The sequence below is a fragment of the Bos mutus genome, chromosome 29, assembly GCF_027580195.1.
Source record: "Bos mutus isolate GX-2022 chromosome 29, NWIPB_WYAK_1.1, whole genome shotgun sequence".
Classification (NCBI taxonomy): Eukaryota; Metazoa; Chordata; class Mammalia; order Artiodactyla; family Bovidae; genus Bos; species Bos mutus.
The window spans coordinates 36475097-36594001 of record NC_091645.1 but is presented as its reverse complement, the minus strand read 5'-3'; the positions used below and the strand labels follow the sequence as shown (position 1 = coordinate 36594001).

At 49.6% G+C, this 118905-nt stretch overlaps 4 protein-coding genes, 1 long non-coding RNA gene and 1 other non-coding gene across 6 annotated transcripts; 2 read left to right on the top strand and 4 right to left on the bottom strand.

The window, feature by feature from the left end:
* Nucleotides 1-21684: 21684 nt before the first annotated feature.
* On the bottom strand, nucleotides 21685-21757 carry TRNAF-GAA (transfer RNA phenylalanine (anticodon GAA)). The gene has a single exon. It is a non-coding gene; the product is annotated as a tRNA-Phe (tRNA).
* Nucleotides 21758-39218: 17461 nt separating this feature from the next.
* PTGDR2 (prostaglandin D2 receptor 2) lies at nucleotides 39219-44160 on the top strand. Its single transcript, XM_005902956.2, has 2 exons — nucleotides 39219-39325; nucleotides 41650-44160. The coding sequence occupies exons 1-2, from the start codon at nucleotides 39319-39321 to the stop codon at nucleotides 42876-42878; spliced, it is 1236 nt and encodes a 411-aa protein (XP_005903018.2). The 5' UTR covers nucleotides 39219-39318; the 3' UTR covers nucleotides 42879-44160.
* A 134-nt stretch (nucleotides 44161-44294) lies between these two features.
* Nucleotides 44295-53070, bottom strand: CCDC86 (coiled-coil domain containing 86). Its single transcript, XM_005902957.3, has 4 exons — nucleotides 52217-53070; nucleotides 47176-47305; nucleotides 45355-45429; nucleotides 44295-45176 (listed from the first exon to the last, which is right to left on the bottom strand). The coding sequence occupies exons 1-4, from the start codon at nucleotides 52954-52956 to the stop codon at nucleotides 45057-45059; spliced, it is 1065 nt and encodes a 354-aa protein (XP_005903019.1). The 5' UTR covers nucleotides 52957-53070; the 3' UTR covers nucleotides 44295-45056.
* Nucleotides 53071-54206: 1136 nt separating this feature from the next.
* Nucleotides 54207-71076, top strand: LOC138986229 (uncharacterized). The gene is made up of 4 exons (XR_011463090.1): nucleotides 54207-54300; nucleotides 55563-55697; nucleotides 70629-70757; nucleotides 70867-71076. It is a non-coding gene; the product is annotated as an uncharacterized lncRNA (long non-coding RNA).
* Nucleotides 71077-78598: 7522 nt separating this feature from the next.
* On the bottom strand, nucleotides 78599-85678 carry MS4A10 (membrane spanning 4-domains A10). Its single transcript, XM_005902963.3, has 6 exons — nucleotides 85481-85678; nucleotides 84872-84991; nucleotides 83552-83608; nucleotides 81497-81625; nucleotides 80149-80259; nucleotides 78599-78982 (listed from the first exon to the last, which is right to left on the bottom strand). The coding sequence occupies exons 1-6, from the start codon at nucleotides 85676-85678 to the stop codon at nucleotides 78860-78862; spliced, it is 738 nt and encodes a 245-aa protein (XP_005903025.1). The 3' UTR covers nucleotides 78599-78859.
* A 14856-nt stretch (nucleotides 85679-100534) lies between these two features.
* Nucleotides 100535-108574, bottom strand: MS4A15 (membrane spanning 4-domains A15). Its single transcript, XM_005902958.2, has 6 exons — nucleotides 108350-108574; nucleotides 105177-105299; nucleotides 104417-104473; nucleotides 102104-102196; nucleotides 101603-101716; nucleotides 100535-100651 (listed from the first exon to the last, which is right to left on the bottom strand). Exons 1-6 carry the CDS (start codon nucleotides 108572-108574, stop codon nucleotides 100535-100537), a joined length of 729 nt encoding a protein of 242 aa, XP_005903020.2.
* Between the last annotated feature and the right edge of the window lie 10331 nt (nucleotides 108575-118905).

Below are 118905 nucleotides of genomic sequence, written 5' to 3'. Positions count from 1 at the left end.
TGTGAGATGACATTTTGTTAATTTTATGCCTGAAACAACTTTGCCTTTGGTTGTCCAGCAACTGGGCAGCTTCCTGCACCCCCGTGGGGCTTCAGGTACCTTGGCAGTCCAGCCTAGAAGGTGGGCTCTGCGAGCTTGAGGACAGACTCCGGGCTTTGGCACTTAGTAGAGTAAGGCCACAGACAGATTGATTAATTTATCTCTGTTTAGTGTCCATTAAGACAGGAATACTGTGCTTACTAGGGATGTAAGGCTGAAGTGGACTTCCCTGGTTGCTCTCTCAGTGGTAAAGAATCTGCCGGCCAATGCAGGAGACTCAGGTTCAATCCCTGGGTTTGGGGAGATCCCTTGGAGAAGGAAATGATGACCCTCTCCAGTATTCTTGCCTGGGAAACCCCCTGGACAGAGGAGCCTGCAGGCTAGAGATGGGGTCTCAAGGAGTCAGATACAACTTAGCGACTGAACAAGGCTTAAGTAGGTTAGTGTGTGAGCAGTGTTTGGACGGACGAACGCAGTGAGTGCTGTACATATTTTAACTGCTGCTGCCGCTTTTACTTCCTACTGCTCCACTGTTTTACTCTCCCTGGGGTCCCTGCCCTGCCAGGCGGGTGTCCTCACTCCGCCCAGGTTCATGGTGTTTGGCGTGTCTCTACCACGTTACCTTGGAGGTGTTTATTCATTTGTCTCTTAACTATTTAAACTTAGGTTTTAATCTCCTTGAAGGCAGCACCCTGTACCCTGCTGGCATTCAATTCATTGCTGCTAAGAGGCGGACAGTTTCAACTCTGGGGCTTCGAACAAAGCCCAGGTCTGTTCTTTTGTGTTCTGTCTCTACTCAGAACACAAAAGAAGATGTGGTAGTGGGGAGGGGGAGGGCGGGGATGGATGACAGACTTTGTTATTTCAGCCAAGATGGAATAGGGTCTGTTACTCCTGTCATGTCTCTAGATTTCAGCTCGTTGCCTTGAAGGTGAATCTTTTGGAATTGGGTCTCAATTGATAGATGGTAAGAGGCTCACCTTTTCTGGGCCCTTATCGTTAGGCTCATGAATTTTTGTAATTAATGCTTATTGCATTCTCTGTGAACTTCAGCCCTTTGACGATCCGTCTGTACCTTTCCATGCATGAGGACCCAGTTCCCACCCACCCCGCTGTGCCTCCGCTGTTGAAGGTTGCTCAGCCTTGGGGCACTGACCAAGGCAGCCACCTGGGGGCACTGTAGTTACACTAGTCTCCCCAGTAACAGTGGCACCAGGACCCAGCTCTCAGCACCAGTCAGGCGCTATCATCTGCATTCCACAGACAGAAAACTAAGCATTATAGTAGAGCTGGGATTTTAAACTGGCTTCAGAGACAGCTGGCTGCCCTAGCGTCAGCTGAGACAGGAGCAGGCAGCTCTGTGGTGTTCCAGGAGTGTAGGGCTGGTTAGGTGTGGGCTCTGGTGTCAGGGCTTCCCCTTGTGGCTCAGTTGGTAAAGAAAATCCCTGCGATGCAGGAGACCCTGGTTCGATCCCTGGGTTGGGAAGATCCCCTGGATAAAGGAAAGGCTACCTACTCCGATATTCTGGCCTGGAGAATTCCATGGACTGTAAAGTCCATGGGGTTGGAGACTCAGACACGACTGAGCGACTTTGACCTTTCTGGTGTCAGAAGCCAGGTTTGAATCTCAGCATTACAGCTTTCTACGACTTAGGTCTCCACTTCTGCAGGTGTGGGCTTCCCCAATGATTCAAGCAGCAAAGAATCTGCCTGCAACGTAGGAGACACAAGAGGTGCAGGTTCAATCTCTAGGTCGGGAATATCACCTGGAGGAGGGCATGGCAACCCACTCCAGTATTCTTGCCTGGAGAATCCCATTGACAGAGGAGCCTGGTGGGCTACAGTCCATGAAGTCCCAAAGAGTTGAACACGACAGAGCATGTGATGGATTATTAATATCATCTGTCTGTAAAACTCAGTTAGTGCCTCAAATCAAACAGGGCTGTTGAGCTGATACATGCCTCCTGGGAAGCCCTCCATAGCTGGCTGCTTCTCTTCCCTGCTGTTGTCTGCACTGGCGTGACACTGCTGGCCCTGGTGGCCTTGGGATCTACACCTGTGTTATAAAAGTGGGGCCCACAGGGCCTTCTTCATTTGCAAATCTTCCATTTATTAAGCTCTGGTGACACAAGGTGCAACGTGATGAGGCAGGGAGATGGGAGCACACAGGTGACACGACCCTGGGCTGTAGACTTTGGATAGAGGTGCCAATGCAGAAGATGGGGTGCGGCTTTTTTTGAAAGGCAGGTAAATCTGGGGAGAGGTTGACATAGGCACATTTTGGAGAAGTAAAAATTCCCTAGGTTGTCCCAGGGTAGGGGTGGCTGGTGTACGGAGAGGCTCTGGCAGCCCCACTGCCTTGACCAAGTTAGGAGGGAGGAGGGAGCGGGGATGGGGTGGGAGAGAGTGTGGAGGGCAGCGGGGGGCAGGATGTGGGAACATGACCCACAGATTGTGAAGGCAGGTTGGGAGACGGCCAGTCTCAATCAGCAGCTTGAAGTCTTAAGATTTCATCTGAAGAGTTTCAAAATTTGGAACAGGTCTTTAACCCACATTTTAAAAGTGGTTTTTTTTTTTTTTAATTTCAATTGTGAAACATTCATTCAAAAGGGTCTAAAACATATCTTCTGTTTAAACGATAATAAACACCCTTGTACCCATCACCCAGCTTAGGAAAGACAGCACTGGGGGCCCGCTGTGCACCCTTCTGCAAACACATCCCTCTTTCTACCCGGCAGAGGAAACTGATATCCTACCCTGATATGGGGTTTTATATTTATGCCACTATCTATATCTTTGCTTTTATAATTTTGCCATAATCTATTTTTCTTCCTTTTTTTTTTTTTGCTGACTTTTGTACTTTGTATAACTGCAATCATTCAGCTTGCAATCTTTGACTTTATCCACTCAACACTGTTCTTGAGACTTATCAGTACTGACCTCATAACTATTGTTGTTCAGTCACTAAGTCATGTCCAACTCTTTGCAACTCCATGGACTGCAACGCACCAGGCTTTCCTGTTCTTCACTATCTCCTGGAGTTTGCTCAAATTCATATCCATTGAGTCAGTGATCCCATCCAACCATCTCATCCTCTGTCACCCCCTTCTCCTCCTCCCCTCAATTTTTCCCAGCATCAGGGTCTTTTCCAATAAGTTAGCTCTTCACATCAGGTGGCCAAAGTATTGGAGCTTCAACTTCAGCATCAATCCTTCCAGTGAATATTCAGGGTTGATTTCCTTTAGAACTAACTTTTTTGCTCTCCTTGTTGTCCAAGGGACTCCCAAGAGACTTCTCATGTAGCTATAGTTCTTAACTATTTTGCCAACAAGTGCAAGTGGCCAAACAGAACTACCCCCTAGGTTGCTGGAACAGCATTCACTGAGGATGGGGATAGCCAGGTCCCCAGGGCACATTCATCCTGGGCAGGGTGCTCCAGGGGAGGGACTCCCATCATCAGGCTGAGGTGCTCTTCAGTCGGGTGATTGGGAAGCACAGCTTCTCCGTTGTTGTCCCCAGGGAAGGGGATACATAACACTATGATGTGGCAGAATCTTGCTTCTGGCCCTAATCTGCCAGCTCCTTGTTTGGGCTGGGTTCAGGCAGTGGTGGGGGTGGTTGTCCCAGCTCTTTCCCCTGAAATGACCATGAATCTAGGGTCAAAAGCATGGTGTTGCAGCTGTTTGATGTGGCTAGCAGGCAGCAGGATTCACTCATCGCATACATAGTTGGAGAAGCACCAGACACCGCCGACTCCCGACGTAATTAAGGGGCCGGGGTCCAAGCTTTGTAATGATCAGCACCTTAGGCTCTTGGCAGCGGCTGGACTTCACAGAGATAAGAGGCCATCTCCTTTCCTGGGAGGCCAGGCTGTAAGGGATAAACTTGGACAGGTTAATCCTTACATGTCATTCACTGTAGAGCCCCAATATAGGAATACCCTACACTGCCCTTATATGTCCTAATGTTGATAATGGACATGTGTATGCTTAGCCACTCAGTCGTGTCCAATTCTTTGTTATCCCTTGGACTGTAGCCCGCCAAGCTCCTCTGTCCATGGGGATTCTCCAGGCAAGAATACTGGAGTGGGTGGCCAGGCCCTCCTCCAGGGGATCTTCCTGACCCAGGGATCAAACCCAGGTCTCATGGATTACAGGCAGATTCTTTACAGTCTGTGCCACCAGGGAAGCCCAATAATGGACATAGAGGTTTCCAGTTATTTTGCGATTATAAATAGTGTTTCTGTGAGCATTCTGGTGCAAGGGTTTTCCCTAGGATATTAATCTAGGGGAGGATTTATTATATAGATCATATGTATCTATATCATATATATTATATAGATCATATGTATATCGTATTATATATGATACGTAATGACAATTTTTAAAATTTATTTTATTCAAGTGTAGTTCATTTACAATGTGTTGATTTCTGCTATACAGCAAAGTGATTCAGTTATATATTTATATATTCTTTTTTATACTTTTTTCCATTGTGGTTTATCATGGGCTTTCCTGGTGGCTCAGATGGATGTGAGGGATGTATATATAATAGCATCTCTTTTTTGATATGTATACACTGCTATATTTATATATTTTTGGCAGCGCTGGGTCTTCACTGCTGCACGTGGGCTTTCTCTAGTTGCAGAGAGTGGGGGCAAGTCTCTAGTTTCACTTCCAGGCTTCTCATTTGTGAGGCTTCTCTTGTTGGAGAACACAGGTTCTAGGTACATGGGCTTCAGTAGTCATGGCTCACAGGCTTAGTTGCTCTTCAGCACGTGGAATGTTCCTGGACCAGGATTGAACCTGTGTCCCCTGAATTGGCAGGCAGATTCTTATCCACTGTGGCACCAGGGAAGTCCTGTAACAGCATCTTGAAGTTTACTTTCACATCCATGATTGCTAATGAGGTTGAGCATCTTTTTATCCACTTGTAGGCCATTTGAGTTTATCTTTTGTGAAAGGCCTTTGCCTGTTTTCCTATTTGGATTATTTTTCCTGTTGATTTGTAGCATATTTAATATATTTTGGATAATAATCCCTTATCAATGTGTTGCAAATATATTCCCAGTTAGCCTTGATTTCTCACTCTTTTTTATGGTATCTTGTGATTTTTGGCTTGTGAAATTCTTGTTTCGTTTGTGACCCTGAGAATTCTTTCAGACTTTGGTTGAAATCTTTTTTTTTTTTCCAGTCAAACTTTCCATCTGCTTCTCCTTGAGCCCAGGGACTACTTTAATTATAACCCTGGGATCACTTTAAGTTAAATTCAGCCCTTGAATTTTCTCCAGATTGAATTTTTGAGAGCCTTCACCCCTGCCCTAGACTAAGAATTTGGACCAGAGAAAAGAGAATTGTACTCTTAATTCTCAGCGGAGATTTTTTTTTCTTATCCATCCATCCATTCATCACCATGATCAAGACATGCAAGATCCCATGTGGTCCTCTTCCATGCAGTGGGTTTGTTTCTCCTTCTCTCTGGCCTGAGAATGTGGCCCCCTGAGTCCCAGCTTGGATAGAGAGTCTGCCTGGAAGCTCCAGCCTCTGGCAGCCCCGGGGCTGATCTGTGTGGTCTGTGTGCTCATCAAAGCAGAACGCCAGGACCTCCAGGCTTCTGCAGAAATCCCCAGAATAGAAGCCGGTTTCACTTCCCAGAGGTTTTGCTTTTACTTTATTTTTGGCCTCTGTGCATAACCTTTAAAAAAAAATTAGTTCAGCAATGAACTCAACGTTTTTAAATACACATGTATAAATATAGTTGTTTACTTCGGAAGACTGATCTGGCTATCTGGTCTTCCTACTGCTACAACAGAGTAGCACTTTTAGGTAAAACGCTCTTACAGAAATGCCTGGGCATGGAGTCACACTTTACAAAACTGAATTTTACTTAAGTTGGAGAAACAGGCTGTGACATGTTCTCCTTTCTATTTAAGGCAAAGTGTGGGCTTCCAGGTACTCAGTGGTAAGAGAATCCATCTACCAATGCAGGAGATGCAGGGGACTTGGGTTTGATCCCTGGGTTGGGAAGATCCCCTGGAGAAGGGAATGGCTACCCACTGAGTATTCTTGCCTAGAGAATCCCATGGACAGAGGAGCCTCGTGGGCTCAGTCCATGGGGTCACACAGAGTCAGACGTGACTGAGTGACCAAGTACACATACACACCACAATCTCAGTGTCAGGATGAGGGATCCTGGTGTAGATGGAGAGATATAGGATCCTCTTTGGTCTCACCTAGCTGACACAGCCCCTGGCCCTCTCCCCAAGGGGCAGGAAGACAGAAAATCTGACAGGCTGCCAATCAGCTCTGCTTCCTGTCACAGGTCAGCAAAAATAGGTTGTTATCAACCCCATCAGGTCTGACTCAACTGTTCCTGAGGCTCAGGTGCTTTCTCATACCAGGAGGTGGTTTCAGGGAAGGAAGAAGTTTTAAACTGGGCAAATCTGAAAATCACATGGACAGAAGAGCCTGGTGGGCTACAGTCCATGGGGTCGCTAAAAGTCAGACACGACTGAGCAACTTCACTTTCACTTTTCATTTTCATGCATTGGAGAAGGAAATGGCAACCCACTCCAGTGTTCTTGCCTGGAGAATCCCAGGGACGGGGGAGCCTGGTGGACTGCTGTCTCTGGGGTCGCACAGAGTCGGACACGACTGAAGCGACTTAGCAGCAGCAGCAGCAGCAGCAGCAGAACTGGATTTAGACATTCAGGAAAGTCAAAGCTTAGACTGCTTCCTTCCAGAGAAAGCACAGGAAACTTAGCACTGCAGGGGTCGTCATTGTTCACATTCTTAGTACATTTGCTTCTTCAAACAGAACCCTTTGAAGTGGGAGTGTTGACAGAAGTCTGTATACCATGGAAATTGCACTTGCCAAAGCTACCTTCAAAATCCTGAGCCTGTATACATGCAACCGTGGGAGGAAAACTCCTGCATTTTGATCTAGGAGCATCACAAAACAGTAAATGGCTACTTTTCTGACTGTATAGGGTAGCAAAGGTCTTTTCCAAGTTCAAAGAGGAAAAATAAAAGGGAAATGATACCCATTGTTACATAATCCTTTCAAACAGCAAGATGGAAGGACCTTATGAAGAAAAATTCATGACCAACTCAGTGGGAAACTTAAAAGATGAGGATATCCACCCCTTGACTTGCAAAAGCTCTTAACAAACAAGGAAACAAACTTGGGAGAGTAGATAAGAGAGACGAAGAAGCAATTTATTGGATGTTAGAGACTATAAATGATTCTTGGCGTGGGACTTCCTTGGTGGTCCAGTGGTTTAAGGTTCTGCCTTGTGCCTATGGCTTATTTATGTTGATGTATGGCAGAAACCAACCCAATATTGTAAAGCCGTTATCCTCCAATTAAAAGTAGATCAATTAAAAGAATCCGTCTTGCAATGCAGGAGATGTGGGTTCGATCCCTGGCCTGGAAACTGAGATCCCATATGTATTGGAGCAACTAAAGCCCAAGTGGGGCAACTACTGAGACCGTGAACTCCAGAGGCTGCACACCACAACTAGAGAACTCACACACCAATGACAGATCTTGCATGAAACAACTGCAACTAAGACCCAACGCAGCCAGTTTAAAACAATAGCACATAGGAGGGGCGGCCCTAAGATGGTGGAGGAATAGGACGGGGAGACCACTTTCTCCCCTTCAAATTCATCAAAAGAACATTTAAACGCTGAGTAAATTCCACAAAACAACTTCTGAATGCCGGCAGAGGACATCAGGCACCCAGAAAAGCAGCCCACTGTCTTCAAAAGGAGGTAGGAAAAAATATAAAAGACAAAAAAAGAGACAAAAGAGGTAGGGACAGAGCTCCATCCTGGGAAGGGAGTCTTAAAAAGAGAGAAGTTTCCAAACACCAGGAAACACTCTCACTGCCAAGTCTGTGGTGAGCCTTGGGACCACAGAGGGTAAAATAACTGGGAGGAAAAATAAATAAATAATTAAAACCCACAGATTATGTGCCCAACGGTAACTCCCCAGCGGAGAAGCAGTGAAGACGCCTGCACCCGCCACTAGCAAGCAGGGGCTGGGCAGGGAAGCGCGGGCTGCATTGCTTGGAGTAAGGACCAGGCCTGAATGCCCTGAGGGCAATCTGAGGGAACTAACTTCGGCTAGCAAACCAGACTGTGGGATAGCTACCACGCGAAAAGCCCTAACCTAAGACAACGCCAGGCCCGCTCACAGAACAAAGGACTGTACAAAGCTAGTCGGCTGCTGACCATACCCCTCCGGTGACAGGCAGCCAGAGCCAGAAGGGGGCAATCGCAGCCCAGAGAGACATTATCTACCAAACTCCAAGCAGGCTTCTTTGCTAACTGAGACTTCTTGGGGTTCTGGACAGTCAACATCCGCCTGAGAAGGTGCGCTGGTTGTACACCCAGAAAACCGAGGGGCAGGGACAGGGGAGGCGATAAGTTGCAGCGACCACGCTCACAAAACACCTCATCACCTGAGCTGCTCAGAACTGGGAAGGGCACAAAACGCACACCCAACCGAGTCTGTGCCTCTGAGGACTACCGGAGTGCCTGAACCTGAGCGGCGTAGAACTGGGAGGTGCACGTAGCCCAGGGCCGGCCTCGGACAGTTCCCGGAGGAGCAACATAGAGCCTGAGCAGTGTGGGCAGGGAGGGCACACGCAGTGTGAGTGGGGGCAGGCCCAGTGTGGCTGAGGCACTGCGAGCACACGCCAGTGTTATTTGTTTGCAGCGTCCCTCCCTCTCCACAGCGCGACTGAACAAGTGAGCCTAAAAAAGTGTCCACCACCACCCCCTTGTGTCAGGGCAGAAATTAGACACTGAAGAGACCAGCAAACAGAAGAAGCTAAAACAGAGGGAACCGTCCTGGAAGTGACAGGTACAATAGATTAAAACCCTGTACTTAGTACTGACTACATAGGAAGGGGCCTATAGATCTTGAGAAACATAAGCCAGACCAAGGAACTATCTGAAAATGAACTGACCCCACACTGCCCACAACACCACCAGAGAAGGTCCTAGATATATTTTTACTATTTTTATGATCATTCTTTTTTTTTTTTTAATTTTAAGTCCTCTATTACTCCTTTAATTTTCATTTTTATAACCTACTATTACTTTGCAAAAAAAAGACCATATTTTTTAAAGCAAACTTCATATATATATTTTATGATTTTTGTGACTTTGTGTTTTGTTTTTTTTTTCTTTAATATTGTATTTTTGAAAATCCAACCTCTACTCTAGATTTTTAATCTTTGCTTTTTGGTATTTGTTATCAATTTTGTACCTTTAAGAATCCAATCTTCAGTACCCATTTTAATTTGGGAGCGAGATTACTGGCTTGACTGCGCTCTCCCGCTTTGGACTCTCCTTTTTCTCCACCAGGTCACCTCTATCACCTCTCTCCCCTTTCTCTTCTCTACCCAACTCTGTGAATCTCTTTGTTTGTTCCAGACGGTGGAGAACACTTAGGGAACTGATTATTGGCTGGATCTGTCTCGCTGCTTTTTATTCCCCCCTTTATCCTCCTGGCCACCTCTGTCTCCTTCCTCCCTCTTCTCTTCTCTGTATAACTCCATGAACATCTCTGAGCGGTCCAGACTGTGGAGTGCACATAAAGAAGTGATTACTGGCTAGCTTGCTCTCTCCTCTTTTGATTCCACCTCATCTCATTCAGGTCACCTCTAACTCCCTCCTCCCTCTTCTCTTCATGTCACTCTGTGAAGCTCTCTGGGTGTCCCTCACTGTGGAGAAACTTTTCATCTTTAACCTAGATGTTTTATCAATGGTGCTGTATAGATGGAGAAGCCTTGAGACTACTGTAAAAATAAGATTGAAAACCAGAAGCAGGAGGCTTAAATCCAAATCCTGAGAATACCAGAGAACTCCTGACTCCAGGGAACATTAATCGACAGGAGCTCATCAAATGCCTCCATACCTACACTGAAACCAAGCACCACCCAAGGGCCAACAAGTTCCAGAGCAAGACATACCACGCAAATTCTCCAGCAACCCAGGAACACAGCCCTGAGCTTCAATATATAGGCTGTCTAAAGTTACTCCAAACCCATTGACATCTCATAACTCATTACTGGACACTTCATTGCACTCCAGAGAGAAGAAATCCAGCTCCACCCACCAGAACACCGACACAAGCTTCCCTAACCAGGAAACCTTGACAAGCCACCTGTACAACCCCACCCACAGTGAGGAAACTCCACAATAAAGAGAACTCCACAAACTGCCAGGATACAGAAAGGCCACCCCAAACTCAGCAATATAAACAAGATGAAGAGACAGAGGAATACCCAGCAGGTAAAGGAAAAGGATAAATGCCCACCAAACCAAACAAAAGAGGAAGAGATAGGGAATCTACCTGATAAAGAATTCCAAATAATGATAGTGAAAATGATCCAAAACCTTGAAATCAAAATGGAATCACAGATAAATAGCCTGGAGACAAGGATTGAGAAGATGCAAGAAAGGTTTAACAAGGACCTAGAAGAAATAAAAAAGAGTCAATATATAATGAATAATGCAATAAATAAGATCAAAAACACTCTGGACGCACCAAATAGTAGAATAATGGAGGCAGAAGATAGGATTAGTGAAGTAGAAGATAGAATGGTAGAAATAAATGAATCAGAGAGGAAAAAAGAAAAACTAATTAAAAGAAATGAGGACAATCTCAGAGACGTACAGGACAATATTAAACGCCCCAATATTCGAATCATAGGAGTCCCAGAAGAAGAAGACAAAAAGAAAGACCATGAGAAAATACTTGAGGAGATAATAGTTGAAAACTTCCCTAAAATGGGGAAGGAAATAATCACCCAAGTCCAAGAAACCCAGAAAGTCCCAAACAGGATAAACCCAAGGCAAAACACCCCAAGACACATATTAATCAAATTAACAAAGATCAAACACAAAGAACAAATATTAAAAGCAGCAAGGGAAAAACAACAAATAACACACAAGGGGATTCCCATAAGGATAATAGCTGATCTTTCAATAGAAACTCTTGAATTCTTGCCAGGAGGGAATGGCAAGACATACTTAAAGTGATGAAAGAAAATAACCTACAGCCCAGATTACTGTACCCAGCAAAGATCTCATTCAAATATGAAGGAGAAATCAAAAGCTTTACAGATAAGCAAAAGCTGAGAGAATTCAGCACCACAAAACCAGCTCTCCAACAAATGCTAAAGGATATTCTCTAGACAGGAAACACAAAAAGGGTGTATAAACTTGAACCCAAAACAATAAAGTAAATGGCAATGGGATCATCCTTATCAATAATTACCTTAAATGTAAATGGGTTGAATGCCCCAACCAAAAGACAAAGACTGGCTGAATGGATACAAAAACAAAACCCCTATATATGTTGTGTACAAGAGACCCACCTCAAAACAGGGGACACATACAGATGAAAGTGAAGGGCTGGAAAAAGATATTCCACACAAATAGAGACCAAAAGAAAGCAGGAGTAACAATACTCATATCAGATAAAATAGACTTTAAAACAAAGTCTATGAAAAGAGACAAAGAAGGACACTAAATAATGATCAAAGGATCAATCCAAGAAGAAGATATAACAATTATAAATATATATGTACCCAACATAGGAGCACTGCAATATGTAAGACAAATGCTAACAAGTATGAAAGGGGAAACTAACAATAACACAATAATAGTGGGAGACTTTAATACCCCACTCACACCTATGGATAGATCAACTAAACAGAAAATTAACAAGGAAACACAAACTTTAAATGATACAATGGACCAGTTAGACCTAATTGATATCTATAGGACATTTCATCCCAAAACAAGGAATTTCACCTTTTTCTCAAGTGCATACGGAACCTTATCCAGGATAGATCACATCCTGGGCCATAAATCTAGCCTTGGTAAATTCAAAAAAATTGAAATCATTCCAAGCATCTTTTCTGACCACAATGCAGTAAGATTAGATCTCAATTATAGGAGAAAAACTATTAAAAATTCCAACATATGGAGGCTGAACATCACGCTGCTGAATAACCACCAAATCACAGAAGAAATCAAAAGGGAAATCAAAATATGCATAGAAACGAATGAAAATGAAAACACAACAACCCAAAACCTGTGGGACACTGTAAAAGCAGTGCTAAGGGGAAAGTTCATAGCAATACAGGCATGCCTCAAGAAACAAGAAAAAAGTCAATAAATGACCTAACTCTACACCTAAATCAACTAGAAAAGGAAGAAATGAAGAACCCCAGGGTTAGTAGAAGGAAAAAAATCTTAAAAATTAGGGCAGAAATAAATGCAGAAGAAACAAAAGAGACCATAGCAAAAATCAACAAAGCCAAAAGCTGGTTCTTTGAAAGGATAAATAAAATTAACAAACCATTAGCCAGACTCATCAAGAAACAAAGGGAGAAAAATCAAATCAATAAAATTAGAAATGAAAATGGAGAGATCACAACAGACAACACAGAAATACAAAGGATCATAAGAGACTACTATCAGCAATTATATGCCAATAAAATTGACAACTTGGAAGAAATGGACAATTTCTTAGAAAAGTACAACTTTCCAAAACTGAACCAGGAAGAAACAGAAAATCTTAACAGACCCATCACAAGCATGGAAATTGAAACTATAATCAGAAATCTTCCAGCAAACAAAAGCCCAGGTCCAGACAACTTCACAGCTGAATTCTACCAAAAATTTAGAGAAGAGCTAACACCTATCCTACTCAAACTCTTCCAGAAAATTGCAGAGGAAGGTAAACTTCCAAACTCATTCTATGAGGCCATCATCACCCTAATACCAAAACCTGACAAAGATACCACAAAAAAAGAAAACTACAGGCCAATATCACTGATGAACATAGATGCAAAAATCCTTAACAAAATTCTAGCAATCAGAATCCAACAACACATGAAAAAGATCATACACCATGACCAAGTGGGCTTTATTCCAGGGATGCAAGGATTCTTCAATATCTGCAAATCAATCAATGTAATACACCACATTAACAAATTGAAAAATAAAAGCCATATGATTATCTCAATAGATGCAGAGAAAGCCTTTGACAAAATTCAACATCCATTTATGATAAAAACTCTCCAGAAAGCAGGAATAGAAGGAACATACCTCAACATAATAAAAGCTATATATAACAAACCCACAGCAAACATTATCATCAATGGTGAAAAATTGAAAGCATTTCCCCTAAAGTCAGGAACAAGACTTTCACCACTACTATTCAACATAGTTTTGGAAGCTTTGGTCACAGCAATCAGAGCAGAAAAAGAAATAAAAGGAACCCACATTGGAAAAGAAGAAGTAAAACTCTCACTGTTTGCAGATGACATGATCCTCTACATAGAAAACCCTAAAGACTCCACCAGCAAATTACTAGAGCTAATCAATGAATATAGTAAAGTTGCAGGATATAAAATCAACACACAGAAATCCCTTGCATTTCCATACACTAATAATGAGAAAATAGAAAGAGAAATTAAGGAAACAATTCCATTCACCATTGCAACAAAAAGAATATAATACTTAGGAATATATCTACCTAAAGAAACTAAAGACCTATATATAGAAAACTATAAAACACTGGTGAAAGAAATCAAAGAGGACACTAATAGATGGAGAAATATACCATGTTCATGGATCAGAAGAATCAATATAGTGAAAATGAGTATACTACCCAAAGCAATCTATAGATTCAATGCAACCCCTATCAAGCTACCAACGGTATTTTTCACAGAACTAGAACAAATAATTTCACAATTTGTATGGAAATACAAAAAACCTCGAATAGCCAAAGCAATCTTGAGAAAGAAGAATGGAACTGGAGGAATCAACTTGCCTGACTTCAGGCTCTATTACAAAGCCACAGTCATCGAGACAGTATGGTACTGGCACACAGACAGACATATAGATCAATGGAACAAAAGAGAAAGCCCAGAGATAAATCCACACACCCATGGGCACCTAATCTTCGACAAAGGAGGCAAGAATATACAATGGAGAAAAGACAATCTCTTTAACAAGTGGTGCTGGGAAAACTGGTCAACCACTTGTAAAAGAATGAAACTAGAACACTTGCTAAAATAAACTCAAAATGGATTAAAGATCTAAACATAAGACCAGAAACTATAAAACTCCTAGAGGAGAACATAGGCAAAACACTCTCCGACATCAATCACGCAGGATCCTCTATGACCCACCCCCCAGAATATTGGAAATAAAAGCAAAAATAAACAAATGGGACCTAATTAAACTTAAAAGCTTCTGCACAACAAAGGAAACTATAAGCAAGGTGAAAAGACAGCCTTCAGAATGGGAGAAAATAATAGCAAATGAAGCAACTGACAAACAACTAATCTCAAAAATATACAAGCAACTCCTGCAGCTCAATTCCAGAAAAATAAACGACCCAATTAAAAAAATGGGCTGAAGAACTAGACATTTCTCCAAAGAAGACATCAGATCAGATCAGTTGCTCAGTCGTGTCCGACTCTTTGCGACCCCATGAATTGCAGCACACCAGGCCTCCCTGTCCATCACCAACTCCCGGAGTTCACTCAGACTCACGTCCATCAAGTCAGTGATGCCATCCAGCCATCTCATCCTCTGTCGTCCCCTTCTCCTCCCGCCCCCAATCCCTCCCAGCATCAGAGTCTTTTCCAATGAGTCAACTCTTCACATGAGGTGGCCAAAGTACTGGAGTTTCAGCTTTAGCATCATGCCTTCCAAAGAAATCCCAGGGCTGATCTCCTTCAGAATGGACTGGTTGGATCTCCTTGCAGTCCAAGGGACTCTCAAGAGTCTTCTCCAACACCACAGTTCAAAAGCATGAGTTCTGTGGTGCTCAGCTTTCTTCACAGTCCAACTCTCACATCCATACATGACCACAGGAAAAACCATAGCCTTGACTAGACGAACCTTTGTTGGCAAAGTAATGTCTCTGCTTTTGAACATGCTATCTAGGTTGGTCATAACTTTCCTTCCAAGGAGTAAGCGTCTAAAGAAGACATACAGATGGCTAACAAACACATGAAAAGATGCTCAACATCACTCATTATCAGAGAAATAATCACAAAATATCACAAAACCACAATGATGTACCATTTCACGCCAGTCAGAATGGCTGCGATCCAAAAGTCTACAAGCAATAAATGCTGGAGAGGGTGTGGAGAAAAGGGAACCCTCTTACACTGTTGGTGGGAATGCAAACTAGTACAGCCACTATGGATAACAGTGTGGAGACTCCTTAAAAAACTAGAAATAGAACTGCCTTATGACCCAGCAATCCCACTGCTGGGCATACACACTGAGGAAACCAGAATTGAAAGAGACACGTGTACCCCGATGTTCATCGCAGCACTGTTTATAATAGCCTGGACATGGAAGCAACCTAGATGTCCATCAGCAGATGAATGGATAAGAAAGCTGTGGTACATATACACAATGGAGTATTACTCAGCCATTAAAAAGAATACATTTGAATCAGTTCTAATGAGGTGGATGAAACTGGAACCTATTATACAGAGTGAAGTAAGCCAGAAAGAAAAACATCAATACAGTATACTAACGGATATATATGGAATTTAGAAAGATGGTAATGATAACCCTGTATGCGAGACAGCAAAAGAGACACAGATGTATAGAACAGTCTTTTGGACTCTGTGGGAGAGGGAGAGGGTGGGATGATTTGGAACAATGGCATTGAAACCTATATAATATCATATAAGAAATGAATCACCAGTCCAGGTTCGATGCAGTATACAGGATGCTTGGGGCTGGTGCACTGGGATGACCCAGAGGGATGGTATGGGGAGGGAGGTGGGAGGGGTTTCCAGATGGGGAACACGTGTACACCCATGGCGGATTCATGTCAATGTATGGCAAAACCAATACAATATTGTAAAGTAATTAGCCTCCAATTAAAATAAATAAATTTAAATTAAAAAAGTATATATGTATTAAGACATTATCGGATGAATAAGAAATTTGGAATACAAAAAAAAAAAAATTATCTGCCCTAAAGGGCTTTTAAAACTTTTACATATTTTTGTTTGGTTATAAAAATAATAAATGACAGCAAAATAGACACAGATGTATAGAACAGTCTTTTGGACTCTGTGGGAGAGGGCGAGGGTGGGATGATATGGGAGAATGGCATTGAAACATGTAAATTATCACATGTGAAACAAATTGCCAGTCCAGGTTTGATGCATGATACAGGATGCTCAGGGCTGGTGCACTGGGATGACCCAGAGGGGTGGGATGGGGAAGGAGGTGGGAGGAGGTTCAGAATGAGGAACACATGTACACCCATGGCAGATTCATGTCAATGTATGGCAAAACCAATACAATATTGTAAAGTAAATAAATAAATAAAACTGAAAAACAAACAAAAAACAATAGCAAATAAAATTTTAAAAAAAGAAAAAAAATGCTTAACCTCTAATCAGAGAAACCTATTTTAAATCAGTGATGCTATTTACCTAGTGATGCTCAGATAGGCAAAGTTTTAGAATGATATGATCTGTAGTGGCAAGGCTGTGAGGGAACAAGCACCCATACATCACCAGAACCCAACAGTCAGGAGGGGTGTAGCTTTCAACCCAGCAGTTCTAAGAATTTCTTCCAAGAAAATGGTGTACAAAAAATTACACACATTGGCAGTTATATTCAGGCTTCCCAGGTGGTGGTACAGAACCCGCCTGTCAATGCAGGAGACTTGACAAGAGACCCATGTTCACTCCCTGGGTCGGGAAGTTCCCCTGGAGAAGGAAATGGCAACCCACTCCAGTATTCTTACCTGGAGAATCCCATGGACAGAGGAGCCTGGCGGGCTATAGTCCATGGGGTTGACTGAAGCGACGTAGCATGCATGCATGCAATTGTATTCAACACCTGTTATCCTTAACAATAGACTTGATTTTCATCAAAAGGGGATCAGGGAGTTCCTCATGGGTCTAGTGCTTAGGATTTGGTGCTTTCACTGCCATGGCTCAAGTTCAATCCCTGGTCAGGGAACTAAGATCAAACAAGCTGCCTGGCCAGTACTTTTTTTTTTATTAAAAAGTTTTAAAGAATGAGATTAAATATAGAGTTCAACCATGATATGGAGGAGAATACAGCTGTTAAAAATGATAAACAATGACACAAGAGGTTTACCTTTGCATGAAAAAAGTTAAAAGAGAAAAGTCAGTTATACATTGTGATTCCAATTGGAATGTGTAAATTCATACTTGGTTTAAACACAGCATCGGTGCCATTCCCAGAACCACCCTCCCGGGCTGTTTAAATGCTCACGATGAGCTTGAGTGATGAGGGTGGTGGTAGGAAGAGTTGGCCCTGGATGGAACTTGAATCCCTGACCCCTCAGAGCACGTCAGCCTGGCTCCTCCAAGCAGCAACAAAACTGAGAAGTGTTACTTCACACTAACCCTGAAGAGCACAGCCCACAGGCCCTGTACAAGCCAGGAGGTTGGACAGGACAGGTCATTCCTAGTCACAGTGGGTAAACAGTCTAGCTAAGGGGAGCTCCTTAACCAACTTCTACAGCAAATGTCTGTGTCTTCCTGCCTGAGTGCTCTATTCTGCTGGAAAAGCCTGAGGCAGCCGCTTCTCTCAGCCCCTCCTTATCTTGAACTATCAGCTTGTCCTCATATAGGGGAGGAAAAAAATATTAGGTAAGCATTAGGTTTGGGGCAGCAGGAGGAGAAATTCTAGCAGTTAATGGCACTCAGTAAATGTTGCCATTTTGGCTTCCCAGGTGAGGGTAGTGGTTAAGAACCCACCTGCCAATGCGGCAGACCTAAAGAGACGCAGGTTCAGTCCCTGAGTTGGGAAGATCCCTTGGAAGATGGCATGACAACCCACTCCAGTATTTTTATCTGGAGAATTCCACGGACAGAAAAGCCTAGTAGGCTACAGTTCATAGGGGCACACAGAGTTGCGACCTAGCATACACACAATATTCTAAGGATTCTTATTTACTAATTCATTTTATCCAACACCCCCATGGGGATAGGTATTATTCCCATTTTACAGATAGGAAACTGAGGCCCTGAAGAGTTCAATAACTCAACATTACCCAGCTAATAAGAGGCAGAGTCACACAACTCAAACATCTTGGCTTGTATTTCTCCTCCCAGATTGTCCAGCTGCCAGAGACTGAACCCTACCCACTCTGCCTAGGTTGGGTTAGGTACCCAGCCTTCCTTTCCCATTTTAGAACCTCTACATGGCAGCAAAGGCCTTTCTACACTGACAAATTAGTGATGAAGGCCCGCATCATATATGAGCAGATGAAGGTCAGCACCACACCAGCACCTGTACTGACCTGTCCAATGGCCATGGCCACTGGGATACCAGGAAGCATCAGGGTCAATGGACTGCCATTTAGCCTGTGCCGACCATCCCCGTGTGGACCAGTCTTGGGGACCAAGGGAGAGGGGAGGGGAGCAGGCGATGGGAGAAGTAGCCAGCATCCTCCATGGGAGGCTGGAAGGCTCAGAGAGGGGCTGGGAGGAGCTTGTTTAAGTCTAGTTCTTTAGGCCCTGGAAATTCTGGGTTCCCTCATCAACAATGGCAGCCAAGCAGCACTTTGCAGACACCAGGTCAGAACTCCCGTATCTGCCGGAAGGTGACAAGCCTTCAAGGGGCCATTAGCCCTGCCATTCCCCATACCTAGCTAGGGCTGCTCTTTGACTCTGCAATGAATTGACTTCCCCCACCTTCTTTCATTCTGCTTGTTTTACCTGAGAATACTGCCTTTCCTTGCGGGGAGGCAGTCTCCTCAATTCAGTCCTGGGAGACAGTGGAGTCTACCGCATAACGTGTGTTAGTCACTTAGTCATGACCAACTCTTTGGGACCCCATGGACTGTAGCCCACCAGGATCCTCTGTCCATGAAATGTGTTGTAGTTGTTTAGTCACCTCAGTCATATCCAACTCTTTGAGATCCCATGTACTGTAGCCAGGCTCCTCTATCCATGGGATTTCCCAGGCAAGAATACTGGAGTGGGTTGCCATTTCCTCCTCCAGGGGATCTTCCCCACCCAAGGACTGAACTGGTCTCTTATGTCTCCTGCATTGGCAGGCGGGTTCTTAGACCACTGAGCCACCACCCCATAATAGAGGCCGCAATTCTGAGAAGACGGAGCTGACTCCAAGGAGCAAGTGTCTTAAGACAAGAAAGATTCTGTCAGTCATCACCAGTAGTTTTTCCATACCTGCCTTCACTAGGCTGAAACGAGGGTCTACTCAGCCTGTTCACTCTCCTTTGCCTTCTTGGAACTTCTGGACTTGGCCTGGCTCAGGCCCACGAAGACATCAACCCCTCAGACCAGGGCAACAGCAAGAGAACTATCCAGAGGAGACAGCTTGGGTTATAGTTCCAGGTGGAACCTGCCAGACAGAGGGTCTGAAGGATGGAGGGTTGGGGGAGGACCCCTCCCATCATCTCCCCTACCCCAGATCTTTGTAATCACAGTGGGCAGAGCTGAAACTGAGATGCAGATGAGGTGGACCATGACTACCTTTGTTTAGTTCCCCAGTGAATGCAGTTACACCATCTCCTGCCCTCACTACAGCCAGAACTTCTCCGTTTTATTGGCACACTCCGGGGGCCCGAGGCCTGAAGGGCTGACCCAAAGGCCTGGTACCCGAGGGCCCAAGCGTGGAGTCCTGCCCGGAGGAATCCTCAAAGCCCAGGGACCTGCAGAGCTCCCCATGCTCTGGGCTTGGCAGTGTCACTGGGGTGACCTGAGAATCACGGCCGTCCTGCTCACCATGTGACCCAGAAGCCAGGAACAGGCCTGCAGATGGGAAAACAAAGAACCCCCCATCCTGTCCCCAACCCCAGACTCACCCACAATCCCTGATCTACATGTACTTGAGGTCTCCAGGGGAGGCAGGCAGAGATGCTGCAGAGGAAGTAAACCTTGTGGGACGAGAATAAGGTCCAGGCACGGGGCTGGCTCAGAGTCATAGGCAGGAAGCAGTGAAATAGGAACATGGGATCTGGGACCCAGCCCAGGTCCACAGTGCTGCTGGCCAGGCAGACGGGGAAAGATCTGGGCACACTGACCAGCCCCAGTCCCACGAGGTACAGAGCCATGTGTGCTGCTTATGCATTTGGAGTCCAGGCCTTCCTCCTTCTGGATGGCTCACATCTACAGTAGAGGACTGGGCGGGCAGGAAACACTACACCTGGTAGCACCCTGGCTCAACCTGCAGGGTCCCCCTGGGAGGGTCGATTTTCTTTCTTTGCTTGGTGTTGACCAACAGCAGGAGAGCCGATAATTGGTGCCCTCTTTTTCTGGCTCTCGATGACCAATGACTGAAGGTAAGGTAAGAGGTTACCACTGCTTCCAGAAACACAAGGCCATGGGCAGCTTCCAAAAGGAGGAGAAGCAGGAGAAACTGACCTGAACCAACCTTCAGCTTCCTAGGCTTCCCTCATGGCTCAGGAGGTAAAGAATCTGCCTGCAATGAGGGATACCTGGCTTCCATCCTTGGGTCAGGAAGATCCCCTGGAGGAGGGCATGGCTATCCACTCCAGTATTCTTGCCTGGAGAATTCCACTGACAGAGGAGCCTGCAGGGCTACAGTCCATGGGGTCACAGAGTCAGAAGTAACTTAGCAATTAACAACACAGCCCTTAGCAGCCCATCCAACAGGTACCTCTTCATCCAACAGGTTAGGATTTCTTGGCTCAGGAAGAAGTACACAGCAGAGCTGATTATTAAGCCACCCTCCCAGGTGCTAACCAGTGATGAAATGGCTTCCCTGATGGAATGGGCTTCCCTGATGGTCCAGTGATTAAGAATCCATCTGCCTATGCAGAAGACACAAATTCGATGCCTGGTCCATGAAAATCCCAGCACACCAGTCATCCACCACAACCACTGAAGCCCACACGCCTAAAGCCCATGCTCCACAAGAGAAGTCATCGTGATGAGAAGCCTGCCCACCACAACTAGAGAGGAGCCCCAACTCGCGGCAACTAGAGAAAACCTACATGAAGCAATGAAGACCCATCATAGCCAAAAATAAATACATAAATCTTAACAAAATAAAATATACAGGAATCAGTCTTTATTAATGTGAAAGATGTATCTGGTTTGGTAGAACAAATGTTAAACAGTAGTATGTGTCCTATGGTGCCATTTGTAGATTATGTTGAAAAACCTAAACATACCCTTGTTCTTTTTGTTCAGTTGCTAAGTCATACCTGACTCTTTGCGACTCCATGGACTGCAGCATGCCAGGTTTCCCTGTTCTTCACTGTCTCCTGGAGTTTGCTCAAACTCATGTCCATTGAGTCAGTGATGCCATCCAACCATCTAATCCTCTGTCACCCCCTTCTCTTCTTGCCCTCAATCTTTCCCAGCATCAGGGTCTTTTCCAATGAGTTGGTTCTTCAAATCAGGTGGTCAAAATATTGGAGCTTCAGCTTTAGCAACAGTCCTTCCAATGAATATTCAGGGTTGATTTCCTTTAGAATTGACAGGTTTGATCTCCTTGCTATTCAAGGGACTCTCAGGTGTCTTCTCCAACACCACATTTCAAAAGCATCAATTCTTTGGCATGCAATAAAACTGCCATTGGTGGTGACACCTAAAACCATTGCCGAAACCCGGGATTGAACCAGGGACCTTTAGATCTTCAGTCTAACGCTCTCCCAACTGAGCTATTTCGGCTACTTCTAAATATACCCTTAATGTATCTATATTTACCTTCCAAAGAAGCTATGTGATAAAAATTCAAAGCAGAATTATGCTCGACTCATCATTTCTAGACTCAGAAATGAGGCCATTCTAGGGCACCATGCCCGGCTCAGATTAGGTTGATTTGGCATTTCCCTCCCTCCCTCTGGAGTGGTTTGCAGGTTGGGGCTCACTGCCCTCCACAGCACTCAGGAAGATCAAGCCCCATCTGGGGACCTCCAGTCCCTCTGTTGACTGGAGAGATTCGATGACAAGTTATCTCCACTTAGCAGATACGAGCAGACAAGAGGGAGACCTGCTTCTGACCAGTAGGTACCAGTGGGTACAGGAGGACTCTCTGGGACCCAGGGTCCAGGAGATCAAAGGTGGTAACAGTGAAGCGCTGGTAATGAGACAAAGGGCAGCACTGCCCTCCCATCACCACCATTTGAGTCCTGAGCTGTCACCGAAAGGACACTTGGGAAAGAGAAGTCAAGGAGGTGGAAGGGTGGGGAGGCAGCCTGAGGCTCTCCAGCATCACTACCACTCCCCTGCCAAAATGGCCACTGAGGCTGCTGGAATTGGTGCTGGGAATGGCCCAGCACTGGTGCCCAGGACTGCCCCATGGGAGGGTGTTGCCCAGCTGTCTCTTCCTACAGGTGGGTGGCACCCAGCTCATCCAGCAGAACCAGCTAGTGTCCCCACATCTGCCATGTGGGAGTCTGCAGTCCAGGTGTGATCAAGTTTGGGATGGATCAGAGTGACCATCAGGCAACACAGCTTCTAGGACTTCCCTGGTGGTCCAGAGGCTAAGACTCCATGTTCACAGCACAGGGGGCCTGGGTTCGATCCCTGGTCAGGGAACTAGATCCCATATGCCACAACCAAGAGTTAGCATGCTGTTTTACACATTGAATTATACCAACCATACACATTTTATTCACTTGTGGAAATGTCAGATTGCTTTCAGTTTCACACTGAAGTTCTGTCCTCCAATAAATGGGTTCATTTCCTTCCAAAAAAATAAAAGATTCAGAGTGTTGCAATGAAGATCGAAGATCCTGTGTACTGCAACTAAGACTTGGTGCAGCCAAATAAAAAGAAAAAACTCCACAGCTTCTATGAACACCCTCAGGTGGGGGCACCCATCTTGCAGGAGCCGGGGGACAGCAGGGGAGCAGCATCCAGGCAGAGGAGGAGTGGGTGCCCAGGAGTTAGTCCCCCTCACCCCCTAGCTCTCTGAGTGGTCTTGAGCTCCAATGTGTCCCTGGTCCCTGAGGGTCCTCTCCAACCTGACACTGGTTCCCAGCTGTGGGGTCTCCCCCAGCACATGGCAGCCTTTGTAATCAGTAGAGAAGACCGTGGGGCCCCTGGAGCTTGGCAGTCAGAGCAGACAGAGCAGAACAGACAGAGCAGTTGTTCACCTCAAATTGGTTCCCAACTTCATCTGGAATGGGGGGAGGGGAAAGAGGGATGGAGGGATGAGTCACAGATGAAGAGTGAAGCCAGAGGCCGCTGGGCTCTGCTAAGAAGACTCCACTCTTAGGAGAAGTACCTCATAGAGGTCTCCTGGGGATTAAGGTCATTAATACCACTGATGACAAACACAAACGGACAACTGAATAACGTGGCCTCCTGCCTGGGAGCCTGACACAGAAAAAGACCTTTGGTAAGAGCTAAGGAAATGGACTTTAGTTATAACAATGTGTCAACATTGGTTCGTTAATTGTAATAAATGTGCCATCCTAATGTGAGATGTTAATTATAGAGGAAGCCAAGAATGGGATATACAGGAACTCTCTGTGCTGTCCTTTCGGGTTTTCTGAAAATCTAGGACAGTTCTAAGAAAGTCCGGTAACAACAACAAGCCCGGTTCACAGACTAGGCTGCTTCCCATTCACTGGACACAGTCCCAGGGCCCCTTGAATTAGCTCATTACCGGCCATCTGCCCCATCTTCCAAGGGAGGGGCTGTCACCCTCCTCATCGCCTGGAAGCCTTAGTGGAGGGCCTAGCGGAGTCCAGCTCAGCGAGTGTTAGTCCACATCGGTCCCTCATATTAATGATTCACAGCAGCAGGAAGGATGCGTGGCTGGGCAGTTAGAGTCTGATTGCAGTTCAGCCCCACCACTTTCACACTGTGACTGGGGACACATCATCTTTCTGAGCTTCTGTTTCCAGTTTGTGAACTGGGGCTGGTGGGCTTCCAAGGTGGCTCAGCAGTAAAGAATCCACTTGTCAATGCAGAAGACACAAGAGACTTGGGTTTGATCCCTGGGTTAGGAAGATCCCCCGGAGTAGGAAATGGCAACTCACTCCAGTATTCTTGCCTGGAAAGCTCCAGGGACAGAGGAGCCTGGCAGGCTACAGTCCAGGGGGTCGCAAAGATTCAGACACGACTGAGCAAACACACACACACACACACACACACACACACACACACACACACACACAAAACGCTTACCTCGCAGGGTGGACAAGAGACTGAGAGAGACAAATATTGGGGGTGATAAGTCATTTGTAGTAATGACTGAATGCTTGGCAATGATTAACTTTTCCTGCAACCTGTGCTCAGGGGAAGCTTGGTGGCTTAAGGGCCCTGGCAGCAGAGCAGGTAGAGGCTGTGAACCCAGAGGTGGCCTGTTGGTTGGGGTGGGTCTGAGGGCATATTTCTGGAGGACAGGTTGCCTGAGCAGTGCTGGGGAGCCGGTGGATGCCGGGGGTGCTGTGGGGGCTACTGTGTTGAGGGAGACGGAATTTCAGGGGCAGGGCATAGAGAACTGGGAGAACAGTGGGATCAAGCTGGCTGGGAATGGGGGCAGAGGTGGCTGGAGTGGTGGTGGGAAGGGGCTACTGAGCTGAATTTTTCCTGGGACAGTAGAGTTTTTCAACTTCCTAGTTTGAAATATTTTCCCCCTGTTTGGGAAAAACATCTTAGGCACTTGTTTGGAAATCGGCCATTTTTAGAAGACGGCTGCTCACATCTACCAATCCTGGACGGCAGCTGTAACATTTGCAGTCTCCTTCCAGCCCTGCTTGCTTCAGACAGGCCCCCGCAGTCCGAACAGGCTCTGGCCATTCAGACAGGCCCCCACAGTCCGAACGGGCTCTAGCCAGTTTATCCAGTGGACATTTCCCTGGTGGCTCAGTGGTAAAGAATCTGCTTGCTAGTACAGGAGACATAGGAGACACAGGTTAGATCCTTGGGTTGGGAAGATCCCCTGGAGGAAGGCATGGCAACCCACTCCAGTATCCTTCCCTCAGAAATCCCATGGACAGAGGACCCTGGGGGACTATACAGTCCATGAGGTCACAGAGTTGGACATAATTTAGTGACTGAAAACAACAATAAATCTATCCTGCTACTGTTCATTCAGAATTCAGTGGTTTTTGTATACTGACAAGTTCCCTGGGTTTGTCTCAAGTCTGAAGTCAAGGGGAGGTTCTATCAGCAACCAAGGACCTCTATTCAGTCCTGAATGGACGGTCTTTCCTTCCATTCCAGGGCTTGTCTCTATACTTGTACTCCAAAGTGTGTATTACACCATCCCTAGACTGTAGTTGGTGAATATATTGTGTAGTGTTAAAATACATTGCAGCTTTAAAGCTGTTTGTCCATTTTATCTTCATCTCAAAATCTGAACATCCAGCTAGCATATACTTGAAACCTTGGTGAAATTTAAATGTTAATAAAATAGTATACTCAGAAAAAAAAAAAGAAATACTTCCAGACTTATTGAAAAGTTCGATACATCCTTCATCCAGATTCCTCAAACATTGCTAACTTCTTTCTATGTTTGTTTTAGCACTCACTTTCTCTCAGATTGTACATACACACACACACATGTGCACACACATACACAAGTGCTTTCTTCCACATACCATGAGAGAGCTGGTTGCAGACATGACTGACCCCTCACACTTTACCCACAAATACTGCAGTGTGTACTGCTTAAAGAAAACAAGTAACCACAGTCAAAAGATCAAAATCAGGAAATCGGCAGTGGTATGACACAATTGTCTAACCTACAAAGCTTATTCAATTCACCAATTGTCCTCACACTTCTACAGAAAAGGAAAAAGTTTTTGTTTTCGTTTTTTTCCCCAGCTAGGATCCAATCCAAAGTGAGGATCATGTTCCTTGGGCCTCTTCCAATCTGGGACAGTCCCTCTGTCTGTGTCTTTCACACCATGGATGTTTTTGAGGCATTCAGGCCAATTCTTTTGCAGCATGGCCCTCGTTTGGGTTTGTCTGGGTTCTCCTCCTGCTTAGTGGAACGCTTTGCATTTTTGGCAGTGTACAGGTTTGCTGTGGTGTTGGAGAAGACTCTTGAGAGTCCCTTGAACCAGTCAATCCTAAAGGAAATCAATCCTGAATATTCATTGGAAGGACTGATGCTGAAGCTGAAACTCCAATACTTTGGCCACCTGATGCGAAGAACTGACTCATTGTAAAAGACTCTGATGCTGGGAAGGATTTAAGGCAGGAGGAGAAGGGGACAACAGAGGATGAGATAGTTGTATAGCATTACCAACTCAATGGACATAAGTTTGAGCAAGCTTGTTGAGTTGGTGATGGACAGGGAAGTCTGGCTTGCTGCAGTCTACGGGGTCGCAAAGAGTTGGACACAACTGAGTGACTGAACTGGACTGAATGGCTTTGCTAGGGCTGCCATAACAGAATAGCACAGACTCAGTGAAAGTTTATGGTGTCAGGAAGTCTGGTCTCTTCTGAGGCGTCTCCCCTTGACTTGCAAGTAGCTGCCTTCTTGCTAAGTCCTCACATGTGTACATTCACCCCTGGCATCTCTTGGTGGGTTCAAAATTCTTCTTCTGAGAAATATCGTATGATGTCCCTTATATGTGGAATCTAAAAAGAAGTGATACAAATGAACTTAATTACAAAACAGAAAGAGACTCAGAGAATGAATTTATGGTTGCCAGGGGAAAGGATGGCGGGGGTGGGAAGGGATAGTTAGGGAATTTGGGATGGACGTGTACACACTGATATATTTTAAATGGATAACCAACAGTCAAGGACCTCCTATAGAGCATATGGAACTCTGTTTAATACTATGTGGCAGCCTGGGTGGAAGAGGGGTTTGGGGGAGAATGGATACATGTATATGCATGCCTGAGTCCCTTCACTGTTCACCCGAAACTGTCACAACACTGTTAATTGGCCATACCCAATGCAAAACAAAAATTTCAAAAGGAGTAAAAATATTTTTTTCTAAGGATACCAGTCTGATTGGATTAAGATCCACCCTAAATGGTCCCACTTTAACTTCATCACTTCTTAAAGATCTCATCTCCAAATACAGTCATATTCTGAGGTACTGTTTGGGTTTCAATCTGTGAATCGAGGCACAGTTCAGCCCATAATAGGCAGGAAGATTCCAGAGGTAATGCTGTGTCCTCAGTGCCTTATATGGAGAAGGCAATGGCACCCCACTCCAGCACTCCTGCTTGGAAAATCCCGTGGACAGAGAAGCCTGGTAGGCTGCAGTCCATGGGGTCGCTAAGAGTCGGACACGACCGAGCGACTTCACTTTCACTTTTCATTTTCCTGCACTGGAGAAGGAAATGGCAACCCACTCCAGTGTTCTTGCCTGGAGAATCCCAGGGACGACGGAGCCTGGTGGGCTGCCGTCTATGGGGTCGCACAGAGTCGGACACGACTGAAGCGACTTAGCAGCAGCAGCAGCAGCAGTGCCTTATAACCAGAGGCTCCTGGAACTGGCTTGCCCGATTACTGCTGATAGAACTTTTTAAAAAATTGGGTATAATTACTTCACAATGTTGTGTTGATTTCTGCTGTACAATGTAGTGAATCAGCCATGGGTATCCCCCACTCTTGGACCTCTCTCCTCCCCCCATCCCATCCTTGAGGTCACTGCAGAGCACCGAATTGAGCTCCTCGTGTTCTACAGTAGCTTCCCACTAGGTATCTACTTTACATGTGGTAGTGTATATATGTCAACCCTAATCTTCCAATTCAGCTCCCTTCCCCTCCTCCCCCTGTGTGCATATGTCTGCTCTCTGTGTCTGCCTCTCTATTCCTGCCCTGCAAATAGGTTCATCTCTTTGTATCAATTTTCTAGTGTGCATTAAAAAATGTGTATGCATTTTTCTAGTGTGCATCATTTTCCACAAGTGTGCATTAATATATGGTATTTGTTTTTCTCTTTCTGACTTATTTCACTCTGTGTGACAGACTCTTGGTGTATCCACATTTCTGCAAATGACTCACTTTCGTTCTTTCTTATGGCTGAGTAATACTCCATCGCATATATGTACCACATCTTTATCCATTCATCTGATTATTCAGTAAAGATGGGGTTGGCCACTTTCCTCCATTCTATAGCTACTGTGTTTCTATTTGTAAATATGAATCATCTTATGGGGAGATACTTTGAGACTATGTAATTATCCTGTCCCTCAGGAAACATTCACTCACTGAGGTGCTGATTCTCCAATCCATCATTCCTTTTAACACATTGCTCTACTTTCTATTGTTGTTGTTCAGCCACAGTCGTGTCTGACTCTGCAACCTCATGGACTGCAGCAAGCCAGGCTTCCCTGCCCTTCACTGTCTCCCTGAGCTTGCTCAAACTCATTTCCATAGAGTCGGTGATGCCATCCAACCATCTCATCCTCTGCCGACCCCTTCTCCTCCTCCCTTCAATTTTCCCCTGCATTTCCAAAAAGTCAGCTCTTTGAATCAGGTAGCCAAAGTATTGGAGCTTCCACTTCAGCATCAGTCCTTCCAGTGAATATTCAGAGTTGATTTCCTTTAGGATTGATTAGTTTGTAACACAGAGCCTTCCCTGATGGGGTGTTTAGGTGCCAGGAACAGCACCAAACAGAGGAGTTGAGAGACTGGGATTTGATCCTGCATTCACCTCTCAGAAGCCAAAGGCCCTTTCCCATCTGTAAAATAGGTGTGGAATTAGGCAACACCCAGAGAGGTATTTTCTAACCAATCACCAACCTTTGTTGTGAGGAAGGCATCTCTTCCAGGTCCCTGTAAAGGCAGTGAAGAGCAGGGGGCTTCCTCATTGCCAAGGGCAGAAGGATACCTTTGAAAAAAGTGGTGCTGAGCTGTCCTGGAGCGAGACAGCCCTGAGCCCTCGACCATGACTCTACACTCTCGAAAAGACTCGGCACCAGAGCTCATCAGTCTGATCTTGGACGACCTTGGCCTGCAGCAGCTTCAGCAGGGCTTTGGTTACCAGCCAGAGATCAAAGTCAGGTCAGGTAGTGAGAACGCTGTCTTAGCCACTAGATCACAAGGGACCAGTGGCCAGTGACAAGGCCCTGGCCCATGAACTGTTAGAAATAAATTTCCACATAGAGAGGGAAAGTAGTGAAACAAGTATTTATGTGTGGATAGACACACGGGTGGGCTCAGAGAGAGTCCTGCCCTTATGGTGGTTTGAATCACTTATATGGGGCCTCCCTCTGGGTTTCCTTTGCCCGATCATCTTGCTCTGCCTGGTTTTGAGTCCAGATTTGGTTTATCTCAGGGTCCTCCCATGTGTGTGAGTGCACTTTCTTAGCCAAGATGGTTTCTATGGGTAGTTGACATTACTTACTATGAGGTGACCCACTCACCTTTCTTTGACTTTCGAGGAGCCTTTCTACCCTGTGTAGTTGGGAAGGTCTCCTTGACTTCAAGAATGAGGAATATGTGGTCTTTTATCTCTTATTGGGGCAGGGCCTGGCTGCTCACCCGGGGGCCCATCTGTCTCCTGCCTCAAGCCTGTAACTCCAATGCTCACCCTCTGGAGACCTCAGAAATGTCACCTACCAGCTTGGTGATTCCATTTCTTCATGTATATAATGGAGCTAATAGAAGCATACCTAATGTGTCGGGTTGCTCTGAGGATTAAATAAATGATCCATGTAAAGAACTGAGAGCAATCTGCATGTGGTAATCAATCAAACTCAATAGGGATGAAAACCATCCTCATTCTGTATGGATGAGGACAGGATCAGATCAGAGTGACTTGACTTGGAAATATTGGCTTCCCCCTTAGTCTATTGCCAAACCTCAGTTTATCTCTTTCATATCTTTTTTTTTTTTAATTACTTGTTTTTTGGCTGTGCCAAAAAAGTATAATTATAATTTGGCTGTGTCCTAGTTGTGACACAGGGGATCTTTGATCTTTACTTGCGGCATGTGAGATCTAGTTCCCTGATCAGGGATTGAACATAGCCCCCTGCACTGGGAGTGTGGAGTCTTAGTCACTGCACCACCAGGGAAGTCCCATCTTTCTTACCTTTTTAAACTTTGTTATTGTTCAGTCACTAAGTTGGGTCCGACTCTTTGTGACCCCATAGACTGCAGTATACCAGGCCTGTTCTTCACTGTCTCCCAGAATTTGCTCCAACTCATGTCCATGGAGTCAGTGATGCCATCCAACCAGCTCATCCTCTGTCACTCCCTTCTCCTCTTGCCCTCAATCTTTCCCATCATCAGAATATTTTCCAATGAGTTGGCTCTTCGCATTAGGTGGCCAAAGTATTGGAGTTTCAGCATCAGTCCTTGCAATGGATATTCAGTATTTCCTTTAGGATTGACTGATTCGATCTCCTCGGTGTCCAAGGGATTCTCAAGAGTCTTCTCCTTAAAGGTACCTTTAAGGTACCTTTAATCTTTTTATTTTTAAAAATTGGCCTTCAGTTTCTGTAAAATGGGATTAAAAATAAGGTCAACCTCATTGGGGTGCTGAGAGTAGCATGGTAGTTCTCCACCCCATCCGTTCTGGTAATTAAAGCCAGGGATGGAAGAAGGGCACCAGTGAAGGAAGGGGCCTTTCTAGGCTAGAAAGACAAGGCTGAGGGGCACTGGGATACTGTGATTTATGGTAAGAGATACACATTTGGGGAATTCGCTGGTGGTCCAGTAGTTAGGACTCTGTGCTTCACTGCCAAGGGGGTGGGTTCTGTACCTGGTTGGGGAACTAAGATCCCATAAGCCATGAAGCATGGCCAAAAAAAAAAAAAGAGAGAGAGAGAGAAATATATGTTTGGTCTTTGTTCCCATCCTAGCAGAGCTCCTAAAACCCTTGGACTTTCCTTTAAGGAGAGAAAAACAAAGGTGTCTTTTGTTACGTTGATGAGGTTCCTTTTGGAAGGAACTTAGGGATGGAGGCTGGTACCAAGGGAGACATCCACATGGTTAGAGAGCTGGAACTTCCAATCACACATGCCTTCTCCCCACCCGCTGCGAGGAGAGAGGGGCGGGAGGCTGAGGTCCATCACCAAGAGCCAATGAGTCAATCAGTCCTGTCTGTGTAGTGAAACCACCCTAAAATCCTCAAAGGATGGTGTTCAGAGCTTTCAGGTTGGTGGGCACATAGGGATTTGGTGAGAGGTACCCAGACAGTCCCTCCCACACACCTTACCCTGTTCATCTCTTCTATCTGGCTGTTTCTCTGAGCCCTTCTGACAAATTAATTGAATCCAACCAGGGGGTTGTTGGAACCTCAGATCAATAACCAGCTGACACCTGGACTTGGGATTGATGTCTGAAGTAGGTGGAGGGGATGGTCTTGTAGGACTGAGCCCTTGACTTATGGGATCTGATGTTATATCTCCACGGAGATAGTGTCAGACCTGAATTGCAGGACACCCAGCTAGTGTTGGGGCTTCCCTGGTGGCTCAGACAGTAAAGAATCTGCTTGCAATGCAGAAGACCTGGGTTCAACCCCTAGGTCAGGAAGATCCTCGGGAGAAAGGAAAGGCTACCCACTCCTGTATCCTTCCCTAGAGAATCCCATGGACAGAGGAGCCTGGTGGGTTACAGTCATGGGGTTGCAAGGAGTTGGACACGACGGAGTGACTAGCACCTCAGCTGGTGTTGGGGGCTGGTGGGGAACCCACACATCCTCACAGGGACCAGAGCATGTATGAGAACCAGCAGGAAGAAGGTCACTTCACCTAGAAGCCCACAGACCATGGTCCCTGTTTTACAGGGAAGAGCAAATGTGACTCCACATAGGATCTGCTTCTTTTACTTTAACCTTTATATTCTGTTTCTTTGGCTACAAGTTAATCACTAAAGGGATATTGCCTGAGCTTAAATTATCATAACGGCCTAGCTAAAATACCTTTGTTTACCTTACAGGAAACATCATGACCAGGCCCAAGTGTGAACGGCTATAGGAAAAAAGAAATTAACACGTCCCCTCTGGAGTCTGACTGGAACCAGGAAATGTTTGACTTTTACCCCCTACCCAATCCACACACACACACACACTTTTAGTATAAATGAAGACAGAATTCTGACTTGGGCAAGTTGATTCTTTGAGATACAAGGTCTACCATCTTCTCGGTCTCCTGGTTTTCTGAATACAGTCTTGCCCCAACAACTCCTCTCTGGATTTATTGGCCTGTTTGGGGCGAGTAGTAACACCTATGGACCCTGTGGACTGCAGAGACGCTTCCCAAAGCTTGTGGAGCACGTTTAACAGCTGGAAGGCAGTCCTACTTCTCCTGCAGGCAACAATAAACCTCTGAGAGTCCAGTCATCTGTGAAGAGCTGGGTCCTAGTTGTAAGAAAGGCATGGTCTTTTCTATCAAAGGAGAAGTTATAAGAAATAAAGAAGTGATTCGTTCTCAGGATAGTTGAACAGAAAGGTATACAGCTGGCTTGTGAACAAGATTCCTAAAATGGTGGCTAGTTAATTCTTTGTTGTTTTCACTTCCTGATTCTCTTTCCTCATAAGAACATTTTGGCAGGCTAAGCTCACGGACTTTATCCTGGACCTGCACGAAGAATTAAAAAGGTGGAGAAAATAGTTACCAATCGTCCAATAAAAAGTTAGGCTGTATCTGGGAAACCTTGTAACTCTGTGGTCCTCAGCCTATGAGAAGGCAAGGGAGGGAAACTGCATTTTAGGGATAAAACCGAGTGGACTTCCCACTGGGTGTCCTTGCTCTGTCCTTTGTCTGTAGCACACCCTTCTGCAGAAGTGAAGAGCTTTTTTTAACTTTCTTTAACCTTGCCGAGCCATTTTTGATTATTTTATTCCTGCAACACCATTTGAGAGCATTTGCAACACAGTGCTGGAGCAAGCATCTGCTTCTTATTTTTCTTCTTGTTTTATTTAATTATTTAGGCTGCACTGCATGGTATGTGGGATCTTAGTTCCCCCACCATGGATCGCATCTGTGACTCCTGCAGTGGAAGCACACAGTCCTAATGACTGGACCACCAGGGAATTCCCTGGAGCATCTGCTTCTGAGTTCCAGCTCTTCTGCTCACTGGTTGAGCAGCCTTGGCTGGGCCACTCAACCTCTCTGTTTTCTCCTCTGGGAGTGAGGAAGATAATGGTCCTTACCTCAGGTTCAGAGGGTACTTGAGAGAATTAAACCAGCTAACACATGTAAAGTGCCTAGCCTGCTGAATGGCACATAGGAAGCACCTGGTAGATGTAGCTGATAGATACTACCTGAAATAGGTTGCGTAGTTGCTCCTCAACAAATATATCCACATCCTAACCCCTGAAACTGTGAATGTAAAGCTTGTTCGGAAAACAGGGCTTTGCAGATGTAGCTGAGTTCAGTTCAGTTCAGTTCAGTCGCTCATTCGTGTCTGACTCTTTGCGACCCCATGAATTGCAGCACGCCAGTCCTCCCTGTCCATCACCAACTCCCAGAGTTCACTCAAACTCATGTCCATCGAGTCGGTGATGCCATCCAGCCATCTCATCCTCTGTCATCCCCTTCTCCTCCTGCCCCCAATCCCTCCCAGCATCAGGGTATTTTCCAATGAGTCAACTCTTCACATGAGGTGGCCAAAGTACTGGAGTTTCAGCTTTAGCATCATTCCTTCCAAAGAACACCCAGGACTGATCTCCTTTAGGATGGACTGGTTGGATCTCCTTGCAGTCCAAGGGACTCTCAACAGCACAGTCTTCTCCAACACCACAGTTCAAAAGCATCAATTCTTCAGCACTGAGCTTTCTTCACAGTCCAACTCTCACATCCATACATGACCACTGGAAAAACCATAGCCTTGACTAGACTGACCTTTGTTGGCAAAGTAATGTCTCTGCTTTTGAATATGCTATCTAGGTTGGTCATAACTTTCCTTCCAAGGAGTAAGCGCCTTTTAATTTCATGGCTGCAATCACCATCTGCAGTGATTTTGGAGCCCCCCAAAATAAAGTCTGACACTGTTTCCACTGTTTCCCCATCTATTTCCCATGAAGTGATGGGACCCAATGCCATGATTTTAGTTTTCTGAATGTTGAGCTTTAAGCCAACTTTTTCACTCTCCTCTTTCACTTTCATCAAGAGGCTTTTTAGTTCCTCTTCACTTTCTGCCATAAGGGTGGTAGCTGAGTTAAGGACCTCAAAACTACACCATTCTGGATTATCTGGGTGGGCTTAAATTCATATATATATATATATATACACACATACATACATATATATACACACATAAAAACATATACATATACATTTTTTGGTGAGGAGTAACTGGCATACACATGGGTCTGAGAAAGTTATTAGTTAATAATGCTGCCGAGTCCAAGCTCACTCTGCTCACTGCATGATGAACCAATGAATCTGAGAAATGAAGGGTTGAGGCAAGGAAGAGACTTAAATTGAGAGCTACCAGACTGAGAAGATGGCAGGCTAGCATCTCAAGGTAATCATCTTATTGGGGTCTGGATGCCAGGTTCTTTTATAGATTAGAGATTGGGGGCGTAGATAAGGAAGCAAAGTAAAAAGGCCATGAATCTTGCAGACATCTTCTAAAATGGCAAGCCTCAGGCAGGGGATGTGTTCATTTCTTTCTTTCTGCCATCTCCAGATGGACAGGGTTTTGAACAAATGCACTGAGACAGGCAGGCAGAGGGGCAGGATGCTCTGAGGCAGGCCATTCTGTATGATTATAATAACAAAAGCAACTAAAAGCAAATCAAAGAAACAGTTCCAACATGGAGTCAGAATTGGCTTCTTCTCTGCAACAATGATAACAGGAAGTGACTAGTCCCCAAGGTTGTACCCATGAGTAACAGTGGGTCCAGACGAGTCGCCATGAGGAGCTGGGGGGCTTTTTCAGGTCTAATCTCCGATACTAGAGATTCATTTTTTTGCACACATTCATTGAGACCCCTCCCACGTGTCAGGTCCTCTGCTTGGCTTTCGTGATGAGATAAAATACAAATCATCTCTGGTTCTTCAGTTGCTGATGAAGGTGATGAGCATAGGGAGCAGGCCTATGAAAGTTACTACGGAGGGCAATGCTACAGTATATGAAGTGAGGCAAGAATGTAGGAGGTAGGGTCTGAGAGGCTCAGCCAGGGCTTCCCAGAGGAGGTAACCTCTGACCAGGGTTTTGAAGGATGAATAGGAGTTCACAAAGAGGCCAAGGGAGGAAATGGTATTATACAGCAGGTAGCAAACAGCATAAGCGAGGGCACAGTAATAGTCTGATATGCACAGGGTGTGGCGAGGTGGTGCTAAATGCTGACTGATGTTAGGAAGTGATTAGGGAGAAGCAGAAATGAAGGTGGAGGTACAGGCAGGGCTAAGTCACCCAGGGGCTTACTGACCATGTGAGGAGCTAAGCCTCCACTGTGTATGATGATGGCATTGGGGAGCTCCACCCAGGCCTCCCGCAAGATGTCGGGGCGGGGGGGTCCTACTCTGCTGTGTGTGGTCAACTCCACGGCCTTCTGAGTATAGTGGGCTGGAGGGTTCTAGGGTAGGCCTCACCTGCTTCCTGTCATGCATCTCACTTCCTGTTTGATTACTTCTTTAAAGAGGTCAGAAAGGAACATGAAAACCTACTTCCTAAGGCAGGGCCAGAGGGAGAAAGTCTTTCTGGGCTGGGCCCCACGGCTGGGGGGCAGTTGGCCCATTCCCTTGACTGTACGTTAAATACACTTGATGCCGACAGCATCCTTTTGGGAGCCCAGAGACACTGATGGTCTCAGAAAAGGGCCCTGCAGGATAAGCGAGGGAGGGGGAAAGGTATTCCAGGCAGCAGGAACAGCATATGCAAAGGCATAGAGGTGAGCAGAGGGGATGGGGTAGCTGGGGACACTGGGAAGGGGGCGGGAATGGGTGGGTGCTGCACTGGATCCCAAGAGGACTTGAGGGTGGCGTTGGGAGTCTGGACTGTTTCCACAGTTGGCAGAGCCCCCGCAGAGCTCTGTTAGGCTCCAGCTTGTCTCCTCTAGGGCGGTACATGTGTTTCATGTGGAGACGGACCTGACTTTGGCTCTATCTGGCTCTGACATCAGGTTGTAAGCCACGGAGAAGGTTGTGCTTCAGGGACTAGGGTCTGTGGTCTGGAGGTGGCTGCATCTGTCTCTAGGTCCTGGGGGGGGTGTCAGTGGACAGCCCCCTTCCTTCCAGTGCTACCAGGACCCTGCTGCTCCCGGCTTTGAGGGCACCAGATCCAAGGACCCAGAGCTCTCCATCCTAGCAGAACCAGCAGTGTCAGCATCTCCCGGGGAACTTGACACGAATGGAAACACCAAGGCAGCCCCCACAGACACGCTGGATCCAACACTCTGGGAAGACCCAGAAATCTGGGCTTCACAAGCCCCCCAAGAGGTTCGGACGCACATTGAACATGCGGTGGGCTGGTGTATCTGCCAAGTGAAGTGAAAGTCACTCAGTTGTGTCTGACTCTTTGAGATCCCATGGACTATACAGTCCATGGAATTCTCCAGGCCACAATATTGGAGTGGGTAGCCTATCCCTACTCTAGGGCATCTTCCCAACCCAGGCATCAAACCCACGTCTCCCACATTCGGATTCTTTACTTGAGCCACAAGGGAAGCCCAAGAATACTGGAGTGGGTAGCCTATCCCTTCTCCAGGGGATCTTCTCGACCTAGGAATCAAACCGGGGTCTCCTGCATTGCAGGAGGATTCTCTACCAGCTGAAAGCCCTGGTCATGTCACTCTCCTCTGGACTCTGGGCTCCACGAGGGCCCCTCTGCCAGTCTGGGTGTCCCCCTGCCTGCAGCAGTGGCCTGACACTGTGGAGGCCTCCACAGGGTTTTCTGATTGTGTCTTCTCCCGGGAGTGCCTGTCCTCTGCTCTCAGCCAGGGATCCCCTCTCAGAGCCTCCACCACTCATGAGACTCCTTCTGGTCAGTGCCTGGTGCTGAAACCCAGCGCTTGAGACTTCTGAAATCTGGAGAGGAGGCACATTCTCCCCATGCTCCCTGCCCCAACTCCATCCTGCCTAGGCAACCTCCAGATGGAGCCTGTGGGACTCACGCGGGAGGCCGGTTTCCACCATGGGAGCATAGCCGCAGGCCCCTCAGGAACAAATAGCCCTGCCTCCTTGTTTAGAAAATGCCTCAGGGCTCTGCTCATCTGGAGCACTGTCTTGTTTGTTTTAGTAACTTTTCATAAAATATCCATCCCCGGATGGTTGGGAAGCAAGTCACCACAGTGATTACGGGATTGGAAACGAGGGTTGGGGGAGGGAGGGTCAGAGTAGTGAGGGTTTCGGTCTGGAAAAGTCTTCAACTGGAGAGATGGGGGAAGGATCAGAGAAGCAAGGGTTTCAGGTGAGAAGCACCTTGGCAGGGCCGCCAGGAGAGGTTGTACAGGGTGTTCACAGCACAAGGGTATGTGCTGGTCGAGCGGATGAGGAAAGGCTGAGAGCCAGGAGGAGGGCAGGGTCCTGTCCCAAGCTTAATGCCCTGGAGCTAAAATGTGCCTTTAGGAGGAAAGGGGGGATTCTTTTTTGTGTGTGCTTCATGGCATGTAGGATCTTAGTTTCCGACCAGGGATCGAACCCAGGACCCCTGCATTTCGAGCATGCAGTCCTAACCATTGGATCGCCAGGGAAGCCCCAAGAGGGAATTCTTTCTAAGCCCAAAGAGCAGTTTGTGCACCACTTTGGGGCAGGAACTGTGCAGGAGCATCTTTAAAAAAAAATTACTATTTTACTGCTGCGATGTTACTTGCCCAAGGTCACTGGCCACACTCCGCTGCCTGCGTGGCCTTAGAGGATGTCCGTGCTCAGCAGGTCAGGTGGTGGTGGGATGAAGATGAAGGTACTTTCCCCAAAGTGGAATGGAAGCACCCGCCGAGGGCTGTAGGCATTTGTCTTCAGAGGACAGGGCTCCTCTGTCACTAAGAGGAGAGGGGACATTGCCCTAGTGCTAGTCATTTGTTTAATCAAGGCTCTTACTAATCTCTATCTTGGATGAGAGTGAGCAAGTTTCCCCATCACATTCCTCACTCAGGAACTGCAGTCTCTCAGCAAATTTATCAAGTGCCAGGCCCTACAGTAAGCCTGTACCAAAAATGGAGGCGTTTTAGAGTCAATCCTGTGGCAGCGGGTGGGTTTCCGAGTTCTTAATGTGTTTGGGGTATTTCCTGGGTGCTAGATGCTGAGGTCACCCCATTCCAATACTCTTGCCCGGAAAATCCCATGGACGGAGGAGCCTGGAAGGCTGCAGTCCATGGGGTCGCTGAGGGTTGGACATGACTGAAGCGACTTAGTAGCAGCAGCAGCAGCAGATGCTGAGGTTGGAGAAAGAATCCTGACCTCAGGAAGCTTGGTCAGCAAAAGGAGGTCAATCATTTCATCCGTGGGGTCTGAGCCCAGACCTTTTTATTATTATTTTGGCCTCCCCCGCATGGCTTGTGGGGTTTTTAGTTTCCTGACCAGGGATTGAATCTGGGCCCTTGGCAGTGAGAACTGGACCATTAGGGAATTCCCAGTCCATTTGAAATAAAAGCTGTATTGCTCTTGCCCAACAGTCTATACCCATTTTTCTTCCAAAGGGAAGAAACCTGATTTCTACGAGCACCTACTGTGTGCTGGCTCCGTTGTGAATGAGGGCACCTGGTCAGCCTGGGAGGTGACATTGTCACTTTTGGTCACAGATGGCCAAGCAGGGGCAGGCAAGGGGAAGTGGCTTACCTCCTGGCTAGGACTGTGGGCAGCCTGGACAGCCAGACCCATGCTCTTACCACAGCCCCACCCTGCCTTCCTGGCCATAGAGCCCTCGGGGCCACTTCACAGACTGCCCCTACCCCTGGCCCCTGCGCTGCCTGCACACATGGCGGGAGCCACATGAGTTTCTTTCCTGAGGGTGATGGGGTCGGGGGACCCCATCAGGGAGGGCAGTCCAGGATAGGACAGATGGACAGGACACCCTTCTCCTCAAGCACTTCTCCTAAACACCTGCCACTCTCAAAATGAACACAGGCTCACATTTTCTGCCCTGCACCTATTTCTCCATGTGCACTTACACTTGACCCTGGGCTTTTGCAAAATCGCCTTTGTAAAGAGAGACAGGAAGAGCTGGGCTGCTGGCAGTTACGTCCAGTCCCCATCAATGGAGATGAATGTTACTTGAACACCAGTGTAATAGCTCACTCTCTAGCTGTCTCCGCCTCCCCCCGCACCCCTCCCCTAAATATACACGCACTGACTCTGGGGCTAACAGCTATTTCCTCCCTCAGCCTCCCTCCCCTCTCCCTGCCTGCCCGCTGCCTCCTGTCTGCCTCGAGGAGCTGACTGCCTCTGGGGCTGGAATCCTGTGTGCCCTCTATGCCAGGTAAGGAGACGGTGGCTCTGGGGCTGGGCAGCCTCAGTGCATTCTCTGGACCCAGGAGAGAGGGCATAGTTTTATCAGGGGAGAGGACTGTTACCAGCTAGGATGGCAGAGAGTAGGGTTTACTGAAGACTGGAGGGGACTTACTGCTCTGAGGAGGGAAGGACCACAGTTCCTTAGGTAATTACTAGACAGCAGTCACAGTGATAGACCATTAAAGCTTCTTTTTCAAGATTCAGGAGTCATCTGGGTGGAAGGATTCCAAGAGCGGGTCCTAAGGTAACGGACCCCAAATTCACCCAGCCAGGAAGTCAAGGAGCTGGGATTCAAAGCCAGGTCTCTGACACCAAAAACCTAGTGTTCTCTGCCCCCAGCCCTCTGTCAAAACAGGACCCTTGCTGCTAGGCTTCCTGAGAATCCTGGGAGGCTGGGGGCCAGACTCTGTCAGCCAGAAGGTCCATTCTGGCTCAGACCCCAGGGAACAGCAGGACATGCTTTCGCAGCATCCTCAGGGGACTTAGACGGGGCTAAAGGGAACGTTTCAGCACAGGGAGGGGCTGGCATGTGTGTGTTTGCTGGGAGTGGAGTTCCTGCAGCCCCCCTTTCCTGGCAGCTGAGGGACACTGGGTAAGATATTTGCTCCTCTGAACCTCTGTTTCCTCTTCTGAAAAATGGGGTCTCACTGGGTCATTGTGAGTGTAACTGCTCTGCAGACTCTAGAACTTGGGAAATTCTAGCGTTCTAGGGAGCAACAGCTCCCCTCCTCATACCTGCAGGTCCCCAGCTCCAGGTGCCTCACCTGTCAAGGAAATTCTAGTTTGACATCCTGGGCCCTCATCCTATGAAGGACCGTGGTCCCTAGAGAAGGGTGTGGACTTTCTTATCCTGGCCAAAAGTGTCTCCTGTGGAAAGATGGATAGTGAAGACCACCCCCCTCCCCCGACCCCACCTTGCTTTTCCTTCTTTCCCTCCATCACCTCATGCTTAGAGCTCAGAGGCAGAGGAAAGAGAACAGACTGAGTGCTAAACTCTTGTTTCTCCTCCTGCCTGTGTTATTTGGGAAATTTTGGGCAAGTGATGCAAACACTTGGGTCTCAGTTTCCTCATCTGCAAAAATGGGATGGAGAGAAGTACCAGCCTCTTTCTTCTAGAGCCATGAGCAGGAGAACACTTACATAAAGGACCTACCACGGCTCCTAGCATGTTATGGGGGCCCAGGACGATCCAACTTCCTGCCCCCTGCTACCCTGCTGACCTCCTGCAGGCAGCCTCCAAACCCAATCTCTCTGCCCTCACTGATCTCCACTGGCTCCACTTTGGGTGGTCCTGGATTCTTGATGAGGCTGTGGATCTGCACTTCTGGGATGTCTGCACATCTGGCCAGAGGCTGGCTTCTCCAGCACTTACCTAAGTAGTTGCTCAATAAAGAGCTGTTGAATGAGTATGTAAGTGAGTGAATAAATGAATGAATCAGGCTGGGTTTCCTGGAACTGGCAGAGTGCTTGTGGCCGCCCCTGGGCAGGGGAGAGGTCTTTTGGCCCTACTGGGCCTCCAGAGCCCAAATCTGGTAGTTCCTCCTGCCCAGCTCTCTCCCTGCTCTTATCTTATTTCCTCTTCAACTATCAAAGGGGGGGTTGCTTCCACTGTTTGCAGCCACACACCCAACCAGCCACCACTGTAGGAGTGAAGGGCAGGAAGATCTGCAGGGAGGCAAGGTCTGGGGGGTGCTAGGGGTGGGTGGAGGGAAGGCACCCCTTAAAGGCACAGACTCCTTCCCTTCCTGTCCCCCAGCCCAGTTGAATCCTCCTGCCCTTTAGGGGAGCCTAACTCATGCCCCAGTGCTCTGGGGATTGGGAAAAGTGAGTCCCACCTGGCCTGACCTTGGTACCTATTTCTCCAATTGATCTTAGATTATCTACTTAATCACGCCATTGATATAGTGCTTACTTTGTGCTTACTCTTGCTTGAAATGCCTATAATGGTTGTTGTTTAGTCGCTAAGTCGTGTCCAACTCTTTTGCAACCCCATGGACTGTAGCCAACCAGGCTCCTCTGTCCATGGGATTTCCCAGGCAAGAATACTGGAGCGGGTTGCCATTTGCTTCTCCAGGGAATCTTCCCAGCCCAGGGATTGAAACCATGTCTCCCATTGGTAGGTGGGTTCTTTACCACTGAGCCACCAGGGCAGCCCCTGAAATGCTTGTATACTTATTAATTCATTTAATTCTCCCAACAACCCTATAACTAGACACAGTCCCATATCCTGGCCAGGGTCCCCCGTTGCCCAGAACTGCCCCCCACCACAGCGCCTCTTCCTCTCTGCCGCAGAGCCCACCATGTTGGCCAATGTCACGACGAAGCCGCTCTGTCCCCTCCTGGAGCAGATGAGCCGCCTCCAAAGCCACAGCAACTCCAGCATCCGCTACATGGACCACGTGTCGGTGCTGCTGCATGGGCTGGCCTCGCTGCTGGGCCTGGTGGAAAACGGACTCATTCTCTTCGTGGTGGGCTGCCGCATGCGCCAGACCGTGGTCACCACCTGGGTGCTGCACCTGGCCCTGTCCGACCTGCTGGCTACAGCCTCCCTGCCCTTCTTCACCTACTTCCTGGCCGTGGGCCACTCCTGGAAGCTGGGCACCACCTTCTGCAAGTTACACTCCTCCATCTTCTTCCTCAACATGTTTGCCAGCGGCTTCCTGCTCAGCGCCATCAGCCTGGACCGCTGCCTGCAGGTGGTACGGCCCGTGTGGGCGCAGAACCACCGCACGGTGGCCGCGGCCCACAAGGTCTGCCTGGCGCTCTGGGTCCTGGCCGTGATCAACACTGTGCCCTACTTCGTGTTCCGGGACACCATCCCGCGGCTGGACGGGCGCATCATGTGTTACTACAACGTGCTGCTCCTCAGCCCTGGGCCGGACCGCAATGCCACGTGCGACTCACGCCAGACGGCCCTGGCCGTCAGCAAGTTCCTGCTGGCCTTCGCCGTGCCGCTGGCCATCATCGCCTCGAGCCACTTGGCTGTGAGCGCACAGTTGCGCCACCGCGGCCGCCGGCGGTCCAGCCGCTTCGTACGCTTGGTGGCGGCCGTGGTGGCGGCCTTCGCGCTCTGCTGGGGCCCCTACCACGTGTTCAGCGTGATGGAGGCTCGGGCGCACGCGAACCCTTCGCTGCGGCCGCTCGTGTGGCGAGGGCTGCCCTTCGTCACCAGCCTGGCCTTCATCAACAGCGTGATCAACCCGCTGCTCTACGTGCTCACCTGCCCCGACGTGCTGCGCAAGCTGCGGCGCTCGCTGCGGAGCGTGCTGGAGAGCGTGCTGGTGGACGACAGCGACCTGGCCGCCGGGGGCAGTAACCGCCGCCGCCGCCGCGCCTCCTCCACCAACGCCTCGGCTTCCTCCATCTCCGAGAGCAGCGGCCACCGCCTGCACGCGCTCTGGCCCGCGCGCCTGCTCGACTGGCTCCGGGGCGACCCCGCGGCGCCCCCGCAGAGGGACCGCACCCCATCCCAGGACGAGCGGGGCCCCCTGAACCGGGCGCTGAGCACCACCTCGGGGTAGGAGGCGCGGACCCGAATCGCCCGGCTCAGAACCATTCCATTCTCCCCGGGGAGGCAGGGGCTGGGAACGATAACGCGTAGTAGCTTCCCCAGGGCCCCGACGTCCAAATGTAGATACCCCGGCTCTTAGTCTAAGGGAGGCTAAGGAATCTATCTGCGTGTTAAAGCCCCCCATGTGACTCAGCGAATTCTCTTCAGAAAAGAAGTGAGTTAAAGCAGTGCTTCTCAAACATTATTGCGCGGGAGTTATCCAGGGATTCTGTCTTGATTGAGCTGGCCCGGCCGAGGGCGCGGCGGGGCTGGGGAGGGGGGCGGGACTGAAATTCCCTGTTTCCAACAAGTTCCCAAGAGTAATGCAAGGCTAAAACCCTAAGACGTCTCAAGCTAGGGTAGTGGATACACAGGACGCATCTCCCTGGAGCTATTTTAGCTGGTGATGGGTGAGGTCGAGTTTTACATTAAACCAGTCATGTAGTTTTGGAGCAGAAAGTGAGGGGAAGGGTTTGGGAAGTGCTGTTTGGGGCTAACCTTTTCAACTGTGGTCGTTTAGGTGTCATTTACTGACCTATATAGGCTTTATCTCAGTCTGGGGAAGAGGGTCAAGTTCTATTAGCCACACTTTTTATTGATACCATGTGCAAATTACAGTGCAGGAATGTTAAATAACCTGCCCAACACAGAGGATCTGCATACTAACCATTGGCATTTACCTGTTCAATTACTATTAGTATGTGAAAGAGCCCCCTACCCCCACCCCATATCCAAGGTCCTTAAGATAGTAGCTGCGTGGGAGCCCCCAACTCTGTCTGCCCCAGCACTGCCCAAAATAGCAAAAGCAAGGGGTGCTATGGTCGAATGTTCGGGAAACCTGGGCTAGTTAAAGTACAGTGAGTATCTGTACTGAGGTCTGTAGTGTTTGAATGTGCCTGGCAACCTCTGAGACCACAGCCCTTTTTCTGAGCTCACCTGACGTATGTGTCGGCCTTCAGTTCCGTGGGATGCCCTCCAGGCAATGCTGGTAACCCCCAGATCTGTGCGTCCCTCTCCTCCTGACCTCACAGGGGCTGCAGCTCTGACCCTCAGTTGGCAGGTCCAAGGGGTAACTTACTGCAGCACCTCCACTATCCTGTCTGTTTGGCTCAGCATCCCAGGCCTGGTGCATTTGGTGCAGTACACGTCTGGCTGATGGAATACCCATGGAAGAGCTGGGTGAGAAACTTCTGGGACATGGTTCAGGGCTCCCTGTACTACCACCTGCAGCAGGGCTCCCAGTGTTGACTCATTTGTTCCCATGCTAGGCAAACGGAACAGTTGATGGACAGCTGACTAAACAGACATCCCATCCTGATGCCTCACCCATGTTCCCTCCTTCCTGCTCCCTTGCTTCACTCAGCACTTGGCACCATCTGACACACGATACACTTTAGTTGTTTATTATGTTTTATCCATCAGAATGAAAGCTCCTTGAAGGCAGGGACTTCTGTCTGTATTCCCTGCCACCTAGAATTGTGCTGGTACACAGCAAATGTTCAATAAAGATTTTTTGCTAGAGACTGGATGGCATGAATTAATCAGATTTCTGGGGGCTTCTGCAGAGTCTGAGACAGGAAAGGGGGAGATAGAGAGAGACTGCCCCCCTCCCCCGCCCCGCCCGCAAAACACCTCCCTCACAACAACCTTAACTGTTGCAAAGTGTGGTGGAGTTCGATTTAGTCTCCTGGGTGACAGGGTCAGTGGGCTGCAGAGGGATCCAAAACAGCCTTTGGAAAGGTTCAGCGGGGAGCTAGATTCCTGACTTCCGGTCTCCTGGCCTGGGTTGGACCCAAGACCCTGAGACAGAGCCCACACATACTGGGGAGTCACCCTCCAGTCTTCAGCTCCTTGAGGAAGCAGAAATTACTCAGTTTGAAGGCACTTGGAGAGAAGAGGGCAGTGGTCGGGAGTAGGGGGAGGAGAGGGCTGACCCTTTTCCGTCTTCCAGTCTCTGTTCCAGGCTCCGTCTGCCCCACAGAGACCTGCCCGATGGCCCTTGAAGGCTCAGAGCCCCGGCTTGGGTGGAGCCCCTGTTTGGGAGCCACGGAGCCAGAGTGCTGGGTCAGGGGAGGTGTGTGGCCAGTGGCCCAGGGGCTGCCGTGTGTGACACGGTGGTTGGCCACCTAAGGCCTTGGCTGTCCTGAGCTCAGACCTTGGTGGCCGGCCGCTGTGGCGGCTGCTTCTGCAGCTGGGCCAGAGTGTCCCGCTTCTCGATGGATCGCAGCTGCTTCTTCTTCGCCCGCTTGAGCTTGGCGGGGTTTCGGATCTGGGAATGGTTGAGGGGAGGGCATCAGTGTGGCTGGGCTCTCCACCCCATTCCCTGAGGAAAGGGAGGTCACCGCGGGGGCCTGGGATCGTGGCACGAATGGGGGGCCGTGGGGGAGGGGCGCCAGGGTGTCTGGAACCTGACATCCAGCCTATCCCCCAGGCAGGGCAACACTCACCACTTGGACGATCTCCGCCTTCCGCTCGTTCTCCAGGCGGCGTCTCAGGTTCTCGGCACGGCGTTTCTTCTTCTCCTGGACACAAAGGGGAAGGAAGTATGTATGGGTCTGGGTGCTGAGGCGACCTGGTCTCAGAGGCAGTGAGAGCTGAGAGAATTCCCAGGGAGGAGGGCCAAAGGGCCACTTATCCCAGCTCCCGGTTGCTCCTGGTGCTGTGGGGGTGGAGAGCCAGCGAGGAAACTGTCCCTGTGCCCGTGGGACCACCCCCCAGAGGCCTGCTATAGCAGGAAGTTCCTGACTCCACCTGAGAAAGTGGGCATCCGATCAGGTGTAAGACATGGGTGGTACCCCACCTGAAAACTCGGGCTCACGTGGACAGTGGTCCTTTGCACCATGCCCCTCATCAACTGCCCCCTGGGGAGAAGGGATCACTGGCCCTTCCCCTCATTTCTATCCTCTCAGCGTCCCCCTCCTCCTTGAAGTCCACAAGCCCCTAGAATGCAAGGGCAAGGGTGAGGGCTGGCTTCCCAAGGGTCACCCCAGTGCAGGGCTAGGAAGGGCGAAGGCTACAGAGAAGAGACCCCAGAGCAATCTGGGTCAGTCTGAGTCCTGACTCTGCTACTTCCTAAATGGGTGACTTTGGCCAAGTGGTTTAAGCTCTGGGTCTCTACCTCCTATCTTTAAAGTGAAGATGTGATTACATAAGATTGCTTTGAGGACTAAATGAACGAATACATACACAGGGCTTGGAACAGTACCGGCCCACTGGGGACACTTAGAAGGTGAATCTAGATGGAGTCTTCCTCCGGAATGGCTACGCTGACTACTGTCCCTGGTAGTCAGGGGCAGGGATGGCAGCCTCAAGGCTGTGTGTGGTCAGGGGCCTCTTTAGGCTTTGGCAACTCAAGGTAGAAGGGGTGGCCTGAGCCCGTGGGGAGAAAGGAGAAGTGACACTTGAGCTCCCCAGAGGCTGGGGAAGGTCTGGGCTGGGGGCTGGGCAGGGGCACCTCTGAAGAGGACAGTGACAAGGTTCTGTCTTGCCCAAGAGGGAGCCAGGGCCGCACAGGAAGTGAGATAAGGCCCCAGTACAAGGCGGCAGCCACACCACCTGCAGGGTCTCTGCCACAGGAGCTGAGCTGGGGCGACTCAAGGCGGGGGACAGATGACTGAGTGACTGGCCCACCTCTCCCCTTGAGGGCGGGCAGGGCCCACAAGCTGGGGACGAGGTGTCTGCCTCTCTGGGGGCCCCTGGGACCCCCGGGTGAGTGAGGTCCCACTGACCACTCTGCTCCTGGTAAATCAACACCAGCACCCCCTCTCTCTGGGTGCTGCCTGCTGGTGCTTCCTGGAGACTAAAGAGGTTGGGCGTGAACCTCTAACGGGATATTTGTGGCCTTGGGTTGGGCATCAGGGAGGAGCTGGAGGATTCTGCAGGCAGCCTTCTCTGCTGACGTGTGGGAGCTGTGTCTCAGAGGACACTGGCAACAACACCCAGGATAAAGCCTCCGATTCGTCAGCCCTTCCCATCAGAGCAGGTCCAGGGCAGGGACCCCCGAGCCCATCTCACTGAATGCTCTGATCACCAGTGAGGGCCCAGGGGGCTTCATCCTGGGCCTCCTCCCATCCCTGGGGTTCACATAAGCCTCCTGGCTAAATGTGATGTTCCCCTGGGCTTCCCTACCCTGGGGTTCTGGACTGCGCTCCTGCTTCTGGCCCAGCTCCCTGTCTTCCCAAGGTCTCTGGGTTAGAGGACAGTTCCTCTCCCCACCTGCTCCTGTTATGGCCAACACCCGCTCAGCCCCCGCCCAGCCCGCCCCTCACCTGCCGGCGCCGCTCCTTCTCCTCCTCCAGGTGCCGGGCAAAGTCCTTGGCCAGCTTCCTCTCCTGCCGGTCCTTCATCTTCCGCTGCCAGGATGTGCGCAGGGGCTTGTCCTGAACCATCTGGGAAAACCTGGACGGGGGAGCGGGCATTCAAAGAGCCGGTGCAATACCTGCTTCCCTCCCTCCTCTCGGCTCTGGGCCTTCTTCCCCAGAACCCAGTCAGAATCACCTCCCCACCTGCCAGCTTCCCGGGCAGTTGACCGTCTGGGCCTGGGGCAGGAAAGGGCCCCCAGTCACACCCAAGGCCATTTCTGAAGCCCTGGTTATGTGCCTGAGGTGGGTACTCTCATTCTCTCCACTTTACAGAGGTGCTGACCAAGGCTCAGAGAGGTTAAATAATTGCTCCAGGTCATCCTGCTCCTGAGGAGCAGTCTGTGATCAAGAGTCCAGGCCAAACGGCCTCTGCTACCAAGCTCCACTGCTCTGGCCAAGCACAGGGGGCCTGAGTGTGGATGCTTCTGGAGCAGGGTTCACTCCCTACCGGGGTGCCCGTTTCATCTCAGAACATGTGAATGGTCAAGGTCCCTTGCAGTGATTCAGAGTCTCTCTTCCCAGCAGGGGCAATGTGAACACAGAGTGGGAGCTAGGCAACATCAGGGAAGTCTGGATATTCTAGAGAGTGACAGTGACAAGGTCACAGGAGGAATGAGATCACCTCTGTAAGAACACCACCAGGATCTAGGGGTTGGATGACCTATGTAGGATATGCTGTAAAATCTTCCAGGAAAAAGGAAAAACACTTTGAGGAGCAAGAAGGAACAAGGAACAAAACCAGGAAAATGCTGAGGGCTGCCTAGACTGGTGATGTGGGCCTGGGGGTTTCTGCAACCATGCCCCTCCCCTTTCTTTTTTCCTGAAGGATTTGAAACCTTGGGTGCAGGTGTCCCACGGGCCTTCTTTCCTTCTCAGCAGATCCTTTCGTAGTGGCCTTTCCACCTCCCTCAATAATTTCTTGACTTTCCAGAGCTCCTGTTTATCTGCATCCACTATATCACACCCAAGTGGTCACAGTAAGCAGGGCTCTGAAGGCTGCAGTGGGCACCGCGCACAGGCCCCACTCCCACCCCCAGGGAAGGCTCAATACTGCTCTTCCAGTTCATCTCTCCCCCTGCCTGCTCCCTAGGAGTCCGGCACATACAGCCTGGACCCTGACCCCAGGCCTGTCCATCCTCAGCCTGCTTCCTCCCTCCCCAGTTCTGCCTGCCCCACCCCAGCCCACCCCCCACTGCTCCTTGTCGCCCTCACCAAGGGCCTGCTGCATGGACTTCCTCCCTGCCCTTACTGCCGGGCATCTCAGACTGGGGCACCAGGCCCCCGAAGGGACAAGGCAGAAGGGAGCCGGACACACGGAGCCTCAGGCAGGACTTGTGCTGCATCCCCCTGGGGCAGCGGTCAGGCAGACCCTTCTGTAGCGGTGGAGACGCCCTTTATCTATGCTGGCCAATCAGGAAGCGTTGAGTCACACTGGCTGCTGAGCTTTTGAAAGGTGGCTGGTGACCAGGAAACTGAATTTTGAACTTGAATTGTATGCTATTTAAATTTAAACAGCCATAGGTGACTGATAGCTAAGACACTGAGGCAGTGCAGTCTCAGAGCACTGCTTTTACCTGGAGGTTGAAGGAAGGCAGGTGTGGATCCACCACTTACTACCTGTGTGACAGTGGGCCAGGTAGCCTCTCTGAGTCTGTGTTACCTGGAGACGAGGGTCATTGCCATTGCAAAGGGTGGTGGGAGGGTTAGTGGCTCTCGGCCCAAGAAACACTTAGCCCAGTGCTTTGCACACAGTAGGTGCTCAGTGAATCCACCTTTTAGAGATGGGAGCTGGCTCACTCCGGGAAGACTGGGCAGAAGGGGGCATTGGGCCTGGACATGGGAGGCGGGCCTTCCCAGCCTTGGCTGCCTCCCTTGAACCCCCCCACCCCCACCCCCCCGCAGCTGTAGCAGGTGCTGGCCTCCCCACCGCCCCCCCACCCACCTTATGGTCTTGGGGCTCACTCACCAACCGCCAGAGCTGCTTCCTCAAAGATCCCAAACACCCATTCCACCACCTTTCTGGCCCTTATCCACAGGTCTGGTGCAGCTTCTGAAGGTGCTTTAATTCTACCACAGCAGTCCTTTCTGGTCTCCCTGCTCTCGACCCTGCCCTCGGAACAGTCTGTCCTCCACAGGTCACACCGGTCCTCCCAGAGGTCAGATTGCATCACTCTTTTGCTCAATACTTCCCATGGCTCCATTGCGCACTTGGGTCCCTACAAGGACCCGCGTGACCTCGCCCCCGTGACCCCTCTGACCACTCTCCTCCTACGGCACCCCTACTGCCCACTGATGAGGCCTCTGGACTCTCTCTCAAACACGGGAGCACAGGCTTGCTTCTGGACTTCCTATTCCCCTTGCATGGATACTCTTTTCCGATATGTTCATTCAAGCCTCTGCTCACATCCCTGGGGCAGTGAAGTTATCTCCGATCACTGTGGCAACGGCCCACACTCTCCGCTCTTTTACTTGTTACTGACATACTATGTGTTGGTTACCCGTTTCTCACAACCAGAATGTTTTGTTTACAGCCACGCTTACCCCCAGACCCTAGCTCGATGCAATGTAAATTGGTTACATGAATGAACTACCTTTTGTTTCCATTCATCTACTTGTTCAACTCAGTGTCTAGCATGTGCTGGGCTCAGCCATTAGAGGTAAATCCCCACTTTCTTGAAGCCTCTGGTCTAGAGGGGAAGCTGGCAGCCCACAAGAATCACACAACTAAACAAGCATTTGTACAAGTTGTGGTGTTAACAAAAGAGAAGTACAATGACAACACACAGCTTGAGGACTTGACCCTTGTTGGGCTAGAAAAAGAGAGCTTTTCCCAGGAAGTTTAAGCTGAGCCTTGAGAGATGAGCAGGGATTGGCCAGGGGGACAGCCTTTCAGTAGAAGAACAGTATGTGCAAAGGTCCTGAGCTGGGAAGGAGCATCACCCACAGAGGCACACGGAGGGGAGGTCAGCGTGAGAGATGCTCAGTGATGGCGGAGGAGAGGGAGAAGTCTGGAGCACGTCTCCAGGCAAACGACAGGAAATCAGGAAGGGTTTCATGCAGTGAGCTGGGACAAAATATTCTGTTTCTCTCGCTTCTTGGTATCCTCTGCTGAGCCCGTTCGTGGGAGCAGGCAGCCCCCTCTTGCTCAGCGAGCTCATCTCCCCCCTCCACCTCCCAAGTACCAGGCTCCCACACTCAACTTGCTCATCACCCTTTTCCCGCCAGAACCAGCCTCTTCATCTGGTCCTGCCTGGCCATCAGTGGCCCCAGCATTCTCTGGGACCTGCTGGCATTGATGTGGAGGGGCAGTGCCACCACCCACTTCTCCAAATCCAACAGTCCAAAGTCTCTGATTGGTGACTTGTAGGAAATCACTCCCTGTTTTAGATTCTTCTCCATTTAATGCGGGAGGGGAATAATTCCCACTGCCTTGGGCTTCAGGGGATTCAGCAATATGACATCTGCAAAAGGCCTAGCACACAAAGCATGATATACAGTCAATTCTTAGTAAGTTTCTGCTTCTTCCTTAAAATCACTGCCTTCCCCCTGGTCCCTCACTGTCACAAGTTCCTGCCTGCCAAGTGATTTTAAGTCTTGTCTGACTCTTGTGTGACTCCATGGACTGTAGCCCGCCAGGCTCCTCTGTCCATGGGATTTCCCAGGACCTCTCCTTACTGGCAACCTAAACACTTCCTTAATCAGCTGAGCCTCTTTGTTCCTTCATTCAACAAGCACTTAACTGAGTACTCACTGCCTGCAGCACAGAAAGACACGATCTCATGCCTACCCTTTAGAAGGGATAGTCAGGGAAGTTAGGGATTGACATGTACACACTGCTGTATTTAAAATGGACAGCCCCAAGGACCTATTGTATAGCACAGGGAACTCTGCTCAATATTACGTCACAACCTAAATGGGGAAAGAATTTGAAAAAGAATGGATACAGGTATATGTATAACTCAATTACTTTGCTGTACACCTGAGACTAACACAACATTGTTAATCAACTATACTCCAATAAAAAATTAAAAGAAAAAAGAAGGTTGCAATCCAGTGCAAGGGGGATCTACAGAGCATAGGTAAAAGGCTTTCATGCAGACTTCGGAGTCAGATCTGTGTTCAGGTCCTGCCTCTACCACTCATTTAGCCTCCCTGAGCCAAGAGGTCCTCACATGTAAAATGAGGATAATCTTAATGCCTGCTGTTTTCAGAGAGCTGATGGGCAGATTAAATGCCAAGATGCATGCTGGTCCCTGTTTGAAAGACCCTTCCCTGGACAATAGGTACTAGAATGCTTAGTAGCATCCTTTATGCTGCTGCTGCTGCTAAGTTGCTTCAGTCGTGTCCGACTCTGTGCGACCCCATAGACGGCAGCCCACCAGGCGCCGCCGTCCCTGGGATTCTCTAGGCAAGATCACTGGAGTGGGTTGCCATTTCCTTCTCCAATGCATGAAACTGAAAAGTGAAAGTGAAGTCGCTCAGTCGTGTCCAACCCTCAGCAACCCCATGGACTGCAGCCCACCAGGCTCCTCCGTCCATGGGGTTTTCCAGGCAAGAGTACTGGAGTGGGGTGCCATCGCCTTCTCCGAGCATCCTTTATACTAGGTGCTTATTAACGCCTTTATTAAAAAGGCAAATAACTGTAATGGATGTTGGTCCATGAAGACCTCCCTTGCTGGTATACTTGCTTCTGCCCCATTATTAGAGAAGGCGGAGACAAGGATAAAATTGTGTTGAATGAACACAGACAGGAGAGTGCTATCCAGGGGTCCTTTGAGGGCACCCCTGCCTGAGATCTCAGGGCATTTTACCACATTCGGGTTATAATGACCTGTTTGTGTGACTTCCCACTGATGTGAGCTCTCTTTTACCCATGGCCTATCTCCAGACTGCACCCAGGCCCCAGTCACACAAAACCCCAATGCTGCCCTGTTGTCTCCCACTTCACCTCTTCTTTGAGCGGTCCTTCCACACCCGCCCAGACTTGGGCTTCCCCTTCGGGATTACAGGAATCTCCTCCTTCGGCTTCTTGGACGCTGGGGCCTGGGCCGAAGAACCTTCTCGCTTCTTTGGCGCGGGGCCTTCTCTCGCCGGCTCCCCAGCTGCAGGTGGCTTGCTCGGTTCATGCTGATCCCGTGGGGAGCCGGGCGACCGCGGTGTCAGCTCCTGCAGTGGTTTCGAGGGCTCGGGACCCGGTGCTTTCTGACCGGGGAAAGGCTCTAGTGAACCCGAGTCCTGCTGCAACTGATGTCGAGGGCATCCCGGGGTCGGCTCCTCCTTACTCTTGGGCAACTCCGAGTCCGCTTCTCCTTGGTTCTGGGAGAACTTTGGTGACTCCTCACTTGGCTTTGGCTGAAGTAGGTGGGATTCAGGACTCGATTCCGGCTGATTTTGGGGAAAATTCAGGGCTGGATCTCGGTGACCTTCGGGGGACCCTGAGTCCAGCTCTGGCTGCTTTCGAGGGGACCCCAACGCTGGCCCGTTCGGCAGACTGGGTGATCCTGGGCTTGTCTCCGGCTGACGACTAGGAGATCCCAGGCCCGGTGGAGACCTAGGCTCCCCCGTTTCTTTTGGGTTCGACTCGAACTCCACAAGGGCCCGTCTCACCCGCAAAACTGAGGTAGGGTTCTCCGGAGATTCAGGCTTTAGGCCTTCCAGCCGCCGGCTGCGTCTCAGCGGCGTATCCATGGCTCCAGGACCAACTCCGAGCCCACGTGCAGCCTCCGGGACTACCGGCGCCGTCCTATGACGTCAGAAGTCGCCACGTCTGTGCCTGGCAAGAGAGGCTATTGCCGCAAAGGCCATGTTGGTGATGGGCGAAGAGGAGTGGCTGGAGTCCGGGGATGGGGGTGGGGCCTGGGCTCACTAGGTGCATGCGCAAAGCGCATTGGCGCATTTACTTGTGATTGACGAGTCCCAGATAAAGACCGGCGGTTGCTTTTCCTAAGAACCCTGTCTCCTGGCTAAGAGAATGTGCAGGCGGAAAAAGGAAGAGAGGGACCCATTTTTGGAAGACAAGAGGATTGGGAAAACATCCAGGGAATCTGAAGGCAAGGCTGGATGGAAACTTTACCGCTAACTCACTCCTGTGCAATTGGACAGGGGTCCTCGATTTTCTCATTTGTACAAAATGTGGATGCTTTTGCACTAGTTTGGTCCTGTCGGGGTACTCCTGACCGCCAGAGTGAGTGGTAGCTGGCGGATCCTGGAAGTGGGAAATTTCTTAAGTCCTGAATTGTGTGTTAAATGTAATACTTGACTTCCCTGGGTCCAGTGGTTAAGACTCAGAGTTTCCACTGCAGCGGGCACGAGTTCCATCCCTCATCCCTGAAGGGGAAACTAAGATCCCTCATGCTGAGTGGTGCTGCCCCCCAAAAAGAAAGTGTAATCCTTGCTTTCTCTTCTCCCATTCTGTGCTCAAGCATAAAATCTGCAGCTCTCCCTTTGCAACATTTTCAGCTTTACACGTAGTGTTAAGGGACCAGTGAGAGATGTACCACCTTTGTTTGTACTGTGGCACCCCCGGGTGCTCAGCTGCGTATCCTCTCCATTCTAGAAACAGAAGTCTGATCATCTCTGAGCTTTCTTTCAGCCAACATAGTTGTCCCCGCCCCAACGTGTGAGGCTGCCTCCTTCCCTCCTCTGTGTGAGACCCAGATGGGGACTTTGAGTTACTCACAGCACTTGCCTTTCTTAGGAAGAACATCTTGGAAATCGCCCAACCACATACCTTCCAGCTCTTTTCCAGTGTATTTTTGGAATTGCCTGGGGATCCCTTCGGGCATCCAGACACCCTGCCCTGCTGTCCCAGCGACTTCTTTTAGAAACCATTAGTATTTAACCTAAGGAGTTATGAACAGGCCTGGGAAGTTGTCCAGAGTAGGACTCTGCCTGCTCAGAGGCCAGGCAGACATCCAAGGGCCTCAGTGCTGGGCAAACCCCCATCTGCTGAGTCACTGTGGACACGACACTGGAGCAGGGGTGAGAGTGTCAGATCGGGCCCCGGGTGTCTTGACGGCTGATGGAGAGGAGGTAAGGAGGATTAAAACCCAGCAAGGTTTCTGGATGATCAAAAAGAGGAGTGAGGATCCCTTAAGACGTCTCACCCCTTAGCTGGTGCCACACAACTTTCAAAGTGCCTCCCAGTGAGGTTAGCTTGTTGAAATTACCTCCCATAAGGGTAGGATGATGGCATGGCTTCACCAGTATTCTTCCAAGTTGTCAGAAATAGTTGCACCCTTGCACTGAAATCCTGTGTCAGTCCCTGCCTTCTTGGCCACTCTCAGAGGCTCCACCCACAGGCTCAGCATCCCCGGTCCCCTTACTGCTGGACTGAGGAAGGCCGTGCAGCAAGGCTTTTCCCCAGGCCAGCAGTGCAGCTCTCCACGGCAGAAGCAACTCAGTCCCTTCTTTGCCCAGCTCTTCCAACCCCCAAGTCTCAGTTCCTTAAATTCCCTGCCCCAACCTGGAGGCCTTAATGGTCTGCCACTGGGATCCACACCAGGGCTGTTTAGGAGACTGCATACCACCCCGCCCTACCCCAGGGGCCCTTCCATTCTCCCTGCTTCCTGAGTTCCCATCCTGCAGAGCCCACTCTCAAATGCCAGTTGGATCCTATCCTGGTTCTGCTTAAACTTACTTCAGAGAGTGATCTCAGATCCCTGCCAGGGGGTTTAAGAGCAGGCAATGCTTTACAGACATCTTTCAGATCAGGTAAGGAGGCCCCTAACCCCAGTGGAGGCATCAAGTGAAGTAAGGGCCCAGAACCCTCTCTTCCACCTGGGCTCAGTTTGTCATTGTCATTATAAGTGGTGTGCAGGGGTCCCGGGGACACTCCTGAATTTTTTCAGAAAAGCTTCATATGGCAGTCACTGTTGAGACTCTGTTCTCTTGTGCTCCCTGTCTTTCTGCTGCAGATAGACCAACCTCTTGATCTTGGGGGAAAGGATGCTCACAAGGGTGGGTCTTCTACAGACTCCCAGAGGCCCAAGCAGGATTGAGCCCCATTTCTTACGAAGAAACCTGGTCATTTATACACTGTCTTTTGGTTTCTTCTGTGTCCCCACCTCAGTTTCCCACTCCCTTGTAGGTGCTTGCTGGGGTCGTTTTCTGAATAGACTATTTGCATTTAAATCCTTGTCCCTGAGTTGGCTATGGAGAAACTCAACCAAAAACTCTGGGGCAAGCAATTATTGAGTCAGGCATTCTTTCAAGCACACTGTGTGTACAAGCCCATTTAGTCCTTATAACCACCCGATGAGGCAGGTGCTGTTATTATTACTCCCATTTCACAGATAAAGAAGCTGAGGCACAGAGAAGCTGGAACACTTGTAAAGGTCACACAGCAGAGAAATGTGGACGTGGGATCTACATGTGGGCTTCTGACTGCAGAGCCACAACTCTTAAGAGTGAATCTCCCTGTTATCCAGGTAAGGGAACCAAGGCACAGAAAAGCTAAGGTGTTTGCCTAAAGACATATAACTCTACATCAAGGAGCAAGGACTACAATTCCAGAACTGGCGAGCTTAGTTGCCTTGCAACTGCCCTTCCCGTGGGCCTCCCTCACTGGTTCCTCACACTGATCCTGGTTGGCTTACTGGGAGATGCTGGGTGTCAGGTAGCCCCACCACAGCTGAGGCCCAGTGCATACATGGGCAGGGCAGAGTGTGCTGAATTAGCAACACCCTGGCTTTTTATGTAACCTAAGATCTGCTGACTGAAGGAAACCGTGTACCCACAGATGATGGAAGATACGGGTCAAGTGTTCGTCTGGGAGCCATCAATCCTCCACCCAGCCATGGGCACTGTTGTTGGGAGGGTTTGAAATGGCAGGGACCTCTACCCACTGCTCAGCACCAAGATCGGAGATGGTGGGGGAATGGATCCTGGCAGTCACATCACCTAAGGCACTCCCAGAGCACTTAGTGTCCGTCTCCCCTGGGTGCTCATTTAATCCCCTGGGGCTCTGGTGCAGGAGGTGGGTTGCAGCACTGGCTGGATGAGGGAAGAGGCAGGGAGGAACCTCCCCAGCTTACCCACAAGGAAATCCAAGGCTGGGAGAAGCTGTGATTTGGTACAAGGTGACCCAAAGATTCACTGCAAGGTGTGGGGTCAGGGCTGGAACTTGGGGTTTCCTGATTCTAAATCCAAGCCCCCACCCTCACATCCACTGTGCTCAGGATCAGGAAACCGGCTGAGGACTTGTAAGGAATTTCTCGGTCTGGGAGGGTGGATCTGGCGACTGGGACGTGGCTGAGCATGGCGGGAGTGAGGACAGGACCTGGATGAGGAGGCGGCATCTCCAGACTTGGGCTGCCCCTGCTTGACCTTCACTGGGTCACATGGGTCCAGGATGCTTTCTCTTCCGCTCAAGAGTTCTCAAGTATTTGAAGACATTTATCCTGTAGCTTCCTTAGACTTGCCTTTTGTCGTGACCAGACATCTGCTCTTCTAGTTGTCTTTCCCACAACACAGTCAGTCCTTGGAGAAGACACTGGTTGTCTACAACCTTCCAGAATGTGATGTCCAGGGCTCCCACAGGTACCCAGGGTTGACCGCCCCACAGAGAGCTGAGTGGACTTGTCCCCTTCCTGCTCCATGTTTCCTGTCACTACAGCCAGGCAGCCATCCCCTTTCTCAACAGGCATCTGCCAATTGAACTCCTTCATCTGGTTCCAGCTGCCGATCCCAGGATGCTGGACGTGAGCTGCTGGCCTTTCTGGACAAGTGCAGGACTTGTCGTTTGGCCTTGTTGTGTTTTGCTTTGACCTTTTGGGAGACCCATCTCTCCTCCTTCAGTGTTTGCCACCCCTCCTCCTTTGCGTGTGTGAACAGCTGCTCTGGGCACTGTGAATCAGGCTCTACTGAGAACCTGCAATAAGAGTGGGGTTATCGCATCAGTTCTTATCACAGGCTCTTATCTTGGAGGTTTATCTTTTTTGTGTGTTCCCAGCAGCTTGTAGGGAGTTTCCAGTCCTCAACAGGACGGGGCAGAGACTTCAGCAGAGGGACCAGGGGGAAAGAAGGGCAGGAGTGGCACCTGGGACCCTTGGGTATTGCTGGGGTACAGAGAGGCTGGCTGGATTGGTAAAGGACTCCTTTGCAAAGCTCTTGTGTACCGGCAAAGCTTATCTCCTGATCCCCTCTCAGCATCTGCAGGTTTTGCTGAAACAGGAAGGTGTGGACATGCTACCATATGTGTGGTAGCAAGGCCTCCTCCTGCTGGCCCCCCTCCACCCCCCAGCACAGCTCCCACAGCCTATTCCCCTGCTCTGGGCAGACCAAGCAAGGGTTGGGGTGGGCTGGGGAATGAACACTTGTGCCTGGTGGGAGGAAGGCACTCCAAGAAGGGGGGCATGGAAGCTCATGCCCCATCTCACCCTCACTCCACGGTGTCCAACAGCAATGCTTCTCAAACTCGGGTGAGCTTCAGAATCACACAGAGGATTTGCTGAAACCCAGGTTTCTGGGCCCTGACCCCAGACATGATGATTCAGTAGGTCTGGAGTAGGCCTGGGATTCTGCATTTCTACAAATCCCAGGCGATTCGGCTGTTGGTTTGTGGGCCACACTTGGAGGACCTGTGTCCTGCAGAAGGAGTGAAAGCTTTCCTGCTTTACCTGGTTGGATGGCTCACAGCCTGAGTTCCCATCATCCTCCTATTTACTCACTCACCAAATATTGATGGAATGTTTACTCTGAGAGGAACTAAGAGTACAGCAGGGAGCAGGGCAGTCATGGTCCCTGCTTCAGTGGCACTTACAGTGTCTTGGCGGCACAGATATTAAACACTTGAGTCTCAGAACTGCCCTTTGAAAAAGGCTGAGCAGGAGTTGTCATTCCTGTTTCACACCCATGCCAACTGGGAGGAAGATACCCCAAGAAGCGAGACACAGAAGCTCATGCCCCATCACAGGTGAGGAAATAGCATCACAGAGAAGTTATATGTCTTGCTGAATCATGTGGATGTTAAGTGGCAGAACCTAAGCTCAGAACTTCTCAACTCAAAATCTGACTGCCATCCCCTGGCTGTGAGCCATCTTAGCTTCATGGGGCTGAGTTTAGATGGCTGAGCTACAGACCCTGGACACATGACAGCTGGGGGCTTCATCCTTATGGATGGAAGGCAAGCTTGACAGACAGGCAGGCACCCCTCCCCCACGCTCACACCCAACTCAGTTCCTGAGACCAGGATAACTACAGAGTTTCACAGTGAGTCACTTCCCCTCCCTTCCTCACTGTTCACTTATCCCTCTCCTCTCATTTCCTCTAATATTTGGTTTCTCTACAGCTCTGGTCCCTCCTTGATGCCATATCTTCTCCGGCGAGGGTTATCTCCCCCATCCAATATGGCAGTCTCGTCTCCAAGGCAACCCCTAGAGAACTTGCCTTGGTGACCAAGGAACAAATCATGAGGCCCCTTTTCTGACGCACTGGCCAATGAGGTCCCAACTTGAGGATGGGCATCTGCTGGCCCTTTGGTGGGAGAATCTTCACTCTCTCTCCACCTCTGCATACTCTAGCGGTGAACAAAAATCAGCCCTGTATCAGACTGAGCAGCATTGAGGTTTTCGCTTAGTCACGAATCTTGCTTCTCTGTTCCTCTCACTCTGCATCCAGAAGTTCATGCTCCCAGAGCTCAGTGGACCAGCCAGGCTCATCCTTTCAGACCTCACACCCCCAAGGCTTGCTCTACTGAAGGATTGTTGTAGAAACATATAGATCATTTCACCCTAAAGGCCCATTCCTATGCTTACAGATTTAAAAGCACAGTGTTTATGATAAATTTTTTTCTTTCAAAATTTTAGTTATTTACTTAGCTGTGTGGTTCTTAGTTCCTACACTCGGGATCTTTAGTTGCAGCATGTGAACTCTTAGTTGTGGCATGTGAAATCTAGTTCCCCGATCAGGGATTGAATCTGGAGCCCCCTGCACTGGGAGCTCCAAGTCTTGGCCTCTGGACCACTAGGGAAGTCCCTATGCCAGATTTTAAGGATGTAAAAATTATAGCAACATTGATGAGAAGACATTTTATTGCTATAGATTAAAAAATACAAAAATACACCTGTTCCATTAGCAGTTTAAAAGATAAAGATTCTGTCCAGAGTGGCTGCCCAGCATGGAGGGCGTTTGCAGGTATTATCTCATTTAATCTCAGGAAACCTCATGAGGAAATTAACACTACCACCCTGGTTTTTAGAGGTGAAGGACCGTGTCCAGGGACAGGCAGTTGGGAAAAGGCAGAGAATGGATTGGAATCCATGACTCTGCCTCCCAAGGTGCCTTTGCCCACACCTCTTGCCTCTTATGTTTTAAGCACTTGACCTAAATTAAAAAATTAACTCTTTCTTTAGCCTAGGCCTAATTTTTCATTCTTTAAAAATAAGTCCCAAGACAGAAATTTCAGGTCATTAAGAAATTGTAAGCCTTCCACACAGAGCAGGGCTGGACGACTAAAGGGTTATTCCACCGCTCTTTTGTTTTCTGTTCAAAATAAAATATTACATAACCCTCAGATGTTATCACTTTCTGCTTGAGTAGTTTCAGTTCTCTGCCTGTGGGATGACTCTGGGTAGATCTACATACCCCCCAGTTTTTTGGTTGTTGAAATTAGTCACAGAAGGTGTTTTAGAAGACTGCAGTTTTAGAAGTTGGATGCAATGGTATCTCCCATCCATGGGCTCTTCTTCCAAGGTGACCTTGACACCTTTTCCCTTGAGTGGTAGGGTCTGTGCCCTGCCCCCTCTCCCCCAATCCCTGAACCTGGATAGACCTTTGTGATTGCCTTGGCAAAAAGATTATGGCAGAACTGTTGCTTTGTGACTTCTGAGCTTAGATCATAAGAATCCCATGTGCTTCTGCCTGACTTTTATGGGGTGCTTGCTCTTGGAACTTAGTCACCACACAGTGAGGAAGCCAAAATCACCCCATATGAAGAGACCACATGGAGAGTCTGGTGAAGGTGATCCAGCTGACAGCCCAGCTGAGGTCCCAGCTGACAACCCACATTGTCTGACAGGCATGAGCAAAGGTGCTTCCAGAGGATTCTAGCCACCACCTGTCAGGTCACTGCCCACTTTGAGTCTTCCCAGCAGAAGTCCCAGAAATCGTGGAGCAGAGACAACCTCTCCCCACTATGCCACGTCCAAGTTCTGTGCCCCAGAATCCGTAAGCATGATAAAATGGTTACTTTTGTTATACAGCAGTACTAACTGTAACAGGAGGTATTTTCTCATAAACAGGAGTCTGTCTCAAGAGAGAATGTCTTGTGGCCTTTTTTGCACCTTCTCCCAGGGTATGTATGATTGGCAAGGATGACACCCAATTGGAGCCTCATGACTTCATTAGAGGCAGATTGAATAGCAAGCCTTTCCTTGTTCTATAGTCACAATATATTAATATATTTGACTTGCCTACTTGTTTATTTTTTATTTCTCACTGACTAGAATGTCAGTTTCCCTTGGACAGGATTTTTTTTTTCTATTTTGTATGTTACTATATTCTTAGAGCCCAGACTAGTAAATGCTTGGCAGTTAGCAGTTGCTCAATAAATAGTCGTTGAACGAATGAGTGAATGCATATGAAACATCAAGCGGACACATTGATGGACACAATCATTCTGATAATGATTTCTCAAGACAATTTCATTAACATTACCAGGTTCTAGTTATTATAATAGGAAATGATTTTTTAGCTAATGGCAAGCTCATATTGAAGTGGAAATTTCCTGAGAATCATAGTAGAGAACAGACTAGATAAGAAGTAAGAATAATAGGGAAATTTGCCTGCTGGCTCAGATGGTAAAGAATCTGCCTGCAACGTGGGAGGCCCAGGTTTGATACCTGGGACTGGAAAATCCCCTGGAGAAGGGAATGGCAACCCATTCCAGTATTCTTGCCTGGAGAATCCCATGGACAGAAGAACTTGGTGGGTTTATATAGCCCATCCGGTTGCAAAGAGTCAGACACAACTGAGTGACTAACACACTCAAAAGAGTTAAGGGCTAATAGTTCATAGTTGAGAGTCCCAAGCTTTTCTTAAAGGAAAAGAGAATCATTAATTGTATGATGAGCAGTTGAGGGATTTCAGGTCTATGCTAAGAAGTTTGTGTGATTAATTTTTTCCTGGACACTCTCTAAAGGATCAATCTAGAATCAGTCTAGAATCAATTTAGAATCAATCTTAATAAGAATTGATTCAGGGGGTTCCCTGGAGGTCCAGTTAGGACTCTGTATTTTCACTGCCAAGGGGACAGGTTCAATCCCTGATTGAAGAACTAAGATCCTGAAAGTCGCATGGTACAGCCAAAGAAAAGAAAAATAATCAATTTAGGCAATCTCTTTGTGCCTTCTGTGTGCTGGGTATCATGGGAACCACAGATAAATGTGAGATGGGGATGCTGTTGTCAAGCTATGTTGAGTCCAGCTGGAGAGGTAAGACAAACAGCCCAGAGAGGCATGTGAGGCCCAGTCACAAACCTGTAGGGTTTCACCCACTGAGGCTCCTGAGGGTGAGGAGATATCTAGGAGGACTTCCTGAGGGAGGCAGGTCCGGGGGGATTGAGAGACTGTCCAGGTGGGCAGCTTCCCCAGCTGACTCTGAGGAACACTGAAACATTACAGGGATTCATCAGAGATCTGCTTCCAGTTAACTCGGATTTCCACCTGTAAATCCTCACACAGCTGGTGGAAAGGAAATTAGTGTCCCTTTTGCTCTAATATCCTTAGGTAGATAATTAAATACTTAAGTAGGTAATACCTTAAATAAGAAGAAAAACTTCTCCTCCCTAGCACCAGCCCACCTTCGTGGGGGTGTTTTTATGATGCGCATAGCAAGATGCTGTATCCATTGGCCTGTTAGAGCCTGAGACCCGTCAGCTGACAGCCCCTGGAATGGGCATTACTGGGAAGCCCAGATTCTGAAACTAAATAGTGCACAGCAATAGGGTCTTTACCAAGAACATATCTACAAGCCTTTAAAGTGACTCCTAAAAAGCTGTTTGGTTGCAAAAGAAAACTCCAGGGAGAATAACAGTTTCAGAACAATAAACCATGGACACTTGAAAACACCTGGCTGCTATATTTGGAAAAAGATTTGTTACTGTCCCCCAGCAAGTCACCTCTGCAGTCTGGAATTGAGTGAGGAATGCTCTCCAGTTAGAGTGGTGGGAGAACCAGAAGAAAGACAACTCCAAATAACTAGAGTTCTGTTTGGTGCACATGATACAACTCTATTTTGAACATAAAGAAAGAAGGGTTACAGTTTTCGCTAGTGGAAAAATGATTTCTTCATTGTAAACAAATATTGGAAGGTTATTAGTTCAAAGGGTACCAACCTTTTAACCTACCCTGGGTCTGTTCTTCCTAACCCAGGGATTAACCCATGTCTCCTGCATTTCAAGCAGATTCTTTACTGCTGAGCCATCTGGGAAGCCCATTTACCAGTGAGAGATCTTGGGTTTTCCAGAAGCTGTTACTATGCTAAGGTACTGTTACAAACATATATATTAGGGCTTCCCAGGTGGTACAGTGGTAAAGAACTCTCCTGCTAAGCAGGAAACATAGGTTCTATCCCTGGGTCAGCAAGATCCCCTGGAGAAGGAAATGGCAAACCACTCCAGTATTATTGCTTGGGAAATCCCATAGACAGAGGAGCCTGGTGGTCTACAGTGCACAGGGTCACTAGAGTCAAACACAACTTAGTGACTCAGGTCAGTTCAGTCACTCAGTCATGTCTGACTCTTTGTGACCCCATGAATCGCAGCACGCCAGGCCTCCCTGTCCATCACCAAATCCCGGAGTTCACTCAAACTCATGTCCATCGAGTTGGTGATGCCATCCAGCCATCTCATCCTCTGTCGTCCCCTTCTCCTCCTGCCCCCAATCCCTCCCAGCATCAGGGTCTTTTCCAAGGAGTCAACTCTTCACATGAGGTGGCCAAAGTATTGGAGTTTCAGCCTTAGCATCAGTCCTTCCAAAGAGCACACAGGACTGATCTCCTTTAGGATGGACTGGTTGGATCTCCTTGCAGTCCAAGGGACTCTCAAGAGTCTTCTCAAACACTACATTTCAAAAGCATCAATTCTCTGGTGCTGAGCTTTCTTCACAGTCCAACTCTCACATCCATACATGACTACTGGAAAAACCATAGCCTTGACTAGACGGACCTTTGTTGGCAAAGTAATGTCTCTGCTTTTGAATATGCTATCTATGTTGGTCATAACTTTCCTTCCAAGGAGTAAGCATCTTTTAATTTCATGGCTGAAATCACCATCTGCAGTGATTTTGGAGCCCCGCAAAATAAAGTCTGACACTGTTTCCACTGTTTCCCCATTTATTTCCCATGAAGTGGTGGGACCAGATGCCATGATCTTCATTTTCTGAATGTTGAACTTTAAGCCAACTTTTTCACTCTCCTCTTTCACTTTCAACAAGAGGCTCTTTAGTTCCTCTTCACTTTCTGCCATTAGGGTAGTGTCATCTGCATATCTGAGGTGATTGATATTTCTCCCGGCAATCTTGATTCCAGTCTGTGGTTCATCCAGCCCAGTGTTTCTCATGATGTACTCTGCATATAAATTAAATAAGCAGGGTGACAATATACAGCCTTGACGTACTCCTTTTCCTATTTGGAACCAGTCTGTTGTTCCATGTCCAGTTCTAACTGTTGCTTCCTGACCTGCATATAGGTTTCTCAGGGGGCAGGTCAGTTGGTCTGGTATTCCCATCTCTTTATGAATTTTCTACAGTTAATTGTGATCCACACAGTCAAAGGCTTTGGCATAGTCAAAGGCTTTGGCATAGTCAATAAAGCAGAAATAGATGTTTTTCTGGAACTCTCTTACTTTTTCCATGATCCAGCCGATGTTGGCAATTTGATCTCTGGTTCCTCTGCCTTTTCTAAAACCAGCTTGAACATCTGAAAGTTCACAGTTCATGTATTGCTGAAGCCTGGCTTGGAGAATTTTGGGCATTACTTTACTAGCGTGTGAGATGAGTGCAGTTGTGCGGTAGCTTGAGCATTCTTTGGCATTGCCTTTCTTTGGGATTGGAATGAAAACTGACCTTTTCCAGTCCTGTGGCCACTGCTGTTTTCCAAATTTTCTGGCATATTGAGTGAGCACTTTCACAGCATCATCTTCCAGGATTTGAAATAGCTCAACTGGAATTCCATCACCTCCACTAGCTTTGTTCGTAGTGATGCTTTCTAAGGCCCACTTGACTTCACATTCCAGGATGTCTGGCTCTAGGTCAGTGATCACACCATCGTGATTATCTGGGTCGTGAAGATCTTTTTTATACAGTTCTTCTGTGTATTCTTGCCACCTCTTCTTAATATCTTCTGCTTCTGTTAGGTCCATATCATTTTTGTCCTTTATCGAGCCCATCTTTGCATGAAATGTTCCCTTGGTATCTCTAATTTTCTTGAAGAGATGTCTAGTCTTTCCCATTCTGTTGTTTTCCTCTATGTCTTTGCATTGATCACTGAGGAAGGCTTTCTTATCTTTCCTTGCTATTATTTGCAACTCTGCATTCAGATGCTTATATCTTTCTTTTTCTCCTTTGCTTTTCATTTCTCTTCTTTTCACAGCTATTTATTTAGCTGTGACTATTAACTTAGTGACTAAACAACAACAAATATATATATATATATACACACACATATACATATATGACTTATTTATTCCTTAACACATCCTATAAGGTGGGAAGTATCATTATCCCAGTTTGTAGATGAGGAAATGAGGGGCCAGAGAGGTTAAGTGACTTAAGTAACTTGCCAAAGGTCACACAGCTAGAGGAAGGAAGAGCTGGAGTAAAACCTGGAAAGTTTGGTCCCTGGGTGTGTGCTCTGAACCACCATATTATCAGTACATTATCTCCTGGGTGTCAATTTCTTTATCTGTGCTGTTGATGTAATAATAAAGGAACTTGTGGGGACATGGTAAGGATTTGAGGTAATGTTCATCCTGGGCCTTGCAGAGTGCCTGGCACACCAGAATGGCTTGGTAAATGGAGGTTATGATCATCACCATCACTATCGCTGCAACCGATACCTGAGTGCCCTGGGCCATCGTATGTTCACACAGATAAATCAGAAAGGAAACAGTCACCCAGGAGGAAGCAAGGCTGGGGAAGGGCTCTGGAAGCCTCTAGAACAGCCAGGTGTAAATTCACACCTCCCTGTTTACTAATTGGGAGTCCTTGGGCAAATCACTTAACCTCAGTTAAGTTTCCAAAAGGGTCAAATGGGAGAAACAATATTTACATCCTAGGATTACTGAGAAGGTTAAATGTTGAAATGTACTTAGCACTGTGCCAGGCACAGCAAAAGCTCAGGGAGGCAGGGCTGTTGATGTTATTATCCTTCCCAGGAAGACGATGTTTGGCTTTGCATGGAAAAGAGGTGAGCCTCACCCCAGGGGACTACTGGGACTCAGCGGTGACATGAGGATGACCTCCTGAGGAAATAAGGCCCTGAAACCCCCACTCTCCACCGTCACCAAACCACTTCCTCCACCCTCTCTCCAAGTTTCCACCCCCCCACTCCATCCCACTCATGCTTTCCGGAGAGTTTCCTGCAGCAGTCACCAGTGGTTCATATTTGTCTGTGCGACTGTCAGGAGTTGGGGTGGAATGGTGATTCCAAGGGGTGCCGTTTGCGTTATTTGTCTGTGGGCATGATGACATCTGAGTTGTACAGTGTACAACCTGTGCATTCACACCTGGCAGTCATGGTGGGATGGAGGGCTCCCATGGAGTGCTTTCTCTTGTGGATTTCATTCTGCAGGAGCAGGTATACAAAGATCCCAAGAGTGGTAGGAGAATGTTCACCAGGAGGCTTGCATTCTTGGCCATTCTGGGAGTTATAGGGAGGTTCAGTATCAATCCTCCATTAGCTAGTTTGCACAGATACAATTGTACAGAGCCACTGTATCAAAGGATATAACATACATAAAGCCCAGTTCTTAAACACTAGTAAACACACTAATAGACACTCAGTTAATATTTGCTGATTTAAAGCAATATTTCTCCAACTGTGGTCTCTGGAGACCACAGCAGCATCACCTGGGAATTTGTTAGAATTGTAAATTATGAGGTCCCACCCCACCCTGCTAAATTAGACATTTTGGAAATGGGGCCAGACAATCTGTGTTTTAACAACCCCTCTAGGTGATTCTGATGCCCATTCAAGTTTGAAAACCACTGACTTAAAGACATATCCGTTTCTCTTCTCAGTTTATCATAGTATTGGGCACAGAGGAGATTATCAGGGGGTCATCAGTGAACTAGTGAAGGGCTAGATGGATGCTTACTGAGTGTGTGGAGTGAATGATCTGAGTTCATCACACCAGGCACCACTGTATGTACCCAGCAATACGTCCAGCTGTCTGCTCATAGCTAACATTCACATAGCTCCTTGTAGACTATGAAATAATTATAGCTTATATTTTCCCCCAGTTTATTCTTTCAGTCATGGATGCATTCACTCTTTCTGCAGTTTTTATGTAGTCTTCTTGACAATCCTGTGAAATGAACTACTTCTCAAGTTTAGAGAAACATAGAGGAGAAGTGAATCACTGAAGGCCACACAGCTTGCAAGTACCAGAGCTGGTGTACACCTAAGCATTAGATGAGCTGGCTCTGGAGTCTGGTGGTCCATCACTCAGCTGTGTGTGCCGGGTAGCGGGTGCGGGCTGTCATTTACCTCTCCAAGCCTTAGTTCCTTCTCGTGTGAAGTGGGGAAAAGACCAGCACCTATGTCAGCAACTTCTGTATTTACAGGATGGCCTAAGATACGAGTGTAAAGACCTGTGATGGGGCCAGGCACACAGTCGGCGCTGGCACATGGTATCCTTGACTTTATCAATGACATCATCAAATCCTTGGACCCATCAGAAGTTCCTGACATCAAACACATTCATTCACACATGCAGGTGTGCTTTTTAGACACAAAACAGGAGAACTGGAGGAACTTTCATTGTTGTTGTTGTCCAGCCACCAAGTCGTGTCTGACTCTGTGACCCTATGGACTGCAGCATACCAGGCCTCCCTGTCCCTCACCATCTCCCAGAGACAGTGAAATAATTTTGGGTCTGTTTTGTTGGGTGATTTGTGGTGTGAATATTTAAAACAAGAACTAGCCTCCACCTCTTTGGCAGAAATAGGGCTTCAGGGGAGCCTGCAGCTTCCCTTGGGAGGTCTGCTAAGAGGTAGGGGTACCCTGTGTCCTGGATGCCTCCTACATCATCCCTGGATGTGCAAGGGCCTCCCAATGTGTCTTCTCTAAGTGGCCAGGAGCCTGGCCTTTGGAATTAGGCAGACTGGGCTTCACAATTAGGCAGCCCAAGAAGAGGAAATCTATCACTACTTCCACGTTTCCCTCCTCTATTTGCCATGAGGTAATGGGACCGAAGAATTGATGCTTTTGAACTGTGGTGTTGGAGAAGACTCTTGAGAGTCCCTTGGACTGCAAGGAGATCCAACCAGTCCATTCTAGAGGAGATCAGTCCTGGGTGTTCTTTGGAAGGAATGATGCTAAAGCTGAAACTCCAGTACTTTGGCCACCTCATGTGAAGAGTTGACTCATTGGAAAAGACTCTGATGCTGGGAGGGATTGGGGGCAGGAGGAAAAGGGGACGATGGAAGATGAGATGGCTGGATGGCATCACCGACTCAATGGACGTGAGTTTGAGTGAACTCCGGGAGTTGGTGATGGACAGGGAGGCCTGGTGTGCTGCGATTCATGGGGTCGCAAAGAGTCAGACACGACTGAGTGACTGAACTGAACTGAACGGAACTGAATGGGACTGGATGCCCTGATCTTAGTTTTTTGTTTTTTTTTTTAATATTTAGTTTTAAGCCGGCTCTTTTCACCCTGTTAGTCACTCAGTTGTGTCTGACTCTGTGATCCCGTGGACTGTAGCCTGCTGGGCTCCTCTGTCCATGAAATTCTCCAGGCCAGAATACTAGAGTGGGTAGCCATTCCCTTCTCCAGGAGATCTTCCCAACCCAGGGGTCAAACCCAGGTCTCCTGCATTCAGGCAGACTCTACCCTCTAAGCCACCACAGAAGCCCCTGTGAAAGAACTGGGACTAGCCCTCAGGCTGCACACACGTCACCAGAGACATCTGTGGGTGCACAGTAAATGAAAAGCACAGTAGCCACGTCAGTGCCTGGGGAGGCAGGAATACATAGGCAAGAATCTTCAGTGTTTTAGCAGCAGAACTTTTTAAAAGCAAAGTCTTCTGTAGACAAGACACATAAAGGACAAAATAGATAAAGATGGTATTTTATTACCATAAGCTAAGTGAAGTAAGACAAAGTCACTCTTTGAGACCCCACGGACTGTAGCCTACCAGGCTCTTCCATCCAGGGGATTTTCCAGGCAAGAGTACTGGAGTGGGTTGCTATTTCCTTCTCCAGAGGATCTTCCCAGGGATCAAACCCAGATCTCTCACATTGTAGGCAGATGCTTTACCATCTGAGCCACCAGGGAGGTCTTAAGTTTATTACCATAAACGTACCTTTATTTGTTTTGTCCTTTATCTTTCTCATCTACAGAAGACTTTCAAAAAGTTCCGTAGCTAACACATTTAAGATTCTTACCTATGTTTTCCTGCCTCCCCAGGCACTGACGTGGCTGCAGAAGCACTGACATGCTTCTCATTCAGTGTGCACACACAGAGGTCTGTACTGGCGTGTGTGCAGCCTGAAGGCTAGTCCCTGTTCTTCCTCTGTTCGCCTTCTAATCCTCGGACTGGTCATTTCCCTCAGCCTCAGTTTCCTCTTCTGCTTAAAGGGGAGGGGGGAAGTAGACGAGTTGATGTCTGAGGTCCCTTCTAGTGCGGACATTGAGATTCGTTGAGCAGGAGCTGGAGGATTAAGGCAGGGGCTGATGTTAGATCTGTTCAGGCACCTGATGACAAGAGAGAACCAAACAGAGCAGGAGTTGGGAGGCTGTCTTCGTCGAGGCAAAGGGAAGAATTTGCAGATGATTTGGGGCAACCAGTGTGCTAACATCCCAGTGCTGTCTTAGAGTCTCCACGTGTGCCACTCTGGGATCACTTTCCCATCATCTCCCTCCTGTTCTACACCCAGGATCCCAGGAGGATGACTGCAACAGCAGGCCCTCTATGGGTCAGCTTCCTGTTGGTTTCAGCCAACGAGAGATGCTGGAAGGAAATCTCAGGGAGAAGGGAGAGTGAAGCCGGGGTATTTATTCTCTCCATCCCACCTTCCCTCCCAGGTCACCAAGGATTGGCTACATCCTCTGTTAAGGACAACAGCCCCCTAGAATTAATGGCCTAGGATATCACCTTTATCCCTTTTCCTAAACCCTGCCCTTGTCTTTGTAACAGTCTTTTCTTTAAACCCTATTCCCATTTCCCATGTTGAGTGTGTCTTCTGTTGCTGTTGGGACCCATTGATGCAGGCTGTCCAGCAGCCTCACTTTTGGGATTTCCTCTCTCCCAGCCTCATTCATTGCTCTCCAAAGTTTACTTTTATTGAATTTTGTATCTATTTTACTGTGTCCCCTGCTCTCTTAATTTCTGTAAATTCTGTGCACATTGCTATAGAGTGGGGCACCCCTCTGGCTCACGCTACAGTGGAACAGAGAAGAATGAAAATTCCACTCCATGTCCAATTTGAGTGCCTCATGCACATTCAGATGGAGTTTCCCAGCAAACAGAGATGCCAGCAAGATGACTGGAATGTTCTGAAGGGACTAGTACAGAGGATGACCAGGGAAGACAATTTCCAGGAGAGTGAAGACATCAATCTACAAATTCAGTAATGCTCCCAACTATACCTTGCACCCTCTAAGACACACTTTTTTTTATTTTTTAATACAGAATTTTAAAAGTTGTTGTTCAGTCACTAAGTCATGTACGACAACTCTTTGAGACCCCATGGACTGCAGCACTCCAGGCTTTCCTGTCCCTGACCATCTCCCGGAGTTGACTCAGATTTATGTCTATTGAGTTGTGATACTATCTAAGTATCTCATCCTCTGCCACCCTCTTCTCCTTTTGCCTTCGATCTTTCCCAAACATTAGGGTCTTTTCCAATGAGTCGACTCTTCGCATCAGGTGTACTTACTTATTTACTGGGATCATTGATCTTCCTTGAGGCGTGTGAACTGTTAGTTGTGGCATGTGGAATCTAGTTCCCTGACTAGGGATCACACCTGGGCCCCCTGCATTGGGAACATGGAGTCTTAGCCACTGGACAGCCAGGAAATCTCGCCTCTGGGGTGCCCGATTTATATCCAAACTAAGGCAGAGATTTGGTAAGAGTTGTGTTGCCATTGCTGGTTGAACCCTATTGTCCTTACTGTCTGGTTTATTTTACAAACAGAGCAATAAAAGATGTCTCCATGCTGAAGGAGCATGTGGTCTGGTGGGGAAGATGCACATAGATGAGAGGACGGGCATCTGTGACCCTCAGAAGCACCTTCCTGTTTTACAGGCCTTGTCTGACCAGCAGGTACTCATTTCAACTTTTTGGAAGTTACATGACTTTGGAAGGCGGAAGCCCTCTCCAGTTGCAGCCATTTATGTTGACTTATACCCACTTTCTTCACTCATTTATACAGTGTACCTGACCCCTGAAAGGCTCTGAGTTTTAGACCCTGAAAATGAACAGCAGGAATTTCCCTGGTGCTCCAGAGGTTAAGAATCCATGCTTCAGCTGCAGAGGGCACAGGTTTGATCCCTGGTTGGGGAAATAAGATCCTGCGAAGTGAGGAAAAAAATAAATAAAATAACAGAAAAAAAAAACATGTATTCATATCAGTTAATTTAAAAAAGAGGGGGCACACTCTGAGAGCCAGTGTGTTATGAAGGAGAGGAGTGTGGGTAAGGGGGTCCCACAGAGGTATATGAGGGGGTGCACTCTGGGGCTGGGGGCTTTCCAGGCAGAAGAACCAGATAGACAATGGAGTGGAGACACAGGACTCTGTGTGTCAGGGGAGGGGGACACCAGATGTCCTGTGGTTGCAGTGAGGCAATTCTGGAAAGGAGAGGAGAAGAATGGTGGGGTCCTCTAGCGGCTGCAAAGACCACTCTGGAGGTATGTGTAACAGACAAATTTCCCAGGCTTCCTTCTGGCCCCCAGAAACCAGCCATGCCCCTAAGGCCAGGGGCATGCTCTCTGGAATCACAGGTGTGTGGGCCCCCAATGAGTCAGGCTGCCAGGGGACCCCCTGCTCCCATCTTCCTTCCTTCCTTCCCCTTCCTCAGAGCCTCCTAAGCCAAGTTCTCCCAGACAAGAGGGAAGGTCCAGCTCCTGGAAACTCCTCCAGAGGGATTTCTCAGGGATTTGGGGTAGAGGTACAGTTAATCTTCACTTCCAGGGTCTGTTTGTTCCCATTTCCTTGAACCCAGCTCTTGGAATTGTGGCAGCTTATGTCATGGCTACAGCCTGGTTATCATGTAGTTAACATCTTCCACCTGGTAGGGGTTTCAGTATTTACAAGACAGCTCACAGGATGTGGCTCAGAATATTATCTATAGCCCTTAAGAAGGAACTAAATGTCCTTGACTATGTTTAATGATTCAACTATTATTATTTAGTCCTGTTGGACTGTTTCCCTTTGTTTCTGCATAGTCCCACTTCTCAGATTAAACTTATTCTTTGGCTAAAGGTTTTCCTTTTCATACTGTTCATGGGGGCTCTCGAGGCAAGGACACTGGAGTGGTTTGCCATTCCCACCTCCAGTGGACCATGTTTTGTCAGAATACTTCACTATGACCAGTTCATCCTGGGTGACCCTGCACGGCATGGCTTGTAGCTTCATTGAGTTACACAAGCCCCTTAGCAATGACAAGGCAGTGATCCATGATGGACATGAATTTGAGCAAACTCCGGGAGACAGTGAAGGATAGGGAAGGCTGGCATGCTGCAGTCTGTGGGGTCGCCAAGAGTTGGACATGATGTAGCGACCGAACACCAACAACAAAGGCTGTCTGCAGACAAAAAGCAGCCTGAGACAAGGACCACAGGGTCCTGCTCTGTTTCCCCATCACCTTGTCCACAAGCTGATGCCCCAGAATGAGCCCTGATGGAAGTGGATATGCTGCTCTCTGGTTGGTCTGGTTTGTCTTACCTGGACTTCAGGGTAATTGATGGCATTTGAGGACAAGTCCCTACTCGACTTGGACCCTACATGATTGTCTTAGCCTGCTCAGGCTGCTGTAATAGAGGACCATAGACTGGGTAACTCAACCAGCATATATTTACTTCTCCAGTTACTGCAGCCTGGAAATCTGACTTCAGGGTGTTAACAAGTCAGGTTCTGGTGAGGGCCCCCCTCCTGGTCTGCAGCTGGCTGCCTTCTCAATGTAACTTCACATAGTCAAGAACAGAGAAAGAATGGGACTTCCCTTATGGTCCATTGGTTAAGAATCTTCCTTCCAATGCAGGGGATGCAAGTTCAATCTCTAGTCTGGGAATTAAGATTCCACATGCCTCAGGGAAAATAAGCCTGCTTGCCACAACTAAAGAACCTGTGTGTGCCAACAAAGACTCAGTGCAAACTGCCCAAAAAAGAACAGAGGGAGTTGCAAGGTCTTTCCTGTCTCTTCTAAGGGCACTAATCCCATCATGAGGACACCACCGTCATGACCTAAGGACCCCCCAGAAACCCCATCTCCAACACCATCACATGGGGGATTAGAGTCTCAAATGTGAATTTGGGTGGGGACACAAACATTCAGTCCCTGTGCGTGTCAGTTGCTCAATCATGTCTGACTCTTTTTGACCCCATGGACTGTAGCCCACCAGGCTTCCTTTGTCCATGGAATTCTTCAGGCAAGAATACTGGAGTGGGTTGCCATGCCCTTCTCCAGGGGATCTTCCTGACCCAGGGATCGAACCCAGGTCTCCCGCATTGCAGGCATATTCTTTACCATTTGAACTACCCAGGAAGATTTTATCTGACCCTCACTGACTTTGGGCATTAACCTCTTTGTAAAGGGGACTTCCTACATGTGGAGGCCGTAATTCCCTCTCCCCTCCCTCCAGTGTCTTTGCCCACACCATTTCCCTCTGTCAGGACACAATTCCCCCATGTGAGGCTCAGCTCTCCTGTCCTCCTGCAGCATGGCCCTGACTGCCCTGTCCCCTCTGTGTTTCCACCACACCCTGCCCTGTGTGTCCTAATTTCATATGTTGTCCCGTGTTTATTTCTCACTCCCCACAGCCATTCAAGAAGGGCTTTTCTATCTCTGTTTCAAGGAGGTGAAGGGGCTGGACTTGGCAGCCAATCAAACAAAGGCTTGAGTCCCACTTCTGCCACCTAGGAGTTGCATTACACAACCTCTTGAGGCTGCAGAGATCTGTAAAATTGGGGCAACCCCAGACCTTTCCTTATGAGATCCTGGAGGACTAAGGGATGGTGCTAACAAATTGGTCAGTCACCTCTGACATAAATAAACTGACAGAGGGAGCACTGCAGAGTGGTCATCAGTTCAGGGTCTGGCATCTGACTGAGGATAATTTCTGGTTCTGCCACCCCCTTGCTGTGTGACTTCAGTAAATTAGGTAACCTCTCTGTGTTTGAGTTTCCTCAACCGTAAACTCACTTTTGTGAGGATTTCTTATAAAAGAACTAGGATGGTGGCTGGTGCAGTGAAAACACTCAATCAAGGTTAGTTGCTGGAGCAGAATAAAATTCCTTAATGTGTGGTTGTTTGCAGGTGATCCCTCTTCGCACCAGCCAAAGATAATTCTACATCTACCCCTCTCTGCAACTTCTTTGTGTCTGTGTGTCTGGGATAGCCTTAGAAGGTGTCAGTTTGGTGAGGCTACTATTGCCGGTTATTCAATCAAACACTAATCTGCGTGTGGCTGTGAAGGTATTGTGTGGCTGTGATTGGATCCACAGTCAGTTGACTGTTAGGTGAGGGAGATTTTCCTGGATAACCTGGGTGGGATCTGATCCAATCAGTTGAAAGGATTCCCTGGTGAAGAAGAAACTCCCCCATGCATGGCAGATCCAAGCCTGGAAGATCCAGCATGTCCTTCCTGACTGTCCGCCCAGCCCCACAATCCCAGGATCCAATTCTCTGCAACAAATCTCAATTTGTATCTCCCACCGGCTCTGTTTCTCCTGGCAGGGGCCTGGCACTGAGCAGGCAGTTTGCTACTGGATGAATTCAGGGCAGCAGGATGCTAGGAAGGGAGCGATGGCAGCCCTCTGGAGGTGGTAGGGAGGCGAAGGCGAGGGATGAAGGCTGAGGCAGCACAAACGCTATGCCCGGGAATGCCCTTCCTCTGTTCAGCGCTGGGCAGTCTTCAGTCCTCCATTAACACAACCTCCAGAGAAAAGGCTGAGCCGCACCCCGTCCCTGTCTCTGCCCACCCCGTGTTTCACATCAGGTCCCCGTTAAATTCTTCATAACCCCTCTTGGTTTCCCTTCCAGCAGTTAGGTGTCTATTGGTGTGATTGTTTGATTACTGCCTGTCTCCCCCACCGGAATCTAATCTCAAAGAGCTTGAGGACTGTGTAAAGGTTTGCTGGGGGTGGTCCTCTCCCCTCTCTAGAGGTGGAGCAGGTGAAGTGTAGTCTTTACCTGTGGAAAGAGGGAATGAATGAATGTGAGTCTGCCCTGCCTCCATCACCTGCCTTGAGGACAGGGGTGCAAAGTGGGAGTGTGGGGAAGGAGGAGGGGCATGACTTTGTGGTTTCTCCAGTTCTCCAGTAGGGTTGGGGTTAGCGTTTGCAATTACCCTATAGACAGGAGACCATAGATTTGGGGAAAGATTAGGGTGGGGTGTCTGCAGTTAGTGATCGGCCTTGTTCCTGCTCTTAGGCTCCCAGGAAAGAGGATGAACAAGGCTGTGGAGCACCACGTGGTGAGTAGGGCTGGAATTTGCTCCCACATCTCGACAGCCACGCTGCCCGTCACACCTTTTCTTTCATCTTTTCATTGTTAGTTGCTCAGTCATGTCCAACTCTTTGCAACCCTGTGGACTATAGCCTGCCAGGTTCCTCTATCCATGGAATTCTTCAGGCAAGAACACTGCAGTGGGTAGCCAGCCATTCTTTTCTCCAGGGGATCTTCCTGATCCAGGGATCAAACCCCAAGTCTCCCTCATTGTAGAAAGATTCTTTACTGTCTGAGCCACCAGGGCCTTTTTGGCTTCTCAAAGACTACATTTGCCTCAAATATTTGCATGGCTCTTGGCTGTCTGTGGTGCTTCCATGGAGTCCAGTGACTTTTATCAATGCTTCACTTTCTGTCCTAAAGTGAACTGCAACCTGCAGAAACTGCAGGTCAGAAGAGGAGAAAAAAGGTAAGTCGGTGACTGAAACCAGAGGTGACAACCAGAAGCAGCAACAGGGGAGGTGACAAAGCAGATGAGAGAATTTGACGAACTTCAAACCCTGGGAATATTTGGTGGAAGGGCAAGTATTCTTGAGGGCATCCATGTACTTAGGAGTTTTATAAGACTGCTGCAGCCTACCAGGCTCCTCCATCCAAGGGATTTTCCAGGCAAGAATACTGGAGTGGGGTGCCATTGCCTTCTCCGATAAGACTGCACAGAGGATCCTATTCCAGGCAACCGAAAACCTGGGCTACAACCACTTGGGAAATGGTCTGTGTGGGAGGACAGGGCTCCCATGAGCTGCGAAGGCTGACTTTGCTATGTAGCCAGGAATTGTAGCTGCCCACACCTGCAGGTCTTATCTGACCAGTGAAAGTGCAGGTCCCCGGGAGCAGGGGCCGTGCTAGAGCTGTGTTAGGGCAATGTCAGGAGGCAGCCCTTCAGTCTGGAGCCAGATTGTCTGTGTCCATATCCCATCTCTGCCACTTGGTTTATTTTTTAAACATTTAATTGAAGTATAGATGATTTACAATGCAGTGCTAATTTCTGCTGTATGGCAAAGTGACTCAGTTATACACATATATATTCTATCAACTGTGGAAAATTCTGAAAGACATGGGAATACCAGACCACCTGATCTGCCTCTTGAGAAATCTGTATGCAGGTCAGGAAGCAACAGTTAGAACTGGACATGGAACAACAGACTGGTTCCAAATAGGAAAAGGAGTACGCCAAGGCTGTATATTGTCACCCTGCTTATTTAACTTATATGCAGAGTACATCATGAGAAACGCTGGACTGGAAGAAACACAAGCTGGAATCAAGATTGCTGGGAGAAATATCAATAACCTCAGATATGCAGATGACACCACCCTTATGGCAGAAAGTGAAGAAAGCCTCTTGATGAAAGTGAAAGTGGAGAGTGAAAAAGTTGGCTTAAAGCTCAACATTCAGAAAATGAAGATCATGGCATCAGGTCCCATCACTTCATGGGATATAGATGGGGAAACATTGGCAACAGTGTCAGACTTTATTTTTGGGGGCTCCCAAATCACTGCAAATGGTGACTGCAGCCATAAAATTAAAAGACGCTTACTTCTTGGAAGGAAAGTTATGACCAACCTAGATAGCATATTCAAAAGCAGAGACATTACTTTGCCAACAAAGATTCGTCTAGTCAAGGCTATGGTTTTTCCTGTGGTCATGTATGGATGTGAGAGTTGGACTGTGAAGAAGGCTGAGTGCCGAAGAATTGATGCCTTTGAACTGTGGTGTTGGAGAAGACTCTTGAGAGTCCCTTGGACTGCAAGGAGATCCAACCAGTCCATTCTGAAGGAGATCAGCTCTGGGATTTCTTTGGAGGGAATGATGCTGAAGCTGAAACTCCAGTACTTTGGCCACCTCATGCAAAGAGCTGACTCACTGGAAAAGACTCTGATGCTGGGAGGGATTGAGGGCAGGAGGAGAAGGGGACGACAGAGGATGAGATGGCTGGATGGCATCACTGACTCGATGGATGTGAGTCTGATTGAACTCCGGAAGTTTGTGGTGGACAGGGAGGCCTGGCGTGCTGTGATTCATGGGGTCACAAAGAGTCGGATTGAACTGAACTGATATGCTTTTCCATTGTGGTTTTTCACAGGATATTGAATACAGTCCCTATGCTATAGAGTATTGTGTTTATCCATCCTCTATGTAATAGTTTACGTCTCTAATCCCAAACTCTCACTCCATCCTTCCCCCACTCACCTCTCCCTTAGAAACCACAGTCCAACCACAGGCTCTATGTCTTTGAGTCTGTTTCTGGTTTGTAGATAGGTTCACTTGTGTAGTATTTTAGATTTCACATATAAGCGATAGCATATGGTTTTCGTCTTTCTCTTTTTGACTTACTTCACTTAATAGGATAATCTCTAGGTCCATCCGTGTTGCTGCAAATGTATAGCTGGTTGCCTTTGGACAACCTGCTTAACTTCTCCGATCCTGCATGAAATGGGGATGGCAACAGAACCTACATCGTAGATTGATGGGAGGATTAGATGACATCATCAATGGCCCAGAGTCATAGTCCAGTAAGGATTCAAAGAGTGAGCTCTGCAAATCCATGTGGAGAGTGTCCAGGTGGTGGAAGAGCAAGGGGATGGCTCAGAGGCAGGGGTGTGCCAGGGATGTGTGTGAGACCACCAGGAAGCCAGGTGGCGGTACGGAGTGGGCAAGAGGCAGAGGGAAGCAGGTGAGGTCATAGAGGTGGGGCAGCAAGTTGCTGTTGTGTTTTTTTTTTTTTTTTTCACCCTGTTTATGTGATTTTTGTGGTTGGCTTCTTTTTATGGAAAGATACTGACTTCCTGTTTGTTGCAGATACAAATTACCTGGCCAACTTTATTGTATGTGAGAAAAAGGGCAATTTAAAGAAACAGAATACAGTACAATAAAGCAAATTCATGAAGACTGTTCCTGGATGACTGAAATTTGGGAAATGAGAAAGGTTGGTCTCTTCCTACCCCCTACCTCATTCACTCAGCCCAAGTAGGTGCAGAATTTTGAGGCTGAAACTTCACGACAACCTCAGATGTCACAGCTGGGATTCTGAACTTGTCTCTGATCTCAGGGCTTTCCAGCTGATCATCTCACCCGCCCGCCACCTTACGGTACAGATGGAGACACTGAAGCTGGGGTGGGGAGAGGGAGGGGCAGGGAGACACATTGACTGTTTGGTGGGAAGAGCTGGTCAGTTTCTGTCTGACTCAATGCCTCTGCTGCCGCCCACCCCTCCCCCACCCCCCACTCCCACCCCCCGGAATCCAGGGATTCAGATGCCCAAGTTCTTGCAGAGACCTCTCGGTAGGATGAGTTGAGGGAAGACGGTGCCTCCCTGGGTTCTCAGGGACCTTCTCTGGCTCCACCCTCAGCCCCATATGGACAGGCTCCTGGTGCACCCATCACTGACTGGAGGAAACAGACTGATGAAGAGTGTGCCAGGGGCTGCTGGCCCAGAAGTCCACTCTTGGGGTTTACCAGGTGGGTGGGCAGTTCGTGGCTGTGCTCTGGTCCAGCAGAAATGTTACAGCAGGTGAGGGCCTGGAGATTCCTTCTGGGCTGAGGGGCTGGACTGGGTCCTTGACTTGGCTACCAGCATGGGGCAGACATTTCTAGCAATGAGAGTGTTTGCCCCTTCCTGGTAACTGCCCCTTGGAACCAGTTCATATTAGTCAGGGAGATGGGGTGAATTTGGACAGTGTGGGGATCCCAGAGCCTCTTCACCTCCTCTCCTGCTCGTCCTGCTGGTCACCTTGAGTGACGTCCTCGTAGGATGGTGGAGGCATCATCGACTGTTCCTTGAGCTCCAATGGTGAGTCGGGGACAAGAGGCAGGTCATCCTCCTGCCAAAGAGAGAAGCTGCTGTCCCTGATGCTCCAATATGAGGAGCATGTGGTGATCAACAAAGCCCTTCCCGATGGCTCATTTGTTGGAGCCTCAAGTTCCCATGAAGGTGGGGAAACTGACGCAAACAAGGCCCCTTCTAGCTCTCTGATGCCTTAACAAGAAGACTTCCTGCCAGACAGCCAGGCGGTGACTGAGACAATTTACTTGGTGTGAGTAAAACTCAAATGTAAAGTCATGTCAGTGCTATGTAAAAACTCAGAACATCATGACCCTAACATGAAAACAATTGAAGTGTTAACCTTGCAGAATTTCAGGGAATTTAGACCATATATTTCCTTTTTTTTTTTTTTACAGTGTTCTACAGTTAAGATTATAGTGTGAACTTTTTTTTCCCTTCAAAGAAATGAGTCTAGGATATCACTTCTGGGGTGGGGAGAGACTAGTCTTTTATTTCTAGATCTTTTTGGTCTCAGCCTGCCGTTCTGCCAGCTTCACAAGTACTCGAGGGCTTGGATCTGGGTGAAACATGCCTCAGACTGAGTCCTGGATTTCCTTACAGGTGTTTGACCTTGGAAAGTGACGTGGCCTTTCTAAGTTTTGGTTTATTTATCTGTAGAATGCGAGGAAGGTCAGTGCCCACTTCAAAGGGCAGTTGACAAGATTATGTTAAACAAGTCGTGTTTCTCTCACATGCTTAACAGAGAGGGCACTTGGTATCCCCGAAGTGCTCAGTCCCTGTGATCCCCCCTTTGCTGGCTCCAACCACAGCCACACCCCACAACATACTATGGCTCCACTAGCCTTCCCTGGCAGGTCTCTGAGCCATTGCCCCTGCTGTTCTGTCTACTACGGGTCCCTCTCCCATCCCACCTGCAGGTCCAGATCCCGCCCGTCTCCACGGATCTCCCTCATAAGCTCTCCAAGGGCTTGAGAGCTGGGAGCACTGTGGCCTGCTGGTCTGAGCATCCGTGGCCTTTCCTCCCCGGTGGCCCCCATTTTTCACCTTGAATTGGTGCCCTCCCCCGTTCCGTGCCTTGTCTCCCCTACTAGACTGTGGGCTGCCTCTGTGTGTGGCCCAGCTTACTGGGCAACACCCCTCTGCCTGATGCTCCCCCCTCTTTGCCCTCTGTAGCCTCGTTCCCCATCTCCTGGAGGCCCTCACCTCTGCAGACAGGCGGGCATCCCTGTATGCCACGAAAGCCATGAGCCCTGGCAGGAAGACCTCCACACAGGTGACACAGAGCAGAGCCAGCACTAGCCTCTGGATGTGGACCTGTGAGGGAAAGAGGGGAGGGAGAGGCAGGTGAGCCTCCGCTGGGTGTCGGCACCCATCATCTGGGCACGGGCAGCGGTCAGACCTGCCAGCGAGGACAGTGGGATTTCAGCTCCCAGGTGTGCCCAGTAGGCAGGGTGTGGCTCTGCTCTATGCCCAGTACCAGGCACCCATGGATCCTTGGTGCATAGTGTTTGAGGACTGGGGTTTTCTCATGGGCCCCTGGTAGAATGGCAGGTGGTCTTCAGCATCGTCTCATCCAATCCCACTTAGATGGGGATATCTAAGCTCAGGGAGAAGCAGCATCACTTACAGCAGGGGAGGGGAAGAACTGGATTGAGGATCACCATACAGCTGGGATATCTCTTGGGGCCATGAGCATCTGGTAGGGAATGTGTGCATGTGTGTGTCTGTGCACACGTGTCCACGTGTGTGCTTAACCTGTGTGAGCATGGTGGAGGGCGATAAGGAATAGTGAACCACCATGGTCAGAACACTTGGAAACTGACCTTGAGGACAGCAGCCACCCACATGGAACAGCTGGCCCACCTTCTGCTTCAGGAGTGCGTGCGTGCGTGCTAAGTTGCTTCAATCGTGTCTGACTCTTTGCAACCCCGTGGACTGTAGCCCACCAGGCTCCTCTGTCCATGGGATTCTCCAGGCAAGAATACTGCGATGGGTCATCATGCCCTCCTCCTGGTTCAGGGGAGGCTGTGGCTAAAAGAGCACTGAGCTTGAAGTCTAGACCCCGCTGAGTCCTCACTGCCCCCCTGCCTTGCTGTGTGATCTTGATCCACTAGTTTAGCTTCTCTGGACCTCAGTGTTCACTTCCACAAAATGGGGGTAACAAAGTGAACTCGGCCAGCTCTGCAAGGCTGCTGTGAGGTTCACAGTTATTGGGGTCACTGGGGCTACGCTATTTATAGAGCCTTGAACAAGGAATCAGCAGTCCTAGATTATGGTCCTGACTTTGCTGCCAACTTGCTACTTGACCTCAGGCAGGCCCCTCTTCCTCTCTGGGCTTCAGTTTCCTCAGTGATTAAAATGGGAGCCATGAGTCCAGGCCCTGTCCAGCTCCTTGATGCCGACCAGCAAGAAGGCCAATATCATCTCTGTACCTTGGGGTGAGGGGATGGGCTGGCCACCCATGCTGGGCTCCAGATGAGGTTTTCTGAGAGCTAGAAACTTCCTCTGAGCCAAGCCCAAGTCAGAGAACCCTTGGGGGCCGGGCACTCACAGTATCATTGGGGTACGGTTTCCAGATGGGGAACTCAAACGGAGTCTCCAGAAAGAGGTCCTTGGCAATGACAAAGAGGCCAGCCAGCACACAGAGGAAGCTGATGGAGTTTGCTACCAGGCACATCTTCTATAAGCAAAGAAGAAATAACAATCATTGTCCAAAGGCTACAGACGGGATCTAAGTCCTCTTCCCTGGCCAGTCAGTAGCTCACCCTGGGATCTCAGGAAAACGCTGCCCATCTCTGGGCCCGAGGCTCCTCACGCCACCATGGCTTTCTGAGCCAGCCGACCACCAAGGAGGCCCCTACCAGCCCTCATCTTCTATGGTGGTGTCCCCAAGCTCTGGGTTCTAATGCCTGATGATCTGAGGTAGAGCTGACATAGTCATAGCAATAAAGTGTGCGATAAATGTAATGTTTCTGAATCATTGCAAAACCTCCCCGCCCCGCCCCCAGTCTGTGGAAAAAAGGATTGGGGACCACTGTTCTATTGGATGGGATCACGAGAGGCAAAGGACTGCCGCTGGGTCCCTAGGTTTTGTAACAAAGAAGGGTGTTCCCACCACCATCTCCCTCTCAAAGCTGTCTCCAGTCATCTTGGCATCAGATATGCCAACTGATGATGCTCGCAATGCTGGAGACCTGGGTTCTATCCCTGGGTTGGGAAGATCTCCTAGAAAAGGGAACAGCTACCTTCTCCAGTATTCTGGCCCGGAGAATTCCTTGGACTGTATAGTCCACGGGGTCACCAAGAATTGGACATGACATGTCCAATGATCGACTTTCACTTTCACTTTCTCAGGCATCCAAATGCCCCCCTCCTCCACAGGAAAGGACAGGACGAGTCCCAAAGGTCCCCTATCCTCTGTCATCTAGGTCTGCCTCCTCCCCCACCCACCATGGCCCCTGAAATGCCTCTGTTCATCCTTATCTTGGGTTAATTGTGCATTATTCCATGAGCCTCTTGCCAAGTGCAAACTCCTGTAACAGGGAAAGAGTATGAACATAAGGCTCCTCCAAGCCCTTGTGCTAGAATGGACTTCTCTGCAGTAGGTATTTCCCTAGGCTCAGGTGTAGGAAGTGGGGATGCTTTTGGTTCTGCAAGGGGCCCAGCCCAGGAGGAAGAGCCAGGGCTTTGCCAAGCATCTCCTGCCTCTGCTCTAGGTAAATGGCACTATACCCTTCTGATGTGATCCCTGAGAGGGCAGAGGGCAGCCACCGCCCAGCCCAGGCTGGGGGGCCATGAGTGTGGACCCAGCCAGGGCTTGAGGGTAGAGGGTGGGCTGAGGCCATGACACAGGATTGGTGGGATGGTCCTTCCATCCCCTATCCACCTCCATCCACCCAGGCTTATGAGGGTGCCCACTCTGCTTCCCTCAGCCACCCCAGGCTAGAAAGATGCTCAGACACCTGCTGCCCAAGCTTAGTGCATCGGAGAGGGAGACAGGAGGTCTAAGGAGCTGTGGGGACACAGAAGCCAGCCATGGCAGATCAGGGAAGACTACCTGGAAGAGGAGACATGTAAGCTGACCCTTGAAGAATGATCAGAAGGAAAGTCAAAGCCAGGAGAGAATGCCCAGTGGGGAGAGGGTAAGGCACTCTGGCAGAAAATAGCGCAGAGCAGGCAAGAAACAGTTGTGTCTGGCTGGGCCTTAGAGGTGAGAGGTTGGTGGACTCCCAGCTGTGACCTGGCCTTCGGGACTCACAGACTTGCTGACATGGGAGGTAAGCTGAGGGCACAGGGGAGCCAAGGGGTGATTGCCAGAATAGTCACCCAGGCTGCTGGGTGAACAGGCTGGCTGACATCTCCAGGCCTGGCCTGATGGGACGGTGGCCAGAGCTGGGGTGGAGGAAGGGCAGCAGGTGGAGAAAACGGCAGGGAGTCGGGGTGAGAGACAGACCTCCGCGACAGGGGCTTTTCTGCTTGGACCCTCTGTACCCACTTCTGGCAAATCCTGGCGAACTGCCTCTGGAATCCCTACTACACACGATGCCCTTTGTGACATTAGCCCAGCCTTGGAATGGGAGAGAATAGTCTTAACCCTCCAACTTACCAGATAATTTTTCTGAAACGACTCCATTGTTATTGCCAAGATCCCGGAAATGAGGAACTGTGGAACAGATTTGAAACAGTCTTAAGGGAGAGGCTGGGGTTCCTTGAAACCCACAAATTCCCTTCCCACTATGATCTTAAAAAAAGACAACCTGTAGGGGCTGGTGGGATAGGGAACATCATTCCTCCAACAAGGGGAGCTCACCTGCCCCCACATGGTCCATCCCAGGCCCACTCCAGCCAGGCTACTCTTCTCTCCTGCTTTCCTAGTGTAGCAGCCCAGACCACCCCTCTGCAAGCAACTGAACTATGGCTTCCACTCCAAGCCTCGCTCCCTTCCTGGATCCTACAGTTTGGAGGATATTAGCTCTTGGTTCCAGGGTCTCTGGTATTTTTCTGAGATTATTCTTTCATATGTGTGCTGAGTGCCTACTATGCACCCATCACTGGGAGCACAGGGATGGGCAGACACTCATGTAGGGACAGTAGTTTCTCTGCTGTGCACAGAAAGCTCAGGTGGGAGCTGTGGGGTCAGAGGACTGAAGTGGCAGCAGGCGAGGGGCCAGGACACGTGTCTAGGAGGGTGTCTGGGAGCTGGTACTAGGTGTGGAAGCAGGACTCCACTGGACCCGGGATGGAAGAGGATGCCTAGGGATTCTCCAGGGAAGCTGTGGGCAGTGGTTTCCTCTCTCCTCCCACCCTGGCCAACAGCCTTGTGCCCTGCAGACTGGCCCTGACAGAGACTCTGGGCACCAGGGATGTGTGGCCAGATCCAACGGCCTCCGAGGAAGCCTGGGGAAGGTGCAGCTGCCCCAGCTCACATTCACCCTCCTATGTGCTGGATAAACTTGGTAATTAGAGGAGGGTGCCAAGATCTTCCCTGGTGACTCAGCATTAAAGCATCCACCTGCAATGCAGGAGACCTGGGTTCAATCCCTGGGTCACGAAGACCCCTTGGAGGAGGAAATGGCAACCCACTCCAGTATTCTTGCCTGGAGAATCCCATGGACAGAGGAGCCTGGCAGACTACAGTCCACGGGATAGCAAAGAGTCGGACATGACTGAAGCAACTCAGCAAGCATGCACACTGAGAGCCTGGGGGCTGTTCTCTTGGGCTGCAGGCCCGAAGGAGCCCCTGGGAAGAAGCTGCTTCCAGTGTGACTGAGAGAGTGGACGTGGAGCGTGGAGGCTGTGCAGGGTCCGAGGCGGCCTCGCTGCTATTCATTCACTGCCCCCAACCCTGCACCCCCTCCCAAAAGCCAGGTCCTCTGGGCCTGCCTGTGCATCCCCAAAGCCGGCCCATATTTTGACATCTACTCACAGAGGCAGCCCCCCAGAATGGATACCAACACTTCTGGACCACCAGGTGAAGGTTCTGGACAGCAGCCACCAGGTAACCTCCAATGAACAAGTACACCAGAGCGATGACCACATGGACGGCCTGGGCGAGACAGGGGCAGGGGACAGAGAGCCGCTGTCAGGGAACTGGCCCCAGTGGAGGTCGTTGAGCTCCTGGACCAGCGAGCTGCACAGAGCTCACTTCCTGCCTTCTAAGGATCCTGGTGGGCCTGCAAGGAAGGACCGCTTCTCGGGAAGGCAGGTGGGAGTCACGTACCTGTCCTACCACCTGTGGCCATGGCAGTGTCTCTGGGGGCTAAGGTGTGGGGGATGGGAAAGAGAGGGGAAGGAGAAGAAGTTTCTTCTACTGAGGCTTCTATGAGCCACACTGAGCCAGTGTCGTGTGGATGTAGACTGCCTCTCCCATCCCTCCATGGAATTTTAAATCTTAGAATGAAGGTTAAGCACTGTCTCAATCCCCCTCCATCCTCAGGTCTCCTTGCATTACCACCCCCACCCCAGCACCATGTGCCCCCTCTACTCCATTCCCTCCCCCCACCCCAGCACTGCACTGCAGGAAATGGACACTCACGCCCAGCTCCTTGAGAACGCGGCTACTCTTCCTGGGCTTCTCCTGGTGCCAGTTTGGAGGTGGGAGGTCAGGCTGGGTCACCTTCTGAGGTAGATCTGTCAGGCCAGGCGGGGTAGGGCTGAGGGCCTTCTCTGATGGGTGTCCTTCAGCTTCCGACCTGGCAGTAACTGTGGATGCTCCATTGGCTGCTGCTGCCATGACTCCAGCCGAGGACCTGGCTGCTGGCCAAGGAGAAAGGCTAGGTCAAAACTGTCTAATTTCTTGGGCTTGTGCCCGGGTGCCTGTCCCGTCTGCCCTCTGGATCAGGACTTTCCAGAACAGCAGCTGGCCTGAACTTGCTTTGACCTGGAATCCACTGGGTCCAGGAATGGGGAGAAGCTGACTCACAGCCTCTGCCCCTTCTAGGGCAGAAATACGAGGACCAGACACACTTCCCCATCATTGCAAGACAGATTGACCCCCACCCAAACTGGATTACTGCAGTTTGGCCAAGAGCCCAGGGTGCAGGAGGCTTGGGCAAGTGGGGATATCTTTGTAACCAGACCCCCCCATCCATTGGCTTCAGTTCAGTTCAGTTCAGTTGCTCAGTCATGTCCAACTCTTTGTGACCCCATGGACTGCAGCACGCCAGGCTTCCCTGTCCTTCACCAACTCCTGGAGCTTACTCAAACTCATGACCATCTAGTTGGTGATGCCATCCAACCATCTCATCTTCTGTCGTCCCCTTTTCCTCCTGCCTTCAATCTTTCCCAGCATCTGGGTCTTTCCCAATGAGTTGGCTCTTTGCATCAGGTGGTCAGAGTATTGGAGTTTCAGCTTCAGCATCAGTCCTTCCAATGAATATTCAGGACTGATTTCCTTTAGGATAGACTGTTTTGATCTCCTTGCAGTCCATGGGACTCTCAAGAATCTTAAGCATAAGTTCTTCGGTGCTCAGCTTTCTTTATAGTCCAACTCTCACATCCATACATGACTACTGGAAAAACCATAGCTTTGACTAGATGGACCTTTGTTAGCAAAGTAATGCCTCTGCTTTTTAATATGCTATCTAGATTGGTCATAACTTTTCTTCCAAGGAGCAAGCGTCTTTTAATTTCCATTGGATTAGGATGAGCCAAAACAAGGCAGATGGGAACCAAATAATTGTCCTACCACCTGAGGTGATGGTGGTGGCTCTTGCGTGTGGGGCATTAGGGAATGGAAGGGAAGGAAATTTCTGCTGAGGGCTTACAAGGAGCCAGCAGGGAGCCAGGAAGCCATTTAGCAATGACAATAAATCAACATTTACTAGAGTTTTTTCTGTTGCAAGCACCAGGATGAGCATTTTATATACATTACCTGATTGTATCCTCATCTCAACCCTATGGGTTGTTCCTCCTTCCATTTTGCAGATAGGGCTCAGAGAGGTTAAGTTGCCTGACGAAGGTCACACAGCCAGTGAATGACTGGACTCAGAGCTCGGCAGACTGGCTCCAGAGCTTGGGGGCCTCCATCTTTTACGCACAGTTGTCTTAATGAATAAAAATGGACGCTCTGGATGTTTTAACAGGCATGAGAAAGGGGTTAGGGGAAAACTTTGCAGGAGGCTGAAAGTGCCACTTGCTGAGGGGCTGGATGACTCTACTGTGGGGCAATAGAGGGCCTGGGGGCTTCCTCGTGACTCAGTGAGAAACGAGTTGGTGGGGGGAGCTGGGTTTGGGTTGTTCCCATTCTTTCTAGTTAAAAAATAAGGGGGGGAGGTCACATTCCTCTTGTTATTAATTCTGTGTGAATTCAGGAGATCCTGCTTGGGCATCCACATTTTGCTGTTTTCGTATCAAGGAGGTAGGGATGCAGGAAGAGGGAAAGAAGCTGGGAGGCTCAAGTAGCCCAGGTGACTAGATCCTGGACTTCAAGTCCTTCAGAGCCAAAGGGCCGGATGGGGCCCCAGGGTTGGTGAGCACCGGCTCCATGTAGGCACCATGCGGGAAGGCATTTTTGCATGCTGACCTCCCTCGATTCTCAGGAAGCTGATTAACTCTATTCCATAGAAAAGGAAGGAGGTTTAGAGAGGTCAAGTGCTTTGGCCAAAGTCACACAAGCAAGGAAGTGCCTGGGATTAGGACTGTGTGTATTGGTCCGACTCCAGCACTCTGTGCCCAGGCTGCTGGGATGTGTGAGCAGTATCTCCACCGGCCTGTGGTGACAACCCCTGGTTTAGTGGGGATGGTTGAGGAGGCTGAGCCCCACTCCTGGCTGGGCTCCAGAAGCAGAGCCCAGAGACATGTGGTGGCATGACTCTGTTCTGGGACCTGGGCCAGCTCTGCAAGGGAATCCACCCCTAGATAAGTCCCCAGAGCCCCTCTGGCACAGTGAGCTGGACCCAGGGGTGTGGTTGGTGGCAGAGGCCAGTATCATCATCCACTGACTGTAACCAGATTTCTCCCCTGGACCTGGACACACAGAACCTAGACCTGAGCCTCGGCACCACTGGGAAGCACAAGAGAAGGAAGACTTCTTGGTGGAGGCATCTTGGATGAGACAGGTTGTCCAGGGAAATAGTGAGTGTCCCATCACTGGAAGGGTGCTTCTACTTGGCTTTCATTTTTTGGGAATCCAGAGTAACCTTTCTCAAAGTATGTTCCATGGAACACTGGTCCTAATGGATCAGTAGCAAAAGGGTTCCATGATGAAATAAGTTTGGGAAATCCTGGATATCTATCTTCATTCTCCTCTTTAGCATGTTAAAGGCTCTGAGAATTCCTGCAATGGAATAACTTTACTGTAATATTTAGGGCATTTCCCAAACTTAAAAGGCCATGATAAATGAATTTTTTTTTCTCACAGTCCAATGATTTTACACACTTGGTACTCTGTGGGGAATATTTATGGGCAAGTGGCCCTAAACTTATAAACTTTAAATTCTGGTCTTCTTTGTGGCTCAGATGGTAAAGAATCTACATGCAATGTGGGAGAACCAGGTTCGATCCCTGGAGAAGGAAATGGCCACCCAATCCACTATTTTTGTCTGGAGAATTCCATGGACAGAGGAGCCTGGTAGGTTATAGTCCACAGGGTTGCAAAGAGTTGGACGTGACTGAGTGACTAACACTTACACTTGCCCTCTTTTTTATTTTCTCATGTGCATATCATGGTGGAGGCAGGGATTGGACTGTGGTCTCTAGGGTCACTTCCAACTCAGTAATTTTTTCATGAGGCCGAAGGAACTTTAAACAGCAGGAGGGGAGAGAGGTGCAAAGGGCAGGTGTAGATAACCAAAGTCTCTTGTCTGTGAAGCTGAGATCCTGCTCTCTAAGAAGGATGTGGACTCTGGGTCCTCAGGAGAGAGGTGCCCTGTTGTCCTGTCCACTGCACTGCCAGAACCTGGCATAGGCTGCTCTGGGGTGGAGGTGGCTGGGAGGGGAGATGGCTGGAGACTGTCGTGGGAAGTGGGAGGGACATATTTAGCCTTGGCCCCTCTCCAGTCCCCTCAGCCGGCTTAGGACTCCCAGGTCCAGCCAGCCTGACACCCCAGGGAACCAACCAGGGCCCAAATGTATCTCCTTTGTACCTTCAGCTCCCAGGGGCAGGGCAGGCAAGGACAGTGGGAGGCAGGACCCTCCAGCACCACCGTCTTCCCGAAGAATGGTCCAGATCATGCTGCTGCTGCTGCTAAGTCGCTTCAGTCATGTCCAACTGTGTGCAACCCCAAAGACAGGAGCCCACCAGGCTCCCCTGTCCCTGGGATTCTCCAGGCAAGAATACTGGAGTGAGTTGCCATTTCCTTCTCCAATGCATGAAAGTGAAAAGTGAAAGTGAAGTCGCTCAGTCGTGTCCAACTCTTAGCGACCCCATGGACTGCAGCCTACCAGGTTTCTCCGTCCATGGGATTTTCCAGGCAAGAGTACTGGAGTGGGTTGCCATTGCCTTCTCCAGGTCCAGATCATGAGCGCTAGACAAACCTGGGCCGGATCCTGGCTCTGTTCCCATGAACTTTGACCTTGGGCAGGTCAAATGAGATGATAACATTTCAACATCTTAGGTTCCTCACCTGTAATGTAAGGAGAGCTGGTGCCTAACCTGGGGGTGGGGGTGGGGTGGGGCTGTGAGGGCTAAGCAGGGTAACATGTGTAACTTGAAGGGCCTGACGCTGGCCAGCATCACCTCTGCCTACTGTGTGCCTAGAATACTGCCATCGGGCTCCACTTTGTCCTGACTGGTTCTCTGTTAAGATCTGAGACACCCTGGTCTCATCATCAGGAGGGGTGATCGTGGCGGGAGACAGCATGAGAGCTCTGGGCTCTGCGGGTTGGGGAGTAGGATATGGGGAGGGCAGGAGAGCACCACGGATATAGAGCTAGTGCTCGGAGATTTATCTCCAGCTCAACAACACAGGGACCCAGGCAGCAGTGAGTAAGATCTGGCCATGGGAGCCTGTGATCAAGCAGGCAGTGAAAACCTATACTGTGGAGGCCTAGGCAACAAGGCAAGCTTCTTAGGGTGTGTGTGTGTGTGTGTGTGTGTGTGTGTGTGTTTGCATGCATGCTAAGCAGAGACAAGCAGGGTTGAGAGACACAGCAGAGACACACCATGTGACCGAGGGGATGATGAGAGGGCCAGGGACACTTACAGAGGATTAGGGTTCAGTGAATGCCAGTTAGAAATTGGCCACAAATTCACCAAAGCCAGCCTCCCTCCAGGGCATCAGAACAAGGTGCTGGTGCAAAGGGGTTCACTGTCAGGAGTCAGGATCCCTGCAGGAGACAGAAGCCTCTACTCTGAGATGGAGTCACACCTGGATTCCAGCTCTGGCCCTGAGGGGTCCTGGGCACCTCCCTTCCCTCTCTGGGGCTCTGTGTCCTCAGCATTGTCTCTGTGTGTGAGTTTCTGGGATTGGAATGGAAACGACCAAGTCTCCTCCCAGTTCCTGTGGTCTGTGACTGGCAGCAGGATGCAGCTTCGGGTGGTAAATTCCTCCCCGGGGAGAGATCCTGTTGGTTCTCCTTCCTTCCCAGATGCTCTTTACTGGGATGGGGATGCCCATTTCCAGCTGCCATAATTGTTGATTGCTAATAGCATATTGAAAAGCAGAGATATTACTTTGCCAACAAAGGTCTGTCTAGTCAAGGCTATGGTTTTTCCAGTGGTCATGTATGGATGTGAGAGTTGGACTGTGAAGAAAGCTGAGTGCCGAAGAATTGATGCTTTTGAACTGTGGTGTTGGATAAGACTCTTGAGAGTCCCTTGGACTGCAAGGAGATCCAACCAGTCCATCCTAAAGGAGATCAGTCCTGAGTGTTCATTGGAAGGACTGATGCTGAAGCTGAAACTCCAATATTTTGGGCACCTCATGCAAAGAGTTGACTCATTGGAAAAGACCCTGATGCTGGGAGGGATTGGGGGCAGGAGAAGAAGGGGATGACAGAGGATGAGATGGCTGGATGGCATCACCAACTCGATGGACGTGAGTCTGAGTGAACTCCGGGAGTTGGTGATAGACAGGGAGGCCTGGCGTGCTGTGATTCATGGGGTCGCAAAGAGTCGGACAAGACTGAGTGACTGAACTGAACTGAAGGGCTCACAGCTGCCCCCTTTAAATTTTAAGGTTAAGTGACACTCCAGGGACTTCTAAAACCACTTCTAAAAACCACTGGTGGTCCAGCGGTTTAGAATCCACCTTGTAATGCAGGGGATGCAGGTTCGGTCCTTGGTTGGGGAACTAGGTTCCTACATATTTTGGAGCAACTAAGGCTGCATGTCTGGAGTCCATGTGCCCTAACTACTGAGCTCATCTACCACAACTATAAAGTCCACGCACCACAGTGAACAATCCCGTATGACATGACGAACACCCAACACAGTCAAAAAAGTAAATACAGATATACATATGCATACACACACACACACACACACACACACACACACACATGTATAGGGGCTTCCCAAGTGGTTCAGTAGTAAAGAACCTGCCTGCCAATGCAGGAGACACAAGAGGCTCGGGTTTGATTCCTGGGTCAGGAAGATCCCCTGGAGGAAGAAATGGCAACCTCCTCTCCAGTGTTCTTGCCTGGAGAATCCCATGGACAGAGCTTTAGTACATGGGGCCGCAAACAGTCAGACACAACTGAGCCAGTAGACAACAACAACAATTATATATGTATATAATATTAAGAATCTTTTATATATAATCTTTATATATATATAAAAATATTCTTAATCACACACACAAAGACATTCCCTCCCCCAGCCCTGCAGCCAGACTGGCTGGCATGGGGTAGAAAAGGCCTACCCCCTGGCCTGATGGTGAGACCCAGTCTGTGCTTCTGAATCGACACCAGCGGGATCCGCTGAAACCACCTCTGTCCTTGGCTTATTTCCCCTGCCCTGTCCTTCTTCCCCTGCTCTTCTCCTGAGATTCATTTCAGTTCAGTTCAGTCGCTTAGTCATGTCCAACTCTTTGCGACCCCATGGACTGCAGCACGCCAGGCCTCCCTGTCCATCACCAACCCCTGGAGTTTTCTTGAACTCCTGAGACTACTCCCTCATAAGCCAGTTATGCCAAATCCTCGTCTCAGGCTCCACTTGTAGATAACCTGATGGGAGACCCTCTTTCCTTGTTTACACTGTGGGGTCCACTTACCTGGCCCGGGACCTCTGCTCTGAGCTCCAGCCAGGTTGTGCCCTCTGGATCTGCCTCAGTCCCACGGAGACAGCGCCAGAAGATCGGAACATCTTTACAACGTTAGACTTTGGATATTTTCTGTCCTGGCCCCACCTCCTGCTTCATGGCCCAGATGAGCTGTCAAGTCCTTCCCATCCCCCAGACCCACGCAAGTGAAGCTCTTAGCAACTTCCACATGTCTTTCCTTATAGTTGCAAATTTCCTTTGGAAAGTAAAATGTTGACAATTGTGCAGGTCAGAAGACTTTTTTAAAAGTCTTTTTAAAAAGTATTTATTAATTAATTTGGCTGCCCTGGGTCTTAGTTGCAATATGGGGAATCTAGTTGCAGCATGTGGGATCTAGTTCTCTGACCAGGGATGGAACCCAGGGACCCTGCATTGGGAGTGTGGAGTCTTAGTCACTGGACAACCAGAGACATCCCTAAAAGACTTTTTAATTCTGGAAAATTTCAATAATTCACAAAGTAGAGAGAATGGCCCTGTCAATTCCCATGACAATTGTCAGCTCTCTGAATCTTCTTTCTCTATTCCCACTCCTTCCCAGTGGTAAACAAAGCTCAGATATCCTTCCGTTTTATTTGGAAATATTTTTGGCATGTGTGCGTGCTAAATCACACAGAGAAGTGATGCAGAGCCAAGTGGCCACCCTGGATCATTGAGTCACTTCAGTCATGTCTGACTCTTTGTGACCCCAAGGACAGTTGCCCTTTAGGCTTCTCTGTCCATGAGAATTCTCCAGGGAAGAATACTGGAATGGGTTGCCATTTCCTCCACCAGGGGCTCTCCCTGACCCAGGGACTGAATCTCCATCTCTTGCATTGCAGGCAGATTCTTTACCACTGAGCCACTGGGAAGCCTCAAACATTTTAGTATTTAAAATATAGTGAAAGTCACTCAGTTGTGTCCAACTCTTTGCGATCCCATGGACTGTATAGTCCATGCAATTCTCCAGGCCAGAATACTGGAGCGGGTACCTGTTACCTTCTCCAGGGGATCTTCCCAATCCAGGGATCGAATCCAGGTCTCCCACATTACAGGCGGATTCTTTACCAGCTGAGCCACTGGGGAAGCCCATTTAAAAGATAAGTACTCTAAAAATAAGTATGACCACATGTCACAACTGAAAAGTTAAAACCGGTGAAGACCTGCTGCTGCAAGGGGCCTGTTTCTGGGCGATGCGCTTGCCCTGCAGCCGTGCAGAGCTCTGTGCTAGGTTAGATGGCAGCCCTCTTGGAGGAAAAGTTCAACACCGGAAGGCAGGAAAACCTCTTTTTCTCCCAGTTCTTGCTACTTACTGCATATCGAATATCTACTCAGTGTTCAAAGTTCTCTGACTGTCTCATCAACATCTTGTGACCTTTGATTTGCTTGACTCAGGATCCAGACACATAAGTTGCATTAGGCTGGAGGGTGGAGCTGTCTCACTCTGCCTGGCACCCCGTCCGCATGCTGCCCCAGCTTGGTGGCCGCATTCTGGGAGGTGAGCAGACTCTTGACCAGGTGGTTGTGGTGAAGGAGGTACGGGCGGGCTTTGACCGTCCTCAGCTCCCTTCTTTTAGTGTCAGTTGCTTCAGTCACGTCTGACTCTTTGTGACCCCATGGACTGTAGCCCTCTGGGCTTCTCTGTCCGTGGGATTTCCCAGGCAAGAATACTGATACTGGAGTGGGTTGCCACTTCCTTCTCCAGGCGATCTTCCCAACCCAGGGATAGAACCTGGGTCTCCTGTATTGCAGCAGATTCTTTACCGTCTGAACCACCAGGGAAGCCTTAGTTGACCACTCTCACCTCCCACCCTAGGCTCCTCTTTTTCCCTCTGGCTTCTCTCTCTGTGCTGTTAATGCCAGGTGGGAGTGGGGGTGGGGGCAGAGAAGTGATGCAGAGCCAAGTGGCACCCTGGATAGTCACCTACACTACACTTGCTGACTTCAGAGCTGACTCTGGGCCCCAGACTGCCTGAGTTCAAATCTCTCTTCTGTTACCGAGTCCAATATCTCTCTGCTCACTGTGACAGGCCAATGAATCTGAGAAATGAGGGGTTGAGGCAAGGAAGAAACTTTACTCAGAAAGCCAACAGTCTGAGAAGATGGTAGGCTAACTCACCTAGCTAGATAGTAGGTAGACTCAAAATAACCATCTAATTGGGGTCTGGATGCCAGGTTCTTTTATAGATCAGATGCGCCCACTCAACACGCACAACTTTAGTTCATGGGATGAAGTTTTTCCAGAACCTGTGGCTTTTCACTGGGCTAGAGGCTTCTGCTTCACCACTTTTACTTACGTACAACATATAACACACACACACACACAAAAACCTCACACCCTTATTTATTAACTGATCCACTCATTTATAAAACCTTTAACAAGCACTTGCCACCGGCCAGGCACTGTGCCATGTGCTAGGGGGCCAGGGCTGAACAAGACACTGCCGTCTTTGAGGAGCTGGGAGGTTGTGGTCCATAGAATAATGGCCCCGAAGATGTCCACGCCTCGATCGCTGGAACCTGTGAATATGTCACCTACCACAGTAAAAGGGATTTGCAGAGGGATTAAGTTAAGGGCCTTGAGAAGGGGTGGTTATCCTGGCTTGTCTGGTGGGTCCCATGTAATCACAGGTGTGTGTGCTAAGTCGCTTCAGTGGTGTCTGATTGTCAGTCCTTGCAATCCTTTGGACTGTAGCCCAGCACGCTCCTCTGTCCTTGGGGATTATCCAGGCAAGAATACTGGAGTAGGTTGCCATTTCCTCCTCCAGGGGATCTTCCCCAACCCAGGGATCGAACCTGCATCTCTTATGTCTCCTGCCCTGGAGGCAGGTTCTTTACCAATAACACTATCTGGGAAGCCCTTGTATCCCAAGGGTCCTTATAAGAGGGATACAAGAGAATCAGGGTCAGTGAGAAAGATTGGCAGGGCTATGCTGCTGGCTTTAAAGATGGAGGAGGGGGTCAGAAGCCAAGGAATGTGTCAGCCCCTCAAGGCTAGAAAATGAGAGAAAATGAATTCCTCTCCAGAGTCTCCCCAAGAAATTCAGCCCTACCAGTAGACTTGCAGACTTCCTGACCTCCAGGAAGTGGGAAAGTATTAGTTGCTCAGTTGTGTCCGACTCTTTGTGACCTCATGGACTGTAGCCCATCAGGCTTCTCTGTCCATGGGATTCTCCAGGCAAGAATACTGGTGTGGGTTGCCATTCCCTTCTCTAGAGGATCTTCCGGACCCAGGATTTGAACCCGAGTCTCCTGCATTACAGGCCCTGTGCTGGGCTCTCAGCACACCTGCATATCTCGGGTCCTGTCCTTGCCCCTCCGGACTATCATCTGTCTCCCTGATCGTCTTCACCATTGCATTCTATCAGTTTCCTGTCCACTATAGTAATTGGTCCCAGCAGTGATAGGAACCTGATGGGATGCAGTGGTGATGATGACCAGGGAGACAGGTGATAGTCTGGAGGGTGGGGATGGGACCCTAGATATGCAGGTGTGCTGAGAGCCCAGGATGAGCCAGTAAGGCTTCCTGGAGGAAGTGGTGTCTACACCGAGGTCTTAAGGAGGGGTGAAGCTAAGTGGGACAAATAGGAGAGTGGGGGGCAGGCAGGGAACAGAGGGGTGTCACAGAAGTTCAGTATGGCTGCTGGGTGAAGTGTAAGAGGCAGGCAGAGTCAAGGCTGCAGAAGTGAGTGAGCTGGTTCTATAAACCTTCCAAGAGCATCTTAGACTTTAGCCTGAGGGTGAGGAGAGCTCCTACTGACTTTCAGTTCAGTTCAGCTCAGTCGCTCAGTCATGTCCGACTCTTTGCGACCCCATGAATCGCAGCACACCAGGCCTCCCTGTCCATCACCAACTCCCAGAGTTCACCCAGACTCACGTCCATCGAGTCAGTGATGCCATCCAGCCATCTCATCTTCTGTCGTCCCCTTCTCCTTCTGCCCCCAATCCCTCCCAGCATCAGAGTCTTTTCCAATGAGTCAACTCTTCGCATGACGTGGCCAAAGTACTGGAGTTTTAGGCAAAGCAATAACGCTTTTGTATTTAAAATCTCTCGGGCTGTATCTAGTTCAGATATGGGCTGACCTAGCTTGGGTCTGAGGACAGAAGTTAGGGTTCTGATGCCACGATGCAGGTGAAAGATAATGGTGGTTCACAGGTACTGGGAAGGAAGATGGATGGGGACTGAGTTGAGAAAGCTAGAACAATGAGAATCAGTGGGACACGGTTACACTTGGGGCTGAGGCAGAGCAGAAACTAAGAATGATTCTCACATTTTGTCTTGGGAAGCCGCCAAGTCTGTAGCAACATTGATTGATAAATGATGTGAGTTTCACTGCAGTGGAAAGTGAAAATAGATGCTGAAGCTCTCAGAGAAGAGCTCTGGGTAGAAGACAGGGATTTGGGAATGGTCAGGATGGGGATAGATGAGATCAGGGATTTTGCTGATGTCTGTCATCCTCAGAGCCTGGATACACAGCCAATAAGCACCTACTGAATAAACCATGAAATGAAGTGAGAGCAGTGGATAAGATCACCCAGGGGATGTGTAGAGTTCATAGAGGTGAGTCCAGTGCATAGAGGAGAACATGTGCATAGAGGAGTCCATAGTACCCCATGGACTACAGCCAGCCAGGGCCCTCTATCCATGGAATTCTCCCGGCAAGAATACTGGAGTGGATAGCTGTTCCCTTCTCCAGGGGATCTTCTTGATCCGGAAAGATTTTTAATGAACATATCACGATTTGCTTACCTATTCTATTGTGGATGAACATTTGAGATGTTTCAAGTTTTTGCCTTTTATGAGTAGAGCTGTCATAACAAACTCGTGTATATGTCTGGTTTGATAGATATATTCACTCACTTCTGTTGGGTGTACATCTGACAACAGAACTGTTAGGTTATACTGTATGCTTTAACAGATCCTGTGAAACATTTTTTTCCCCCAAAGTGGCGGCATCAAAACATACTCCCATCAGCAATCTATAAGATGAGCTCCCCAAATTCATCAACATCTGAGTAGTCAGTCTTTTAAAATTTCAGCCATTTTGGCAAGTTGGGCTAGCTCTTTGTGGTTTTTGCTTTGTATTTTTCCAGTGGCTAAAGATGTTGAACACACTTATTGGTCATTCTGAGATCTTTTTCTGCAGAGTGCCTGTGCAGGTTCCTTGTCCATTTTAAATTAAGTTGCCTCCTTTTTTCTTATTTAATTTTAGGAGCTATTTACATATTTTGTATTCAAGTCCTCTGTCAGATATTATGTGTTTTAAAATCTCTTTTCATGCTGTAGAGCACTTTCATACTTATTTTTAATAAATAGAAGTTCTTAATTTTATTAAACACTAATTTCAAAATCTTTTCTTTTATGATTAGTTTTGTGTGTGTGTGTGTGTGTCCAATTTGAAAAATCCTTGCTTATCCCAAAGTACTGAAGATAGTTTCTTCTTTTTTTTTTTTTTTAAAGAAACTCCTTTTATGTTGTAAAATTTAGGTCTATGACCCATCTTGACTTAATTTTTATGTATGGTATGTGATGTAGGAATTGTGTTTCATTTTTTCCCTATAACCAAATCCAATTGCTTCAGCATAATTTATTGAAAAGAATATATTTGTCCACTGAGTTGCAGTGGAGACTTTGTCATAAATCAAGTGAACTATATAGGTGAGGGTCTGTTTCTGAACTCCATTGATCTAATTGTCTAGTCACTAAAAACTATGCTGTCTTGGTTATTATTGCATTATAGTAAGTTTTGAAATCTAATAATTTAAGTCCTCCAACTTTGTTTTTCTTTATGGTTTTCTTGAATATTTTAGATCCTTATGAATATTTTAGACTTTCCTTATGAACTTTAGAATTAGCTTGTCAATTTCTCCCCAAATAAATCTATTGGAATTTTGAATGGGAATGTATGAGGTCTACAGGAAAATTTGGAGATAAATGTCATTTTAACAAAATTTTGAGCTTTCCAATCTGTGAACATAGTATGGCTCTTCATTTATTTAGATCATCATTAATGTCTCTTTAGTAGTTTTCAGAATTCTTCTGCTTCGTTGGTAATTATGTCTCCAGCTCCCATTTCCTCTCAGTGGCAGAACTTAATATTGCCAGTTAAGGTAACTCAGTCACTTCCCCTGACTTCCAGTCCAGAAGCATGATCTTCCTTGCTGGTTTTGCATGGTGGCCACTGTCTCCACTCTTATTTACTGTTATGCTTCAGTCTCATACAACCCACATTGCACGTCAGCCCTCTTAGCCTTTTGTGTTTTCCCCTGGGGGACACGGGAAGCTTTTTGATGCTTTTATTCATACCCACATGGGAGTGTAGGGCTCCATGTCATGTCACCAGGCACACCCTTGGCCATCTCAACTCCACATTCTGGCTCCATGCTGTCTGGACATGGGGCATCTCTAGGGGCCTTGCCGTCTCCTCATGTTATGGCCTGGGATGTGAAGAAGCATCAGTTCTTTGATTCCTCCTAATTGATCTGTGGGTTTTGGCTGTCTCTGTGGAATTTAGTTAACAGGGCACAGAGATGGTAAAATCCCAGCCTGGGGCTAAGCCTTCTCTTCCTCCTCTTTCTCGCTCCTCTCTCCAAACATCTCCCCTCAATTCAGAAAAGTCTCTAATCTCCTCTATGTGTGGCAGGAAAACCATTCTTAAATATACCAACACATTTCTCCCAACTTTATAGTGTGGGGTCTTCAACTCTCAGCTCTATGTCCTCAAGTTCTGCTCTTGATTTTGAAGCCAAATTCTGTTGTGATCCCCACCCAACTCTGCACATGCATGACCCCAGGATGGAGGGACTCCTTAAAAGGGGGCCCTTCTTACCCCACTGTCATCTCCACTCTGTGACTCATTATCACTTAGCCACCTAGCTGACTACTTCCTCTGGGAAGACCTCATGGAAGAAGAAACATTAAAATAGGGTTTTGAAGACGGAGCAGAAGTTTGTTAAATGAAGAAGCAGGGTGCTGAGAAATGCAGTCCTGCCCCAGTCTCTGGGATGAAGAAACAGGAGGAGGGAGGGGAAGGAGTTTGTGGAATGCACTTGGGTTTGGACTCTGGGGAGCCGTATGGTAAGAGCACAGACCCTGAGGTCAGATGAAGCGGGGTTCAGATTCTGGCACTGACTTTTACTAGCTTGGTGGCCCCGGGCACATGATTTAACCTCTTCAGTTTCCCTGTCTTCAGTGGTAGAGTGGGGACATGAATGCCTGCTTAGTTAGGCTCAGGTGGGGACAGAACAAGGGTAAGGATCACACCACACAGAGCCCAGCATCCAGAGATGCCCTTTTGCTATGACGGTAAGACAATTCCCCAGGTCTCCTGATCAATATGGGACAACCCTTTAAAGCCCCCAAAGTTAAAAACAAAACAAAACAGTCATTGCTATGAGACCAGATCAAGTTGTAAGCACAGTTTATTTCCCTCTGTGGTATGAGAGACAAGCCACCTGCCAGGGCCTCTAAATACCAGGTGGAACTGTCCCCTTGGCCTGGAGACCCAGCCCAACTCAACATACCTTCAGAGGTGGCTTTCTCCTCAGGCTGCGGGCGGGGGGTGAGAGAGGGAGCACTGAGAGGCCAGGGGAGGTCCTGAGCCTCCCAGGGGAGGGGGCCCCCACAGCTGCCGCCTGCGGACGCTGACCAGGGTGCCATGGGCTGGTCTCAGGCCTCCCTTGCAACCTCTCCAGCCCTGGAGGGTGTGCAGGGCTGAGGCAATAGGGCCTCCAAACAGTTCTGCAGGCAGTTGGGGTCAGAGGACATGCCTGACTTAGACTTTAGACTTCTGGGAGCCCATGGGGAGCTGTAAGTGTCTTAAATGTCATCTGGTTCAACACTTTCTTTTCCGGGCGGGAAAACTGAGGCCTGAAGACATGGCAGCAGATTATAGAGCTGGTCCTGGGGCCTGGTGACCAGAGGCCAAGCCACCGCCGTTTGGCTCTGTGACCTCTGCAGCTGGACTCAGTTCTTCCTTCTGGAGGATTCTGGGCTCTCTGAGCTTAATGACTGTCCCAAGGCCTGAGGGCCAGGGTGGCCCTTGAACCCGTGTCCCAGCGAAGCCAGGGTTTCCAAAATGCGTAGAGAGAAATCCAGGGCGGTATCAGGAGGCATTTTCTGATGAAGGGCGGGGCCCAGGGAGCAGAGGGACACATACCCTTGACATCAACTAGCTTTTTTAGGAAATAAACCACTGAGGGAAATGTGTGGGACAGACATCCCCAGGGACTCCACTCGGTACCACACCATGAGAGGACTGGGGCGGCGGGCTGCCACCAGATAAACAAGGCGAGGGTGGGGAGAGGCTCGCCCGGGATGGTGGGGTGGGGCGGGTGGAGGAATGTGGGGAGAGGGGAAGGGGGACAGGGGAAAGTGAGGGAGGCTGGGCTCCAACCCCCGGAGCGACCGTCTACTCTGAAGATTCCTTGGGTATATATGCCACATTATCGTAGGCGGGGGGAGGAGAGGCTGCGGGACTGGGGATGTTGAAGTCTGTGCTGAAGGCATTCGGCAGGAAAATCACAGGCTGCAAAGCAAAAGAGAACAAACACCGGCAATCCTGGTGGCTCCGGCGCCTTCAGGGAGCTGTTGCAATAGTGCCCTCTTGTGGGTATTGTGAGAACAGCGCCCTAGTAGTGAACGCTCCAAGGATGAACTGGCCCCACTCATCAGTTCAACTAAATTTCCAAAAAGTATTTGCTGAGGTCAACTATCATCTGGGCATTGGAGGTACAGCAGCGAAACCGACAGGAGTCTCATTTCTCTAGGAACTAAGGTTCTGGATTTCTTTGTCTCTGGACAGCCCTACACTGGTTCAAGGCTTGGATACCACAGCGCCGACATCCCTGCAGCCTCTTTGCGACGGCTTCCCTACCTCCAACCCCTACCTCTCCGCCCCGCACCCTGCCCCCACAGTGGGCAAACCCTCTAGATTGATTTCCCTGAGCCCCACTCTACTCACCCTCCTCTCTGAGCGTACAGGCCTCTGCTCAGACTTTCAACAGCTCCACACCTCGTTTTGCACAAACCCACCTCCCAAGGGGGACCCCCACCCCGCCCCCGCCCGTACTATGGCCTGCATGTTTGTTTCCGCGGAGGCTGACATCCAACTGGTTCCCTTGTCACGGAGGCCCTTCCTCCATCCCCTCTCTGTCTACACTGTCCTCCAGTTTGGGGAAGACGGCGGTCCATGCCCACCCGAGTCGTGCTGCCCTTCCTGATGCCCACTTCTCTTGACCCGTGAACTTCTGGAGGGTCCCAATCATCCCCGACAGCGATCTCCCTCGTCCCCAGAGCCCGCCTTCCAGGGCTCCGCGTCCCGGCGCAAAGAGCAGCAGGTCCCTTGATGCTGGCGCGCCCCCGTGGCCACCCACGAGGAAAACCTTCCCGCGGAAACGCCTCTGAGTTCCCGGATGTATGAGTGGGGCGCTCTTTGCAGGGCTGGGGCGGGGGGCGGGGCGCGGTGTGAGGCACTCACCGCGTGAGCTTGGGCGCGAGTGGCTTGGCACCCAAAGTGGGTGGCAATGACTGCAATGAAGAACTCCAGTATGGTGAAGATGGTAAGCACGGCCAAATAGCCCCTGCCCACATCCTGGGGACCAAAACCCACAGTCAAGGCCAGCCGAGAATTCTAGAACAGAGGAGGAAAGGGGGCCCAGAGCAGCGAGTATAACGTGCCCCAGATCATACAGAGCTGGAGCGGGTCCCCCTGCTGCGTGACACGTACTCTCCCTTGAACACAGGTACTCTCCCTTGAACTCAAGATTGCTTCTCCGCGACCCGCCCCCTCCCCCCAACTACGCCCACCCTTGACGTAGGGTCCTGGGGTCCATATACACCTGGGGGTCTCTTGGGATTGGCAGGCTCTGCTGATGCCCAGGGCCCTACAACATCCCTTCCCCCCACCCGTGCCTCCTCCTGGATGTGGCTGTTGCTCTTCTTCAAGTTTTCCCACTCCTGGGGACGTCGGACAACACACCCAGTTAGTGACACCAAAATCCATGAGCAGAATGGCCGTCCCTGCAAAGGCCGCCATGGCGCTGAGAATGTTGGTCCCCAGACTGCTCCTCACCTGCAGGGGAAGAGATGGAGGGGAAGGAGGGGAGAGGGGAGGCGGGAGGAGGAGGAGGGACAGGAGGCCACAGCTCTGCCCCCGGAGCCTCCCACAGCAGGTCCTCACACCCATGCCCATACCTGCGTCCTCCTTGACCTCCTTTCCTCCTGTCCTTCCCTGGGGACCTCAGGCGAATGGCCCTGTTGACCACCCCACCCCCCCTTACCTTGCATCCTCTTCTTGGAAGCTGCTGGAAAAGGGGCTCGACCTCCTTCCTGGCCTCCCTAAGTGGGGCCTGCAGAGGCTCCTTGCCCACCCATTACTATGCTCCACCCCTCAGGCCGAGCATCCTGAAGGTGCAGCTACCCAACGGGCAGGGATCGGGGGAGGCCCTCTGCTATGGACACTGAGGTTGGGAGAGGTGTTGGGGTCAGTTCCACGTGGGCCCAGGCAGGGGCTGGCAGAGCAAGCACTGCAGACGCCTGCGGGGCACCAGTTAGGGGAGACGCAGGGGCTGTGAGCCTGAGGTCTGGGGAGCGAAGGTCCAGGCCTCGTCCTCATCCGGAGGCTCTGGACTTGGGACAAGTGGACCCCTGGGTGGTCCAAGCGATGGCTCAGGGGTCACCCTCCCCATGCTGCTGGAATCTGATGCTCTTTTGACCCACTAGCTGAAGCCTTCTGGTTAAACAGCCCTAGCCTTAAAGTGGGGACCACTCATGGGTGGGCTGGGGACTGCAGGATTTGCTCAGGTTCAAAGACCCCAACTCCTCTCTTTTTGGATGACAGGGAGGAGGTCGTTGAGGTCAGAGCAGCCTTACACATAATCAATTAACTGATGATAATCCTGCAAACTTCTGGTGCCTGCCAGACACTGTCCAAGGTGCTGTGAGCACGGGGCAGAGTAAATCAGCCCTCTCTCCCCGCCCTCGTCCAGACTTTACAGCCTGGGGGCGGCGGGGTATAGGTTTGATCTGAGGGTTCCCTGTGTCCAGTCCTGTCCTATTACAATCCATTCTCCACCCAGCAGCTCTCAGGAGTGTAAACAGAGCACTGATTCTCCTGCTCCCTGGTGGCTCAGACAGTAAAAGATCTGCCTGTAATGCAGGAGACCCAGCTTTAATTCCTAGGTGAGGTAGATCCCCTGGAGAAGAGAATGGCAACCCACTCCAGTATTCTTGCCTGGAGAATTCAATGAACGGAGGAGCCTTGTGGGCTACAGTCCATGAGGTTACAAAGAGTAGGGCACAACTGAGCAACAAACATTTTCACTTCTGCCCAAACCCTGGGCTCCAACCTCAGTGCCCTCCCACTGCCCTTAAACTTGACCCAACCACAAGTGTCTCCCCACCTTTCCCTCTCGGCTTAGTTCCTCCCATTCAGCCCCTGGTTTGCTGTAATCTGAAGTCCTGGCCCCTTCTCATCCTCTAGTCTGGGATACTGGTCTCCAGGCTCCTGTGTGGCTGCTGCCCTCTGAACAATGGCTCAGCGACACCTGCTCAGGGTCTGCAGACTCTCCCAGCCGAGCAGAATCCCTCATATTATCCCTGGGCTTTGTTCAGCACTTTTCACTCTGTAAAGACCTTATCTGTGTTTTTTGTTTTGTTTTAGGTGGGGGTGGGGGGTGTCTTACCAGACATTAGAATATAAGCTCCATGAGGGCAGGGACTTGACTCTGGTGCGATGCTCAACACTCTCCTATCCAAAGCCTCCATAGCCCCCTGCCCGCCCCCCCCCCCGCCCCCGCAATCACCCGCAGAAGGCATGGAGCTGTCTGAGATGTCGACCCAGTGCATCTCTAACTTCTCTGCACTTCCCTTCCAAGACTTTTGCCCTGGTCAAGTGGAGTCACACATAGTTTCCACGGTGACCCTGCCCACAGTCCCTCCTTGCATCCTCATGCTCTTCCTTCAGGATTTCTCAATCCTACATGCCCACCAAGGCCCAGCTCAGCCATCTCCTGTTCAGGAGGGCTTTTTGCCTCATCCCTTTCTCTGGGCCATGAGCACTTCATCTGTGGACCTTCACTTTCTGCCTCTTAGGGTATACTGAAAGTGCGTCTTGGTTTCGTCTCTTCTGTAGGTAGGGCAGGGACTGTGTCTGGCTGTCTGGGTGTTGTCCCATGCCTGGCCTCCAGCAGCCCCCTATGGAGTGCTTGCTGAAGGAGCATCTTTGGAGGCAGAGCAGAGTGGAGCTTGACTGTGGCCCCACCCTCACTCCCGGTCTCCCATTCAGACTTACCAGGCAACTGGTGTGGTTCTTCTCGGCTGCCACTGAGAGGGACCCCGAGATGATGAACTGTGTGGGGAAGTGGGTATCCTAGTGAGGCTTCAGCCAGGACACTGGGCAGGGCACACCATGCCTGGCACTGTCAAGGCCATGGGTATCAGGGAGAGGCCAGCAGCCTCCTGGATGCCACCTTCTTGGCCTCCTGGCCAGGCACTTGGGATCGCTCTGTGAGGGTGTCCCATGGTTACTAGGGGCCCCTGTCCAGGGAACTAGGGCCATGGCTTGCAAGATGAATGTTTTCATTGACATTGTGTCATCGATAGGGAAGGCATTGCTCCTTTAGACATTCACTCATCAGACATTTCCTGAGCAGCAGGCATGTGGCAAGATCCTAGCAGAGTTGAATAAGACAGACAAGATCTCTGCCCTCATGAGGCTTCTATTCTAATTTGGGAAGATGGACACTTAGCAAATAAACAATCAAAACACTTTGAAGTTTGAAGGAAGGAAGCCGAGTAACTACAGGTGTTTAGTGTCCTTAGCCCCTGCCTTCATCTCCTTCATTCCATCCTCTTTTGGGGGGAGCAGGCTAAGCTCTATTCTGGGAGCTTTTCACACACGGGAGTGGGGTCTCAGTCAGGTCATGATTAGGATTTGTGGTTGAGAGTTAGATTTAGGCTCAGGCCCCCACCCAGGAGCAGCTGTGCCCAGGAGAATGTGGTGGAGGGTGAGCCTGGGCACAGCCCCCCGCCCAGATGGCCCAGGCACTCACGCAGGCTCCTCCCCAGAAGGGGACGCCGCCTTCGATGAAGAGCATCCCCACATGGCCGCGGCGGACCATGAGCAGCACGCCGCCAAAGCCCAGGTGGATAAGGCCGATGAGAATCTGGACGGTCTGCGGGGAGCGGACGGCGGCTCAGCCAGGCGGGCGCGGCGGGCTCCACACCGCCCCCTGCCGGCCGCAGAGGAGAGCGTGCAGGGCCCTGCAGTCCCGCTTTGAACCTTCAGCAACTCGGAAATCAACTCAGATTCCCTTCTTTTAAGGAGACATCATTATAACAACTGTGAAAGACACGGTATTTTAAGATGGAAAGCCAGTTCCCCACAGCTTTCAGGACCCACCCTTCTGTTTCCATGTCTCCACGGGTTTGCCTTTTGTTCTGACCAGGTCTCAAGCATACTGTGTTGCTACTTGGTTTCTTAGCCCTCGTGTCAATGGCTCATCATTCCCTGCGCTGACTGCCTCACCGCTTCCTTCCTTGTGCCCCTGCAGCCTGCCCAAATATCTCCTTGGGTGTTTTTCTCATTGGAGTGTCATTGGTGCATCCCAGTCACGTGCAGGAGCTGCTGCCTACCAGCTGGACTCAGGACTTAGGTTTTATATTGATTAATCAATTAATTAAAGGAGTGGTTTCCCAGCACCCCACTGATTCATTCTCAGAAGCGGGATGGTTTTCCCAAGGATGAGAGCAATGTGGGCTTCTGGTTCATGCTGCCACGTTTCTTTCTAAGTGGGTTGTTTGTTTTTTTTTCCTGTTTTTTTGTTTGTTTTAAAGTATTTATTTATTTGGCTGCTTTGAGTCTTGGTTGAGGCATGCAGGATCCTTCATCACGCAGCATGGATTCTGTAGTTGGAGCATGCAGACTGCAAAGCGCACAAGCCTCAGTCATTGTGGCAGGCAGGCTGTGGGATCTTACTTCCCCCACCAGGAATTGATCCCTTGTCCACTTGCCTTACAAGGCAGATTCTTAACCACTGGACCACCAGGGAAGTCCCTGTTTTCCGAATGGTTCTGGTAACAACTGAATCTGAGTGGAAAGGGACATTGACGGCTGCTGAACTCAGCCTCTGTCTAATCCAGGTGGTGGTGGTGGTTCAGTCACTAAGTCGTATCCAACTCTTGTGACCCCATGTACTATAGCCCGCCAGGCTCCTCTGTCCATGGAATTCTCCAGGCAGGAATACTGGAGTGGGTTGCCATTTCCTTCTCCAGGGGATCTTCCCAACCCAGGAATCAAACCTGGGTCTCCTGCATTACAGGCATATTCTTCACCGACGGAGCTACAAGGGAAGATCCTAATCCAGGAAGCCTATCCATCTCCTGACTTCTAAATGGACTCCCTTAGTGATGAGGTGCTCACTGTGGTCCATATATGGGCAGTTCAGGCTGTAGAATCTATCTTAGGATCATGTGCTATATATATGTATGTCTTCCTAACACAAGAGCCAAGCATTTGTACATTTAAAGGCGTGACCCCTGGAATCCTCTCTTTCCTTCTCTCTTCAGTCACATGTCTTCCATCTTCTTTGTGCCCTTTATGGGGCATCACGTCCCAGCTGCCAAGGCTGCTCTCCTCCTCCGGTCCTTCCCCTGCTACTGGATCAACACTGCTACTCCAGTTACTCCTCGTAAGACACCGGCTGCCACTTACCAAATGCTGGTCTGCACTAAGTGATGTGCTGGGTATTTTACAGACATTATCTCTTTTAACCCTAATGTGATGAGGTAGGTATCCTAAAATTATTATCCTGATTTCAGAAAGGAGGAAGTTGAGGAAAATGAGGTTCAGAGATATTCAGTAATTTGTGCGAGGTCTCCCAGCTAGGAAGTGGAAAACCAACTAACTCCAAAGCCAGTATTCTCCCTGGCTGACACTCCCTAGAACCTATATGTAGCTTCTCCTTTTTATATTTTTCAGCAATTCGCATTTGTCTCAGCAAAGCCCTTTGGGGGTCATTGTTTCTCAGAGTCTGGTCTGAGATTTCCAGTCTCCGGCAATGGATCCACCATCTTTGTCCACTGCTTCTAGTCCATTCCTGCCCCAGTGGAGCTGGTGTAGCCTTTAGGCTCCTAAGTTCCAGCATATTCAAGCCCGAGCCTTGGGCCAGCGACTTAGCGTTGATGAGCCTAAGCTCTCTAATCTGTCCATTGGGAACTATGATCCCTGTCTCACAAGTGGTGATAAGACCCTAAGGAGACAATGAGTGCAAATTCCTTGGCCCAGTGTGCACAACTCTCGGGGGCACTCAGTAAATGAGAGTTGTCATCATTGTGGTCATCACCACCATCATCAATTAAACTATGTTTTCATCTTCCACTAGGACAAACTGAGGCCAAGGGACAGGCTGAAGACACTCCGCATGTAATATATAGATAAATATGTGTATCTATCTATCTGTCTATTTACTGTCCCTCCAAGAGATCAATATCTCAAGGCTATCTGAGGTTGGACTGTCAGCTCTGCAGGAGCCAAGAGCTAGCCCTGGCTACCACTTCAGCTTCATCTCATCTCCCTCCTTCCTCTGCTTATTACCTTCCAGCCATGCCCACCTTCTATTTTGTCTTTGAACAAGCCACCTCAGGGCCTCTGCACTTGCTGTTTCCTCTACCTGATGAGCCAGTCTCTGTCCCCTCACTTGGCTGGCTTCAGCCCAGCATCTAGATTATTAGCTACAATGTCATCTCCCCAGACAGAACTCTCTGTCCATCTTTGCTAGTGTTGCCCCTCCCCCATGGTCATTTTTTAACCTCACCGCCTTATTTGGAGTTATCTTAGTCATTTGTTCACTGGTTTACTCTCTGTCAGCTCTGCAGAATGGTCCTTGTCTGCCTGGTGCATGGCTGCATCCTGAAGTCCTCACTAAGCATCTACCAATTGCTGCCCTGGTGGCTGAGACAGTAAAGAATCCACCTGCAATGCAGGAGACCTGGGTTTGATCCCTAGATTGGGAAGATCCCCTGGAAGAGGGCATGGCAACCCACTCCAGTATTCTTGACTGGAGAATCCCCATGGACAGAGGAGCCTGGCAAGCTGCAGTCCATAGGGTCGCAAAGAGTCAGACACGACTGAGCGACTAAGTGTAGCACATTATCTGCAAGGTGCATGAGTGCCCCGTCCTTGCCCAGCACCTATGCCCCAGGTGGTCGGAGAGGTTGTTCTTACCCCCAAGGCCTTGGGCTCTCCGGTCAGGAATGTCTCCCCGGGCCGCAGGTCTGGTGGCTGGGTGACGCGTGGTGTCTGCGCCCCCAGCGGCGGCTCCTCGTACTGCATGATCCCTGGAGGCTGGCACAGGGAGGTGGGCAGGATGGCTGGGGGCGAGCGGAGGCCGCTGGCGTTGCTGGGTGGGATGACGACAAACACCCCATTGCTGGAGGGAGCCGTGGACATCGTGCTCAGAGAGCCTGGGAGACAGAGGCTCCAGAAATAATAGTGATAGTGATGATGGTTACATATTTGCATAAGAGATTATCAGTTTATCAACAACCTGCCTTTCTACCCCTGTTCACTGCAGTCCCCAGAGGCTGGCACCAAAATCTCTGCTCAGTGAAGAAGGGAAGCTTCCCTCAGGGAAGTAAAGGGATGTCAGAGGTCAAGGTGAAGCAAGGCCAAGGTTTGACCCAGTCTTTTTGACCCTAGAAACCACATTCTCCATCTCTGCTATTATTACATGGAAAGGACCTTTAGGAGGAACATGCATTTAAATTGCCTCCTTTGCCCAGAGAGGGCAAGTGACTTACTCAAGGACACACAGCTAGTGCAAGCCAGAGCTGAGCATCTCTGTACAGGGGACTGGAGCTCACCCACCACTTCCTGTCCCTTAGCCCAGGGCTAATGAGCTTGTGTAAATAATCCCCTTGGGTGATTTCCTGCTGTGGGAGCCTTCCTCTTGGCCACCTAAGCAATCACCATTATCCTAGACAAGCCACGCATGGATTATGGAAACTTTATGCATAGCTGACCTGAGCAAATGCTTTGGGGAAAACCACCCAACTGTCAGGAGATGGACCAGCAGAAGGATGAACCTACAAGATTATACAATAAAATGAAGAACAGGCGTCCTTCTCATTGGCATTAATTGGTTCAGCACATGACTTTGCAGATAGAAGCTGGGACTTGAATCCTGGCCCCTCTGGGTATCGGGAAACCTGGAGGCAAGATGGCCACCTGCCCCAGCCTCAGTTTCCTTATCTGTAAAGTGGGGATAATAACACTGAGAGATAATCTCATAGGGTTTGGTGTGAACTAAAATAACACACAACCTTGAGAAAAGCCATCCTTCAGAGTCTAACCGTGACTAGGGGTCAGGCACAGGGTCCATGCCCTCAAGGAGCCTTGTGTCTGGTGGGAGGAGCAAGAGAAGCTTGTAATTCAGCCCAACAGATGATGACAGCATTGACTGAGCACCAAGCTCAGGGCTGGGAGTAGGAAGAAGAATTAATAAGGCATGTCCCTTGGGATGGACAGGTGCACACTGCTATATTTAAAATGGATAACCAACAAGGACCTACTATATAGCACAGAGAACTCTGCTCAGCATTGTGTGGCAACCCGGAAGGGAGGAGAGTTTGGGGAGGAGGGATACTTGCATATGTATGGCTGAGTCCCTTTGCTGAGTACCTGAAACTATCACAATACTGTTAATTAATCAGCTATACCCCAATACAGAATAAAAAGTTTAAAAAAAAAGAACGTCCTGTCTTCAGACTCTGGCAATGTAGAGCAGGGCTCTGCTAGGACAGGGTGCTGGTGGAGGTGGGAACTGATTCCACCTCATTGGTTGTGAGCTCATTCGTGTCTTCAGGGAGGACACAGACCTGAAACTCGGGTCCTCAGAGGCGGCTATTCTTCTGCTCTCACCTCCCCACCAATGTTCCTTCCCTTTTCTCTTTCTCTCATCTTCCATCTTTTTCTTTCCCTGCCTACTGGCCTTTTCCCTCTTCACCAGACGTATTCGAGAAGAGTAGGCGACTGCTGAGGATGTGAAAGAGTCCCTGGTCTGGCAGTCCAAGCACATGGGACCAGAGTGAGATGCTGGGAGATGGAGGATCTGGGCTGAAGAAAACCCCTCCTGCCCCAGGAGTCTTTGCTTCTTGAGGTGTGAATAATGAACGTTTAAGTCCTCATCTCATTCTAAGGAAGAGAAAGCATGGATGGTTAGCTCTGCTTAGAGATGCTTCCTTGATGGTTCAGCAGTTAAAGAATCTTCCTGCAATACAGGAGACACAGGGGACACGGGTTCAATCCTGTGTGGGGAAGATCCCCTGGAGAAGGAAATAGCAACTACTCCAGTATTCTTGCCTGAAAAACCCCATGGCCAGGGGATCCTGGTGGGCTTCAGTCCAATGGGTCTCAAAGAGTTGGACATGACAGTGACGAAGCACAGCACAGAGATGAGGAACTAGAGGTTCAGAGAGGGTGACTGTGTCTCCCATGGTCACACAGCACCTCAGTATTGAAGAACTGGGGTAGGTCTGGACTCTGGTCTCCTGGTAGAAGGACTGTTGTATTGATGGGAGGCATTCACTCCTGCGTTCAAGTCCTGCCTTTGTCAGAGTGGGGGATCAATCCTGTACTCCACTCTTTGGAATACTAGTTCTAAAATGCTTGGAATAAAAGTTAATTTAAAATATACAACTATACTCCAATATAAATTAATAAAAAATAAATACTTGGAGTCCACAGAGGAGTGAATTACCAATCAATGGGGCCTGAGTTTGCCAACTTTCTACTTCCTCATGCAAGTTCATTTAAAGAAATCACTCATGTTCTCACCATCACCTGGAAAGGATATTTAGCACCAGAGAGGGAGGAAGGGCATAATTTTAGAATAAAAGGACAAAACCTTTAGGTGGAACACATTTAACTCAGTGCTGCTTTGCCTGTAGAGTCGTCATTTCATCAGGGACAAGGCTCACTGGTGGCTCAGATGGTAAAGAACCCTCCTGCAACACGGGAGACCCGGGTTTGACCCCTGACTCAGCAAGATCCCCTGGAGAAGGGAATGGCAACCCACTCCAGTATTTTCGCCTGGAGAATTCCATGGACAGAGGAGCCTGGCGGGCTACATTCCATGGGGTCGCAAACAGTCGGACACAACCGAGTGACTAACACTTTCAACGTAGGTGAAAACCGTGCCTGAGACCCATGGCAATTTGGAGCGTATCTGAACACTCTCTGGGGTCCCAAGAAACAGCACCATGACCTACACCCTTCCTGGGCTCTCCGAGGGGGGCCAAAGTGGCCTCAGAAGGGAGCACAAGTGTAATTAACGACATCTCTCCCAAGGTGGGTGGTGAGAAACCTGCTTAAACTGAGACCTCACTCCCCGTTAGATGAAAAGAAAACACCTACAAAAATAGGCTCTCAGCTGATGTCGCGGGTTAAGAGGCAATGAAAGTGTCACAGAGCTCCTGAGACTTGAAATCTCTCTCTACTCACCCCTCTGAAGCTGCCATCAGCACATCAGGCCAGGGACCACCGTTCTGTTGGGTTCCAGGGGCCACCTGGCCCATGCCCGTAAGTATGTGCCACCCAAAAAGAGACTCTATTTTCCTTGTGAATGAATGTGAATGAATCAGTCACCTTGCTGTAAACCCTGATGCACGTGTGTCAGGGTCAGGCAGGTGGAAAAGATTCAAAGACATGATCCCCTGTATCCAGGAGCTTACCAGATACCCACCAGGGGAATGGCCGCCTGGGACACAGGAAATACCCAAACATCAACAAGGCATAATATGAGGGGCTGCACAGCCTTCTCAGAGAAGGCAATGGCACCCCACTCCAGTACTCTTGCCTGGAAAATCCCATGGGTAGAGGAGCCTGGTAGGCTTCAGTCCATGGGATCGCTAAAAGTTGAACACGACTGAGCGACTTCACTTTCACTTTTCATTTTCATGCATTGGAGAAGGAAATGGCAACCCACTCCAGTATTCTTGCCTGGAGAATCCCAGGGATGGCGGAGCCTGGTGGGCTGCCGTCTATGGAGTCGCACAGAGTTGGACACGACGGAAGTGACTTAGTAGCAGCAGCAGCAGTAGCACAGCCTTCTGCAGTTTATGGAGTCCTCATGTGTATGGGAACCAAGGACCCTTATAACAGCCCCTGAGGTCAGTGTTAATCAGCCCATTTTGCAGGCCAGTAAACTGAGGGCCAGGGCTTCCCTGGTGGCTCAGTCAGTAAGAATCCACCTGCAATGCAGGAGACCCAGGTTCAATCCCTTTGTCCGGAAGATCCCCTGGAGGAGGGCATGGCAACCCACTTCAGTATTCTTGCCTGGATAATCCCATGGACAGAGGAGCCTGGCGAGCTACAGTCCATGGTGTCGCAAGAGTCAGACACAACTTAGTGACTAAGCCATCACCAAACTGAGGGTCAGAAATTGTGCAGTCAAATGGCCCAGGCCATGGGCCTTGAAATTGGACATAATGGTCAGAGATGTTAAAACAAAAGTTTCAGCTGAGTTCAGATACTGGAGTGAGCTGTGCCACAGATGACCCGGTAGAACTTGTCAAAAAGCAGGTGGTCGTGAACCTCCTGGGTGACTTTGCCACCTTTGCCTATATGGCTGGGAATGGAGACTGAGAGTGGATTTTGGAGAGATTATTTAGAGTGATCTGAGTCTAAATACAGGGGAAGGGAAGTTTTTCTGTTCACCTTGAGACAAAAGGAAGGGGCTGGCTTTATGGACACTTGGAGAAATTGATATGCAGTCCTGCATTTTGGACCTCCTGTGATTCTGAGTTGAGGGAGAGGTTTTGGGGAGAGATACACAGGAGAGAGAACCACGCCCCCCCTCCCCCCAGTGATGAGGGGGCACATCCAGAGACCTGGTAAAACACCTCTGCAGAGAAACCAGCTCAAACACTGCCAGCCTCAAAGGAGGGCGGTGGGTGCTTGCAAGAGCAGCAGCTAGTTCCCCTGTCCCTTCAAATCCTCCCTCTGTCATCTGGCCCTGGAGAAACTGCAGTCAACTAGCTGGGGGGAGGGGAAGCTGGTGGGAAAGCGAGTGGGGGGGTCCTCCAGGTCCTCTTCTCACCTGCCGTGTGCTGGGCTGAGAATCCTGGTGCGCTAAACCTCCTTGTGACCTAACAGATCAGACCCTCCAGTGACCAAATCGGGGCTGTTTGCCTCATGTGAGAGCAGCTAGAAGAGCACAGTGACCATCCCAGTTTCGATCTCACATAGTTGCTGTGAGTTTTAAAAGAAACAGTGCCTGCCTCGCACCCAGCACAGTGCCTGGCATGTAGGGGGCAACCAGTGCTTCTAGTCTCTGTTGCTGGTAACATCCGTATGAAGTAGGTACTATTACCATTTTGCCAATGAAGAAATTGAGCTCAGAGATGTTAAGTGATAATAATCACCGTCCAGTGAATTATTCTTTGTGAGCCTCAGTTTCTCCATCTGTAAAATGGGTCCCTAAAAATCCCTTTTGGTGCTCAAGCCCTGTTCCTGTGGAACCTGGGGTGAGGTGAACTGTCCTCTCCCTGCGGGCTTCTCTCCAGGACCTTCATGGGCAGGCAAAGACACAAATAACTCCGGAGAGAGGGCTTATTACCTGTTGTTTTAAACATAAGCAAGGTGACCTGCCCAGGGTCACATGGTCAAGATAAGGGATGGAGCTGGAATGTAAACCTAGGTCTTCTCACTCTACCTCCTGCTCTTTCCCAGTTCCCTGAGGCCCCTCCGATGTGGGGGCCACACTGTTGGGACACAGAGCTGCACAGAGAGCCCGAGGACACTGACTCCACTGGCTTCCGTCCCCAGAGCCAAGGTGCCCTGGTCCTACGCTGATTCATGGACCCACCACCTCTGACTGGGCCAACTCCACCTCTCAGCTGCCTGGACTTGTGAGTGTCTCTGAGCATCGACTTTACTCACGAGGCGCCAGAAGCAGTTTTGTTCATTCACAGTGACAGCAGCTGGGAAGGGGAGGTGTTAACCAGCTGGAGGAGAGAGGCTCGTGATGAAAGGCAAAGAGCACATCTGGAAGGGGGGGCGCTGCACATCTGGGAGGGGGTAGATTTGCCGAGTGGCTGAGATCTCAGGCCCCAGGGGGAAGAATCCAGTCTACCCTTCTGCCTGCTCTATCAGCTGCAGGCCCTGGGGCAAGTTACCTAACCTCTTTGGGTCTCAGTTTCCCCATCTGTCAAGTGGGTGACTGATGTTGGTGGGAGGTGCTCGAGTCTTCCAAGGATGCCCCATCTACTCCCACCCCACCCCACACCGTGCGGCCTCCTGGCCCCACCTCTGTGTCGAACGGGTATAAATTGGTCCCTTCTCTCTAACTCTGAGCCTGTGGTGTCAGGCTGGCAGGAAGCTACTGGGCTTCTCCAATCCCAGCCCATTCAGGACGGGTCAGGCCTGCTCTGCTGTCCCAGAGATGATGCTGTCAGATGCACACACGTGTTGGAGGAGGGCAGGCCTCCCCCCACCCCTACTGCCTGGCCCCTCTGAAGGTTTCCACTATGCTCTGCTGCCCGCTCTGCATCAAGAGCCTGGAGGACAGCCCCTTCCCCTTGCTGGGCCTCTGTTTCCTCATCTGTAAAAGAGAGGCGAGATAATATTTGCCCCTAAGCCCCTTGCCAGCTCAGGATCTGCCAGGTCCTTCTCTTTCCTTGGAGAAGGGAGGGACAGGGTTGGAATCACCTTTCAGCCTGCCTGAGGGGAGGAGTGGGGGTTGGGGTAAGGAGGGAGAGGGTGGGGAAAGGAAGCGGAGGGTGGGGGAGAGTGGTGAAAGCTGAGAGGAGGATTCCGGTTCCCTGAGATGACTGTTGGGGGCCCAAGGTCTCGCGATACCCGAGTCTTCTCAGTGACTGGCTTTGAGGAGAGAAGACCCATGCCCTTTCTTTAGCCCAACACCTGGCCGTGGTCCTGAGCTGAGGGTCCCCATCAAAGGGAGGCCAGGAATTCAGAGGCCTGGGAGCTGTCCTGCCCACTTAGTGCCGGGTGGGGAAAGACCAGGGTCACCACCGTCTCTGCTCAGTGGTCTCCTTCTCTCTACTTGCCTGGCGTTTGGCATGCCACTGCCCCGGGTCCTCCGTCACACCTCATGTCTCCTGTCTCGTCCCAGGTTCCCTGTCTCGTCCCAAGTCCCTTGTCTCACCCCAGGTTCCCGGTCTCGTCCCAGGTCCCCTATCTTGCCCCAGGTCCCTGTCTCATCCCAGGTCCCCTGTCACACCCCAGGTCCCCTGTCTCGCCCCAGGTCCCCTGTCACCCCAGGTCCCCTGTCTCGCCCCAGGTCCCCTGTCTCGTCCCAGGTCCCCTATCTTGCCCCAGGTCCCTGTCTCATCCCAGGTCCCCTGTCACACCCCACCTCCCCTGTCACACCTCAGGTCCCCCGACTCGCCCCAGGTCCCTGTCTCGTCCCAGGTCCCCTGTCACACCCCACCTCCCCTGTCTTGCCTCAGGTCCCCTGTCTCGTCCCAGGTCCCTGTCTCGTCCCAGGTCCCCTGTCTCACCCCAGGTCCCCTGTCTTGCCTCAGGTCCCCTGTCTCGTCCCAGGTCCCTGTCTCGTCCCAGGTCCCCTGTCTCACCCCAGGTCCCTGTCTCGTCCCAGGTCCCCTGTCTCATCCCAGGTCCCCTATCTTGCCCCAGGTCCCTGTCTCGTTCCAGGTCCCCTGTCTCACCCCACCTCCCTGTCACACCCAGGTCCCTGTCTCATCCCAGGTCCCCTAGGTCCCCTGTCCCCAGGTCCCTGTCAGGTCCCCTGTCCAGGTCCTGTCTGTCTCACCCCACCTCCCCTGTCTCACACCTCCCGTGTCTCGCCCCAGATCCCCGTCTCGCCCCAGGTCCCTGTCTCGCCCCAAGTCCCCAATTCGCCCCAGGTCCCCTGTCACACCCCATGTCCCCTGTCTTGCCCCAGGGACTGGCCTGGGCCTTGCTCCTAGAAGGGCAGGAGTACTCACCCGGCCGTCACCGCCGCCTTGCCCACTGCTGCCTGCTCCCCGCTGCCTCTGCTCTCCGGCTGCCCCTCCTGAGTTCACACATGTTTGTGTGAAAGCCTTGCTATTCGTGTGGGGCTTGGAAATCTTCTGCTGTGAGCTGCCGCCTCTGGGAAGTTCTCAAGTCCCTCCCGGCTCTGCAGCCTCACCCATCCGGCCTGACCACCCAGGGCCCCAGGAAGCTGCTGCTGGGAGCATGGGCTCCTGGGAGCAGGGCCCCTACGGGCATCGGCTCCTTCCCTCAATGTTCAGAGGGGAGACTAGGCCTGGAGGGGCCAGTGGCCTGCTGGGGTCCCACTGTGAGTGTCAGAGCCAGGACCTAGTCCACAGGGGTCCCCATCAGCCTCCACCCTCTTCCTGCTCAGGATGGGGGAAGACTGAGAGTTACCTGGAGGAGGCAGCCTGACTTCTTCCAGCTGAACTTGTCTGACGTTGGCGGAGAGAGGCCAGGTAGTCGGTCCCCCGCTTTCCCATGGCAGAGCACAGAATGTGTGATTGTAGGAGTGAATGTGAGCAGGTATGAGTACATGTGTGTGAGGGCATGGGCACAGGGAATTTGTGTGAGTGTACTTGAGCTTGTGAAAGCGTGTGTGTGTATGAGTGCATGCATGTGAACATGTGTAGGCATGCATAAGTGCCGGTGTGTGAGTGTGGGTATATGTGAGTGTCTGTGAGCATGTGACCATGTGTGCAGGTGTGACTGTGGTGTGTGAGTATGTGGGGGTGTGAACTTGTGTGAGGGTGTTTGAATGTGTTAGCATGTGTGACCGTGAGTGTGCATGTCCACAGAGTGGTCGTGAGTGTGCATGTCCACAGAGTGGTATTCGAGTGGTTTGGGTGCAGAGAATTTGTGCACCAGTTTCTAGATTCAAGTTCTCATCAAAATAGCCCCTGTGACCTCTGGGCACAATCAGGGAGATGGTGTCGGGGTGGACTGGAAGGGCAGGGCCCTGGCCGGCTCTCAGCTTAGCCAGGGATAGGACAGTCTGATTGCAGAAATGGGCCTGGTTCTCTTTCCCTCTGTGTATCCACACCTCCTGCAGCTACAACAGGAGTCTAGTTCCCCAAACCCTTGGATCCAGGCTGCCTTGGGTGCAGCGTAAGTGGCCAGTGCCAGCGCTGACCTGAGGCCTCAGGAGGTGCCACCTGCTTCTGTTCTCTTCAGGAAACCAGCACCTGCCCCGCAGCATGTCCTGGCCAGCCTGCTGGAGGATGAGAGCCAAGCCAGCCCAGGAGCAGAGCCAAGCCAGCCCAGCTGTGCCCACAGAGGCCCCAGAGTGTGAGAGAGCACGGCCAAGGTCAGCAGGGCCATCAGCTGACCCTGAGCTGAACACAAACACATGGGTGAGCGTAGATCAGAGCAGAAGTCCTGCCCAGACAACCCAGTGACTGGTGAGCAAAAATAAACGCTTATGGAGGAATGCCACAGAGGTTCCACGGTTGATTGTCTTGTGGTCCTTCTCTGGCGATAGGTGAATGAAGACGTCTGTTCTCCTGTGGCAGCCCCCTCATCTCTCACATTAGCAACTCCGTAGGCCAGGGACCAAAGAAGCTGTGCTGACCCTTTAAGAACCAGGAGCAGCCAGAAGAATGGAAGCATCCAGACTCTAAGCCTCACCCAGTCCTTTCCTACAGCTGGTGACCCGTTTTCCTTCATTATTTGGGCACTGCGTGCAGCCACCATCTCTAGCTGAGTGACTCCTTGTTTTTCCTTCTGGGAATGCTTGATTCTTTCCTGTCATTTACCATTTTCAGAACAATGGGAGTGCCCTAACTGCCTCCACAGGTGATAAAAGATATTTTTTTGTATCCCTATGAAGGTTCATGTTCCAACACATCACAGGCATTGTTGTTGTTATTACTATTTTTGCTATTGTTATTATTCTTGAAGTTCAAATTGTTCCTTTTTAAGGCAGTGGGATCCCCTTCAAACTGGCTTTGTGTCCTTCTGAGATGTCCCTTGTGGAACAGTTTCTGAGTCTCAGCTTCCTCATCTGTAAAACAGGCTTCAAATATCTACCTGTATTATTGTTGGGAGATGAAATATTTGTGTTTCGGGCAGTGGCGGCGGAAGAAAAAAAAAAAAAGAAATATTTGTGTTTCATGAAATACAGCTGCTGTATACATGTTACTGATGGTCCTGCCCCTTACCCTCCCAGCTCCCCTCCCACCCTTTGACTTTTCATATTAGAATGACCTCTGGAACCACACCATAAGGGCTACACAGTGGTCACAGGGCCTTCTGATGATCAGTGACACAAATGTGTCATCCAGGGCTTGTGGCTGGGACACTTCAGGCCATCAGGTATGATGGGATGGGAGTTTCCCACTCTTCACTCTTTTTTTTTTGCTCCCTCTTCCTTACTGCTAGTAGAAAAAGAGATGCTTGAGCAGAATCACTTATTGCAGTTATGCTAGGAGCAGTTGTCACATTAGCAAGATAGAGGTTGGTTGGTCCCTTGTTGACATATCAATTGGAAGTAACTCTGGAGTAAGGAGCCACTGCCACCTTCCATCATTTTTAAAAGCTTAACTAATTAAATGTTTTATGTATTGATATGGCCGTGCTGGGTCTTTGTCACAGCATGCAGGATCTTTTCATTGCAGCATCCCGGGTCTTTTAGCTGCGGCATATGGGATCCTGACTAAGGGTTGAACCTGGGCCCCGTGTATCAGGAGCTCAGAGTCTTAGCCATTGGACCCTCAGGGAAGTCCCACTTTGGGGTCTGCTGTCAGGCTGGAGTCAGGACTCTGGAGGGGGAAGTGAGATGAGGGGAC

Excerpts from the sequence above, each read along its gene's own strand:
- MS4A10 (XM_005902963.3), bottom strand. The coding sequence starts at position 85,678 with ATGGCAGCAGCAGCCAATGGAGCATCCACAGTTACTGCCAGGTCGGAA. Across the intron at positions 84,992-85,480 it reads GCGTTCTCAAGGAGCTGGGC|GCCGTCCATGTGGTCATCGC; the intron begins GTGAGTGTCCAT and ends TGTCTCGCCCAG. Across the intron at positions 78,983-80,148 it reads ATGCCCGCCTGTCTGCAGAG|GAGGATGACCTGCCTCTTGT; the intron begins GTGAGGGCCTCC and ends TCTCTTTGGCAG.
- MS4A15 (XM_005902958.2), bottom strand. The coding sequence starts at position 108,574 with ATGTCCACGGCTCCCTCCAGCAATGGGGTGTTTGTCGTCATCCCACCC. Across the intron at positions 104,474-105,176 it reads CCTTCTGGGGAGGAGCCTGC|TTCATCATCTCGGGGTCCCT; the intron begins GTGAGTGCCTGG and ends TTCCCCACACAG. Across the intron at positions 102,197-104,416 it reads AGAACCACACCAGTTGCCTG|GTGAGGAGCAGTCTGGGGAC; the intron begins GTAAGTCTGAAT and ends CTTCCCCTGCAG.
- CCDC86 (XM_005902957.3), bottom strand. The coding sequence starts at position 52,956 with ATGGATACGCCGCTGAGACGCAGCCGGCGGCTGGAAGGCCTAAAGCCT. Across the intron at positions 47,306-52,216 it reads AAGGACCGCTCAAAGAAGAG|GTTTTCCCAGATGGTTCAGG; the intron begins GTGAAGTGGGAG and ends TCCCCCGTCCAG. Across the intron at positions 45,177-45,354 it reads AGGCGGAGATCGTCCAAGTG|ATCCGAAACCCCGCCAAGCT; the intron begins GTGAGTGTTGCC and ends AACCATTCCCAG.